The sequence below is a fragment of the Gymnogyps californianus genome, chromosome 16 (assembly GCF_018139145.2).
Source record: "Gymnogyps californianus isolate 813 chromosome 16, ASM1813914v2, whole genome shotgun sequence".
Lineage (NCBI taxonomy): Eukaryota > Metazoa > Chordata > Aves > Accipitriformes > Cathartidae > Gymnogyps > Gymnogyps californianus.
This window is the reverse complement of record NC_059486.1, coordinates 11,222,036-11,335,923: the sequence shown is the minus strand read 5'-3', so window position 1 is coordinate 11,335,923 and position 113,888 is coordinate 11,222,036. Positions and strand designations below refer to the sequence as shown.

Sequence of the window (113,888 nt, the reverse complement as noted above, 5' to 3'; positions counted from 1 at the left end):
GTGAGTTTTGGCTTGTCTGCATCCCTTCAGGTGACAGCAGCACTCAGCTTTGCTTCACGGTTATCGCACCTTCACATGAAGCACAGCGTAGCATAGCTGACAAGCAAGAAATAGAGAAGCAAATGCATTGACTGATACAGAGTAGAGCTGGAAAATCAGTTTGATGGAAAACAAAAGGAGAATACCTCTCAGTATAATAAAATTTGCTAGTGGCTAAGCAGTTATCACCTGAGCTGCCCTGGGGGAAAATGAAGTTAGATTTCCCAGCTGGAAAATTTCACTGTGATAGTGAAAGGTTTAGGTGGAAACAACTGTGGGGGATGGAGAACATATTTCCTTCAAATGCTTCCTAATATACAGATAGTGGACTGATAGCAGTGACTCTTACTCAGTTTTTTCTTGAATTTCATGAAGTCTGGAAAGACTCCTCCTGGGAGCAGAAGCTGCCTTTGCTCATTGAATGGTGCAGCCGTGCAGAAAGCAGTGTTTTGGCCCTGGGAATGGAACAGCAAATGGAGTAGGTAGGATAGCATAGTCGGTGCAAGTCTGTAATTTAAGTATGACCATTAAGGGAAAGCTGGATCCCCTCCTTATCACTGAAAGGAGGCAAGGAGAGGAGGATTGAACTATTCAGGAGCAGTTCAGGAGGCCCCTGAAGACACTGCACTTCTCATGGCAGTTGATCCATTCTGGCCACCTACAAGTGGGTTGCTGCTCCCCCAAGTGTTTAAATGAGAGGGGTTCATAGCGTGCAGGGTTGAAGTCCAAAGAAAGTCCTGCCACAAACAAACAAAACCAGAAGATGTCCTATAGCTGTTTTTTCTAGAGAGCCTGAAGCAATCGAAATACAGAGAGAGTTCCCTGCAAAAGCCAGCAGATGCCAACCATCGCTGCCACCAGGAGAGGCTGGGCTCACCTAACCCAGTTAAGTGCTTGGAGCTGGATCCATGCACACTCAAAAGGCAGTTAACGTGCCAGGAGGCTGAGCGCTAAATGTGAGCAGGATGGCAGTCACAGCCTCTCCCTGATGGCTGGCTCCTCAGGGTGCATTAGTGGCAATAGGCTTGGTGTTTGACTGGGAAGAATGACACGAATGTGGAACATCACACAGGGTGTACCGAAGTGGCACTAGAAAGGTAACATGAATATGCAATTCGCAACAGGGAAAGCGTACTGAGTGTCAGGAGAAGATAACACCAGGCCAGACTTTGCCTTACGTTCATTCACAGAGGGAAAGCTTTTCCCCCTACTAAATCTGGCCAAGGACCATTGACGCATGGGCTGCATGGAGGGTTTTGGACTCGATTCCCTGGCACAAACAATGTTATTCAGAGCATGTGTGCTCTGGACTTGGCTGTTCGGTATGGAAATCCTAAAAAGTCACGGGTGTTGCCACGCCATGGCCTTATCCCTATTTCTGCTCTACTAAACTGTACAATACTCGAGTAGTAGATACTCAGTCCTGCCCCTTCACAGCTGAAGGTTGAAATTCTCATGACTGATTCACATCTGATGCACAACTGATGGTGCTGAGTGTAGGTAATATGTGCGGAGTAATATGCAGTTGTAAGCTGTGGACTGGAGAGTGCGGACACTTCGGTACTCTAGTTTTAGATGAGAAGAGAGTATAGAAAAGGTTTCAGTGGCTACTGAGGCTCCACAGTCCATGGTCAGGCTTTGGTTTCCAACAGAGGTATGAAAAAGCTTTAATTGCTGGAAGAATTTCACATGTGGCTACGCTATTTATTTGTCTCTTATTTTGCCACACTTGGAATAGAAACATAATAATTACCTAAGCCTGTGATTACAGTTTACATGGAGAAGTCTTGAATCTGACAAGATGTTGATTCTGTTCTAATTCTTAGTTTAATCTCTTAAAACAAAGACTCTCAAGGTGCATTAACACATTAATGAATTGAAGAGAGCCTCAAAATGCCCCCGTCAGATAAATCAGAATCATTACACTCATTATACAAATGGGGGGAGCTGAGGCACAGATAATTGCCACGGACTTCTTATTTGACCTTGAAAAAAGTAACGTCAGGAATCAAACTGAGGCCTTCCCCATCCCTCCCGCTCCCCTGAGGCACGGTGGTGGCCTCCAGGTGATGCCGCAGCGTGAGGGCCCCTCCGCCAGGCTCTGCACAGCTTCTGTTTTCATGCCTTGGCAGGTAAACCTCTCGATGGGTTGTGAAGTGACTTCCACAATCCATGCTAATAACACAAAGTCACTCATTTCCATAGTTACAGCACTATTTCCACGGTGACAGCAAGAGTAACAGCAGAAGGGAGCAAAAAGTCAAGCTGAAAGTTGAGCCTTGTGATATTAAGTAAAGAAATGGATGTTGCTGAAACTCACTGTACAGCTGCACCTTGGGCTACGGCTGCTGTGCAGCCCTTCAAGGACACTGAGACAGAGGCAGTGGGAAAATAGTTACTTTCTGAATTACAGTTGAGGTGGGTGGTGAATTGCTCAATGGCTCATCATGGAGAAGTTGCAAGATGTGTGTGAGTAAATTGAGGCCGTTCTGCAGTGGGAATTGGGGGAAGAAGGGGAATATTCAGCTTATGCTGAGCACGAGCTTTTATGCAATTGTACCACATGGGTACGGGGAGATGAGGCCACTTGCTGTCAAACATGCAGGATTCTGCTAAACTGGAAACAAGACAAAACGCAAATAAAGCAGTAGGTTTGGTCAGTCTCAAACACAGTCTCAGGCTTGAGACTCCTCCGTAAGCGATACTATTGTTTTGAGGAGATCCCTAACAGACAAGTCAGGAACATGCTAAGCACTGAACAAGCAGAAATCCTGAACTGAAGTGGTTTTTTATTTCTCTCTAGATGCGCACTTGGCTTACAGAAAGATGAGAGTGCTGGGGAAGAGGGAAGCAATGCCACTTAACACAAAAGACAGCTGAACTGTTTGCCCGTTTTGTTTTTATAGGCATCACAGCAATAAAGGGTGAACTCGCAGAGAGGCTGATTTCTGAGAAAGGCTATAGATATGAGTTACCTTTTAAATGTGAGCAACTGTGACGGACCCGAAAGAGAGGGGATGGATGGGGGAAAGGGCAAGGATTCTCTTCTGTCCTGAAATGCTTCATCCCTCAGTGCCACTTAGAATGGGCGGGAAGCAAGGGCCGGGGTATGGCTGCAGGCAGCCGGGGCTGGTTTTCCTGCGTAGCAATAAGAGCTCTGAAGCAGCAGCCTGCTGGGTCACAACATCAAGTTCAAATTCAGCAGATAGGAATCGGTGGCAATAAGTTAAACCTCTCTTCCACCCTGGTGGAGGCCCACGGGGGGCTGGCTGCCTGCAGAGCCACCGGCAGGACCCCAGACCCATTTTCCTCCTGTGCTGGGGTGCAGAGGGGCTGGGAAGCTGAGCTAGAAATGATGCCACTGCTGACACAAGAATCGGAGTTCAAAGGCAGGCTTGCCCAATGACAAGGTGTTGGCCTGAATAGGTGTTACTTTATCTCCGTTCATACATTAACAGAATTCAGTTGATTTCATTTAGGAAAAAGCAGTAGTGAAATGAACGGGCATTTTCTAATACCATTTGAACCTGCCGTCTATTTTAATTTGTATCTCGTGCCAACACTGCTGGCTTAATTGTAACTGTCAGCCTCTCAGTAGATAGTCACTTTACTATGCTCACTATAAACAAATCTATTTTAAATCCTGGCAACTAGGGGCAAACACCTCTATACACTATCTAGAGCTGGGTAAATGCCTCAGCCAGTCTTTCCTCCCCTCTGCAAATTGCACTTGAGCATAGCTCTGGCTACGCTCACATCGCTTTTGTGTTCTCTTCCCACGGATGCTCTAGTTTTGTTTTTTGCTGGCACATACCGGGCTCTTAAGTGGGCGTAAGGAAATGCTAATATGAAGTGAAGTGTTTTTCTTTCATGTCTGTCCCTGAGCTCCCAGCCTCCATCAGAACTGGATGACTGAAAATGTTCATCTGCCTTCCTTTTCCCCATGTGCTTCCCCACAGTAGATATGAAGCATTACCAAAACTGCTGTAATTTCAACAAAGCTTAAGGCAAAGCAAATCACCATATTTCTCTTTCCTACGTCCAAAAAAAAAACAAAACCCCAAATCCCACCCCAAAACAGCTTCCTCATCCCAAAACTCTTCCCCTGCCCCTCCCTGTACCTTGAGGAAACTCAAGAGATCTGGCTACAGTGAACAACTGTAGGGACTGCAAGCTGAACTCCTGTGACTGCTCCTTACGGTCCAGCATTTGACATCTGGATGGGTTTCAGCAGTAATAACCTTTTTTTTTTCTTTTTTTTTTTCTTTTTTTTTTTTTGTGGGCAGACCGTTTCCTTTTCAGGTACATGAGCAGTCAGGCAGTCTCAGTTTCCCATCTGCAAAAAAACCCCTTTTAAACAAAGAATCTGTCATCTACTGTGTAAACTTGAATTATATAAAGGAAGACTCAAAACAATACGATGTGCCTCTCATTCATACTGGCTAGTAGCATCCTACTGCTAGAGACAGAAAAGACTTGAGTCTCTTGCTAGGCTTGCATCGTGCTTAGTGCGCACAAAAGAAGTTCCTTTCTCGGTGAGCCCTTAGCTGATCTCTGCGAGTGGAGTGGAATCAACTCAAAGCAAACTTACAAGGTACACGCGTTGCACGCAGCGCTGCTGCTCCACGTGGAGGATTGCTAACACTGGACCTCTTCAAAGCACTGATGCTGTTTGCCGGGGCTGAGGGCTGCGTCCCCTTCTCCAACACTGCTGTTCACTGTTAAGGACTCCTCTTCCTTTGCAAGGCACAATGTCCCCTGAAGCAACTGCCACGTGCCCTTTCACAGAATGGCAGTAGGGAGGGCGCAGGAGCTGGGTGGGCATACAGAGGACAGCTAGGGACCATTAATACCACCTGTCCCTGACTGCTTGTATCTGCAGCCAGTCTGCATCTCTAAATTTTATTGCACAGGCACATTTTAAATTGCTGCATGCATATGAAAAGCAGACAGTAGGGTTCTCTGCCTGCCAGGGACACGAATCGGGTCAGGGAAGTGAGAATAATAAAATATTGTTTAATATACTGCAATAGACACAGCAGATGTTTAACTTTCTTTCAATAAAAATGACCCCATATCATTTTATTAACTTCAGGCATGCATTAGTCTCTTCTTCAGAAGGCAAAAGAAAATACATCTATTGTACCAAAAATTAAAGAGGAAATTTAAGGAGGATGTTATCGTGGCATATTTTCCCACTACATAGTCTGTAGGACTGAGTGACGCAGTAGCACAATTTTAATTAGAGGCAGCTCCTGTCAAGTCTTACTCATATGTGCAAAACTAAACAAAATTAATGTGAACCCTGAATTTGCCATCTTTTCCAAGAAACATGAAAATCAGGCTGCTGGATTCAGCATATATTAACTGCTGAGAAATCATGTAAAGTTTCTGAGAACTTTTCTGGTGTACGCATAGGCAGGCACACTACAGGTATGGACGTACATAGGTAAGACCACATATTTTGGTGATAGTTATTCCATTGATAACCAGCTGCTGTTTTGGGTATGGAAATTTGTAAGAATGTAGAATCTGCAGATTATGTCAGATTTTCTTTTGCTACAGCAGAAGGAGATAGCAGACTGCATTGTTCGGTGCTTGGGAGCACTTTTTCTTCCCTGCTCAGTTGGGTTCACTGTGTTGGTCAGAGAATGCTGACTGTGAACATGAACTTCCACTAACATCAGCCTTCCATGGCTTGTTGAAAGGACTGATTAGGATGGCAGCCTCTAGGAAGCCACAAAACATGCCGGGCTTTGGGGTCACAAGTACCCCAACTATAAAAAAAAGAAGCAAACACTTGTTTGCAGGATCAGGACCCAAACTCTGCAACACATCCATAAGGGACAAATCTCTTGCTTTAACTGCATCAACATACAGACTTTTGCTTCAGAAACCTGCAAGCTGGAGAGGAGCTGAAATTATTATTTTTCAAGATGCTCCAGGTGCTTTTCTCACTCTGTGGAGTGTGTTTTGATGTCTTCTGCTTTTACTTCAAAAGGCTATTTGACCACGTTCCAGTTTGACATCCTTATAAAAATATTTGAAGTGTTCCAGCAATATGAGAGTGCTTTGCAAAGCACACAGCTATTTTAAATTATTGTAGCACTCCATGCTTTTATAAGTACTTGAATTTGGACAGTTTTATATAGAACAATTTCATAACATTAAAGATCATCAAATTTGATGAGTTGAAATTTAGAAATTATAGGATTGTGGACATGCACAATATAATTTTTGAAATTATTAAACTTTTGAAAACCTGTAACAGCATCACTGACAGGCTTTACCCGCCATCCTCCACTGTTCCTGGGCTCAGTTAATAGCTGTAAATGATATCAGACTGTTACACAACTGAAGTGTAGGCTACCATAAGACAGTAAAGAAGGGAAAAATTGTAAAGATTAAACTACCAAGATTGAAGCCTGTTGAAACAGGACTTAAGTGCTTCTCTAGATTTTTAGTATCTGTTTGGCTTCTCTACACTGCAAAAATGCTTTAAAATTCAGTTTTGCTTATTTTATGGTGTAACCACTTGTCTATGCTGACTTGCTACGTTGACCCTTTAGGTTCAGAGACAAGATTGAATTGCAGCACTTAACCAAGTTATTACACGTCTGTTGAGCTCTTGTCAGTAGTTACAGGAGGGCGCTCAGCCTGCCCTCCGTGTGAGCTGATACAACGAAAGGATACTTGCAATACAAGGGAAAGGTTTGTGTTCGGTTATGTTGCTTCACAACTGGGAGATTAAAATTACATGCAATTAGCAGGGGCTCAGCTGGTGACCACTGAGTTGTCAGAGGTGACTCAAACATGTCTCTAAGCTCTCCTTCGTATTATGAATGCTTTTCTCATCTAAATTAATCCAGATAAAAACTGCTAGAACTGGTAAGACTTGTAGTCCGTACAGAGTAAGTATCAACATGAGGAGTTAACATAGAACTATGTTAGAATTATAGAGTTCTAGGAGTTAACATAGAACTATAGAGCTATTGACAGACTAATCTTCTAGAAACGCTCCTAGATATCTGCTATTGTAGACGATCCCCAACATAAGCTGTTTATACCTTTACTCTATGACTACTCCCTCTACTTCTTTCTTCTAGTCTGATTAGGGTAACTCTTCAAGCACTGATTTTAATCTGCTAAATCACAGCAGAGACCTTCTGCACCATCACACCCAAACAACCTCCTAAGTAATTTTTTTCATAATAGTTTCACCTTTGACAGATGAGACAGACCAGAGGTGTAGTCCAATGGCCCATGATTCCCATCACTACTTAACTTACAAATCTTAGGTTTTGTATTTGAATAAAAGTTATTTTTATAATCTGTGTAGCCCAGGCTGTACACTAACAATTACCATAAGGGGTTGTGTAATCTACAGTGGTAAGAGAAGGCAGGTATAACTAATGATGTAACATGACCACTACTGGGTTACACCTCATTGTAACTAGGAAAAAAAAAAGCCCAAATATTATCTGCATTATCTGGTAGCACCAATGTTAAACTAAACCAAAGCATGGCCAGTGATTTGTGCATCTTCTGCAGTGCAGCTCTGACAGCCCTGTGGAAGTATCTCTATAGGATTTTCATGTCGTAACAGTGAAGAAATTAGAAGATGCAGTAATAATTCATTAATTTTAAAGCTACTCACCTTTTAACTATATATGACATCGTAAAAGCTTGGGTTACAGCAGAGATCCCTTCTGCTGCTTTTATTCTACTTCTTTTCTGCCATTTTAAGTAATTTGCCTCTTACAGTGCTTGTGCTGTATTTACAAGCAGAGGAACACCTGGTTCATGTTTCTGAGTTATGCCTTTGAGGTGAAATGTCTGCTGTTTGAGAGGAATCGCCTGCCTCCTTTTAGTCCTTCAGGCTTTTAAGCAGAAACATTTGGGTTGTTTTTAATTCATTTCTGGAAGAATCCAGATGAAATTTATCAGCTCTTAAATTGCAGGTTGCAGCATCTAGAAGGTTCTTTTTTATGCCGAACAGATGAAATACACAACCATCTTATTTCATCCAGGCTAGTCTGCAGGGTTTCAGACCTTCAGAAATTCAACCTTTTGAAACGTCTTCTTCAGGCTTTTATGCCTCAAGACAGACATCTCCAGACATATTTGCACAAGATGCCATAGAAGTTGAAAGCGTTTGTCTGCAGTGAGCCCAAGTGACACGGTCCCATCCCTCAGGTCTTGTTCCACCTAAGCCTACAAACAGAGCTCCCACAGAGGCTCACTTGTCCATTTCTTTAATTACTTGGAAGAGAAAGGGAAGGGCACATTCCCCCTCTTACCCCAGGAACTCTAGTCTCTAACCCAGACTATCACCTCTAGTCATAAGCCGTCTGCCATTACACTGCACCGCTTCTAAGGTCTTCTGTGCCAGCTGGGGGATGGAAACAGCAGAAACAACAAAAATTACCACCACCAATGATTTTTGTAAAGTAACGGTTAATTGAATTCCTTCCATCAGTGACATACAATACTAAATTCTGCATTTAAAACCTAGGAAATTTTGGGACACCTACAAAAACCCCATATTTATTCTGATTTGTGATGAGCTGACAGATATTTAGATGGTATGGAGGTTATAAATCAGTAATGTCTTCAGAAACAAGCAGAAAAATTCCTGATGTTTAACATAAGAGAAATACGGGAATTTGCTGAAGTCAGTGAGGGCACTGACATTTATCCAGCTCAATGTTGGGGTACAATTGTTATTGTGAAATCATACTGAATCATGAAGCTGTCAAGGAGTACTTCACTGACAATAAGTTACAGTGGAATAAAAAAAAAAGATAAAATAGATAACTTCACTATTAGAAATGCTTTGTTAGCATAGCTTTACTTTTCAAACCTCCAAATAATATAGCCAACCCAGTGCTCTGCAGTCATCCCTAGCCTTCAGACAATTTTCTAATGTGACAGAAAAAAAGCACCTCCCCCAAATGTATGGACAAAGCTAGAAAGAGAAGTATCATATCTGTTGTAACATCACGTGAAGTTCTGCATCTGTACATCTGCTTTACACCATCCTTTGACTGACTGCTTTTCATTTTCTATCTGACAATTACCCTTCTCCCCAGAGGTGGCAGTGTGTCAGGAATTGAGGGGATAGAGCTTATCAAATGCTTGGGACATCTTTCAAAGGAAAGAACAAGAATTTAAATGTAAAGTTGCACTTCACAGGCATCACGAGGATCTCACTCATGTTCCTTGGCTCCAGAAGTACTGCAATTGCGTTATCCTCCGCCTAGCTATGAGCGGGATGAGAACTCACTTCAAAGTCTGCCAACTTCTCATCTTAATTATTTCACTCTAGGAACTTAATCCAGATTTTCCTGTGCAGGATATTAATTTGCCAGACAACATTAGGAAGTTATGCTTTAACTCTGGATCACTTTGACAAAGTTCTAAAATGTGAAATTAATTAATGGGAACCCTTCCCCACTTTTTAATTATCGCAGCATCTGCATAGCAATCTGCCTGAAACTTGGAGCTATACACCAGCCCTTGGCATTTTCTCCCTCAAGCCCCTTCATCCTAACTCTGAGCACAACACTGCTCTTCGCAGATGTTTAGTTTGCAGACTAGTGGTTTATAGCATCTTGCCTGACAGTAAAGCTATTTGTCATTATGATCAAGTTAATAGTTGTTATTACTTAAATACGCTATAGTCATTTTGTGTTGATACACAGTATTAACCAGTTTCCGTAGCTACAGCAGACAGAACAATTCAAGACCTTAGGGTCTCCTGAGAGTTCAGAGCCAAGAGAAAACTACTCTTGAAAAGGTGACAGGGTAGACAGGAAGAGATTGTGATGTACAGCATTAGATGTGCAGAGATAGTCAAGTATATCTCACAGCTTTCAAAAAGCATGTTATCTGTTTGAAGTTCCATCTTCAAAAGCCTAAGCAATATTTACCTTGTTTTCCCTTGTTCATTAAAGTGTTCTGTTCCCTGTCAAAAGTGATTTATGGACTCTGTTGTATCACTAAATCTCATTACTGACTAACACTTCCTAGTAAGGGGGATGAGAAGTCTTATCAGTAAAATACTGTACGGTAGCTGTGCGCCAAAGGAGGAATACAGTATTGGAGTATGTCTGCACTGCAGTCTCCATGTGCCTGCAGTTTGTGTAGGCTAGATCCAAGACTGCTGGCTGGATGCTGATGACAGGTACTGTCATCTGCTCTGAAGCAGCAGAGCCAGCCAAGGATCAGCCATACCAACCTGTACTGTAGTTCTTCCACTCTTTAGCTAGCCAGCTCAGGACTGTCCACAGAAAATGCAGTCACAGCTCAGCTGAGCACAGACATTCCTTCCACTGAAGGACAGCCATTAACGTTACGTACATATTTTGAACTTAGTCACTGTAGGAGAATGTCCTGATAAAGGAAGCAGGTTTAAGAAAGATAATAAAAAATACATATAAGGGATTATAGAATTAATCAAAGAACGGAAAGAAAAGTAAGCTTTCATCCTTCAGGGTATAAAGTAGCCACTGAAACTTCCTACTTCTTTCAGTTCTGCTCATTCCTCAATATGCTAGGTTATTTTACTACCTTTTTCAAGCATTACTACAGCCACTGGCAGACTGAAGTTAGTGGGATGGATTGTAATTAATTCCCAATTCCGTGCTTGTAAATGTGTAATGTTTTTCATCCTTATGATCTTTTAAGTCCAACAGACTGTAGGTTAGAGATTACTAGTCACGTAGTAAGGCTCATTTGAAAACCACTGTAAGTGGATCCAATTACTGTGTAACTAGGTTTTGACAACTATTCTTTCCACTGACTCACCGAACAAAATCTATGCTGTGAATACGGTAATGGAAAAATTAATTCCAAGATGGAAAGGACTATTAAGCCGTATTGTGTACATCACATGAAAAAACAGCCAACAGCCAGATTATATTAACTGTCACTAGGCAATCCTGACTGAAAGTACTGTTCATTGCTATTCGGAACTTGGTGCTACCTGGAGCAAAGTGTCTATTTACATACTTATCGTTTAATAGCTTCTGACCTTAGTTCTCTATTCTTTCACTGCAGTTACATCCTTGCTCTGGGGCCAGCAGGTACCATGCTCTCAGGTATGTGCATTATTCCACCAGCAGTGCTGAGTGTTGGTTTACAAATTCTCTGCTTCCTCAGGAATGAATTTGCATCTCAAACTATTGACTTTTCAAATGGAAAGCACTGTAATCTGTTTCCCCAGAGGGCTTGTCTGCAGTAACATAACTTGCCCTGCATATAAACAAAATCACTAGGATAACATTTTTCAAAAAGCAATTTCAAATACAAAAAACTGCTAAGAACTCCATGCATCTTTTAATACAGGTTTATTGTTAAGCTGAAACCTTGCCTGACAAGTGTCAGCCCTGAGCAACTTTTGTTAAAAAAACAAACACGCCCAAACAAAACAAAAACAACTCACAGAGTTGACTACAGACTTTTAAGGGAAATACTGATGGATGCCTCAACTACTGTAATTAAACTCACTCTGGAGGTTTACATAAGCAGAATAAATGAAAAAGAGACTCTCCTTTCTGAGGAGGGATATTCAGTATAGACTGTAGACACAAAGGCACGAGAAAACAGGTCTTGCTGCACTCTTGAAAGATCCACAATTATGAGCAATGCATCCACCTTATAATCTCAAATGAAACACAGGGTCCCAGGCAGCTATTCTTCATACATGATTAGATTATAGTTTGCATAGGCATTGTAAGGTACACGCTTATTCTTTTCATAATTCTTTATGAGTAAAAGTAATGAACTTTAATCAGATACCTGCTCTCATGTTGAACAAGTACGTACTTCTCAATGTTGTGCTTTGAATAGAAGATACCTGGAAAGTCAGAGGCTTAGAAATGTCCATTGGGGTGACTCCTGTCAGATCTTCCTATTGCACTGGAACAATCCAAGAAGTGAATGTAACTAAATTCAAACTGTACACTTTAAGGTATTTCATTAATGAGGTGCAGTGCTCAGTCAAAGTTAATTGATTAGTCTTATTTCTGTGACTGGAGTGGAAACACTAAAAGATAAGACGGGGAGGAAGAATCAGCTAAGCCTTTGAGTCACAAAAAGGCCTTATCCCTTTGATGAGAAGTGTCAGATTAATCTTCATAAATGGTCATAATTACTTGTGCCTGGAGCTCAGTCAAGTCATTCCAAATAAAAATTAAATTATACAACTGATTGCATGTTCAGTCTCATCTCCAGAGTGTTAGAACCACCACAGCCCTACAGAAACATGCAGACATTTACTGTATGCTTGTAACAGGGTAAAGGACATTTGCCTAAATATTGAGTAGGCTAACCTCGTATTTATTGATTATCTTTTTCCTTAAATAATAGTTTCACTAAAGCTTGCCTGCACAGACTGTCACAGTTACTGTTAGACACCTAGTTTCTTTGGTAATCTGCAGATTACTCTCCATTCTTCCTTAAACTCAGTTTTAACTATAATCGGCAGACCCATATCAGATGGGAAATTTATGAATGTTGTTGAAAAATTTTAGATCTTGGGGGAAAAAAATAGCGCAATTAATTAAGTTCACTTACCGGAAAAGGAGTAAGTACACCGACACCAAAGCTGATGACATCTAACACCAGAAGCAACACTCCTCTTGGAGGTTCTGAGAATAGTACTAGTCCTTCAGAAGAAGGAAAACTTCTAAAAGCAAAATCTTCATAGATCTAGTAGAATAGTACTTAGCGGGCACAACCCAGTTCTCTCCTGTGATAATATATGCTTTGGAAATTAATGATACAAACATGAAACACTACAGATTCATCTCCACATCAGAAGTGCATGACTGAAACAGCATACATTCAAGAAAGAAATTATTTGGTCCCTATATGTTCCTTATGCAGCTTATATCATCTTAATATTAGGCTTTTTTAGCTGATTATAAATGGGATATTCCAGAAACATAGCATATGGGCCTTTTAAAACAAAGTTAGAAAAGGAAACTAGCTTTTCGTCATATGAGATGTTGCTTACTTCTTTTCTTTAGTTATTCTAATTTTAAGTCATACTAAGTAATGCAATAGCTGAAGCATCTACACTGATTTATCCTGGCAAAGACAGGACAGCTTGCGTACTGCTGTATTATCTGACAAAACTAATAGGATGCCAGTGTACATTCCACTGTATATTTAGGAAATAAAGGCTAAAGAACAAAATATTTGCAGTATATTTTTATTCACCTAGAAACAAAGGGTCCAAAGTCACAGCATGGAAGTTCATTTTATTTTGTAAACTCATTAAAAAGATGTCCATGTACAAAAGAAGGACATTTTAACAACGTAAATGCAGACAAAGGAAACTATAAAAATTCAACACGTTAATAAAAAGTTGTTTTTATTTTCTTTCTGCGTAATTCCTTGCATCTTCCATACCAGTCTGCACACAATCTTAAGAACAATTGTTAGAATCATTAAAATTCAAAAGGCTGAACTTAAAACCATTTGCTCTGCTATAGGAATGTGTTGCTGAAAGATACAAACCCTGTAGCATGTTAGCTAGAAGTAAGACACAAGACTGAAGGAACTGGCTGAAAGGCTTCTAAATTGTTATTGCGCATTCATCTTCTGAGAATTCAATCTCAGTTTTCTTTCTGCAAATATTTAGAATATTCCTTAGGGAAGTAACAGCATTAGACTGAACAGTGCTTTGTCAAAAGATGTATGTTTCCATATTGTCCTAATACATCTAATGCAGATTCAAAAATAAAAACACTTCTGAAGTAAAACCATTTCAGTCCCAACAAGTGTTCATTGTGCACCAAAATTTACAGCAGCTATATAACAAGCTACTGTGACATATAATTCAGTCTTCAGTATTGGATACTCTTGACTGCAAGTTTGGACTTAAATCCTTGAGACACTGCCAGTGAAAGGTCAATTATAAAACTACATTTCTTTTTAATCTGAGCTAATCTGCAATTTAATTTGTCCCTGTTTCTCCCCCAAAAATTACTCTCAGGATTGAAAATTTATTCTTGTAACCACTACTTGAGGTTTCTGTAAAATGTTTTCTTTCCTGTGTCCCTAGTGTAGGCTTGAGACTGTTGAATGTTTCTCTAGATCCACTGTTCTTCACTAAGCAGAGTTTTTCAGTCAGGAACAGTCCATGTCACATGTGACTCGTTATACTCAATTTCCAAGTGTAAGTGTCCCAACTTTCAAGAGTTAAGTAAACATCTCACGATTAACAAAAAGCAACTTGAATGCCTAGAGTTAATACACTTCCAAGATTTGTGTTTGTCCTCCGCCAGGACGTAGTGCAAGAAACGAGCCCCGCCAACATAAGGCACTTACTTACCTACGTTACATGAGAGGGGGCAGGGGCGAGAACTCTTGTAACATGCAAGTCTAGTGAGAGTCTCACTGGAGAAAACATAAGATCTCGCAGACTCAGGGTGCACTGCCACTTCATTGTGTGCTGCTGTAATAAAGTCTGCTCTGTAACAGATATCAGATCCTCCCATTGGCAGCCACTTCATTACTCTTTGATTTTTGATGATCATATTTCACAGAAACAATAAGGAAAAGCAAGAGGGTTGCTCCTTGGATAGCAGCCAGCAAAAAAAAATAATAGTTTAATTGGCAGCCATTAATATTACCTAGAAAGAATTGGGGAGAAAAAATAAACATTAATAAAGATTATACAAATAAAAATGTCAATCCCTTCAAGCTTAAGTAGTGAAGACTTTTCTGCAAAACATGGGCAAAACCAAACCAAATTACATTTCCATCCGACAGCATAGTTTCATTTTTGATTATCCAGAGCAAAAGATGGAACTTCTGAGGAAGATGCACACAGTACAAGGATCGCTTTCTTTTGTGCTTCAATGCCTTAAGCCAAGTAATGTCCCTGAAGGAGCTGATATGCTGCTACTGCATTATTTCTTACTTAAAAAAATTGCTGGAAGCTCCCCCTACCACTGTAAGACCTTTGTGCAAACAAAGACTATATACACATAGCAGTGGGCAGGCTTCATGAGAGTCAAAACAATTTTAAAAGGCTAACAGGCTAATAATCTTCCTTTCTTCCCCCTCTGCCCCCCCTTTTTTTTTTAAGTCTGGTTTCTTATGCTGCAAAATTGCAATGCTTTGCTGACTTCAGATAAAACAGCTAAAAACATCAATGTGTATTTTCATATATGATTTACTTTCTTCGTAATGTAAGTAATAGAGATCACATCAATTTTTGAGGAGACAACTCATTTCAAAAGCAAAAAAAGAAAACACCCCTGTGCTGTGGCCACTAAAGGGACCTGAAAAAGAAATTTCTGTAAATGAAGCCCTGGACTGTAAACTGTTCAGAAACAGCTCCCAGTGAAATGCAGCATTCAAGATCGAAGCAAAGCTACACTCCTACAGGCTAGTAACTTAAAGCCTTTATCATGTTCACTAGATATGCTTTTAAGGAGCCTGGAGAATACAGTGCAGTGATAAGGAAAAAAAGTCAGTCTCTTATGTTTTACAGCTTAATTGAAACAGGTGAAAGTATGAATTTTTTTTTTTTTTTTTTTTTTTGGTACTATATATACTAGAGAGTCCTCTCCAGCAGCCTTTTCAGCCCTGCTTAATGCTATATGGTCTTTCTGCATCTGGAGGCCTGTACCTTCCTTCTCTGCCAAGTCAAAGATAAAATAAAAAGAATAAAAAAATGAATGCTATTAAGGAAAAAGTTTGGCAACTCTGTAGATATAAAGAAAGCAATTACTGAGATTTTTCTCTGAGCCTTCTTTTGGAACAAAGTTTAGAATTCATGAAACCATATGTGGTTTCTTTTTGGTTCAATTCACCTTTGACACTCCCTCAAAGTTGTTATAAATTAGTGATTTGTACCACATTAAATAATGTTAAATTAAGAAAGCTCATTGCTAAAACGTTATTCCTCTATTAAGAAATGTGCACTAACTATTGCTGTACTTCCAAGAACAATATATTGTGGCTCATTTCCAACATGCCACATGAGCCACAGCCAATTGGACCATTATGATTATCAAAAAGGTTAGAGAGAGTAAAAGTAGTGAAGTATACATCGATCCTAACAAGCTGTTCATGCAGCATGCCTATAAATGTTCAGATTAAATTACTTTAATTACTGAAACTTAAGATTCAATTAAATGAACTTATAATAAAATGCAATAAAATTAAACGGAGTCTTTCCTTGACATTTAAAATACAATATACATGTGAATCTCCATTTCAGGAGCAGACATGTTTAAAGAGTAGTAATTATCCTTTATGAGATGGGATATTAAACCCATGAAATCTCAGTTTTTGTCAGAGAAATAACAGTCATTTAAATGGCAGCAACCAACACTGAAGTGCCAGCAGAGAGTGAACTTTCTCAGTAGATTTTGGAAGCAGTCAGTTACCTCAAACGATATCACGAGTTAGCATAAATAGCAGAAACTTGGTGCACGTGCTTATAGTTATTATACAGCATCCAATGAAAAATTCAGAAGTCATTCATTCATAAAGACTCCTCCTTACAATTTCTACCCTGGAAGACCTAACTAAATTTTAGATGTGAATGTGATAACTTTCAATAACATTATACCAAATGAAAATTGAGTTATAAACAGTTACTGATATAAACAGTTAAAACAGTAGCTACTACGGATGCTACAAATCAAAATCACCCACTGAGCGCTTCAACCTCGAGCCAGACGTATAGCTGCTGAGAAGGCTCGATTGTATATCAAGTCTTTGGACTGAGAAAGGTAGAGCTATCCCGTTCTGACAGCTGTCCAAAGGACAGTCCACGATGCTGAGTAGCTTATTCAAAACACATGACCACTGAGTCATGAAAGCTAACATCTTCCAGTTCTAGCCAACTCTGGGTATATTTAGCACAACCTAAATATTTTACAGAGAGAATATTAGGCACTGTCTTCTCTCAGGCTGCTTCAGAAAACAAAGGCAAGAGGCTAAAAAAGCACCATCAAATACCACATATATTAATTTGTATGAAATTATTATCCTCCTACTGAGCCCTTATCAACTGAATTATCTCTATATAGAATTGCAGAAGAAGATGCTCTTCTAATTTTGAAATTGACTGGGGGAAAAAAAGTCTCAATGTGATTAAATTTTCATTTGGTAAGGACACTTCCATAAAGTTAAGGCTACTTGTCATCTTTGGCAATTTTTTAAAGAACAACTTATAAACCAAAGATGACAACTTGTGGCATAGGTACGGTTCCAGACAACATTAGTTTTTGGTAGCATGCAAATCAAGTTTAAATGGCAAATTCTCTCATACCAAATTTAAAATAAGTTTAGACTGCACTTTTAAGCCATGTATACACAGTAGGTCTAGCATACGTTTTAAGAACTTTTCACGCTCCTTCTGTTGGAACTAATTAGCCCATTGATGATGGTATGATTTTCTGAAATTCCCAAGGTGCCACCTACTGGTGCCAATAACTATTTTTAACTTCAACTGGCAATACAAAGCAGACGATATGTTGGACTTTTTTCAGAGTATAAATAGCTAGCAGACAGAAATGCAAAATTAACTCATGGTAATTTCGATGAAGTCTCTTAAGACTAGGAAGCTGAATAATCACTGAGAGAGAGATGGGTACATTTTACTCCCCATAACCGCAGAAAGTAATTTCAGTACTTTACACCAAATATACTCTTCTTCCACACATAATTTAAATCTTTTTTACTAAAATACAAAAATTTATAAGTAAGTTCTAGTGATGAAATGCAGTAACAGCTGAGCAGGTAATTGATAGGCCTTACAGAGGCAAAAAAATACTACATGCGTGTTTCCCATGCTTTCATGAGGACAATGTATCATTTTGCATAGTCACATTATTTTATACTTACATGCAAAATGAAACTTTGACTTTAACAAAACAGTAGACAAATTTATATTTTTAAAATAATAACTGTGCTAAGACTCAACAGTTCCACATGCTTGATGCTTAACTGCTTCTGAAGGAAGCCTTCTACTTTATAGACTATGAATACACTGAAAATGACTTACCAAAATCCGTGTGGTTACTCATCCAGCCAATTTCTTTAATAGACACCAGTGCCAACAATCCAGAGCCAACAAATGATCCAATCCCCGAAAAGAAAAAAAACAGCCCCATAATAGCACTCTGCATAGATTTGGGAGCAGCTGAATATGCAAATTCTAGACCTGTATTAAAAGATAAAAAAAAATGCTATTGGAAGAAACAATAGTAGTTCATTCTAGTTTAGAGTTATAGAAGTTACAGATGTATACTACTTCTGGTATGTTAAAGACCTAAAACTAGCCTTGGATTTCAGGAGACAGGGAATTGAGGTAGTGAATCCCTATCAGTTCCCTCTAATTGCTTTATGAACCCTGTTAAAGGTCATCAACATATCAATCCATTAAATGGACAACATCTGAGACACGCACTTTGATCTTATTAATAGTACCTGTGTAAAATCAAGAAATCTTCTGAGGCAGCATATTCATTTTTCTGTCTAAAATTATCCTCAAAGAAATTTATTAAACTAACTCTAACCTGGCAAGTTGCATGTTCCCCATTTCACTTGTTTCTATATTGCCTATCTGTTGTGCAGTATTTACAAAGCCCACGGCATTCCCTGCTGAGAACAAAGTACTCAGGAACTGAAGGTCACTCTTGCATTGACCATGAACATTTATTTCTCACAGACTCAGTGTCTGTATCTCTGAATGTGCAGACAGAGAAATTAATTGTAGCTGGAAAGGCAGTAATTAGTTTTAATTTAATTTTGATCTAGAATTCTCTGAGCTCATTGCTTGCTAGCCTATTCTTTTTAAGACTTGTAGAAATGGGACTTCAACTTTAAACTATCCTTACTCAAATTTCAACCAAGAAAAGCAAGAAAAACATACCAGTGACATCAATTTGAAAATCTGTGCTACTGAATTTGAGTACCAACAGAACACACTGGGTTAGGTCTGCCTTGCAAAGACTAATGCCCATGATTAACTCTCCTTTTTAGAATAATACTCCTGTCAAAAATCAAATGGGATTATTCACAAGAGACAGTCAAATACATTCTTTGCAGAGCTTTTTCTCTGACAGGTGAAATGCTTGTTTCAAAACAGTCTGCTTCATACTGAAAATTAATGCTACCTCATCGAACATTTTTCTTGGCAAAGAGAGCATTATAGACCTGAAAATGGCACAAATCTTGTCTTGCATAAGGGTATGCTTTATTTACGCCATTACTGGTATTTGACTTTTGCTATTCCAGACAGAGTTTAACAGAAATACACTGGCATTTGTTTTCAAGAAAAGGCTTAACCCTTCAAGCCAGACAGGTCAATTTGCCTGTTGTGAGGGAGGAACTTTGTTCTTGTAAAAGAAACAGAACTGTGTGTTCCCACTGATTGAACAGCATTCTGCACTGCCACCTGAGAAATCTCTGATAACCCACACACTGCTTCTCTTTTCCTTTGCAAAACACATTAGAATGGGCCCACAGCAACCTGTCTGTGATTCTAGAAGGGAACTGAAACGTTCTTCGTGCAACTCAGCTGTGTGGGTTCCTGTAAATTCAAACTGTAACGAGAGAATCGCTACAGAGATGGAGAGACATCTGCAAACGCGGAGGGGGGGCGAAATTATATTTATTTTGAGAATTAAAAACTCAAATTTTTTTTCTAGGCTTTGCCACTAACATAACAATTCAGATTTTTCAGGGAGTATTTATCTGGCCAATCTCACTTGAAGAAAAAAAAAGTAGACTACTCTCAGGATACAGTAGCTTGTTTTTTAACCTCTTGTTAAGTTATCATAGCTGCCACAAGTCTCCAGAGTATCAGTCCCATTTTGGTCACCAGGCTTTTGTATATTCTGTACAAGTTAAGCTCAAGTATAGCACATGAAGGGATCTGGCCCATTTCTTCTCTTGTTCATTTTACAGATACACTGGATGCGAGTGTTACTGCTGGAAAAAGATCTTAAGACTCAAAACAAAAACCAAAATGCACTTTTTGCAACAAAATAAGACACGTTTTAAACTTGAATAATGTTTCCAGCATCCCTAACATTTAATCTGACATAAAGAATATAAAATCTTTTCTTTGCCTTCAGAGATATTTTCGCCTGCTGGCAGCCATTGATAACGGTTTCATGCTACCTCAAGCAAGCAGTTTTGAAATTAAAGCCTCTAGTTGGTGTTGTCATGTGATATTACAATTCCCAGTTAAATAAGGGTGCTTTAAGAGGATCGACAGAATAATACAAAAGATTAATGCAATGTGTGTCATCTTTTTAAAGGTATCTCAAGTGTAACTAATGTGGCTTAATAAGAATATGCTTAGTTTTACAGTAAACAAAAAAACAAACGTATGTTTCTGCTCTTATGATATTTAGTCCCTTTTTGTTCACAATAAACATTTCCAAATCACTATAGTTTTGTAACCATTAACACTTTGCTTATTTTAAAGCTGAATTTCATAGCACAATAGATGCCTTTATCAACTTTTAATATCAAACTGGCAAAGTATACTCTCTTAAGTCTTGAGAGGCCTTCTTAAAGACACTAAGAATTCAGTTTAGACGTCAATCAGAAGGCAGGAAAAAAAGATTTGTAAAACAAATCAAATGAAAGTGTAATACACAAAGCAATTAAGATCTTCATAGAATTTCTGGTTCAAAGAAAGAGAAGTGTTGCATTTTTCCTAACCTTGACCAACAGTTTTTGAAGTTATAAAGCTGTTGGTACAGACCCAGCAAGTGCAGAACAGCAGAGTATTCACACAAGAATAGTGTAAGCCTTAAAGGCTACTTCTCATGAAGAAGTCCACTAAAGCAGTTGAAAAAACCAACCCTCAGTTTGGAGTTCAACAAACAGAGAATGCATCAAATCCTTGACCTTTCCACAACCTGCAGATAGGTTTGTTATTTTTTCCTTGTGAACACCTATAAACTAGTCACAGTGCCTGACAGAGAAACAAGAATGTGTAAGAGGGAACAAATTTATTTATTTTTGCATGAACACTTGCATTTCTGATAAGTCATCTGTTTATCTGAGTTCAGATTTAATTGGCACAATCCCTAAAGTTGTAACTAAAGGTAAGTAATTAATTTTACTCTTTTTATAAAAATGCTAGGTACAGCCTTAGTTTTAATAAGTAACTCAATTAAGCAAGACTTCCATCTTCAGATTTTTATGTGTTAGGATTTGTGATGGCTACTGTTCACACATAATGAAACATACTGTAATATAGGACAGCAACAACTATGCAGTTACGTCCTCTAGCAAAGGATACAGATTGATTGCACTGCTAAAGCATACTTTCAATTTAAGAATCTAAAGTGTTTAGCATCTTGGGTCTTAGTGTGCTTTAAAGATAATGAACTCTCCCCACATCTGACTAGTTGTTTATTGAAGCAAATTAATTCAAGGACTTGCCTATACATCACTGGGGGTGGGGGCAGAAACCACACGAGGAACCAGGAATGGGACCCTTATCAGATATCAGACAATGACCTCAGACCTTCAGCCGTTCGACACTTACACGTTCATCTGCAATACTGACTGCTGCAGTACAAAAAGTGAAGAACTAGGATTCCAGCTGGTGCAGTCCAGCAGGACCTTATGTCCAAATCTTGTGTTTACTGTCACAAGAGTTTGTGCTAGGTGCTGGCTTCCAGGTACATGCCGTGTGCCTGCATAGAGCTAACTGTTGGAGGACCCTGCATTCCCATTGCAAATGGGACACTCCCAACAACAACCTGGTGTGAGACATCAACATACCGTCCACCAGGAAGGAAAGAGTACACTAGCGGTACATTTGAATGCATACTGCAAAACTCCAAATACACACAAGACAAAGCATATCTAAAAAGAATTCCTCCAACATACTGAATAACTAAGGTAGAGTTTAAAACGTGATGGATATGACTAATTCTTCCAGTCACATGAAATCCCAGGCCAGACAGCTGGAAGAAAAGCTTAGAGCAAATGAGCAGACAGAAGAAAAACCCCAAAACCCACATTTTCTTCTACTTGCCAAGCAATCCAACCACCTTATTTCCTAACAACTGTGATGACAGTAGAGCACATGTAACCAGAAACCCAATGGAGTAGAAGTTCTCTGTTCCACTAGGAGGGGGACAAATGGGGCATGTGACAGCTGGGGCTACCGCCAGCAAGATCTTACAGAATTAGAGAATCTCATTTTAACCCACTGTGCTTGGCCAGCGTGAGGAATGAAAGTAACCTCCTACAGGGGAAATGAAACCGGGAAATTCTGTCATAAGGAATCGAAGAAAAAGAGCTGTATGTAATGCCAGTTTGAATGGATGATCTTCAAAGTTCAATATTCTGAAACAGTATTTCAACACATTAATAAGTAACTATGGTTAAGCAAATACTAAATGATTTTTAAATCAAGTCACTGGAGGAGTTTCAATATATTACATCAGGTAGCTCTGCAATTCTATTTAAGTAGCATCAGAATAGCTACTTCTATGATCATAAAAGGTTTCTGTTACTTGTAACTAAGCATTGCTCCCAAGCACTAGATATGTAAACACTGTGCGAAGAGATTCACAATAGCATTTCACTTGTTTAATCATAGTAAACCAGTGTTAGGCATACCACAGCGACAACAGGTAAGTTGCCTGTGCTTTCCTCCTGCTAATGAGCCCTGCATGTATATGAAACAGACCAGAAAATAAGATTTTATAGTCCTATTCACCCTCTCCTCCCACTTCACTTTCAGCTTAAAAATCTATATGATCACACAGCTGTCCACTACATCACACAGAACAGTATTAAGAAATTTAAGATCTCTTGCATTCGTTCAAGAAAGGCAAGATTTGAACAGTGTTTCAGTTTGCCTAGTATCACATTGAAGTACTAGAACAACTATAGAAAAACTGATCTATAAATAAAGCAGACAAAACTGTATAAAAAATAGCTACTTCATTATTAATATTCACAAAAAGACTAGTTTAGATTGTCACATAACTTTTCTTATTTCAGAGATGTAAAAACTCAAAGTAACACGAATTTAAACTGGTGATAAATCTTTCTAAAGATGGTTTATTTCTTCCTTTTTCCCCTCAGAAAGGTGTTTCCACTTACTAATTGACTTTCTAAACTGTGAGCTCAGTTTTTAAGCCAAAAAAATTACAAAGCACAAATTTTATTTGCAACACAGAGGAAGATTCAGAGGAAACAATGTTGCATTAAAACTATTCTTTAAAATACAATATTGAAAGAGTATATTGTTTTCCATTAGGGCTTGCAAATATCCAATGCTAACTGGATGACATGCAAATATTTTAAGTGTTGCTCTGCTTGAAATTCAGTCTTGAAAACGTATATAGCCAATTTTCAAATGTGAAAGACAATTGTGTGCTTTGCCACTTAATATTAAGTTATACTGTATAATATTGTATTTGGGAACATTACAGCTTATTTGTACTGATTTGAGAAGTATTTCTTGTCTAAGAATCCAGCATCTATGATAGATACGAAAGCAGATTTAAAACACACAAAGACTCTTACCTGCTATACTTGCGAATATTTCACTGAATCCAATCAGCACATATTGAGGAATCTGCCACCATATTGGCAAATCTGCAGCATGGTATGTAACATTTCCAATTGTCTGATTAATTGTTTTAACCTTGACAATTTTCAGTCTGTTGCTTTCCAGAATTCCTATATGGAGAGGGGGGAAAAAAAAGATTGACCTAAGATGCAATCATTGTTTCTTCATATTAAGAATTAAATTAGGATTCAGTCCTGCACTGCAATTACAAATTATGAAATAGGAATATGTATTCCCTTATTTCCTAACATAAAGCATTTCAGACTACTTTTGCTATTGTTATTTTGAGACATACAGTTCTTTTGCCGTAGAATTAATAATTATATTCTTATTCAGTAGCAATAATTATACAAATACTTAACCCTTTTCCAGATGGATTAGCTGAGAGCTTTCTCATACAAACTATGTTGTTTTTTTAAAGACAATCTCATTTTCACAAACTACTACTTTGCAGTGTTGAACCATTGTATCTGCCACCATAGTATTAATAAATTAGAAACCATTTTGCTTATCGAAATGGCTACAGCTAGTCCTGTAGAACTATGAAAACCCTCTACGAATATGATCATGACATTTATATGACACTTATCATCCCAAGAGATCCGAAAGCTCATTAGAGCTTGATTTACAAGCAATACATTGCATAGAAAGTACTTAATGTAGAATGAAAAATAGACATGATAGTGTAAAATATAACCATTTTTAGCTTGCTCAACACAACAGTTTAGAGTAGAAAGTGAATATCAAATAATGCTGTAGGGTTTTTGCTGAAGTTGCCCAGATTAAAGTATTTGCCTCACTGTTACATAAAAAGCACAGAATAGCTAATAGTTAATAAAACTCCCTGCTTCACCCAGAAAGGACCTCTATAAAAGAACTCTCAATATCCTTGGAAATAAGGTGGATTTATTCATCACCAATTCAGAAGAGCAAGACTGAGTCAATGACACTACTTCCTATAATAGGTGTTACACACACAGCCTCCCATTTAGTGCCTGTCAGTTGCGGTCTCTTTATACTTACTGAGCCAAGATCTGACCTAATCTTGGGGCACAAAATATGACTCCTGTTACAAAAAAAAATTGTACAAGGCTTAGATGACAGACACGACGTTTCATGGATATCATCCCATGTACAAGTGATTACATCTGCTTCCTCACTTGTAGCTTTTTCTTTCCTAGAGGCAGCCAAAGAATTACATGGACACTTAATATGATGTTGGCTGAAGCTATTGACAGCACTTTTCATATAAGCAAGCACAAGCAATTTCTAATGCACAATATAGTATCTGTTCTCCTGTTTCTTCCCAAATCTGTGACAAACAAACCTCGAGGGGGCCAACCAGATCACTCTCTCTCTGCTAAGTGGCAGTGTTCTAAGGGAAATGACTGATGTTTGCCAAAACCACCTCATACCATGACATGCAGTTTCTTATTAGTGCTAGTCATGGCAAGAGACCCAAGCTGGGAAGAAAGCATGAGGAAAGCTCCCTGTAGTCCCTATATATTGTCTGTAGGTAAGGCCATAACTAAACAAGAAGTTCTAGAAATCACATGATTAAGGATAACATTGTGTGTCATCGTTGTAGGGAGTTAGAGCCAGAGCTCTGAAAACCAGACTGAGGGAGCACACATTAACAAGTGACTTACAAAGTACTTTGAAAAGGATGGAAAGCTGCATTTGTATAACCCATGTTTATTCATTCATAGCAGTTCAGAATCTATTCAAGTACGAACTCTCGCAACAGCTCTACAGTCTAATCTTCTGAGACACAAGAGTTGTAGTGAGAAAACAGATTAGAATTACTCAAGTTTGTTTAAATACTACCTTGAGGCCCCAAAATGTTTCTTAAAAAGTGTTTTTCTTAATAACATCTGTTTTTGAGGTAAAGACTGTTCTGAACTTAGTAGCTCTTAGTGCCAGGCCACCACATTTTCTCTACCTTCCTCACTTCTTTTTAGGTGACCACTTACCCGTCTTATTTTTAAGTATCTTTCTTTAGCTCTTCAGCCACCTTAATGCCCTCTGAACTATGAAGAGCTGATGTAATTAAAATAAAGCTGGATTTCTTGATGTTTTGGTTTTAATATAGCTGACAAACATTTTAGAGCGGAACTTAATTAAAATGTAAACAAAGCAGTCAGCTAAGAACTCAGACATAATTTCTTTCATATACATTCAACACAAAATTATTGCACCTCAAAACATCTAGTGATCCTTAACGTGTTTGATACTCTTCACAACATAAGCAGATTTAGGAGGCATTTAGCCACATAGGAGCATAACTACAATATACCACTTACTTGGCCATAAATTTATCTTCAAAGCCGAATACTTCAGAATCTAGAATGTATTGATTCTTTCTTCGACTTTGATAGACAAGCTTCAAGTTTAATCTTACAGTTTTAGTAGTTAAAAGAATCTTAAGTTCTTGCTATATTGTTTAAACTCTATAAATGAAGTAGATTTTCCAGTTGAATAACCTTAAATACTGCTGCTCAGAATTTACAATTGAAGCACATGAAGCACAGCAGATGTTCATTAAATCTAATCAGTTGTATTCTCACACAGTTTATAAGATACTTAAAATAATCTAAACAATCTAATAGGCAGCCTAAGTAGTGTCCACAACTAATGCCAGTTAGATAAGTAAGTTAAAATGGAAATACGGCACAAAAAAATCATTAAGATACTTCCAAGACTGCAAGTTAAGATATTAACATCTTCATATGTTTAAGATTTTAATCAGTATCTCTCTCTAAGGCAGAAGTGGTTGAAAGTAATGTTGTATTTTAAGAATATTAAAATATGGCTTCTATAAATATCACTTAATGAGAAAATTAAAATTTTATGAAACATATAAACCAATAGAAGCCTTCCACCCTGCTAGAAATAAACAGCGTTTCCTATGCTCCAAATTTGTCACAACTGAAGCTCTTAAATTCATGTTATGATGAAGGGATGTTAAGTTACTCCAGAAGGTTCAAATTTCCAACCAGACTGCAGATAACCACCCAAAGAATTCACCTTCTCAGTTTCTACTGTGGAAGAATTAGGGGAGGATCAAACCAACAAAATCATGTGTTATATTTGTAGGTGAATAGAAAACAAGAAGGCATTTGAAATTTTTAAGAATTCTGCTATATGAACCCATTCCCCAACTCAGCTGTCATAGCTCGATATGCTTTTTTTCCCCAGTACTAATAAAGATAGATATTGCTGTTTTTTAATTCACTTATACGCGAGTCAGCAGGTTCTATTTAAAAAGCTGACATTTAACTGTTTTACATCATCTTCTTTTTCTGGTAGCAGTGTCCTAAGTAACATGGAATAAGAGAAACATTCCTATTTTAAGTTTAAATGACTTTGCTTTAAGAACTTTACTTGCCCACATACAAAGTGACCTTGGCCTAATAAGGTAATTATCTCTTTCATTGAGAGAAATCTTAATAGCCGTATAAAGTGTCCCCCTCTCTAAAATATAGGAGATTACAAGTGCTGAAATTAATTTATTTAATGCTATAATGCTTTATCAATATGTTCATTACAGTGAAACTAGGTGAAGGCTATAGGTTCTATGAAGCATTGCTCAAGAGATGTTCAGTTCCACATCAGCAGTGCTTAACAACTTTAAATCATCTCAAAAGCAGCTGATTTATGGTTCGAACAGAGTTGCCATCTTTTTCTTTTCATGCTATAGCTAAGCTATTTTACACTACAGTAATTCCCAAACATTAGGGAACATTAAGGTAGGGGAGAAAAAACTCAAAGCGGGAGGAAACTCTTGTTCAGCCATAACCTAACTTTGTTATTTCAGATAAAGGGAAAGGACTTTAGGTAAAATTTCACTTTTTTAATACTTGGAAGTTAGACTGTATCAAGGAACATACTTATTTCTAAACTAATTTGTTTTTCAGGATAAATAAATTTTCAACTTCAAGATAAATTTTAATAAATCAGACAACATGGACTTCCACAATACCATAAAGTTTATTTTAAGATTAAGATTATTTTGGATATAACAGCCTTATATCCAAATGCTGGACACTTTGTTCAGGCAACCCAAACACTGATCATGAAGCTAAGGCATTTGCTGAGAAAATACAGTCAGAAAACAAATAGTTCTCCTCTACCAAGCATACTAGAAAGTAACACTGTATGTGAAAACCTTAACTAACAAGTTGGTTTTAAAAGATATACTCGAAGTCTATTTCAGACAGGAAAAATGGTCCAATTTTATTGCAAATGTTCAAAACAGTTTAGTAAGTTTTTGGATAAGATCTCTTTCGTTGTGGGAAATGCATCCATGCAGTTGCATTCTAACTATCCCATGAAAAAGACTTCTGAATAATCTTGAATTAAAGATTCACAAAGGTTTTTTAAAAACACTGTTGCAAGTAGCTGAATAACTAACTATATAAGTAGATCTCAAAGTTGTTTTCTTACCTGCAGCAAATGCAGAACACATTACAAAGAACATTCCAACTGCAATCCTCTTCAGTGAGGATGGGAGCAAGCCGTTCCTCTTTAAAATGGGATCCACCAATTTATCTTTTAAGGGTATTAGGATCAGAATAAGCACTGCATCAAACATAGTCAACCAGGCTGCTGGAAACTGAAAGGATAGATGACTTAAGTTAGCAATTTCATACTTAAGGGTTGATTTTTACTATTATTTTACTAGGGAAAAAATATTTTTGATGGAACATTGAGATCCAAAATAAACCACAGTGTACTGATAGACACTGTGAAAAAAAAAGTAAGAGCGTGTAAAAGCTGAGGAAAACACTCAGCTATTCAGGTTTTCATTTAATTTGGCAGTTCATAATTCTGTTAGCTCAGAAGCACAAACGATTCCTCACCATAGTAACTCCAACAGTATTGCATATTCTCACTTTCAAGATGTGCCTCCAGCTGTGCCGAGGTGGGTGTTGGGTTTTGGGAGTGGGGGGGGTGGTAGGAGCTTTCCACTGGGACTGAACAACATAGAATCCTAGAATCCTAGAACTGGTTAGGCATCAAGTGTTCAGAGCAAAAAGGTTCTTTTCACAAACATAAATAATACTGCACATAGTTCCAAGGAAAATGAGGAATAAGAAAATTACTGGGCAGATGAAGAGAGTACTCTAAGAAAACAAAATGTAGAACGCAGCAAATATGTTTTGCAAAGGATTTTTTTATAAGATTTCTAAGTTTCAGAGGGCTCATATTTTAGGTCCTTAGTCTGAATTAATTTTTGTTAACACAAAAGTTAACTACCTAACTATATTATAAATTCCTTTTGAAAGATGCGATGGCCACTAGCATTATTGCAACATCTGAGTTTTTCTGCATATATCCTGAAATATGTTTAATGGAAAAAATCACTATCCTTTGGGAGCTTTTCTGCCGTTAAGATTTTTTTAGTCATAGAACACCTGTCTGAGGAATGATTGATTGTGCCACTCCAATCTAGTAAACAAAATTGTGCAGATTATTTAAATGAATACACCCCAAGATACCTTTTTAAAAGCATTCAAAGTCAATATTAATGGCACACAAGTCAGGAAGTGATTTAATGCAATTAAATAGTCCCTACTATTTTGCTTCAAGTGATATGCTCTAGTCTGACAGAATTAAACTTTTTTTCTACTTCAGTCACGAAAAATATTTAATAGCCAGGTTCTGTAGATCTTCTATTATTAGGCTTAAAACTGTCAGAAATATGCCACAGAACAGTAGAAACAGAGTTTTAGTAATGTAATGCAAAATTCAATTAAAATTAAATTACACTTGTCAAATGAACAAAGAGTATGGTGTAATACACGCATCCTTTCTCATTTACAAGATTCAGTAATCGACAATAAGATTCCCGTCTGTATGAATGAGACAATTTCTACCAAGCTTAATAATATTTAGCATCTCTTCTGAGCTAACAAACAAAGACAGTACAGGAAGACTTATAAAAATGTTTGGGGATAGTTTTTAAAATTGCATTTAGAACAGTGTGATACTGTCCTATGCATCGCACTGACTCTTTGACCCAAAATACAAGCACTGCTTGATCTACATGTTTCTGATGCAGATTCAGGTTTTGATACTAAACTGTTTCTGTGCGTGTGGAAACTCAAGGTTAGAACAGATGAATATTTTTCTAGGGATTATCCAGGATGACCAAGGGGCCTCTGACAATCTAAAGCTATGGCCACAGTAACAGAGGAAGACAACCAGATTCCCTTAAGGCTACAAATCTCAACCACTGCAAGTATCTCAAAAACCCAAGCCCTCAGCCTCTAACACAGTGTGGGCATGCATCTCTCATTGCAGATGAGAACCCTGTTTCACTGATTGGTTGGAATCACTCCAGTATGGCTGAGATGATGATAAACGGCAAAAACAAGAGTTAGCACAACGCGAACCTTTAGTTCTTCATAATCTAAGCAGGAGTTAGCACTTTGACAGGCAATTGCAGCAAGAGCACCAAGTCTTTGACTGACGTCAAGCCGTGTCCGTATTCGGCTTTGTCAAAATCTCCAGCTAGCATTAGCGTATGTATGTGGCACATTTTTAGCACTCTCTGCATGCAGACATGTTGTAACAACAGTCATTAAAAATACTATTGCTTTCTTGCTCTGCATTACAGTTGTCATTGCAGTTCTCCAAAGAACCCAGGCAAATGCTTTCTGGTTCATAGTCTGCCAACCCCAAGAAGTTATGATGATAATGGCAAAACTGAATTCATCCTAACCTCTCCTTAACGTTTCCCAGGCATTTCAAGATCATGGATTTGAAAATGGAATAAGCAGCTGGTTTGGTTATATCAAAATATTCAGCAGTTTGATACATAAGGTTACATACATTGCTTAGCAATCTTCACATACTTTGAAAAATGCACAGTGAATTCCGCTGAGTTAGTCAAATTCTTGCTTATTTTGAAATATTTAGCAAAACTTTAAAACTGTCAATTTCCCTCCCTCTCCCATTCATCTTTTCATTTGCTTCAAATATCACACCAGCATTAACCTGTGTAACAGTTTGTACAAAGACCGATTTGTGTAATTAGAGTCAAAGATCTAGAAATTTTTTGTCATTGCTGAATCTGATAAGAAAGAAGAGAAACACCAAACGCCTCTGGCATTGCTGTATTTCATGCAATCAATCACTTGGGTGTTTTTTTTTTTCTTTAAAACGTATGCTTTTCCATTTTCTACTCTATCAGGAGCCTGCAAATTAAAAGGGCATACCCATATTTCACTCTTTTCATATCAAGAGGAAATATGTCTTTAATAGTATTGCACAGAGGTGCCTAAAAGAACTCAAGGAAAACCTAGACCTGATAAGGTACACTGCTGCTCACATAAAACGTTATATTACCCTTTCTTAATTAGCTCAAATCACTTCCATTCGGAGAAACCAAACTAGTCAGAATCGCTTTCAAAGATACTACCTACATAATGTAGATTGCAGGTCAGCATCCTTCAGGTAGACCACATACCAAGGAAGACAGCAAAAATCAAATTAACTTATTTGACTTATGCTATTAATGCTGTTAGATCACAGCAAAGTATTTCAAAATAAAACAAGAACAACAACACAACTGATGCACTGCAGAAAAAAGAGCCAGTCGCTGTTACGCAAGATAGAAAATCATTATTTAGAAGTATCAAGACAGACTAGTATCATTGTTCCATTATCCTTGCCTCAAATTCTGCATACTTTAAGTGAACACTAAAACCAGGTAACTAACTTTTGAAGCCACACTTTTAGGTTAGAAAAAGTGGCTACATGGCATGAGTGGTATTTTAAAGTCTTTTCAGCAAAAACAATGAAAGCTATTATTTTTTTGAACAAATTGAATTAAACATAATGCTCTACTTACAACTTGAAAACAATTCTAAAGCCCCAAAAGACAGTGAGGAAAGCTCAGTTTGATAACCAAAGCTCCATGTTCATTTCTACACAATAAATATTCAGACTGACAATACTTTTATTTTTAATATTCAGACTGACAATGGGACTCTCAAGCTCTGTGTGCACTTTGTTAGAAGAAAGCAAATCCACTTCTCTAGTCCAACAATGACAATGCTCTAACAAGACAGTCACGTGGTTCATAATAACAGAAAAAAATTAAAAATCCCCTCTCATATGCGAACAATAAAGAAATGTGAAAAGCTCAATGAAAAAAGCAAAACAGGTTACATATCAAAATGTAAAGGTACTAACCTGTATTAGAACTAGGTATATGCTAAAAAAACCAACCATCTTGAATGTAGTCCGCAATTAAAATTCATGCAACTAAAACAGAAGCCTCAGACTAATTAGAATTTTTAATAAGAAAATACCTTATTTTTAAATGAACATGCAACTCCAACACCACAAAACTGAACCTTGAAGTGAAAGCGGCAATGGCCTTCCATGCCCAAAAGCTATACAAAAAAAACCCCACAAACTGAGAATTCGGTTGAGGAAATTTGCTTTAGATCCTTTTGTTGATGGCATGCATTTAACTGAAGAAGTCTCAGACTACTCTTTCTTTAGTTTTTTTAACTGTGTAAAAGTAAGTAACTAGCATTTGGTTGGTTTAGAAGTCTCACTTAGCCAGTATCACTAACTTCCATTAAGCCTTCACCTGTGATTCAGAAGCAGCTCAGCTTTCAAGCAAGTTCAAAAAAAAATTAAGTACAAGCATTTTTTATTTTTGATCTGTAAAAAAAAAGACTGAAGCCATTCTGTCTTATTGATATTAATTTTAAATAAAACAGAAGAAACTTAATTTTAAAAGAACATTTAGTAAGCCTGTTAATAACTTACATTTATACTTTTTGTTTTTACTTCTCAGTACTGTTTCTGCAATTACGTGATGCCAGCCTTTCTTGAAAAATATTGATTGAACAACTTCCTTCAATATGCTAAACTGATTCAAGGTAAAGTGAATATTGATTAAGCAGTATAAAGTTACAAACGTGTCTCAGACTCCAAATGCGCAAATACTAATGTTTCAGTTAAGTATGGATATTACTACTTAGTTTGTAGGAATGCTTCTGTACTACTTACAACTTTGAAAACTTAGGGCATATAAATTTATAAAGCTTCCTTTGAAGATCATACTTTGTCCACTGAAGGATAAAGACACTCTTAATTAAAGCAGTGAAAGTTATCTGAATACATTCAAAACAGGATGGTGTAAACTCCATATACCGGTAAGTATGCCAAAATCCCTGTATTACGCATCATGCTTCTAAATGCCCAGTGTCTGTGGCCATCGATTCCCTTTAGTCACTACCTTAACTTCCTGGAATTTTTGTACAATACTTACCTATTTTGCATTTCAGCTAAAGAAAACATATTTTTCACTTGTTTTGCCCTGCTTACCGTATGAATAGAGTTGGTGTCATTTGATATTTCAGGAATTTTCAGATGGAGACTTTGCAATACATACGTTGTCTGCATCTAGCATTAGGAAAGATGAGTTGAGATTACTTGGACAAGGAGTACTGAGAGCAAGATATTTTTACATTTTTAATAATTAACAAAGATTATACCAGAGGTAAAGTGCTAATATAGCAAAACAAAAAGAATTATTGTTAGAACATTGCAAGATTTTTTTAACCCTTAAATTTATTTTTACTAAAAGCACAAAGAATCATTCATGTGACTTTAAAAACAATTTCTGCATATTTTTCCCCCAAAACATATTTGCTATCTTAATTCATCTCACTAAGACAGAAGAACCAGAAAGGAATTAACTAAAATGAAATCTAGACCACTTACCCTGACCTATCTGAATCAACTGCAAGATGAAACAGAACGCAATATTTAAGATATGTTAATTTGTACAACTGTTAGTTTTAACTATCATTTTAATGATTTTATTTTCTTTTTTATTATTAAGTCAAAATATTACTTGAAAGTATTCTTAGTAGCCATTTTTCATCTCTCAACTTCAGGGTAAGGTTCATATTTATGAAGGAGCCCCCAGAAAAATGTGAAATTAGATACTGGGGCATACTGGTAAGCCAATGCAGCTTTCCACAACAATTTTATCCAGCAAATAAAAAAATTCAGAAGAAGCTACCATCACGCGGTATTATTTTTGCTAACACAATATTATTAAAATGTTTCCTGAGATGATACAATCCCAGGTGTGTGAAAGACAAGTAGTTAACATTATTGAATACATGGGTATTAAGTCAAACTGTCAATACCAGCGTTCTGAAAAATCATCTTCAATATTCATCTTCTTGAGAATCACAGCTACTGAACGCTAACTGTAAGTAAACCTTATAGAACAGCTTCCCCTCAAAAGCTTTTGTGTGTTTCCTCCAGGTAACTGCTCTGGGGGGTAATTTTCAGACAGGAGTTAAGGTCTATAACACAGACTCAGAACTGCAACTTAATGCTAGTGCCCTGAGACCTTTCAAATGCGACTGGGAGAAGAGGAAGTTGTGGCCCTTAAATTAGAAATTATGGGGTTTTGACATGTAAAATAAAAATGTAACCATTTGGAATGACTCACTTGAAAATACACTGTCCAGTAAGGTATTAAAGCCAAAAAGACAGGGATAATCTTGACAAGAGCTTTCACATCTTCTACTTTATCTTCTCTGAATGGGCCCCCACGAGACAGCTTGGCCATCTCAAACAGACTTTGCTTGCGAGGTTGCTGAAGTACTCCCTGGCCTTCGCTTTTGAAATGAATTTGAAACGTTTAGTTAAACAACAACAAAAACTGACATAACTGGCAATCTTGTGACACTTCATTATAAAAAGCTCATGCATTTCCAAAATGAGTTACTCATGTAAGTTACAGCAAAACAACTAGGCCATAATGGATCATCAGCAGGTGAAAGCACAAGCTGAAAACTTCCATTATAAAGGTTTCTTTATTTCCCATCCTCCCCCCCCCACGCATAAATAACTGACACTGCAATATGCAGAACTTAAGAAACAGTATCACAAAATACAGGTTATGCTAATTCATTGAATTGTTTTGCAATATGAATACATGAAAGCCCATTGCAGAGGAGGCACCCGACATCTCTTATCATCAGTGACTAAATTCAGCCACCAGTATTCCATGGCCATCTCCTAAGAATGGAGTAACCATCTGGAAAGCAAAAAGCCAGTATATATTTTAGCTGCCCATCAAGCCACTTACAACACTAAATACAGATGATAGTGTTTTTCAAATCAGAAGGCGTCCCATAAACATATCTAAGCAGAGAAGAAAGTTAACTAATGCTTAAAAGCAGCATACTTAGGTTACGTTCCACTTTCAGAAACTGTGAACTGGCAAGACATAGGATTCAATTGAAAACAGCAGACTTGATCTTGCAGCATGGAGATCCAGTGATCTCAAAAGGTGCCTCCCTTTCATCCCAGAACTCCCAGAAAATATCTCCAGGACTCCAATTTTCCAGTTCCAGTTCTCAAAGCAAAACTGCATATTCTAGTGTATTCTCTAGTGTGACTTACTGCCATCTAGTTTGAACTAACTAGTTCCAACTCTTAGGCTGATTCACTGAATTCAGACTATACAGAAGAGCTCATTACAAACCTATTAGTTGAATGTTCCACATGTCTCTTTCTTGAGCAACAAGAATATGCGAGAATTTTAAACATGTCTGTGAAGGCACTACCATCAGGCGGTTTTGTGATGAAGAAATTCTGACCACATAAGAAAACCATGAATGAAATCCCAATGCAAACTGTTGGGATACTATATCCAATAACAAAGCTCACATTCTGTTGAATGTATGCAATGCCTCCCAGAGAGAGAATAGCTCCCAAATTAATGCTCCAATAAAACCAATTAAAAAATCTTCTTGTGGCTTCTGGACCCCGATCTTTGACCTGGAAAAGATTAAAAACAAGTCATTCAATTTCTGAAGAAAATGAAGCCTGTTTATTAGAATTCAATCAAGTTCAATGCACTGAAGAGTTTAGGTTTAATTTAGACTCATAATGAAATGATTTAAGTGTTTTGGGCTTAGCATGGTATTTGATGAAATGACACCTTACTGAGCTACCCCATTATATCAGTGACCTTTTAGAAGTTCAGCATAGGGATAAAAAAAGCCATACAATACTAAACTACATAGCTTCCCCATAGAGGCTGTTATTATTTCTACGGTACTGTCTCTCATTTGGCCATTTCTGTAGACAAAGCTCACTCAGATTAATGTCCCATAGTCCACAGAAGTTGAAATAACTACTTTTTTAGTAAAAAAAAAAGTTAAGCTACCTAAAAATTCATGTATCAGTAGTATTGCAACAATTGCTTCTTCCAACTGTATACACATAACAGTTAAACATATTCCATTTTCTAAGCCTCAAATGACTACTTGGTAATTAAAGTGCAAATTTAAATTTTAACACAGTCCTAATGCCTCTCAGAATATAAATTGAAGACTTGCCATTCTGACCTTAAAAAAAAAAAAAAAAAAAAAAAAAAATTTGGGTTGCCTGAGGTGTCACAAGGCCCCAGCAAACATTTATCCCTGTATTAAGTCAGCACTGTTCATAGTGCTATTTTTCTACTTGAAGCTCTCAATGTCTCTCCAGTGAAAGTAAAGACATGCCTGGTTTATAGAATTATCCTGTACAGTTTTTACCATCACTCTTTATTCTATATTGCTTACCATAAGTCACCCCATGTTTTGTAATTAAGTCACAGGAACCCAGCATCACTCATAAGATGTGATGTAAGAGAAATTATGCAAGTTAAAATTTGAAATACATTAAAAAGATCAACTAGTCTGTAGAAGAATTCATAATACCATAATTGTCACTGTTTTATGACTGAAAGGCCATTAACAGTGACTAGCAAGTCAGTGCCATGCACCAGTCTTGCTGAGTCAGTTGTTTTTGATTTCTAATTGCACGTTTCCCTTCCTCAATTGCCAGATCTTCAAAAGATCTGTGTTTAGTTTGCAATATGAAAAGCAAGCTATGTCTTGAAATAAGTTTTTAACATTGTCAGTTCTGATTTACAACTTCAAGTTTCTCAGTGGTGTACAAACCCATCTGTATCATTTAACCAAGCCTAACAAAAGAAATATTAAGGCATCTATTCCTATGCGTAGTTAATAGCATTGTTAGGCATTCAGGTAGGTCTGTTAGCATGTCAAATACAATCTTGGAGCCTAAATCCAAGAAATTCTCCCTTTCCAGTTTCAACTTGGTACTCATTTCCTAATTTTAACAGTCATCACCTGCAGTAGTGTATCGAGCTAGGAATTCCTTCTAAACCCCAAATGGCAGCAGGATATTAGCAAACAATTACATCGTAAACACAGTGCTCCAACTTATGTAAAGAGTTAGCAATCTATTTTATGAAGTTTCCATTTCTTCATCATAAAGTCTCAGTTCTCTTATAATTTCTGCAAGGAAGAATAGGAAACTATCCTTCTGCAAGGATGACTTCCCATCCTCCCTCTTACAAATGACCTTGCTCACATCTATGCAAAGAAAAGCTGGAAGATGAAAGCAAACTTTGATACAGGTAAGAACAGGGCAAGCACAGCATGATGCTTCTATCAAGTATTATCCCAGCTTCCAACCATTAGCTCCTGAGAAACTTCCTGAACCAAGGATGGCTTCTATCTATTTAATAAATGCAGCAGATCTCCTCTCCGTGAACTTGTCCAGCCTGCCTCTGAACCCAGGTCAGCTTTTAGAATCCATAATATCCGTGGCAAAGAGTTCACCAGCTAATTACACAGTGGGAAGAACCACCTCCATTTGTCTGTTTTGAACCTGCCCTGTACTAGCCTCACTCATTTTACCTAGTTCCAGGAAATAACAGAAGACAGCTGAGCTTTATCCCATCCCTGGTCCATTTCTGCCTCTCTCCCCCTGACCATTATTTCCACAAACCACTGTCACATCTTCCTTCTAGCTGCCTTTTCAGAGATAGGAAGTTGTAGACTGTTTCATGATTCCTTGCATGGAAACTACTGACCACGTCTGTGGCCCTTCCCTGAAACTTCCTTCTCCATCTCCAGTATCCTTTTTGAAACAGCGACCAAAAAGGAATGCAAAGCTCAAGGGACAGACACACCACAGACTTACAATGAAAAGAATGCATTTTCTGCTTCCTTATCAAAGTATATATACGCGCTAAAAATCACGTCACAGCCAGGTCTGAAATGCCACTATAGCACTTTATCGACAAACGTTAATAACTTAATAAAAAGCACACTGAACTAGCTGGTGGAATATCTTGTCAAAGTGGAAGAACTATGAAGATGTCTTACCAAAACGAGAAAACACAGTAGAGTTAAAAGGCAATCCTTGTAGTTCCTTTCAAACATCACATCGGCTGTCCAAAATATTAGCTATATTACATTTCCAGTGGACTACTCAAAGTTTCGCCCTGCTCGCTCCCCCTTTGAGCTGTGCGACAGCACAAAGTAGATTGGTTTATTCTCTTCAGAAGTAATTGCTACATTTTAATAAGGGTCCAAGAAGAAGACAACCATGTTGAAATTTTATTATTTATTTTTATCAAGGACAAGTATTTTTCACAAAACTGCAGGAATTCTCCTGTTCCCCCTTATGCTTGCATTATTTTCAATCACCCAAGCAGAAAGAAAAATCTATCACTCCCTCTGCTCAATTTTATCTGTGCTCAAGCATAGCAGCACTCTCCTTGTGGTACCAGCACCACCCGCTTCATTATATTCTTAACTTCCTACCAGCAACTGCAGCAGGGAAATGATGCACGTAAATGGCACAAGTATGGTGTGGGTCCTGGATCGAATCTGTCCTGTGGGCTAAGGGTTCCACATCCCTGCACTGAAAGTCAAAATACATACGTTTAAAATATTTTGTCCCCATGACAACAAAATAGCTTAAAAAAAGGTATGAAAAAGGCCACCTTCTTAGATTTACCATGTTTTAGTCAAACTCCTTACAACAGGAAAATGCAAACAGTATCAGCGAAATGCCATGGCTAGAGTGCAAGGCTTCCTATCACTGAATGAAAACACTGTAGTAAAATTGTTTCAAAGGTGCCCTGACTCGAACATTAGCAAGTATCTAATACACACAATTTATTTGCTCTAGGTAACACACTGTTTTGCAAATGAGCTCAGATTCAGACATATTCCACAGAATTTACCAATGCTGGACAGCTGTCACTTATTTAGATCAACTCCCACTGCATAATATCCAGTCCTGAGTCCCCAGTTCACTGTTCTGCATTCTTCAAACCCTACACAGCTTTTTTTCCCACTAAATGGGATAGCACATCATTCTCCAAGAACACTAAGGAACAATCCAGTAGCGCTTCTACTTCAATAAAAATACAGAATGACCTACTGTACTGTACAAGGAGCATCCCAATTGCCCTAAATTTTCCTCTTTTAAACTATAGGGCAAATTTTAATTAAAAAAAAAACCAAAACCAACCCCAAAAAACCAAAACCCTCCCAAACCTCCCCAAAACCTAAACAAAAAATCCACACCAAAAAACCCCACCAAAAAAGAAATGAAGGAAATGAGCAACTCTAGGCGTTCTGGCCACAGCTGCTTTGTCGGTCACTGGCCACGTGTCAATGCTGCCTGCATTCAGGTGGGCCTCTAAAGAGGAAATAAAATAATCTTGCTACTTTCAAGACATCTAACATAACTTTTGCAAAAGAAAATCTAACCTAACACTTGATTTTTCTACAGTCCAAAAGGTGTTTTTCTTGATATATCTCATAACTATCCTTTACATATAGTTAATCCAAATGCAGAAAGAAAAGCACAGTGACATTCTGAGTTTTATAACTGGGACCTACACAGCACTGGATTTCAAAATAGTAAAGGAATAGTTCTCAAAATCAAAATTTCTAATACAAAACACATATCAGACTGATTACGGTCAGATGAGATGTAATTACGAGCACAGTTTTCATGATAAAGAATCCTGAGTGCCTGGAACACTATGTTATGGGAATTGTGTAATCATTAGGTTATGTACAGCCACTTTCAGCAGAGGACACATCAGCTGTGTTACTCTGCACTGCAATGCTCTAAACTCATTTAGGATATAAGGTTACATCTTACAATCAGAACAAAATTTTAAACATAATGAAAACAAAGAAAGAGAGAAAGAGTAACTAGATCTTTAGTCACAACACCCGATGAAAAGTCATTACAAATATCTGACTGACAGCAACTTCCACAGCACAGCTGAACCTAAGGTTAATACTTGGACTTCATTCTGGCTTAGAAGAAAGATGATCACTCGCTGAATTATCCCTCCCCTGGATTTTTCCAACACCAACACCTTTATTAGAAGATGATCCAAGTACTAACCAAAGCAGTTTGTACAGCTTGAAACCAAAAATATTACACAGCTCAAATATTAAGATTCTATTAGATTCTCCTGATTTTTATCTAAAGAGCCAGGAAGCTATACAAGCATCATTGCTTCTCCATAGTTCCTGTGTTTAGATGCTTTGCTTTGTCATAATTTCCTAGCTCTCTACACCTAGGTCAGTTTCAAAGAAATGGTTATCCACAGGATTTCTTATTTTTGCCACAGCTAGTGCCTATCTGGTGCCCACCATTCTACTGTGACATCTGATTTCTGACATCATCTGCTAATGATCTCAAGTATTTCCTAAACCCCAACACTTCAGAGTTCCAGTATGTCATAATCTTCCCTCTCTCCCTCTTCACATCATGACAGATCCAAAGCTGTGACTTCCTATTTGACTCACATAAAAGGAAAAAGAAGATTATTTAAAAGTTACTGACATTAGCAGTTTTCATTTGTTCCTGCAATCGACTGACAGTCACAAGTGACAAATGTAACCAAAAACCCCAAACTTATCCCAGCCAACTACGTGAGCAGCCACACAACAGAGCAAGGATGAAAACGTAGAAGCTTGCCCTTCTCCTTAGCCTACAAAAGAAAGGGCAATGACAACAGTTTTCCGTAGTCAAATTTACTCTTACAGAATTCTGACGTTCTAATCCATCACTACAGACACCAGCTATTCCTTGAGAGCATCTGGAGAAAGCTCAGTAACAGAGCTATACAGTACTACTCAGTTGCTACAGAATTTCAAATTTTTATACTATAATTTGGCCAATCGACATTTCAAGTCTGCTTCCTCTTACTAGTGTCATATCTATTCTGTTTCTGTCGGAAACAGAAACAAATTAGTACTGCCCATGTGAACGCCACAACTTCAGTTTTCAAACTGTTATCTGCAGAGTCTTAGACGTCCACAGTCTCCTAAGAAGTTCAACAACAACAACAAAAAAAGTAACCTGCAGTTAGTGATCTTCAGTTCTTTATACAAGGTCCCCCATCCTTCCCCAGAGGCTGGAAAATCTAAAAGAGTTCTACAAATAAATAAATAAATAAATAAGGTTGAAAATCACTCTAAAGCCATCTTACACCAGCAATTTCCAATAGCGTCCTGCCTCTGGCGATGCTACTGTAACAACAATGGTTTTACCAAAGCTAGAAGATTTTTGGCAAGGGTTAAAAACTAGCATCTCTAATCACCATAACCCCAACCAGATTCATCTATAATTAGAACAATGATTATAGTTGATACTAGATCTGTAGCCTACTACTAGTTTTGGCTTCAATGTTGAAGCTAACCCAGCTTTCACAATAACGAGGGATAGTCATATTGTTTCCTAACTACAGAAAGTCACAAACTGCTACACAGAACAGGAAGTGACTGCAAAACACTCGTACTTAAAAGGGGAACTGCAAAGTGCCAGGTTATACATATCACATGATTATAAACACTATTCTGAGAACCATCAGTTCAGATTTAGACCTGTATGATGGATCAATCTGCAACTTCTAGAAAAATGGCTCTTATTTATAAACACAGTTAAGTAAAGCTGGTCTATACCTAGTTTGCAGTAACTGTTTTTTTGCTGACTGGCAAAAGTTAGTCTATAGTAAGTCTACTTAGTCACTTGTAACAGCACTTCTGAAATCATCCATTTAACAGAAATTAAGAAACTACATCTTTTTAACTTCAGAGGAAAATAAGTATTGGAATTGAGTTTCCAATTTTCCACAAAGTGATTCTCTTCTTCTAAATAAAAAAATCCTCATTATATTTGGGCTCTCCACCAAAATTATAGATCATACGTTAAAACTGAAAAATTAACATGTAATTAACAGTATCTGAAAGGTGGTTCATGTCAGCTAAAGTATATGATATACAATTCATATTTTCCTTTGTTTGGTATTTAAGGAAAAGAGGACAAATCTTATCAGCACATGTCCAGCCAAAACATGTTTGCATTGTATTCTGGCCTCCCAAGAATGTGACACTGGGAGACAGACTTTATTCTCAGCAATATATATCCATCTACCCAGCAGTTTGCTACGTTCCTATGCAGGGAGAAGGCACCCAAGAGGGCCCAAAACTGCACAACAAGGTAAGTGGTATGCTGTAATATATTTAACGACAAGCCAGAAAAACAGAGAAGGGGAAAAATTCAGTTCTCAGCAGAGCTCTACCAATTATTACGAACCAGAAAGGAGTATTTCTTTTGCTTTACCCTACATAAATCATTGTGAGTTATCTGCAAACCTAGCCAAAAACTGCTTTCCGTGAAATCCTGGGGGGAAAGCCTTTAAAAAATCCAGCTACAACAGCTACACTTCCATTAGCAATGTTTCTTCTTTTGCTCTGTTCCTGCCATTATTCATCTCTTATATTTAACATTCATAAAGTGTTCTGGGGATAAGCAGTCAGTTTTGAAAAACACCTTACAAGATAAAGTCATATTAAAGCTATTTCACTTGATGGGCTCATGCTGGCTTAAACAGAACCAATACACTGGGGACACACAATCCTAGGCTATAGTAATGTTTTACATTTATATACCCCCTTTCACCCAGAACTCCAGAATTTATAATATATGAAATGCCAAAGAATGACAAATGTAAACAGAGAACAGAGGTATTTTTGGCAAAGATATTGTGGTAGATCCTACCTCTCACAAAGAATTTCATGGCATTTCTGATACCTGCTCTAACCAGAATTCAATGGGCCAGTAAACAGACATGCAACTGGATCGGAGGTATTTTCCTTGCTTTGTCATCAGGAACAGTTGGTTAGAAAAGCTGCTCAGTATCTAAGCATCTGAAATTCTCAATTTGTAAAGCAGAAATTATACTCCAACGTCGACAGTCAGCATACTACCTTAGCATAAGATTGTAAAAAGATACATGCAACAGCGCATTCCAGTTGATACTGAACTACAAGCTGTCTCTCAAATATTTTCTGTAAAGCCGCTTGGTTCTGCAGTGATGATCCAATGAATGATATCACTGAAGCGGATCTGAGTAAGGTCGTTTGACAGGACATGTCCTTATGAACAGCCCAGGTAATATGTTTACCGTGTTGAGAGCACCTTCCCACCCGTCATGTGGCGCAACATTAGTCTGGACAAAAATATCACTCAAGGGCAGTGCAGCACACAGAGAATACCTAAAGCATAAAAACCTGTTTGTTCTCTAGCCTTCATTTATCACAGGATGATAAAGGCCTCTGACCACTGCCCTAGAAGGCCCATGTTATCCTTGTCAAAGCTAAAATGTCTATCAGATATTTCACCTGATGAGCTCTGAGGTCAAATTAACTGGGTACAAACTCCACAATGGAGGATAATTAACAATCCACTTACTGGCCATTAAGTATTCAACCCAACTCCTCAATATGGTGATGGCTTAGCCAAATCAGGTCCCACACGTAAGGCAGGGCTACCAGGAAACCAAGGGTCATAAGAGATCAGACACCACACAGACACCAAAATTATATCAAACAGGGTACAAATTCACAGCTTGCATTACACAGGGAACAAAGCTGGATGATCTGATTCCCTCTGAGACTTAACACCTACACAGACGTGAATCAGTAGGCGCACTGTCCACCCCACCAAGGCAAGCCCCTCTGCATGACTGACAGCCACCCCCTGGTTCAGATCAGCACCCACAAACGATTCAGCAGCTGCCAAATAATACTTGACCTGGTCTGCCCCAAAAGGGGTGATGTTGGCCTTGACCGACCCGACGCCCAGCCCCACGAGGACCAGTCCGACGAAGGTGGCGGTGGCACAGTAGCGGGTGGCTCCCACCTGGGAGCAAGGCGCCACGGTGGCGTTGGCCGCCGGAGAGGAGCAGTTCTCTACGGGGAACAAGGGGATGTCCCCGCAGAGGCCCTGGCGGGTGTGCGGCGCAGCAATGACGGGGAAGGCCAGCATGCCCAGCAGGTAGAGCGCCATGCTGAGCAGGATGGTGCCAAACTTGCCCAGGAGGGCATCAGCCAACCAGCCGCCGAAAGGCGACACCAGGTAGGTGATGCCCATGAAGAGCAGCAGGGCCTGGCTGGCCTGGGCACCCTCCCAGCCGTAGGGAGGCCCGTTGAGGAACAGCACCAGGTTGAGGTGATGCCGTAGAAGGCCACTCGCTCCAGCAGCTCGGCCAGCAGCACGGCGGCGCAGGCCAACCGCCGCCCGTGAAAAGCGCTGCTCGCTGCCCGCCCGCGCTCCCCGCTGCTCAGCAAGGGGCTGCGCTCGCTCGGCTCGGCCTCCTCCATGACGGCGCCTCCTTCCCAGCCCCGCCGCGCTTCCCGGCCCACCCTGAGGAAACTTCGCCGCGCTCGCGCGGCAGGGCCCGGCCCGGCCCGCCCACGCGGGGGACGGCGCGTCACCATTGGCTGAGGGCGCCGTCGCTCCGCCGGCAGCGCCATCACGTGGGAAGCTCGGCCGCAGGGAGCGGCGGCAGAGGCGAGACGGGGAGGGGCTAGCGGGGGGGGCGGGACGGGACATGGTGGACCGGAAGCTCCGGGGTGGGTCCGCTCGGAGGTACCGGCTGTGAGGGCATCTCGGACCGGGCGCCGGGGCCGACCAGGCCGCCGGGCGCCTCCTCAGCGCCGGGGCTGAGCCGAGCCGAGCCGAGCCGAGCCGAGCCGAGCCGAGCCGAGCCGAGCCGAGCCGAGCCGGGGGTTGGTTGCACCTCCGGGTGTGCGGACCTTCACCGGGGAAGGGAGGCAGCAGCTTTCTCCCCGCAGGTTTTCCCTCACGGCTTTCATTAGGATGCCAGGCCGGGTAAAGCGGGGGGTGGGCTGCAGCAGGGAAAATTCATTTTATGGTTATTTCGTGCGCTAGTTCAGGCTGGGAGTTACATTTTAAGCATTAACTGGAGCTGTGTGACTTTATTAACGACAGAGGTTCAGCGCTGGCTTTCATGAGAGCTCTTATTTTCTCCTCAGGTTTATCTAGCAATAAAGACAGTGAAAGTCAAAGGCGGTTTGTTTCCCTACTTTGCTTCTCAGTCGGAAAAGCAAAGGCGAGGGTTGTCCCTGTAAAATGGCCATCCTGCAGGAAAACGTGCATGTGCGCTGTAAATTACTCTTTTTGTCCGTGTTACGCAGCAGGCAGGCCTGCAGCGCTCGGCGCTGCACCGTCATTAGTGACCCTGCAGGATGGGAGAGCACCAGCGGGATGTGTGCTCTTTGAAGTGAGGTTTATCTGAGGTGTACCTGCAGTAATAATACGTCATAAGTACATGTGGAGAATGAAGGCTCTGATTTGAATGGAACAAAGTGCATGATTAAAATGAGAAAGCACACATTAGTGGTTGCAAGTCTGGAGCCCTAAGATGTTCTTTTGTTCCACCGTCACTTGTGTTGAGGTGAAGATCATGAAAGTACGTAATTGTCTTCAACAGCAGATCTTAAAGTCATATTTTTGGCCGGAACAAAGTGGGAAAGATACTCCCGGTTGTGTGTTTTCAATGAAAAAGGTAAATTGATTGACATCATATAGTTACACCCAATATATAGGTATGACTTAAAATTTTTGGAACAGCGTTGGTAATTGAGCAAGTGATGCTTGTAAAAGTAAATATATTCATTTAATGATGGGCCTTTGTAAATAACATGCCATAAAAATGACTCATTACATATATTTGCTCTCGTAACTAAAATTTCATGACAAAGGACAATAAGGAAAAAGGAACTAGCTGTACAGAGATCTCCTTTTGTGAACTGCTGTAACATGACTGATTCTGTCATTTAAAAAATTACATTTCAGCTTTGCCCAGCTTAATAAAGTATATCTTATCAATTGTGATTACATTTTCTAAGGGGTCTAGTAGTATTTGCTAGAGACTACAAAGTAATTAAGCACACTTTGTGTTATTGTGTGTTTTAATCTATGCAGATATCACATTCTAGGCCCTTCATAATTTACCTTTGGGAGTGGGGTGAAGATTTTTTTATATTGGCCTACCCAACAACTGTTACAAACACCTAGCAATGCTGAATAGTATTTGAAATGTACATTATAAAATGTTATTTAAATCTTCAGGTATTGAGAAATAGGTACTCTCACTAAAATTCAAAAGCTACTGTTACAACCCAAACATTCTTTCTGGAAGTATAGCAGCTTCAGGAAGGTGGTTTTTAATTTTCCTCCAAACAAGAACACTTAGCTACAGCATATGTAAAACTTCTTCATTAAGATACATCCATGACCGTTTCTTGGAATACAATGGATGCACCTGTGTCTATACAGTGATACATTAGCGCATGTACATGTTTTCAAAGATGCAACAATACTTAATGCTGCAAAGACTTGTAGATTTTTCATTTTTTCAGTCCAGGCCTATATAGCATAAGAACCAGAGTTACCATACCAATAAAATGTTAAGACCTCTTTGAATGTTTCCTTTATTTCCTCTTTATTTCCCAGATGACTGGTTAAGTTTCCTCATTTGTCTCATGGAGCAGGCCTTGTCTTACTTTGATGTTTGCATTTTTGTCTTTTTTGTGTCATACACTAAATGTGCTGGATAGCTATTGTCTGGTTTTAGAGCTAGCAGCGGTGAAAAGTTACAACGGCCAAGCTATTTGTAATTAGGTATCTCATGCAGATACCAAAACCGCAGCTTCCTTTTAACCCAAACCATGACTTTCTGAGCGTAGTCACATATCCTGCTTTAGGCCGTGCAACTAGGGAATGTCCCCGCTTTGGATGACGTAGGCTGTTCTATGTACAGGGCTGCAGCAACAGGGGAAGGTGTGTTTCTTGGTTGGCACACACACTGCCAACCTTTTGTGGTGCGATGCAGCCGGATGGCAGCTGGATGAGCTATGTTGTGTGTGGGAGATCCTGGAACCAGAAGGGTCTGTTGGGAAAGGATTTAGAGTAGCAATGTATCAGGAGACTGAAAGGCAGCAGCATAAGCTTCATGCAGTCCGTGTGATACATTACGGGTCTGTTCAATAGACTGACAGTTGGGCAGCAGTGACTAACAGAGGTGGCTGGTGCTAGATTTGAGGGTGCCAAGTGCTCTCAAAAGCCCAATTACGCTTCATACACGCCACTTACTTCTTACAGTGAAACTAACTTGAAGGCTAGAATCCTGGCCGGATTGACAAAAACCCTCTAAATTTCATTGAGGTTGGGATTTCATGCCAGAAACGCTTTCTAAAATGGTGCATAAAATAGCTCGGTCCTGCCTACCCTTAAATTAGCATTTACGCTATTTTTAGCATTTATGCAAGATTTGTTGCTCTTCTAAGTTGTAGCCAACTTTTTTAGTTTGGATGGAGTTTAAAATGGTCTGAACAATGTTGTGCTGAATTATTTCTAAGTGATAACTCAGTGAGATGGAGACAGTTGAACATAGCTCTGCAGCATGAGGACCTGTTAGCACAACTCGAGCCAGCATACCAAAATGCTTACAATTTGCCAGAATACACTCCAATATGTATCTTTATCACTTCTAAACCCTCAATTCCTGAATACCTGTCATCCTTAGAGATCCATACAAGTTATCTGAAGAACAACTATTTTAAAAATTATTAAATTTAAGAGCCTTTCTCTGTATGTGGCATATTTTTCTCCCTCTCCCTAACATTGAGACTTGAAGAGTAATTTAAGCCACGATAAATAGGCACTGCAGTGTGCAGACCACCTTCCCCTGTCTTCTACAGCCTTGGGGAAACAAAAGCATCCATGTGGCCCTGTGGTGAATTACATCAAGGAACCAGACTAGATTATAAGTATACAAGCAAAAAAGTGAGTTTTCTGTTAGATCAAGCCTTCCTTCTCATCTATCTCATGGCCACAAATGTCCTGCATGTGCTCTCAATATTTTTACGAAGTGTTGAATCAAGTTCAAGGCTGTGGATATCTACAGTCAGCCACTTGGCCCCTATCAGTCTCCCAACAGACTCCCAAAACTGGCCTCTCAGTCTTACTGCCTGCTGCCCCACTCATCTGCTCTTAGCTGCTCACTGTGTTTCTGGTTATAATTGGGGTTTATCCTGAAGACCAGCTTGATAGTTTGGGATAGTTTTCTTGGTCCTGAGTTTGGGCTCTCCGTTTTTCCCTTCCCTGCCTTGTTGTAACTCCGGATTTGGCCTGCTGCTGTGGCGGCTGTGGTTCCTCGCTACAGCTTTCCCCTGGTCTTACACACTTTTGGCTCTGCTTCATCATGTGACCTTCCTGACATTTAGTGTGGTCTTTGACCATCCCGTTGCCTTGTTCTTTGGACTAGCGCATTCCTCTGGCTTTTCCAGTTGTTGGCATCCAATCCACAATTAGTTTTTTCTCCATTCCTGCACTGAAGATGAACGCCTTCATCTTGGGAGACACGTGGCAACCGTGGTGTAGCTAAGGAACTGCCTCAGGAGATGGTGGCTGATACCAACCTTCCCCTGATGTCCTTTTCAGGATGTCTCTTGTGCGACCGACAATTTAAGGCTTCTCTGAGGCCGTGATTTGAGCATGTCATCTTTGTGACTGTTTAATGAAAATGCATAGCACTATCTAGAGGTGGGGGGAAAGGACCCAAACCTACTGGCACAAGAGCAGGAGCTTGGCTCTGTAGTCAAGTGCCCTCTGACCAGGGACACCTGGCAAGGGTGCGACCGTCCCCTCACCAGACAGGTCCTGCCACGCGAGGGGCCGCGCTCAGCCCTCGCGGGTGGGTCGGAGCCACCTAACGCAGGGCTCCGCGGGGGGCCCGGAGCGGCCCGGGCAGCGCGGCCTTCCCGCCCCCCTGACCGCGGCGGCGGGCGGGCCGGGGCTGCGGCAGGTGGCACACCCGCTCCGCGGCGCTGTTTCCGGGAGGCCGCGGGGCCGCGCAGGGGCCGCCGGCAGGTGAAGGAGGCGGGGGCCGCCACGCTGCCCCTCAGTGAGGTGGCTCCCGCCTGGGCGGACAGGAGGGGCCGCTATGAGGCTGCTCTTGCTGGCGTGCCTCCGAGCGCAGACCGGCAACGCGACCACGGCGGCCAGGATACGGTAGGTGCCCCCCCGCCACGGGATGCGAGGGGAGAGGGGGTCCCCGCTGCCGGGGTCCCCGCTGCCGGGGTCCCCGCTGCCGGGGTCCCCGCTGCCTGCTGTCCCGCTGCCTGCCCGCTTACCCCTCGGAATCCTCGCCACCGCCCCTGCCTGCGCTCCCCGCTCATCGGCGAGCCGGCAGGGAGGCGGGGCCGGCCCCCCCCTCGCCTCCCGCCGAGGCCGCCGCCGCCGCCGCCCTGTCCGGCGGGCAGAGGGGGTCCGCGGCGGGGGCCGGTGCCGCGGGCCCATCGCGGCGCTGGGGCTGGGGCAGGGGGCGGCGGGGGCCGTCCGCCATTCGCTGCACTCGCTGGCGCACGGAGGCGGTGTCTCTCCCGCCTCAGCCGCGTGGATGGCTGGCGCCGGGGGTGTGTGAGGGGGACGGCGGCCGAGCGCCGAGGCAGGCTCTCTCTGACAGCGCCGGGGGGGGCATCCGCAGCTTGCCGGGGAGCCGGGGCCTGCTGGCTGTGAGGCCGAGCCCGTGTCCGGGGCGGACGGCCCCCGCTGTGGCTTTGCTGCGGCTCTGTCTGGGTGACGTGTCCCCCTTTGCCCGTACTACTGGGGAGTAAGGGGGATCCGAGGGGTTCCCCCTCAAGAAAAAAAAAAACCAAACCAAAGACCTTTCTGCTCAGGGCAGTTTGCTGGCACAGGTGCGGTTCGCACTTGCAGGGTGACCCAGGCTCACAAGCCAAGAGCAGAGGTCCCCTCACCAGCTGCCCCACAGACCCCTTGCACAATCGGTGTTAGCGGTGCAGTGGATTTTCTAAGGGCTGCCCGCTTTGGGAAATACTCAGAATAAAACGACAAGTCAATACGAAGAGCAGTAGGCTCTGGAAGCTCTGAAATAAGGGTCTGTACAGGAGCTGTCCTAGAGCAGCAGTTGTGCAAGAGCTACTCCAGTTAGTGCCCTTGCTGTGGCGATTCAACATGCAGCTCTCATGGGGATTATGGATATGAATCTGTAGTGCTTTGAAATTGTTTGGACTAACAGAACTGTATAAATACTCTTAATGTCCCTATTTAACTTTTTCTATGACATGGAAAAAAGATGTGGCTGACAGCATTTCTGAGGGCTTTGCTGTGCATGTGAGCTTTGCTTAAAGAAAAAAAAAAGTCACCATAACAATAAACAATTTCCGAATGGTTTTGTCCTCTTGAGGCCCGAAATAAGGACTTGGTTGCTTCTTACCTGTCAAAGAGTCATGCATAGTTTAGTTGTTTTTCTTAGGATGAATCTCTTGGGATAGCCACCTGCTATTACAAGTTTTCCCTGATCTTGATCTGCGTTTTGTCACACTTTTAAAGTTATGCATAGAAATAGTCCTCTGACATCATTGTTTAAGCTTTCACACTAGTTGTGGCGTACCCAGTTCAATCTTAGATTTGTGCAGGGCTACTGTATTGTATAAGAGCGGTAGAACATACCTGCATTGGTATGTTCTGGGTGGTCATATGCCTGGTCACCCAGGCATTGAAGATATAAAGCAAATGAAGCATAAAGACCAGAGAAAGCTGAAGTTTTCTGTATTTTAAAACAATAATTATTAATAAAATGTTGAGATAAAACAAATATGTTCTTATGTTTATAATACACATTTTTATACCTGTACATGTCAGCACAGAGTTCATGTGTGGTGGTTTGTGTGGCATTCTGCATTTCCTTTCATCTATTACTTTTTGCTTTCACTGGATAATACAAAACTAGTTATTCCTGGGGACATCAATGCTCATTCTTCCTCCATGAGGTTATTTCTTCTGCCTTTACAAATTAAATATTCACTTACCTTCATCTTCCACTTCAACTTTGAGGAAAGTCAGACAAACATTTAGACTGTGGAGCCATTCAGAGGTAATCTAGTGGAAAGCAGGTTTTGCATTATTTCTAGTTAAACTAAGCCTGAATAAGCCAGAAGAACAAATGTCCACATATTATTTCAGATTGTCTTTCAACTAAACTGAGATTGATTACGATCATGTGAACATACTGCATCAAGACACAGTGGTTTAGCAAGGTGCCTTTACGTGAGTCACGGTAACCAGCAATTTTGGTTAGCCTTCTCCAGCTGTGACTTGTGCATGGTGGCCTAAGCTAATGTTTTAGTATGAAAGAGGGCATAGACTTGGTGAGATGCAACAGCTCAGTTCACAGATGGTTTAACATATTACCATGTTAATGCAATCATTTGCAGCTATGTGAACACATCTGCAGTGGTTTGTGTAGAGTGCACCAACTTGCTTTAGCATCCTGTTGCTTTATAGGCATGCCTTATACAAAGTGGATGCTGCTTCCTCATGCACATAGACCTTCAAACAGAAAGAGAATAATGACTGAAAGGTCAATTTAATTCATGTTCACAATAAAGGGGGATAAAGGATTCTAACAGAAATAGTGTTTGAGAGTCAGTAACTTATGTCATGTTCAGTTGCTATCTTATCACCTACCATAAATGTTATTTATAGTGATAATACAAACAAGCCTGTTCAGGAAAAAAAAAAGGTCTGATCAGGAAAAAAAGTGAAGAGTATTAGCTAGCAATTAAATCCATCTTCCTGACTAAAAGGCTAGTCAAGTGACAGCTATCACTAAAACCATCCTACTCAGATACTTCCATCTAATACTGGTTTTCTTAAGACTTTATGCCATTAAAAAAAAAAAAAATCTACATGTATGGCCAAAGGCTTGGGCATGTTACTTCTCGCACTAATCTGCCATACCTGAGGTTAAGTGCATATGGTAACCTTTGTAGCATATGTGTTAATACACAGAAAATATATATTCCAGTTAATATATGGCTTCAGTTGTATCTGCGTACATGCTTATGAATTTATTTGTTCAATCTTTTTTTTATATTGAACCATGGCAACTTTTGGTTAAGTATAAATGAAACAATGATGTTGTCTCCAGGCTGGACACTTGCCAGCACAGATTAATTTTATGGCTTAATATCACTGGGTATACTATGTTTATGATATTACAGCTGTTCCTATAACTGCTTCATCTTTTCATAAATAAGATATTAATTTCCTGAGTTTCAAGTAACTGGTGACAAAGATACCAGAATCTAATTTGGCTAGAAATCAGCTTTCTAAAACAAGTGATGTAATGAATGTGCTGTGGGCTTTACTCGTATTGGTGTGCATAATCTTTAATCACCTTAAAAAATATGAGCAATGAGTAGAGAATAAAACACTAAGCAAAAGTCTTTGGTTAGGCTGCCGTTCATCAGCCTTAGAAATGAGATCAAAGAGGGTGTTAGGAGAGAAAATAAATGAATCTTCTCTGCCCCTTGAAATGTTCCATTCATCTTTTATTACTTGGTAGTACGGAGGAATAGAAATCTTGAATTAATTGGTTAATTAGAAAGATTTAGATGAAGTATTTTGTCAATATGTAAATATCTTTTGGAGAGGGAGAGATTGTTTCAGTCCTCATTTGAAATGGGACAGTTGCAATAGCCGTTCTGTAAATCTCCAGGTAATCAACTGCAAGAGAATTAAACCCACAAATTCAATAACGTTTATCATTCCTCTTCACAATTATTTTTCAGCTTAGACATTTATTGGAGTGATTCTGAGCCCTGACTTTTCTTCTATTTAGTCTTACCCTATCTGCTACCATTAAAATCACACAGAAGAGCACTCGTACAGCGGAAGATCCTCTTCTCTTCATGGCAGATCATAAGAGGTCTTTTACCTACCTGCGGCTGTTTGCACAGGTGCTGGCAAATTCCTGCTGTTGTTTGCGTGGCCATTCCCGGAGCAGGACAGCTGCAAGGCAGGCGTTCATCCTCCACCTTTGGAACTGAGATGCAATCATTTACATGGCCTGCACTTGATGTATGCTGCATCCCAAAATGTTTTGCATAGCTAGACCTATTTATAAGGCAGGATTAAACTTTGCAGAGTTATTTTGTCCTTCCAAAGGACAGTTACTGACTTCAGAACATAGAGACAGAAGGATTCTCTCCCCATTTTCACTCACATTTTTCATTTCACAGTGGATTTTATTCATACTTCATTAATGCCAACACAATTTGTCTGTGTTGTTTAAAGGAGAAGTTTGAGAGAGAAATAAGAAGAAGAATATTTTGCTTTAACAAGTATGAAAAAAATTAAGATAATTTACAAAGAAAACAGAGAAGATCAAGCAGGGTTTCAACTCTTGTAATTCGATCAGCTTCAGTGGGAATTGCAAGTATTCAGGTCTGGCTGAGTTTCAGAAAAGGCAGTGGAAGTGACTCTGCTCACTTAATAAGCTTTGAATTGTGCTGTATAGATTTAACAGTAGTTGATGCATAGCTGCTTTGCAGAATAGGCAGCCTAGGGAAAGAGATAATTAATATTTTTGGATGAAGCCTATTTTGTGCCATTCAAGAAGTGTCAGTGTATCTGCCTACCAGGAACTTTTTGGAATCAAACATTCTTTGTCTGCAAGTAATTGCATTGAAATATCAGTTGAAAATTAGAACATAAATGTTTTTGAGAGGAAGACCTCACAGAAAATAAAGCAAGTTTCGAACCTATAATACTTTAGAAGTAAGCATACTTTTAACTCGCTTGTGTCTTAGCTTCAGCCATGCTGTGTTTGGAACTATAAAACTGTTGCTGTATATGAAGACCTGTGAACTGCAGATTCAGGTTGAAGGAGGGAAGACTGCTAGCCAGGATGTGAGAAGTAGTGATCAATAATGTAGGAAATAAAAAATGAAACATTGTAAAACATCACCTGGTATTTCATAGTTGTGTTTGTTAGAGAAAAATGTTTGTCTATAGAAATCTTTAAAGAAAGTGAAAACATGTCAGAAAAGGGTTTAACCTTTTAGCGATATCTCTCTGCATACAGTATAGATCCAGAGCAGACACTTAGAAGTTTCACCCATAAGCCTCATGATTTCCAAAGAGTGTAAAAATATAACAAAAAAGATGAATTCCCTGAATACTAAAATCAGTGGGGCTGGGAAATATTTTGTCCGATATTCAGATATGTATAAATATCACAATGTAAGCAGTGACTAATATAATGTACTCTAAGAAATGATCTTTCAAACTTACTGCATGACTGAATTTTTCCCTGTTTGGTTACTTCCTAGCAAAACACCCCAAATCTGGAATCTGACAGCCAAACTCCATTTTAGAAATATTATTCTCCCCAAGTAGTGGCATTGGCTTCCCTGCGAGTTCTGGTAGAAGGGAAAGATATGGCAGAGCAAGGCAAATTCTGGATCCAAGCAATAATCACTGGTTGTTAAGACACTTGGAAATTTATCTACCACATACAAAACTGTGATAGAGAGAAAATGTAGCCTTGAGATTTAGCATTTTCAGTGTTGTCTTAGATTCACAGACAGCAGGAGACGTGTTCATTTTTATTTTTCATTCAGAAAGTATTTGTTTATGAAATGGCAAAATAATGTGAATACACAGTTGCCAGGAGGAGAAGAGATATGAGTAATGTATCTCTTCTGTCTTGGCTTGATTCAGGGACATCTGTGACTTCATAGACAAATCAGCCTTCAAAAAAGATCTCCTGAAATAGCTTTGCAGCACCCTCTTATCATGTTCCTTGATAACAGCATATGTGTGAAAATCATAGTCTGCTTTTTTTTGGTTGTAAAGATGAAAAGTCATTTAGAAAATATGAAAATATCACTGTAAATTTCAGTACTTAAATACTACCCAATAGCTCTGCTTCTACGCACATATATTTCCATATATGCATAATCTGAAGCCTGTGACTAATCATATTGAACTCAATGGTATGTTTATGGGATTAAGGCCTCTTTACATCTGGGAATTTGAATTATTCTGGGAATAATGTGATAACTTTTCCTTCTTAAGCTGTATGCAAATTTTTTACATGCTCCTGAGTCATTATGTGTGGAAAAAAAATTGAAGTAATAGAGGTAATCCACAATTTCTGAGCCTTGGAACACTTGAGGGAGTCCCCCTCTATTTACTGCAGAAACAGCTGTCATTCAGCTGTGAGATTCGGAGCTGTGGAAACTGTGGAGGAAAGGAAAAGTGTTCATTCCTAGTATATTAAAAAAAAAGATGCTTTAGATCAAAATTCCTAGCTGAGTTTCTTGATTCCTGATGTCCTGAGAGAGTTATTTTCAAATTAATTGTAATATGCAAACATATTGCTTGTACGTGATAGTGATTTATGGTAATTGGAATACTGATGGGAAAAAATTCTTTTAGACTATTTAATGAGCACCTGTGAAGTTATGGAATGCATGCAATGAGCATCCCGAGTATTTGCCCGAGAGATTTTCTTTCCACAGCTATGAGATTTGGGCGTCATTATTTAGATATAAATTGAGAGCCTCTTTCAAAAGGCAAGCAGGTACTTGGAACCAAGTTCATGGGACAAATGATGTAAATAATTGCTCAACAGTGTAAATAAGGAGCTTACAATCTGGCTGTATTTTATTATTTATTAGTACTTATTATAATTTATTGGTCTTGTTTCAAACAGTGAAATTAAAAGTAAAATGAGTTTCTTTTTAGAATAGGGAGGAAATACAGCACCATATGTTGTGCCAATGGAGCTCTGTCTGATACAGTGCTAATACATTTCTTCTAAGGCCTCAAGACATTTTACAACATTTTTAGCACCAATTTCTGCAGGAATGACTAACTTCTGCAGGACAGAAAATTACATTCCTTGGGAGGATATGAAATGATCAGAAAAGGAAAGAGCTGACATTATCCAAGAAGCTATTGAGTTAGCAGGATTTTAATGCGAGAACAATTAATACGCTATGAGAAATAAATCAACTGAACAATATGTAATAAGCAGAAAACATTCTTGTGCTCTTTTTATAATACTGAAAATGTAAACACTACATGTCAGCAGATACAGTGTCCTAGTTTCTGTCAAAACATGGATTTTCTCCTGTATGGTTTTGGGCTGATGTCATTGGAAACATTGATAACTGATTCTGGTTTTGGTGGGAGGAATTATGAGCCTAGAGTATAAAAGAAAAGACTAAAACAAAGGTCACCAAAATGCCTAAAGTAAAGCTCCCTGTAATCAATCAGTTTCTTGACTTTGGCAGTCTTTGAATCAATGTTTTAATATGAGAAACCACTGTATATAAAGATGAATGGGTAAGCTGACACTAGAATAGGGGGATTTTGTTGTCGGGTTTTTTTTCTTTTTAGCAATTGAGATTTTTTAAAAAGACTGTGAAAGTATTTGTGTAATTACTTTTGTGTAGTTTTTTTCTTATACTTCAATTATCCTGTGCCTGTTGTACAAATGGGTAAACTAAGACAAGAAGCAATTAAACCCACAATCAAACAGAAAGGGAATACAATTTCAACTCTCCAGTTTGATTTATGTGTTCATTTTTTTGCATGTTCTGTATTTTTAATAGCATTGATTAGCTGGACATATTTGTGCTTTCTTCACTTGGTGGCCTTTCTCCAGAACAAGGTTCTGAGAATCTCTAAGACCAAAGTCTAACACACTCAATTCAAAAGGAGTCTTTTCAGCATATTAAGCTGAAACTCAGTTGGGAAAGATCCTGATCATACTTCACCTCTGCTGATTTCCAGAGGTGATGTTGATACCTTGTAGGCTTGGGCCTTAAAATGGATGCAGATTATGTTGCTTGGGAGCGTGCCTGTGGTTTCACAATAGTGAAGGTAACAAATATTTTCCAGGAACCACCCCCCCCGTAAATAGCTCCATGGTTGCTTGAACAAAATTAGCATAAAGGTGAATGTTGGAGCAAAAATTATTAAGGAAAAACATTTTGATTAAGTTTATTTAATATACTGGCATGTCTACAACATTAATAGTATCTTTTTTTATTCTTTTTCTATTTGTTCCGATAATGAAGGAATCATCTACATGCTGCAGGTCATGTCTGTGTTCTTAAAGATGCTTTCATGTATGAAAGTCCAACTGAAATAGCAAATCTAACCTCCACAGACAAGTTTGATGCAGCCCTGGCCATTCATCTTTATAAAGGAGGCAGACTTCTGCAAGGTAATCCTCTTTCTATTTTGCAACAAAAATACCTCTTAAAAAGGTACTGAAAGAGAAAAGAATGAATACAAACAGTTATAAATGGCTATAAATGTATAAACCCCCATGTGATGTAGTTACTCTGTTTATCCACTTCAACAAATGTTAAGAAATGCTGAAAATCTTTCTCTGTGGGAGATCTGATCTGGAGAGGAGAGAACTAAATAAATGTACTTTTAAAGCATATAGTGCATTTCATAATTAAGTACTTTAACTACATTAAGATAAGAGCATTATATTAACATTAAGATACTTTCAGCAAATGTGTTCTTTCAGAGGACAATGGCTTGGCTAAGTATAGCTGAGGTCAAATAGAAGAAAGCAGAGAGGCTAATTTGATTTTTCTGCTCAAAAATGAGTCAGGGTTTTTTAGACATGAAATAACTTTGAGATGTCATTCATGCCAGCTAAACTGTAGGAGACAGGATGTTATCAGACAAATAATAAAATTTTCTATTGTATCTAGCCATGTAGAACAAAATTTTAGCCTGCCATTAATGGTACACTAGAAACACTGGCTTTCAAAATTACAGACCCTGTCACCTACTGAAATTGCAAGTGTGTATCCATTTTTGAGATCACCTTTATATTGTACAAATCTATTCACTTGGACAAAGGCACATAATTTGATACTTTCATCAGATCTCAGTGTAAGTTGTGTTGTGCTAGTTTTCAGACTTCAGAAGTCCCCCTGTAATTTGTGCTGGTGGGTTTTCAGAAACCTTGAATTATTATGTCTGGCATGCTTTTTGTTTGTTCTTTCATTTAGTAATGAGGAAATTAGCAATGCTAATAAATCGTCATCTTACAGCTCACTTAATTTTCAAATATAAATGTGAAACGTATAGTATGTTTTCTATCTTTATCAACATATTTGTTTCATTACCCATTTAATTTAAGATTTCCTTATTTGCTTGTTTTTAACCATGAATTTTAATTATAAGAGTTCACTGAATTTAACCTGTCATTTCCCCCCAACTCCCTAAGACACTGTGGGTAGCTACAGAAAGTGTCACCAGTAGTTTTCACAGCCATGAACATTCAAGGTCAGTTATATTATCTCTCAAAAGGAAGAACCCCATCAACACAGAAACCTCTAGTGCCCTGCTCGTTGGTCCAGTGCTGAGGACAGTGTTGCCAGGACTGAGTCCTTGATCCCTCTCCCCTTCCATCCGATAGCAAAAAGGAGAAACAAAGCCCATTTTCTGCCTTTCTTGACACACAGTGTGTAGAGGCAATACAGCCTAACTGCTTATTCTTGTTCACAGAAGGAAACCTTGGCTTCATCGGTTACAGCTAACAGAAATCTGCAAAATCCACAAAATTGGTCACCTTAATGACAGATTTTGTAGATTGTCTTACTGGAGACTGTTTCTTTTGCAAAACTCAGTCCCATTTGGAATTTAAAACTATGTTCTGCATGTAGTAATTAGCCACCATGAGGTTGCTATTTGTTAGCTTAATGTGGTGTAAAACTGACCACTTAATTGGTTTCAGTGCTGAAACAATCAACAGTAAACATTATTGTCTGCTATCTTGATTAGTTTAAGGGGAGAACATTGCTGGTAACTTGTCAGTTACTAAAAATAACCTGACTCCAAGAAAAGAAATACTGTTAGAAAGGAATCTTGCACTAATGTGGGCTTTTGTATTTTCATCTAAGTAGTCTTTGGCCTTGTCCATGTAAGTCTAGCTGCTGTTAGCATAGAAGTGCTACACTACCTTGTTTTGGTGGCTTTACGCTTACGCAAATATGAATTTATTGTGATGCTGTGTATCAAAACTAGGCTTTTACCAGAGTGCAGACACCACTAGGATATATATGATTTTGTTGATACTCTAAAATTTGAATATTGATAAGGTCTTGTGCACAGACTGTCCCACAGCCAACATGCCTTCATCTATTCTTATTGTTCCGAGCACTGTAAGGCATCCTAAAACAACTTTCATAACTTGGGTGATAACAGAAGCTCTTGGAATAACCAATTATAAACACAGATCCATCTTTTGGGATGGAATTAAGCAAAACAATGGTTTTGTTGCAGATTCACATATACTGCCTTATTTAATTCGATGACCTTTTCCATTGGTGTGGCTCCATTTACATTTTTTGTAGCAGTAAAATCGGCTTCAGAAGTAAATATTTAAAAAAAAAAAAATTTCAGTAACCAACTTTGCAGGATGGTCACCCAAACCACTGTACTGGAATGCTTGAGGGGGCAGTGAATGAGTGGCTGAGGCTAGATACCTGGGACCAAACCTTGCAATACTGCATCTTATTAAAATGTGACTAACATTTAAAATATATATGCTGTTTGGTGGGCTGCCAAGTGTAGAAACTAATGGATTGTTTTTACTAAGCATGGAAAAGGCAAAGAAAATCTCATAGCTACACAACAAACCGACATGCTGTGAAAGTGCATAGTTATTGTATGAGTTTTTTCAGTGCCAAACCCATAAAAATTCAAGTTTTTCCAGGTTTCTTTTTCAAAGGCTTTTGCTTACGTATGTGATACAGTATTATCAATATACCTTTTCACTCTTAATGTCCCCTTCTAGTCATTACCTTGACATGTTGGTCAACTTCTCATCGTAGTCATTCCTTTGCAGGTGGCAGAATTCCTTTTGGAATCATCTTTGGTGGGACAGATGTAAATGAAGATATCAAATGTGAAGAGAAACGTCGGGTAATGGGAGCAGTGCTCGGAGAAGCCAGGTAAAAGCACGTGGGGAAGGTTTATGATGGGAAATTGCATTTTTGTAATGGCAGATCTTTCAGGAACTGTTCCATAATTCCTTGGAATCACCAGGAGATGTGTAGGCCAGTGGACAAAGGGTAGACTACTTGAAATCTCTATGATCTCTACATATTATTTTGTGATTCAGTGATGGAAGTAGAACAGTTTCTTCATAAAATATAGTCTGTATGCAGTTTATTCATTTTATATTTCCTCTGTTACAATCGTTTCATCGTATTTGTCCATGTAAGAGTTGGCAGAGGTAGTGCTGAAACTTGGTCTCTTGGGCTGTGAATTTTCAAAAAGACTCAAATCTCATTAAAAGCTAATGAAATCTGTGCTCTTGCTAACTAATCCTGTGCTTTGTCTACTGAATCATAACTGTTTTCTAGAATAATAGAGCTATGCGTGTGATGAGGATATAAAATTCTAAGGCAGGTAAAAGAAATGAGAAGAATAATAGCAAGAATACTTTACCTGGGACTTGGCAGCATATTGCTTTATAGAATCATCTACTTTATGGGTAGACATTATAAAGACAGCCTTTGATGGTTAGTATAACTGTGGACTGTAGCAACTTGACTGTGGTTTATTTGACGTGTTTGTAATGGATACAATTTTATGCAATCAAGTTTTAATTTCTTACCAAAATTATTTTAGACTGTTTATATTTGCAGAGGTTTAGGTAAAGATATGCACATCTAAGTATCTCCAACAATATCCATACAGTTCTCATTTGTACAGAACAATCCTGGTCATGAAATGACTGATATTTGGTATTTAAATAGTGAATCTTTAGTAGTGGAGGTGGTTGATGGTGAGTTAGCAGTGGAGGTATGATTATTTAACTAGTGAATCTTTGTTAGCGGTGGAGGTATGAATATTCTCATTAAATCTTATTGTAGTAATATTATTAGCCTAAACAAGGTTGGACCCCGTTTGCCAAGGCCCTGTGCCAGAAGTGATAAATGTTGCTCCAAGTTGTTTTTTTTAAAACCTCTGTTTCTTAGTAAATTCTGGTTTATGTTACATATATTCAAACATATAAAATATTCTGTATTGGAACTAACATATTTTATGCATTAAGTGCTATCTGCACATACAGACCAAGGTGCCCAGCAGTTTGACTTAAGTGAGACGACAACTAAAAATAACTGGCATTTGTCCTGTTGCATCACAGAATCAAACCTGTTCTTAGAGGCCTCGCATTTAGCTTGTTGACAGAGTGCTTGATTGAAAAGCAGGTGACTCAAGTATAAAGAGCTTTTGTTCTTTTTTTCCTGCTAATGTGATCCTTTCTCTAGATACATGAAGAAGCAGAGACTGAAAAAAATCTTTAAGCAAATTCTCTCAATTTTTTAGGTGAATTGACAAGGGAGTATTTTCAGGGTGTTTTAAAGTCCGGAAGAGTTCTAGTGACATGTCAATGTAGTCATTAAATGTACTTCAAGAACTGATAAGAAATCAGAGAAAATGACTAAAAACCAAACAGGTTTTTGCAGCATTTCTGATTGTTTCAACATCCCCAGAAAAGAAGTTTCCTTCTGCTTGATCCAAAGGTCTGTTGACTTCAACAGTGTTTGATCACGTTCATGGTGGGCCAATAAGCCCTTTTCTTCTTGGAAACTAAAGCATTTTATTTATGTGAAGCTTTCAATGGATGAAATTAATTTAATAGACAGCTTAAGTCTTATCGAGATAGAGGCTAAAGTTGTCACTTCATGTGTAGCCAGCGTGATAGCTCACTGATGGCAGGGATGGCTCTACTGCTACCTCTTCGTCTCCTTCTCCTTTCTCTTGCTTGTGGCTGTGTGATCCACCCTTCCTTGTGCCAGGATTGGACTGCTTTCTGAGCAGGTTTAACTCACTAAATGGCGTAAAATTGGCTTTTTTTTTTTTTCTGGGTTAGTTTTCTACCCCTTTAGTAAGAAAAGTCACCTTGTGGAAGGATACAAGAAGGATGTCTTTTTGGTGGCAGTAAGTTGCTACAGCAGGTCACTCAGCCTCACGGAACTATAGTGTGCCTGAGCTTCTGGTGACTTGGGTACTCTGAAGAGTCATCACTCCAGAATTGAGCTCTGCATAAGGGAAGGGGTCCCCGAGTGTACAAGGTGAGATAAAATTTAAGCATCTGGAATGTCTTATCAAATCCAGTGGTACTGCTTGCATACTTACTCTAGGAGAGCTTAAATAGCTTGCTGAACAGAGCTTGCTCAGAATACTATCTCTGTTCATTCATCACAGCATTCTAGCTAAGACAGATAACTACAGTGGTTCAGATACGGCAGTATGGATTTTGGTTCATGTTAGCAATGAGGAAATGCATACAGAATCTGCAGCAGGCTTGTATCTTGTAGTTTTATCTTTGCTAATACCACTATAAGTTCTAGCTATTATTAGCTAACTTAACACTGGCATAGATATGCTGTTCTGTCTATAGTGCCCTATAAAATGTGGTAGGTAAACAGATTTTAAAGACAGCACTTAATCACGCTCATTGAAAAATCATTAGGGCATGTTCTTATGTCTTAGTGTGACTTGTAGTTGAAAAGCAACTTAAGGCCCCTTTCAAGACAAAATTTATATACTTGTTCACTTTTGTGATCAAGTAATCAGAAGTTATTCTTTAAACAGGTCTGAAGGAAGAGAAAAAAGATATCTAATGTGTCAGTTAAATTTCAGTACTGCGCAAAATGAAAAGTATATAAAACCAGAATCTCTGAGTGTGTCCATTTGATCCAGTTCTGTGTTTAAAATATGATCTGTCACAAATATAGCTGATATAGCTTATGCAAAAACTGTGCTTTACTGAAAGTTTTTTTAAGGCTAATTAAGTTAGGAACTTGAAGTATAGTTTAGTAGCTTGGATTTCCTGTGATGTTTCAAAATATATTACTGCATCCTTATGCAGTTCATAATATTTTCTCTGCTACAGGAAAAGTAATTCAGTTTTCTAGAAGTTATTCTGAACGGATCTCTTCTCCAGTATTATCACTAGTATTATTCATTGCATAGTTATTAAAAGAAACATTGATTTTTTTTTTTTTCTTCATTGATTGCAGGGTTCTAAGCAGAAAGTATCATGAATTGTAGATTGCTTGTCCAGTACAATATACCACCACATTCCATAAAACAAAGTATTGAACACTGTCTAGCTTTATAATGAGGGTTTCATTTTTAATCAAATTCCTCTAAATGGTGGTTGTGCTCCTCTAGGGTATTTTTTTCTATTGAACAGTATTTTGTAGACTTAGGAGCAACAGTGTTTTTCGGCTTGTTAATGTGATGTATTGAAAGTATAATTGCAAAAACTGGAAAGGGAGGATGTGCAACTTGACAAAACAAGCATTTGCAAAGGCTTTAATAACCTTAAAGCTGTCAAGTTGTATATGCGAAATTCATTGTAGTACCATAAAGCAGATACTACAAAACAAATGTATGGGAATAAGGTTTGTTTCAACAAACAAAAGTAGGAGTTATAATTCAGCATTTATGTGACTTCTAATGAATGATTGTGATTTCATGTCCTCAAATTATGACATAACGTCTCCAATGGAAAAGCACTGTTCTGGTTGTGACTTAGCAATGATGTGCTTCATCTCTAACCATTGAGGTGTCATAGGGCTGGCTCAGGACGGAAACATTACATTAATTCTATGAAAAAGAAGCACTGAATTGTAAGTGTAATATGTGATAACCCCTGTTTTATATTCAATATCTATAAAAGCAATTAAAAAAAAGTTTGGCTGAGTAGACACATTATGTCTCATATGAAGGAGGCGTTCAAACATTTCTATTCCACAGGAGTGATAGTCTTCAGAAAGGTTCCGTTTAAGAACAGTCAAAGCATGTGTTTATATTTCATCACAACTTAAAAGCTACATTAAAGCCCAGCATGTTCTTAAGATCTCTTCTGAACAGGGATTCTTTATTAACTCTGACTCCATAAAAATATCTCATATGACTTCTTGGTATTACACCAAGCTCCCAATAAGAATAACTTGTTTATCTAGTATGTTTAGAAATCAAACTTCTGTGGCTGAAGTCTTTCTGTAATGAGACACCCCGAAATGAAAACTGTTCATATCAATGCTGCTTTTAAATGGTCTCTGACATAGCTCTTCTGTTATGTGGAATGATAGTGTACTACATACATTTCTCAAAGGCACATAAGTAGAAGTGCAGATGAGCCATTATAAACAGCCATAAGGGAAAAAGTAGAAGTAAGCTTGGGAATAGAATTCTCCCTCCCAGATGAGAACCCTAGCCATTAAGATACTCAAGTACACTTTTGTTTGCTTGTTCTTTGGCGTTGTGATTTATATACATTACAGAGGAGGAGTAGATGGTGTTCATATACTATTCTACAGTTCATTCATTTAAACACCCTTCTCATAACAAAGAAAAGTCTTAACAAGAGAACAGTCAAAATGCCTTTCTATCATTATGTCTGGCTAGTGTAACGGTCTGTTTGCCTGGAACGATGACTCCGGTAAATCTCATTTCTGGGCACCCAATTCTTCCCTATTTATTACAAAGGAATATTAGGTGTCTAACTCAGCACTGCAAATTTCATCTCCACTGCAGATGCCTAACATTGAGAGCTACAGAGCTGAGTGTCCCAAGTCTGTGAGATTCCAGAGCTGAAGCCCAGTCACTGGATCATCTTTCTTCTTTTTTAGTTTATTTAATTCTGATCTTTTTCCTGAAGAATAACATTTTGGTCTCTCAGATGTTTGTTTCTCATTGGCAGCTTTGACTACTTAGAAATAAGGAGAGAACATTGGGGAAAGGTTCAAAAAAATCCATCTGCTCATTTGAATTAAACTCAGTTGCAATGAGTTGCAAATAGTGGGACTGGGTATTGTCAAATAACAATAGTATGAAACCAACTGGACTTAAGATCCCTTCTTACCTAGCCTTCTGGTTGTGAAGAGGGCTATTGCAACTTGCAATGACGTAGAAACAGGAAAAGCTGACTCACTACTGCAGCTGTATATATTAATCTAGATAAACTGGGGGGTGTTCCCATTATTTGGGTTTTCTCTTACTTTAGGAAATCCTCACTTTGACTCCCCAAGAGCTCTAAGTTGTAAAGCCTGAAGAGATACCATTTGTTTTACCAATATTTTCTGGTAAAACAAATAGAAAGCCTGCTTTCTGTCTTTCCATCTATAATCATTTTTATAAGTCTCTGCTCTTTGTTCTTATAAAGATTTTTTTCTGAAGTACTTTTCTGTTTTTATATTTAAACACTTTAAGCAGATGATCCCAACTGTTTTTGTCCATTTAACTAGGTTTGCAGTGGCTTTCACGATGAAAATGAAGGAACTGGCAGCAGCAGAGTGGGTATGTTTACATGATGATGGTGATGCTTATAGTATTATCAACTATGCATTCTCCTAAAATGTTTTCTAAATAATGCAGAGAATTATAATAATCATCATATTCTCTATTCCTGTTTTTCCTTTCAGACAAAGCATTTCATATTTATGTATTTCGACAGGTCAAATAGATCTGGCATTTAAAAGCTGTTTAGTATTTGAAAAGAGTATACAGCAGTTTAGGAAGTGCTTCTCTGTAACATTTAAAACTAATCATTGCTGTTGTTATCGAGTCTCTCCTGATGCCATATGCATATATTGTTTCTTCTTTCATCATTTAATAAACTTTATGTTGCCCAAATTCCACTGAACAGCTGTACTTACAATAAAGAATTTGGAAGAATAATTTGAAAATACTTGTTTTGTCAACACTGGAAATAGAATGAACTTCTTAAGGTGAACTGCAGAACTAAAATTGAAGTTACGCTAAGCCCAGCAATATGTGATATACAGCCCTGTTGACCAGGCCTTGAGGGATATGTAGCACATAAATAGCACTTAACTTTATCAAAACTTATCTCTCCTTCTGAAAATAAAACGAAACACACTGTGCTGAATGGTATACGGAAAAACACTGAATAAAATTATTTGCATCCAAAAGTATAGTGATTAAATACATTTGGCAATGTATTTTAAGGAGATTATTTAGCCAGCAAAGAACTGGCAGTAACAATGGTTGGTTCTCTTTCTCTTAATTTAGTAGGTACCATTGTATTCGCTGTATTGCAAGTCTACTTCAGACAATCAGTGCGATTATTTTTAGTATCTGATGCTCCTGTTTGAAAATAGACTGGGTCAACATTTTCACCCTTATGTGGTTGAGTTGATGGCAGGCTGCCAGCGGAGAAAATTGAGACAAATCCTTGAAGTAGTCCTCAATCCTGGTTTCTGAAGAGCGGAGTGAGAAAGACAATGAAGAGCTGCCGGTCATTTGAGTATAAGGAGTGCTTTTGGATAGTGGCAAGCTGCACTGGTAACCTGTGAAAAACTCCACACCAGGCAGCAGAGCTTGCTGATCCAGCTTGATGGCCCAGCTGATTTTCTGTGCAAGGTTAGCTTTCCAATTTACTTGTTGGCTAAAGGCTTGTACTGGATTACAGAGAGCTTCACTGAGCACCAGCTCCAGTGAAGAGTAAGCAGTAACTATTTGGCGGACAGTAAGGGGCAACATACTGGGATAAAAAGACCAAGGCAGGACCACCCTCTTCCAGCTGCAGTGAGCTGTTAGATCTACTCACCTCATCTTGTGAAACATCAGCTGAAGTTGAACAATAAATGCAAGAAGTAGAAACTTGGTTTCTACAACTGCTTGGTATCTCTTCAGTTCTAATTTGCATCATAATAGGATCATTAATACACCCTTACCTAAAAAAATCACTTAGAGGTGGAGCTTGCACAACAGAACAATTTAATAATCAATACTTTGTTTCAGCATGAATTGACTTTTTATTTTATCTATTTGCATTAAAAGTATACATGAGCAGACATAGGATCTGGTATTTACATGACAAATATAACTTGGTTTTAATAGTTACTACAATGGACGTCATGATGGGTAAACGTGAAAGGGCACGGCTTCTGTCATAGATCTTATGCAAGAAAAAGACAAAAGTAACAGAGTATAAGGAGGAGAAACAAACTTGAACTTTGAAATCCTTTTGAAATCAGCACCTCAAATGTTTTTTAAGTACTTTGATTGATTTTACCTAAACATCTTTGTGCTGCGGGCCTGTGAGACTCACTCAGTGTTTTGGAGAAGGTCTGTGGCAGACAGGGAATTGGAGGCAAGTATGTCAAGTCCTAAACTGAAGTACCACCTGCTGACCTGTGTCTTAAATGCTGGGGTTTTGAGGTCTTTTTCCAGCCGTAGCTTCATATAAAGAGTGAAAGCAGATGCGACACGTTTACTTTCAAACAGTGAAGAATATGAATACATCTTTCCATACCTGGGTCACAGAATATTAACACTTTTTACATATTAGCTCACACTAATGTGAACTGCATTATTCCTCTAATGTGTGCTTTATTAGTTAGACAGTCAATTAAGAATTTAAATTACGAACATCTAAGCAATTGCACTGTGCTCAAGGGCTGTATCTTCCAACAAATTCTTTTCTATTATATTGGATAGATTATCTTTAATTATGAAGTACATAATACAGCATTTGTAATAATCTGTATTCCAAGTGAGTTTGAAATACTGTAAAAGATCTTGTGCTTACGGTCAGTGTTTTATTTCAGTAGTGTAAAACCGGTGCATAAGAATTACCTAAGCCAGTTTTATTAGCATTCAATTTCATTTTTCCATTCTCCTCAAGACCATTTAAAATAAAGAACGTAACAGAAAATTGATCTATAAAGTGTGAATACATCTGTATGCCCTGTTACACAGTATTCCTGATATTTTCTTCTTGATGATCCAAGGCCTGGCAAGATTATATTTACTCACCGTAAGCCATTAAAGGTCCAGCAGAGCATGAAACCAGATGCTTAACTTAAGCTTATTTTTGAAACTTAGTGGTTTTAGGGAACTAAAAGCCTGTCTTCACCCACCAGAGTTTGAGGCAGAATGATGCAGTATGTCAGCTATGGAGGCAAGGCTGGCTTAAGCTGCCCTCTGCCCCAGCTGCTTTTTTCCACCTTCTGTTTTGCTGCACTGTGTCCTAGCGCTGAATTTCAGCTATCCCACTTGTCCTGCAAATTTAAATTCTGAAGTTGGCCTCCAACTTGCAATGCTGTCTCCATTGTTTGCAAGGCTTTTTTTAGGATTGGAAGACCCAATATAGTTTAAAATGCTACTTATTCATAGGTAAGAGAAGGACCGAGAAATGTTAAGTAATAAAATAACCTGTTAAACCATTTTTTCTTATTCTTAAATGCTTTGAACACAGAAGTTCATATAGCTTTTGAAAGATAAAGTCCATAGAATATCCTTAGTCTTCCACTGTAAACAGTGTTATTTCCCCCCCACTTCATTTATGTGTGGATTTGCTGCTTGTTCATGTAGTTTTGTGACTTAGTTAATTCACTCTGATTCTCAGAAACTGCCTCCTTCCCATATGTGAACTGCTTGTTGATGACTATTCACTTTTTTAATGACCTCTTTTCTGTCCATTTCTTTTCCCAGTTCATTTTTAATAACTAAAATAGACTATTATGACTGGGCAGTGGACTGGAGGGGCAGTCACATAGGAGTGATAGGGGAAAAACAAAATGTTTGCAAGTGAAAAAAATAAAAAATTGCTTCCTTGGCTTCTTATTTCCTGAGCTGACTGGTTCAGGAATTGGTTGCTTAACAGTTTGTTTCTGCATTAATTCTTGTTCTCCTAATACAAGTTCTCTTCCTGCCTTCAAGTCATTATCCTGCAGGTGCGATTTCACAAGCTGCTAAGGATGGGGTGGGGGTGGGAGAGGAGAAGGGAAGACTAACGTGCAGCTTGACATGATGCAATGGTATACGTGATGCTCTGCCTTGGTTAACTCCAGCTACGTTATTCCAACAACTTTCCATGTTAAGAGGCAAGTCTACATAGCAATATTTAGCTTGAAGAGTTCAGCAATGTGTCAGCAGTGTATCCCACCGTTCAAAAGTGGAATGGTTAGAGGGGCAACCTAGTAGTCCTTTTTCCATCTGCACTTTAGAAAGAGCCATGGCAGGCAAATAGCCAATGGCTCAGAGAGTCGCAGCCTGCTAGAACTGTGCCTCTCTACATAATGAAATTGGCACTGAAGAGGAGGCATGATTTAGTCTCAAGATAGCAAAGACTGGTGCTCTAAAGAAGGTTGTTCCTGGACGCTGTGATGCTAAATTAAGCAATAGTGTTAGTTGAAATTAATGAAAGAATATAATTTCAAACTGAAACATTCAAGGTTATGTTGAGCAAATCTATTGGCGATTACACCAGTTGAGTAATACCCTCCTTAGCTTACTCCTTTACAGGCATTGCAACCAGTGCTTTTAGAACAACTAGGAATTGTCTGAACACAAAGCTTTGCACAAATACTTCGAGCTCAAAAAACTCTGCTTGTTTGCTGGGGAGTGGTGGTGTTGGTTTTTTGGGTTTTGGTTTTTTTTTTCTGTGTGGAAAGATCCCAAGAATATTTCAATGTTTTTGTGAAAAAAATGTATTCCACAAATTCATGATTGGAGTTATAGAAAGATATTGAAATAGGAACTTGCTTGTTTAATCACCTAAATTAAATAACTAGCATAGTAGCACTTCAGGAGTAACTTTGGAAGTGTAGTAATTACCTCTTTAACTATAGCTATTTAAAAATAATTTCTTAAGCAATTTTTATTTGGCAGTATTCTGCAGTAACTACTACTGGCCAGTTTTCCTGTATAGACAAGTCAACATATATTTGACAGCAATTTTTGAAAAGGTTAGAGGTAAATGGGGTTTCTTTCATGCCTGATGTGTTTAAAAATTCTATTATGGATAAATGTAGACTGTGGTTTCGAAACCAGCTATAATTTTTCTTTCAAGACTAACATTTTTTGGGAACTAGAGCTGTTCTGTAGTTGAAAATATTTCTATTCTAGGAAAATATTTTAATTTTCTATACAATAAGCAAGTTAATGATTATGAGAAAGGATACAGAGAAACTAAAAAATATGGTTGTACTAACTTGGTAATTGTGTTAATTGCAAAATTGATTCATTGATACTGTAAATGTTCATAGTAAATGTAATTTACATTGCTGGCTTGGCTTTTGGTATTACTTAAATGTATATTTCTAATAGTATGTTTTGATTTTTAATAGCCGAAAGAAGATCACACTGATGCACATTTTGTTATACTAGTTTGGTTTTTTTGAAGATTGAACAGATCTTTTATGGTGAACTATGAAAGTTACTTTTCTTCTCCTTCTCTTTAAAGCCAGATGCTAGGAAGAAAATATATGTCCAAACTCAAGGTGAGAGTTTTGAAATATTGACTAAGGCATTCAGTTTATTTGAATCATGTGTTTAGTACCTGTATGTTTATGTATCTGCCTTCTTTGCCCCAGAAATATTTTGCTGAAATGGGTATAGGATTTGAGGTCCTGGCTCCACTGAAGTTGAGCTTTTTCCCATTGACATTAAATGAGGCAGTACTTCAGTCTCTTAGCCTAAATTTTCAACTAATTTGGTGCTTTTAAAAAAAGTTCTCCCAGATGCCTTACAGTAGGAAGCTGAAAGGTAAGGTAACACCTAAGGTGACACCGAGCTTTCTCCAAAGCATATGGAAGTTTTGATGCTGAATGATTATTCTCTGAAACTCCAAATTCCTTTAAACGCGTTGAGTTCCCAGCATAATGACACCCAACAAGTATCTAATCCAAAGTGTATTACTTAAGTGAGTAGTCTAGGCAACACTCAACTCAGCATTTTAGATGTGATTACTTAAGCTACAGCTCCTGATTTTATTTATCTAAAAGTAACTGTCTACAGATTCTAGAACTTATTCCATTTTGTATATTTCACTTTCAAAGAAAATAAAATTATTTTCAAAACAGCTATGTTGAAATAACACATTGTGAGGTCTATTTAGCCCATATTTAGTCTATATTTAAGCCCGTTGTGAGGTAATAGTTAATTAAGAGATTAAATAAATTAATAAAATAGTTTCATTAGTAAAATAATTAATCTCTAACATGAGGCAAAACAAATACATTAATATTCAGTTTAGATTAATATTTAATTTTGATATAAATTTAATCTACTTTCTTTGCTTTATGTTAAGGATTTGGGTGTCAGCTGACCTGTATCTGTTTTGGAATAATATACTCCCTCAGATGATATTATCTCGTATGTAGATTTTAAAAGGCCAAATTTAGCATGGTGTAAGTGAGCTTAATTCTCTGGGTTGCTAAAGAAGTTCATACGCTGTGTGATTGTGCAAAATTTTCAATTGAATTTCAATCTGATGACTATGGAAGGATTGTGCAGACAACCTGACATTGTTGGGATGAGAAAAGCTTGAGATGGGAACAGCTGTGTATGGAATTCAGTGTACTTGACAGAAATACTGTTTTCTTAGGGCAAGACTTCCAAGAACCATAGTTCAGCCATCCAGGGTCCAATCAAACATGTTGTGTTTCTCTTTTTTTTCAACACAGGAATTAAGACTACACCCAGTGAAACATTTGACTGGTACAGATTTCTACAAAATGCAGGTAAAACTCTTTTTTTTTTCTGGATTCACTATGTTTATTCTCAGTAGATACCAATGATGAAAGAAGTTTAGAATGTGAAGGTTAACTGATTATGTAATAAGATGACTTAATGTTATGAAAAATGAAAAACTCTAATATTAGATTCAGGCAGAATATCGATCAGATGAGTCTGGATAGTAAAATACCCAGACTGCCTCCAGATTTCTGGTCTGCCCAGGGCTGAATTGCACCAAAAGATAAAATGGTCATGACATACGGGTCAGTGTCCCTTAGAAGGTAAGTTAGACCAAAGCACTAATACCTGAGCATGCTGTGCTTTACAGCTGTGTGATAGAAACTGTAGATGTCTTTTGTAGAAGAGCAGGTGAGGTGAAGAAGTGGCGAAGAGGGGAAATATGTGTTGATGTTTTATTATTTGGTCTTGATCTAGAGCCTGTCTCCGTTTTCACCGAAGTAATGGCATGTAAGGCAGATGACCTAATTTAAAGTCACCTGATCTTGGCAATGCTTTAATTGCTCCAGCTGCCTTTCCCCAAAGAAGAATTTGTAGGCATTTTACTGTGGTAAAAATATTTCAAGATTATATTCATCACTCTGATCTCTGATAGTACAGCTGTTCCCTCGGTTACAAATGCATCCTCACTAGTCAATTGCTTTATCACATCAGTAAATATGTGCCGTTACTCAAAACTGGTGTCCAATTTACAATTGAGCATTGTGAGGTTGTTTTGTTCTCAGTAAATCACGGCACACAAGCACAGCGCCACTAAGATTAATAATTTTCTGAAGTGAAATGATTTGTCACTTGCTAGCACAGCCTTAGTGTTGATTGGCTCTCATGTCCAATCATGTTATGATTAAAAGAGCAGTCAACAGATTGAGGAGGGGGAAGCCCCCCCCTAAAGTGCATTTTATCTAATATATTAGAGACAGTTTTTTTGCCTAATGTATACTAATGCAAAAGTGCAAAATAATTCATATTGTACATGAAAAGCAAACTAAAATGTGGCTCTGACATCTGTGCCTGTTAAATAATAACTTGAAAACTGGCATCAGATTATTCAGTATTGTTTTTTATGGCTGTTTCATCTCATTTATCTTATCAGTCTTGTCTCTATGTCCATCTCTGGTGGCAGCCTACAATTTCCACTTCTTTTAATATGGCACACGGAGGCAGGTTTTTTGGCTGTACCTTTGCGCTTACCACAGACTAATTAGGAGTTCCCACTGAATTGCTTTTCTGGGGATTTGCAGTTTCAAAGTGTTTAAAATTCTACTAAACTTGGAGCAATCAGTAGAAAACTATCAAAAATAGAAGGCAATTTTGCTCAGAAGAATACGATTTTGATAGTGTAGGCTTGCACAATGAAGTGCACTTGAAAAGATCCCTAGCTTTTATGCAGATAAAGCTGTGCAATCTCGTTCACCTCATGGCAGTTATGATTTTTTTTTTAAAACTTTTTTCATGAAGTTCTATTCCATATCTAAAGGCATTTAATGATTGTTGTGGGAAATATTTGTCCAGATAACTCTTACCTGTATCTTTAGCAGTATCCTTGAACATTTGTCAAATTCAGGATTCCCAGAACTGAATGTAAAGAAACAGCACATGCCCTACAATGCAAATTGTAATACATTTGAGGCATCAGTGTTAAACATCCTTGGCGATCAGGCCATACATTGTCAAGTTATTCTTTAAAATGAAATTAGCTCTTCAAAATATTTCAAGACTTTTTTTCAGAGAACAGACTTCTTATGAATATTCTTTGTACTGATTTTTTTTCAGTCATAGAAAAGCCTTAACATTTGACTCATGTTAAATATAACACCAGTACATAAATAGTCTCTTTAAATGTAGTAATGTACATTTGTAATGGCTTCAAAAAGAATTTAATGGTAGATTTAAGTGAGTGGCAGAATGCATCAAATACATTTTACTGTGGGATACTTCCCCCCAGTCATGGAATTAGTATTTTTTTCATAGTCTCAGCAGCAGACTTCAGAGTTGCAGAGGTGGTGTTTGTGTAGTGTTAGTGTGCTAGCTCCTAGCTGCAGTATTTTCGGTGGCTGGCTGTTAAAACATTTATTGGCGAAATCTACAAAAAAAGACCTTTTAAAGTTAATTTGCATTCTGGTTACAGTGAGCTTCACAGAGTTCGTCTTATGCGGATGAGGGACTGTAAGCAACAGTAGTCAAACCAAAAAGCTGAACTAAGTGCAGATTTCAACACAGACTTCAAGAAGATGATGTTTTCAGTATCTTTAGTAACTCAGACTATTTAGGGAAGTGTTACAGCCTGTGTCAATCTGGAGGTCAGAGCAGATGATCAAGATGTTTTTCTCTGACCTTATAATACAGGAATCTATATACAGCATAATCAGGTTTCTTAGCAATTTTAGATGCCTATCTATAGACTTGAGAGAGACAATGGAAGTTCAGGCTTTTGCTGTAAATTGATTGACAGAAAATGACAAGACAGTCTAAGTAAATGTGAAAACTGAGACTGATCTTCTCTAACAACTTAGCTCAAGCTACTTAAGATCACAAATGGGCTTGAAGTCATCATACCATGATGAAAGGCTCCTTTTGATTTCAGTGGAATGTGGCTGAAGCTTGTAAGATGTAAACCCTAAAAAACACTTAGACATCATGTGATTAGAAGATGTAGATAACTAACAAAGTCTATACTAATGAACTGAGAAAGCTCGTTTACCCAACAGATAAGACTGAAAACTGGTTTCCTGGAAGGTGACATAGAATCATAGGGTCAGATACTTACTGCACTATCAAATAAAATACGCAATATACTTTTGTAGTTTGCTTTTTCTACTCTCAGATAATTTCTGCTTTGTAGCACGGCTATTTTCAGAGCTTGAAAAGTTTACATAACCTGTCATGACACAGACAGGGTTTTGCAGAGGCATTATATTTTCCTAAAACTATACTGGAAAAAAAGACCCACATAAGAAAAATTAAATAGCAAAAGTTTGTGCAGATATATAGCTGACCATAGAAATAATGATATGATAGCAGCAGTAAACTGTGTTCCCCAACAGATCTGAAAGCATAGAACTTTTTTGTTGTCTCATCTGTTAGAAATAATGAGAAAGAGGGGAATAAAGGATTGCTGGAGAATTTTGCAGTCTAATTTTTCTGGATTAGTAGCCTGCCCCTGGAAGTTAACAGGTTCATTTAACTTCTGTTGTCTTCACAAACATATCAGCAACTCTAGCAATTATTCACTACTGAATGTGAATAGCAGTATAAACACTTTGGATATAGTTATTACCTGCACTTCCGCTTAATTTCTAAGAAACAAATTGCTTTGTAAAATAGAAGCTCAACTTCATAAAACATTAATAAATGTTTGAGGTCTGCAGGTGGTTAAGTATGTTGCTGAAATAAGACCTAATTGGGCTAATAAGTGCTGAAGTTCTGTGTCATCAGTGACTTCAATTAAAGAAACTTCAGAGTCAGTATAAAGTAAGATAGCATGTTGAAGCTGTACTGCAGTAGGACACCGCCATGTCAAACAAGCTGGAAAACTTGGCTGGTCTGAGCAGCTTGTTTTTAATAGTTGACTTGTGAAAGAGTAACAAAATCAAACTCTCGGTGCCAAGAGACTAAAAGAGCTAATGTATGGTATTTCTGCTTTATGGAGGGAGACGAACATAAAGAATAACTACAAATTGAAAGATTCAGAGTCTCAAAAATACGTGCCAGAGTTGGACAAATTTATCTATGTTTCAAACTCAAGAAAATAAAATTACCATGTTAGAGACTGAAATCTCAGCAATAAACCTATGGATTTCCTTTTCTAGGAGATCAGTTAGTGCTTTCAGATGCATAAGAGATGGATAGATGAACAGTTTTCAAGAGGAGTAAAAGACCTGCTGTGGTTCAAAGTGAAAAGAAAGGAAAATGAGGAAGGTTATTCACCCTCACCATCTCGTCATGGCTTAGATTTTGTTTCTGAACAAATACAAAAATGGATGACTAAGCCAAAATAATGTGGACTTGGTATTGTTCTCTAAAGGTCCATAGAACACAACAGTGAACTTGAAATCAGGGGTTGGAAAATTAGTCTTAAAAACTTTGATCATCCTTGACCTAATATTAATAAGAAATATTTTGACTGCAGACGGTTTTTTTATGTTACTGGGCAATCTTTGTATCCTAAATTATAACCTGTAAGTCCAATATTGATATACTTGATAAAATATACTTAACCTCTAGTACAAATTGGATTTTAAGCTGTAAAGGAAAGAACACATTTTAAGAACTTTGGCTTTGTGAGGTTGTTGGTTCAGGTCCAAAATAATAACTTTGAATGAAAAATCACATTGTTCCTTTTTATATTTTTCTCCTCTCTAGAGATTTCAAAAACACCCTACAAAAGCACAGTAAAGATTTTTAAATAAGAAAAATATTTTTATTTTCTTGATTTGAGGAAGTGGTGAGAAAATTGCTCACTTAAGATGTTCTCAAACTGCTTCTTTACCTCTCAGTAAGCTAATGCTTGATATTACTCATTCACTGAGAGGCCTGCAGCTTTTCAGTAAGATTAAAGATTTGCAGTAATATATTTATGTTTACTGTATATCTATGATTACTACATTTTTTTTCCTGATAGTACCTAGAGGGATGGAGTTAAATGAATCTGCTCTTTCAAAATCTGTTTAGATAACACTTCTACTTATTCTTGCCTTCCTTAGAAAAACAACGTCCTTACTAATGCTTCAGAAATGATTTAGGCTTTTGTGTTAGCTGTCTGTGTTCATGTTTTGCTATCCTGGCATCTAAATACAGATTTTTATAAAGGCTGAAGTGTAAACTATCATAGTGTGTCATAATAGCAAAATAGTTGATGTGATAAACAGTTACACAGTTTCAGACAAGGAACAAACTAGGAGCCAATGAAATCTTAAATAATAAACTGCTTATTTCCAGTGTTGCATTATGAAAATGTTTTCCTCTTTTAATATACTCCATTCTCTCATTCTGTCTTGCAACTGAAGACCTCAAAACAGTTTACCAAAAGTTAAACCCAGTGCCATTGCTTCATGTCAGGCAATTACAAACGTGCTTGCAGATGAATGGGTAAGTCTAGATGGACAAGTCTAGACTTGACAAACTTTCTCTAGGCCACACCATGACTCGGAATCACAGCCAGCAGGAGAACATGAATCCTGAGTATTAATCACATTTCATCTATTAGCCAATATATTTTGTGCCAGGTTCCAATGCTATCAACAAATACACTGGCACAGCAGTTGGATACCCTGTTGATCATGCAGTTCCACTCTGAAATTTTAAGTGCCAATGCTACATTGCTGTGTTTCAATTTTGAGCAGCATAATACCACCTCTGCTCCATCCTGAAAAAGGAGTTGTGTGGCTGTGGGAGTTCCATGTCAGTCTTAATCTTCCACTGTGTCTGTCTCATTTCAGCTCACCTGCAGTTCATTTGTTACCATCCCCGTGGTCCTGTGTGGCATATCAGGACAGCATACCATCAAGCTGATGAGAGGAATGAGTTTTCATAATCCTGTCAATCACTGTTCTTGTTTTGACCTCTCACATCTTGCTAAACAGGTGACCTGCTAAGCAGGCTCAAGACTGGCTGTGGCCAATGTGCGGCTGCTTTTACAGATAAAGCCAATGTAACAAGTCAGACTACAGCCATAGACAAACACTGACAATGCATGTTTAAAGGAATGTCTCTTACGGACATTAAACAATTATTTTTGACACTGAAGGAGACGTTGATTACAGTGGCAAGACTTGACTTGCGTTTAGTGTATAGTAGTTCTGAAGGACAGCTGGAAAACATGTACCATGCAGTCTTTTTTATTGCCAGTGATTATGTACAAATCTTTCCATTTTGTATTTTCTTTGTGAAGCAAACAGAAGGATGCATGAGCTAAGAGATAATGAAGCACAGCGTGCTGTTTCAAGTCTTTGCTTTTGTAACACTAACAGAAATGGGGAGAAACAGACACAAGCATTTTTTTGTTATTTGAGTGTTTGCCTGTCATTCAAACAAAATAGTGACACAGTGAATGTATCAAAAGAGCAAATCAGTTGATTGTGCCATATTGATGTATTTCCATTTTAGAACTGAATCACACGAGGCGGTAGTATCTTGTTACAGATTAAGTAGCCTATCTGGGAAAGGCAGAGTGATAGCAAAAATTCACATACTGCAAGTCTTGTTTAATCTCAAGGAGAAAGAAAAAATGTCTTCTTTCAAATACCAGTTTTCACCCAGCTGATGGCTATAGCTGGTAAAGGCAGCTATTGCAGTTATTCTCATAATATTTTCCCCTTTTCAGCATTCTTGTGAGGACAAAGCATACTAAAATGATTGCTTTCTTGTACAAAAGGCTACCTTTTTTTTTTTTTTCCACAGCAGGGGTGCTAGCAAGGCTTGAGAAAGCAACAGGTGGGAAAACACTGATGCAGGCATCATCTTGATGTGTGAATTTAACCATTTTCAGTGAATGAGCAGAAAGCTAACAAGATACACAAGTGCTGCTGAAGTTTGATTTTAAGTAGACAGAGAATGAGTAAACTCCCAGCACTAAACAGTGGCAGTGATGTTCTGGTAATGCAATCTTCTCAGGAATGTCTTTATATGCTTCTAAGTGGATTGAGAGGGAAAGTCTGCCTGTAAAAATGAATTAGGTGATGACTAAGATCTACAGCGTACAATAAAATAAAACTACAACTGATTCTCACTTCACTAAATTGAATGACAGAGGCAAATCCTTTTTTGACTAGCCCTTCTATGACAGTTTTTAGAAATGCCATGTAGGATCCAGTCTGTAGTCCAGTGTACCAAATATCTGCTATTTCAGAGAAAAGTGCATAAAATTTCATGATAGACAAGTAGGGCTTTGTAAAGTTGCATGAAGGGGATAGTCTGCAGTGAGAGTTCAAGGTTGTGAATGTCTTTTCAAAATAATAAAGGTCAAATAAGTGGGCTATTTTCATTAATAAGTATTATTTTAGGTAATTTCACTAGTGAAATAATTAGACTGTTATTGATGGGATTCTTGGGAGAAGTACCTTTAAATGCCACAGGAACTGAAGGCAAAATCCAAATTGTGAAGTACAATTACTGTCTGTGGGGCCAGTTTCCCGTTTCTCTTTCAAGTTAAGGTTTTCGTACAGGGAGCAGAATGGCAGTCAGGACTGCACAGCGTCAGTCTATTAGGGCTTTTCATCGTCAGAGCACTTTAAACCCCTATCTAATAAAATGAAAAGACTGAAAGCTATAAGATAGAAACAAAAAGATGTTAAGAGATAAAACGAAGCAGTTATTTCAAGCATAGTTAATGTTGATTAGGGTACTGTCACATCAAGAGTGCAATAATTCTATAGTCTCTACGTGAGAATAGGGAGTCCTGATTTCTCGCTACTGTCTGACTGAGCTTTCAGCACTAACTTTAAGTTTGTTCCAAAATAGCCAGAGCTGAACATCGATAGGTGGGAGTTCATAACTTAAAATTAATATTTGTGCCATATGGATAGTTAAAATGCAATCTGAATTTTGCTGATACTTTCTAGTGATTTGTTTTGTGTGAGTTTATGTCATGAATTGAAACCACTGCTGCATGTCTTAAAAACAAACAGTATTAATGGCCATTGCACCAGAAGAATGGCTTTTTCAATCCAAATGTTTGTGTATTATAAATTACAAATTATTTCTTGGTCCGATAACCAGTAAAATATTACTTACCGTCTCTGCTGCAGCCACTCTTGACAGCTCAAGCTGTTTAAGTTAAATGAAACAGACTCAATAATGAACTCTTTGACAAGGAGCATTTAAAAGTCCCTGAACTGGATTTTAATTTTAAAAGCAATAGCACTTGAGTATGTTGTGAATCACTACTCTTTTGATTCTCCCCCTCCCACAAAATAGAGGTTTGATGCAGAGCTCATATTCATCCAGTTCCTTGACATGAGGGGAGATCTTCCTGAAGTATTTCTTCCAGGGCCTGGAGCAGACCCGCAGTTATGTTATACAACACTGTGAGGAACCTTAAGCTGGTACCAAGTTTGGGCGATCTTAAATTACAAATTGCAGCGATTCAGTGGTGCCATATAAGCAGCTGAGTTGTTCCTGCAGCTGGTGGAGAGTGGAAGGGGAAGGGAGGAGGCGGCCTCAGAGAAGGCAGCTCTGCAGTGTTCAGCAACAGCAGGTGACGGTGCCACCGCAACTGTCCTGCTGCCTTCCTCTGCTCATCATAAATCCCACAGACAGGCATTCTGACCATGCAGCATAGCCCTCCTGGTAGCGACGTGACATAGCCCTGGTGTGGGACCCATGCATTAATGTCCCACAAACAGCTTGCTGCTGAAGAGCAGCAGTTTGATGCTCCTTGTTGAACTGCCTAGTGTTAGATAATACATGTCATCCATCCTTGCCATGAGCTCAATAAATAGGTGATCTGAAGGACAGCAAACTGATTTGTTCAGTACGGTAAATCAAACATGAACATTTCAACCCCTCTAGTGTTTATTAAATTATGTTGTTGTTACGTGTGTTCATTCAGCAATTTATGAATTATGTTGTTTTATCATAAACACATTTTACCAAAGTTCATCACATGGTGACCCTTCTCCAGAAGTATGTTCTGAATTAATTGTGCTGTCATAGAGCCAATGGCAACTGCAATATCATACATCAGATCTTCTTTTTCTAATATAGCCTACAAAATTATTTTTTATGGGTTGTTGCTATGTATTTGCAAGAGAGATTTTCAATGTTAAAAACTCCCATGTTGAGATTTTTTTTCCCAAATTATTTTTCATTTGTGTTTCTTAGCGATAAGGTTAAAGTAAATGCTTTGCAATAATTTCACTTCTAGTTAATTATTCTGTAGCAGTGGTGGCATTAGGGATAGATAACTATGGGACATTTACCTGATCTTTTATAACAAAAAGTGTCACATCAAGAGCTCTAATCCCTACAGCCATTGATTAACTAAACTTCACAATATCCTTGAAATAGGTGGCGAGTTATTATATGGATGCAAATTTATTCTTCTTATGGGTAGAAATATTGAGAAACACACTGATTTGTATAGTTGCTCAGTCAGTCAAAGCTGGATTCTGGTGTTCAAGAATACCGGCCACCGGCTTTTTCTCCAAAGCCTGCACATTCACTGCCTCTGGAAATAAACTCCTGTGCCCTATAAAATGATGTGCATGATTAAGTTCTCCACTGAGTTGATTTGAGGATTGATGCGAGAGCAAGAAACAGGGAACAATAATGAGAATTTTTTGGAATCCACGCTGTTACTGCTTTTACCACTGTATGTGCTCATTCATGAAACAATTTGGAGTGTTCAGCTTTTTTATCTACATTCAGACTTCTAAAATTATTTGTTACAGACATTCCTACAGATACAGGCAGTTTACATATGTTTCTTTTGATATGCGGACTTCGAAGAGTCAAAGACCCTCTGTATTTAGTAGATGTATTTTCAGGTAGGTACCTGCTATTTGAATACCCTTGTTTTGTCCCTGGATTAGATGCGTTTCTTTTGATGTTTATAAGTTTGGCATAAGCTGTTTTATTCATTGCAGAAAACTTCATAATATATTTACATTTAAAAAAAAAATGTTCATGTAACCGTTGATCTGTTCAACACATTATTTCTGTACTGCGTCTTTTCCAGCCTGCTGGGAGTAACAGAGCATTAAAATCAAAGCAGTATTTGATGATTTTACTTGCTGGGAAAACTGTTTTGCTGTTACATACAATATTAATGGAAGACAAAAGAAGAGTTCACCTACTTCAAAATAACTTTTTTATCTTACTGTCCTGTGGCTGTTACACTGATTTGCATGTGTGCTAATTAATATCATTGAAGTTACAAGCAAATTTTACCACCCATCGTTATGGCTCAAGACTGTGAACTAGGCTGAATTTTTCTCATAGACATGTAGGTGAATGTTTTGCCAAGTTCTCTTTGTGTCTGTAAAAGGTACAGGTATTCCAGGTTGGAAATTGAGCCTCCACTATTCAGCTTACTTTTATAAGCCTTTACCACCTTGTGACGCTTAGTAACAAATGTAGTTTATTAAAGTCAAGTAACTGGTTTTGTTCTATTCTGGTATTCAAAGAGCAACAGATTTCTCTTGTGCATATAACTGAGTATTAACTGTAATAGTTGCAGTTGCTTCTGCATGTTCCTTTACATAGGAAAAAATTCAAATAATTCTGTCTTGGTGGCCAGAGTCACTGCATTATATAGAACATTGTTCTCTTGAGATGATTCAAAATTAATATCTGGGCTTAGTTAAATAACCCTTGAATCATAAGAGATTGCATGAAGCAGAAATGCTAAATACTAACTTTCAGATATGCTAATCATTTGAATTCTGAGAAGTAATGTGAGGGCTGAGCGTGAAATCTGGTACACATTCAGTCTTTTAAGTAGTAATACAATATTTGCCTAATTCTGCTTTATTCATGCAGCTATTTACATTGATTTCAGAGAAAAATTAAAATAAATTAAAAAAAATAATTTTTATTAATAAAAAAAGATGTTCCTCTTCTGTTTTAGATTGGCACAGAAAGGATCCCAGTGTCCATCTGGGCATAATCGGACCTGCAGTAAGTTGTTGTAATTTTTATTTTATTTGTATGTTTATTCCTAAATACTTCTGTTTACTTGCATCTGAGATATCACAATAATTCTTTCCAAGCTGAACCTAAGTCAGAGGACTTCTAACTGTTACAGAGATAAGAAGATACAAACCTAGCAGTTGTAAAGGCTGTTCACAACAGGTCTAAACTGTGGAAGTGGAAGCGATTCCAGTGCTCGGACTTCCAAAGTTCAGAGTTCTGCTGTCAGCTAAAAGGCCTCCTCACTCGGCATGTGCTCAGCTTTTGCACTGCAAAAGGGAAGGCAGCTAAGAGGTTTTTTCTAAGAGAATATGCACTGGGTAGCCCAACTCTATTCAGTTAGGTTTTTATTAATGCAAACTGTTATCAATAGCACTAAAATAGTTTACAGCAGCTGTAGGTTTGTTTTATATGTACTGATTTTTTTTGTTTAGAAGGCTTGGGCTAGTTTTATAAAGGGCATTTGCAGCTGGATTACTAATAATTTTATGGCTAGCTCAAGCACATGACTTGATAATGCTATTTATCTATTATGGTCTCTTAGAACAAAACATTTAGTGTTTCATTTGACTACAGAAAGAACTTTTGAAGATAAAAAGTATCGAAATATTTGGATTCTAATATTGGCTTCTGTTTTTATACCTGTGGGTTAGTACAAAATTTTTTAAAGAATCAGTACTAAAAATGTGAACTCTTGCAAATAAAATATTAGAAATGCCTATTTCAATATGAATAATTTATAAATGAACTTATCAAGTATTTTGAAGGGCAACAGTTGCCATCTAGAAGAATTTTTTTAGCAGGTATTGTTAATGAGGATTGTTAATACTGTGAGGGTGATATCAGATGCTCATTATCCCTGTTCTTACATCTTTTGTTCGCGTGGAGGATTGCGTCTTTGTTCCATTCCATTTAGATTTTGATGCCATTTCTGGTAGTCTCAATTCGTACACAATTAACAGTTGTCAGCAGGTGCAAAATGATGTTAGGTTTCTGTCTGACACCAGACAGCAAGGACAGAGCTTCAGGTGACAAAATCGGTGACATCTCTTTCACATTTAGAATCTGAGTGCACTAAAGCCTGGGATACAGATATCTGAGAGGGAAGGTGGGGTTGACTAAAATGAATAAAACCAGACTTACATGTCCACACCTCAGATTAAGCTTAGAGTTGGTATCATTCCTTCCAAATGAATTATATGTATTTTAGTAAAAGTGCTGGCCAATATTAATGTGAGATTTCATTTTTTCCCTTTAAGTCATAAAGATCCTGTTTAACAAATTTGGAAGTTACAACTTCTAATTCTCTCTTTTCACAACAGGGTCAATCAGTTAAATGGCAGCTCTTCTGTGATTGCTAACTCTCTTTACATAAAACGTACAGTTGGGTTTCCGTCTCAAAATGTTGTCATGAGTTTCTCAGCAATGGTTTGCTTTACATAAAGCACCAGCTCCTGAAAGAGTTTGAAATCGAAACTATCACAGTCATTATTATGAAGTAACCTTCTAGTTGGGGAGAAAGGTTTGAAAATGTGGGCTTATGAAGCATGAAGACAAACAAGAGAAACTATTGAACCCTCCCAACTCCACCCCAGCATTTTTAAATCAAGTAGCGTGATTTTTGAGGAAGTAACAAGACTGAATTTCTCTGAAGAGGGAAGCGTGCACCACTTTAGCCAAGTCTGAGTCTGTTCTGAATGCTTAAAAGGGAGTAAAGGGTTGCATAAATTTTCTGCCAGTCCTTTCTTTTCTAATGGTCTCTTGGTGTTTGAGTATCCACCATTGTTTCCAGTTATTTCCACTTTGAGATCTGTCTGATTTCACCTGCAGAAACTGAGGCCTTTAGAAAGGAACCATCCATGAACATGTAAATGTTCGTATGATTTCTGTTAAGAAGTACAACACTGAAAAGTGCAAAACTACAAAATGCATGGTTGTTTTCAGAACCACGAGAGAAAGATTAATATTTCCCAAATCTCAGCCTAACCAATACCCTACCTAAATATTTGCTAGCACAGTATTTGCTGTGGGCCAGATCCTCAACAGTAGCAACTGCACTGTAAATTGGTGAGGGAGAGGGGGAAAGATGCCTCTGAGCCACTGACGTGCTTCTCCTAATTCTGTGCAAAATGAGGTTCATTCCCACAGCTTCCCACAGCCCTGCACAGGGACCAGGTGGAGCTGCAGGGAGACTGTCCTGCTTCTTCTGCTTCTAGTATGTTGCCTATGTCAAGGGAAGATACTTTACGCTAAACTAAGAAAACTAATTGCAGGACTTTTGAGGAAGAAATCAGTTGTGCTACATGTATATCCATAGCAGCAGAAGTCTTGAAAAGGCAGCCTGTAGCCTTAATCTAACCAGTGGAAGAGGTATGAGTAGGCAGCTGTGTCATATGAAACAAACTCTTACTGATGCTAAAAGGGTACTAAAAGCTTCACTGTTTCATCTGGGTAATGTGTTCATGTCCCTCTATAAGTCTCATCTCTGATTCATCTTCACATGAGCCTGAAAACTTGCAGGCAGTCTGTTTTATAAGAAAATAAATAGAATCTGAATGGGCAAATAAGAATTATTTTTCTATTTTCTCATTCAGTTTTGTTCTTTGTAAATTTTGGGACATAGGATTTTATTTTTAAAAGCTGTTTTTACGTTTTTATTTTATCTGCATTTTTTTCCATGCTAATACAGAAAATGATTTGGAAGTGAACTGGTGTGGAAGGCAAATCTAGAGCAGGTGTAATGAAGCTGTGCTTTAGAATCAAAAGATGCACTTGCTGCCTCCAGTGAGGATTTTAAACATTTTAGTCGTCTTTTTAAATTTGCTTCACTTTTTCATAAGCTAACATCTTTACAGTAAGCTACCAGAAATAACCCTGTGGCAGTGCATAGGCGGGATCAAGGACTGAACCTCCTTAAAACATTTAAAAACATATTTCTCCCATAGTGCTAAAATATTGCTAAAGGATGAAAATAAATCTCAGCTCTGTTGGTATTTAGCTGTACTTTTCTTATTAGTGTTACTTCTCAAGCCACAAAATCTTAAGAAAATCAGTGCCATTATCTCTGAAGCAAGTCATGTTTATTGTGAATATTAAAAAACCACACATTAAGATTATATTAATTAAGAATATAAAGAACAAAGGCCCACACACTATTTTCTGCTTTGCTTCCATAAGATTATAACCTTTTCCCTGCATTTGCTATGCATGATTGTCTTAAATGGTGCAATCTACGTAATGTTGCAGGATTGGGTCCTGTATAATGTAAAATTTTTAGCATTTATCTCTTCTTCCAGGTTTCCTTTTATTCATTTCTATAATGAAATTTGAAACAATAGCTGATTTTCAGCAGCTCTGTATTCCAAGAATAGAAGCTTATGAAACTTTAAAAAAGTTAAGGCCACAAAACTTGTGTTCAGCTGTTGCGTAACCTCTTGAAGCCCACTTTGTACTCTCTGCGTAATTCTTAGCCATTCTTGTAGACAGTTCAGAATATTGCTGTTTGTAATGATACTGTTTTCCATTGACAGCTATTTTTCCTCTGTCCAACTTCTTTCCCTGCCTATTGAGATAGTTTTAGTTGAATAACTGCCTCCACAGATGAGGAACCTATTGGGTCATGTAGCCCATCTCTTTATAATGGATGGCTGTTACCTACTGTATGTTTTCTGGGCTAGTTCTAAAATGAAACAGCTGTTGACACAACTAAACTAAGCAACTAGAGGAAGTCTAATAACCTGCTCCAGAATATTCTAGGGCACAATAATTAGGAAAATCAGATAGGAGACAAAGATACAATTTCAAATTCTTTAACCTGCTGAGGAATATGAAATTCTGCCAGCTACATCCTGAATAAGTGTCCTACTCACTGAGATATTTTTTAAAAGGTGAGAGCTACTGCTGCCATTAAGCTGACAACTCTTCTAACCCCTTGTTTGCTTGTTCTTCAAGAAAAACTCCCTGAAAATGAAACTTTTGTTAGAAATGGGGAAATGAGCTGTTCCAATATTTCTTAAAAAGATTATATGTTTTTCTTTTAGACCTGAAGTTTTGTTAATTTAGATCCTAGTTGCCAAATTGTTTCAGCTAAATTAAAACTGTATTTTTTGCAAGTTGTTAATTGTCCCAAATTGCAGTAGTAGAGCTACACATGAAGCCACAACACATTGAATTTCCTTAAGCATTTAGTATATGGAAAAGATGATGTAGAATGGCTGAGTTTAGTATGTTCGCAAGGATCTTCTATTTCTGGTGCATTTGCTGCAGGCAGATTGTGTTGCATTGCAGACAACAGTTGTGTTTTCAGTTGTAGGGGAAGCTTGGTCTTGCTGAGCCTATTCAGCAATCAATCAGATAAAGATTGTAATGTGGGGTCACCTGCTGCTGTGAATAAAGCTGATTCCTTTTACAGTGATGCTGTCAAAACCTCACAAACATGAGCAATTGAGCAAATTCTTCCTATCCGTATTGAATGTGCTTGCAGATACAGCTTTTCACTCTTTAGTACTCTGGGTGATATTCTGACAGAACTTTAAATGTACTAAGACCTGTTTTTCCCTACAGAGTCTAGAGGGCCACAGTAGTCCTAGCATTATAATGAAGATGTTTCTGGACCATTGCTTCTGTCTGAGTTAATTTTTATATGACAGCAAGTTAATATAGTGTGCTTATAGAAGATTTCCTAGATTTTGATCATGGTAGGCCCTCTGCTTAACAGGCACCTTCATCTTTGTGCAGCGTTTGATCTGTGACTTTCTGCACTGTCAAACATGTCTCAGATGTTTCTTTGCCTGTCAGCAGAGTAGAACTTCCTTAATAGCATATCTGGTCCTGTTAGGTGTGGTTTCTTGCTATGTGCCCACTCCCGTTTCCATGCGTCATCTTATCTCATCTGTTCTGATAGAAACTATTTGTACAGCGCAAGCTGCTTTCCTCTGATCTCTGCTAAATTGATGAAATTTGCATCTCTCTGAAGGCTCTTCCTCTGGATGGATGATTTTTTTAACAAAAGATGGTAGGTAACTGATGATAATATTTGCCTGCTACATTGATAGGTAACAAAATGTGGCAACAAACACTCTACCTGTAGAAGAACTGGATCACGGAGACATTTTAGATGGAAGTAATATTCTTTTCTTTTCAGTAGCTTTTTCTGAGACTGTGCTAAGTTCCTAGGCATCCTGCCATAGTCAGTTGGCTTTGGAAGCATTCACATCTTTTAAGTGCATTTCCAACTTACTGAACAGCTTATGTTGTATCTAATTTCTGTTATATTGAGCCTGTGGTTAGATAACTGTGCCCCCTCAAGTTCCTAAATGTAGCTCAGGGGGATCACTTCTCTAAGTCATTGCTACACCCATCCTGAAAGTAGTATTTTAACTGAATTCTCATATTCAGGCCAGGCTTCTTGGAATATCTACCAATAGAAGAATACAGTTTAAAGGATTATTCTATTTATGAGGCAGATGGCAATTTCTTGGCTTCCACAGAAGTAGATGGGATAGAAATTAGTATCTTACAAATTTTATGAGTCACCGGCTGTAGTTTTTATCATCCTTCTAAAGGTAGAAGAGCAAAAGACCATATCCCACTGCTCATTAAATCCCTTGCAAGTACTCCATTGATTTTAATGGAAACAGAGTATGGTTCCTTATGAGAGGAACTCAGCATCAAAATAGTACTTTGGGGAAAAAGCTGAAAATATATTTATATAGAAATAGCAATTATGAAGTTCAGTATGAAATATCCAAGGAACCTGTGAATTGACATACTGGTTTAGTGTATGGATCTGTATCGTACTCTGTCGCCAGGATCAGGTAGTGCTTCAGGAAAGGGCACTTGATTTTCCCCCCTGCTGTTACCAAAAATACTTTCTTAAGCAGTTATGCAAGCCTTTTATTTCTTGCGTTCAGTAGGAATTAATTCCTTAGTGCAACAGTGATTCGCTTGAGTCTTTCAATTTATGAAGCCCTATTTTCATGAAGTAATTAATCTTGTGTCCAAAGTACACAATTATAGTTATACAATAAATTCTGACTTTTTTCCAGAAGAGTTTTCTAAAATGCTTTGTGAGTGTTCTACATCTCATAATGTGAAAAAAACCCCCACAAACCAAAATATTAGCGTGCATTAAAAAAAATAAGCCATGTTGTTCCCAGTACTTACAACTGCTGCATGCTGTGCAAGCTATCATAAATTAATCTAATATAGTCAGTCAGCCTTAATAAAAAAAGACTAGTTCTGTTGTTAATGTCTAGTTAAGGATTTCCAAGATCTGTTTATTTCTTTTAATCATGTTAAATGAAAATAGCAGACATAGTTAAGCTTTGTAAATAAACCTGCTGGAGTTAATTGTCCGGCTTAGACAACTTTTTAATAACTCTAGCATGCCTTCATGTTAGACTATATTTTAGAATTTTGTATATATTAGTTTTCAAACAAATATTTCTGTCAGTGCATAACATCTGAGTGTCTCAGTTTACATACGGATTGCTTCCTGTGTTAACTAAAGCCTGAAAAATTCCTTTCCTTCCTCACATTGCTTACTCCATACATAAAGGGACAGACAATTGCTTGGCACATCAGTGCATTGTTCCTCACTTAGACAGTAAGTTGTCAAATCGGTCATTTGAATCGTGTTAGCCTTAGCAGAGTCATCTGAAAACAGTCATTCATGTTAAATAGATCTAGCTCTAATTAGAACCTGCAGCCAGAGGGATGTCAGGGGAGAAGAAATGGAACCTCCCCTTCTGACAGAAGCCCAAAGCTACGCTGCATTAGAGGAGTCACTTAAAGGTTTAGAGTGGAGTAGTCAATTCACACTCTGCTATACTGTGCACTCACCCCCCTAGCTGGGTATTCTAAGTGTCAGTCACTCATGAGAGCGTTTGTCTGAAGAGTCAAATGTAACCACCCAGTTACAGATCTGTGGTATGATTTTAAAGCTCAGCACATTCATGCATTTAAATATTTTAGTGAAAAATGTGCTAAAATTTATTTTTCTTTTCTGGGTATTTCAAACATAGGCTATAGTGCTAAAGTAACGCCATATACCTGTGTGTATATTCCTTTCTAGGTTGATCCACTTTTTACAAGTGAAGTTAAGGAAAAAGTTAAAAGGTAAGAAGTTAATGTTAAGCCTTTTATCTGCTTGAAATGAAAGCAATTGGCTGACTAGCTTTTAAATCATGTGCATAAATGCTCTTTTGTATATACAAATGAACATACATGCACAACTCTCTATATGGCTAACAAATGTGTTCTGATTATTTGGCATGTAACATTCTCAGACTAGGTATTCTACGCATTTTAAATTTTAGAATAACCAGTAGATCTGGTTTTAGAATAACCAGTAGATTCATGTTTTGTGTTATGTACATCTGATTTAGTGTGATTTATATTTATTATTCTTTTGAGTCTTTTCATTCTGTCTTTCATCCTAGCTTCTGCAAGATTTTGCATGCTTGCTGTTGGTGGGTAAATGAGTAGATGGACAAGATAACCCTGGGTAGCTTTTTTCTGTCCCTAGTTTATATGCTTCCTGATTGAAGGATATAAATGTTAGAGAAACAAGATTTTTTTGTGTGTCTGCAGAATCTAGAATTGTCTGACTTGAACAGAACAACCATGTTATCACTGATTGATAATATCTGATAATAAAATCTGCATAAAATATGTTTTGCAATTCCATTTTTGGAGCAAAAGATAACGGTTTTTGTTTTCTATCACGTTATTCATGGGAAACATGACTCCTGTAATCATGTATTTATACTCTGGTTGACGTAGTTATTTATCTCTATAGAAGCTGGATGTTACTGCACAATCAGAAAAGCAATGTTTAACAAGGTCTAGTTGACAGGGAGCTGGTCTTAATGTCAAATGCACTTGTGTTTCCATCTGGCTTAGTGATCTCATGTTGAGGTTAAAGAGGCAGGAGCAGGCTCATCAAGCGGAGGAGATGCTGGCTTTTCAAAAATGATCACCAGTCTTAAAGATCTCATTCACTTCTTGTGAGACTGAACTAATTACCCTATTTTTCCACCCTTCACCCTTGATTCAATTGACCTTGATTAATCTGAGGAAGATAAGGACAGTAGAAATGTAACCATGCAGAACAGAGGAGTGCTTATAATAAAAGAGGAAGCAGAAGAGATCTTTCAGAACCACATTCCATTCCCAAAAGCCAGCATCTCAAAAGTCAGTATCTCCTGCAGTTGACCATTCTGATGATCGCACTCCATTTCTCTAAGTGTTTAAACAGTGTGTTTTTCATAAATGCCTGCATGCATCCTCCCTATATTACACAAATTCTTTAAGGGAAAATTGCACCCCTATCCATTGAACTCAGCTCCTTCATTTATAAGACTGATTGTGGTTAACAGAGCATGGTGTTAAGTGATCAACTATAAGACTCCAGAATAACAGACGATGAAGTGGCAGATACCAGTGTATACTGTATTGAGTTTATAACCACATTTATAGACAGAAAGCTAACCAAAACATGGTAAAGTGGCTTGCCCATGGGCAAGTGATTGTTAACATCAGAACCATGCCTGAATTGCTCTGACCACCTTCTATCATTGCCCTAACTTTTAGGAAGAATTGTTAGAGCACGTTCTTAGGAGGTGTCCTATTTGTGTGCATTTTATTTCTAGGGCACCTGGAGTACATTTATTACAGGAGATGCCACAAGATGATCTTCATGCTGCTATGAAAAGGTGCTTTGCTGTGGTGAACAGCTCCATTTCAGAGGGGATGTCTGCTGCAATTCTGGAGGTAATTGCATCTTAGCGGTAAGGTTTTTCAGTGAGGTTACACTGAATCTGAAATCGCCTTTTATCACTGGAAATGTGTGTCAACATTTTATGTCCATGTTTCAAAGCTAGCAAAGACAAAACTAAAATATTTCTTTTTGCAAGTGTTAGTAATTAAGGTTTTCTTCCCTTGAACTGACAGTTTTTTATGCTTTGTCTATTTATTTTTTAAAGCACAGAATGTAATTTCATCAATCCTGTTAAATTAACAATACAGACTTGAGATATAAGAATCATTCTGATTTACTGGGGTTGTCACTATTCTTGATTCAACATCCACTTCCTTATAATGTTGCTAGAATAGACTTTCATTTATTTTTACATCCTTTCAAAAAGCAATCTAAGAGCTGTATTTGGTTATTTAATTCTGAAATGATTAATGAATGAATGACACGCTCAGTTAATTTTTTTGCCATCAGTACTGAAAATTAATAACCAGGTTTATTTCGTACCTGTCAAAGTAGGGCACTGCTTAGTATCAAATACTTTCTAGGAAAAAAAAAAATGTACTTAAAGTGGAAGTTCTTTGGGGAGACGCCTTTTACTATTCCATTTTTTTTTGGTGACTGCTGAATGTTGGTTCGTGATGATCTCAGAAGATCACAGAAACTATTACATGATTTGTATTAATGAATCTCCTATTTCTGTTTCTAATGAGTAATCACGTGTTGCATTTCCAGCGTGCTTTTCTTCCACACATCTAAAAGTCCTCATAAGTAAGAACTAAGTGAGCATTGTAAGAATTATGAAAGTTAGATAATGGTAAGATAGCAAATGTGTATTTCCTTTCTAAAATGCCAGTGCTCAGAGGTGGAAGCAGATGCTGTTTCACAGCAACAATACTCTATAAACAACAATAACTACAGACTGTGACATTTCCAAACTTATCAGTGTGGCAGGCTAAACAAATTTTGTGTGTTCGGTAGTTGAGACGAAATGGAGTGTACCACACAGTACGCAGCCACAACTAAGTCAGTGACCCAGAGAAGTAAAAGTTAAGTAACTGTCACCTCCTCTTCACCAGTTACATGTTCCCTTCAGGACTACTCACGTAGCAGTTGACCAAAAATCAGTCTGATTTATTTCCTGAGAGTGTCAGTGAGTTGGGGGCGGAGGGAGAGGGAAAGGGGCGAAAAAAGCAAACCAGAAAGACTGTTAAGAGACACAGCATCTGCAACAGAAGTGCAAGTGTGCTTGGCCTGATACAAATTGTTATGCAAACTCAGGACTGACGGGACAATTGGTATAGTTTTCCCCAAAATTTTCCCATCAGATCTGAGCAGTTAAAAGGGACTTTCCTTAGCTTTTATCAGGAGAGGGAGCAATCTTGTAAGTTCAGTGTCTTAACAAATATGTGGTAACTCAAAGCAAAAAGATAATGCCAGTTTACTTCAGAGGTAATGTTGAGCCTGCTTCAGGAATTATTGAGTTTTGCTCTCCTCTTTTGAAGCTGCAATTCTGACAAGTTTTGAATCTGATAACAAGGAGTCAGGATTTTCTTCAAGCAGTATTAGGTCTTTAGTTACCTCTTGAGGAACTACCTGAAGCTTGCCCTTTTTAGTACCTCAGACCTGTTTGAATTCTTCTTCTGAAGTTACAAGGGTTTTGGTATTGTACGTCTGTTTACTAGACAGTTGTACAGTGGGATTTGATGACATGTTTATGAAATATCCTACTGTAAAAATCTCTTTCTCAGAGGAATTGTCAGTCTACTAAAGTCAAGTCTCTGCTTGAGATGGCCAGCAGTAGGAAGGGCCATCTGTTAAGTTCTTGTTAAATTAATAAGGCAGAAAAATATGTATAAAAATCTTTTGGTCCTAGGCTGGAGATAACATCTTGCTTGAATTTGGAAATGCAACTTTCATTCTCTTGAAAGTTCAAAATTTAACAAGGTCATGAATCTGTAAACAGTATTTTAGTATGAGATAAATATATAATAGATAAATGAGATAAATATATAATCATATCTATTTCAACCTGCCTTAAGGTATGAAAGAACTAGAAGCCATAACTAATTACTTTGTCATCTAGTACTGATATCTCAGAGATGCCATAACTGATCTATTTTCTGTTTGGCATTTGAAGAAGAGAAAACAAGCATTATAGCAAGTGTTTAAAATATAGCTCTTCCTCAGAAAGCTCAGGAGTTCTGCATGTTTCTGGGCATGGGATGGTGAAAAAGGCACTACTACTGGAAAATTTTATATGATGTTCTCTATATAGTTGGTAAGAAAAAGGTTTTGACTCCAGCATCATTTCATCAGAGTACTTTTTCTGTGCTCTCAAGAGTATTCCAGCTGTTGTAAAAATCATTAGATGTTGTTATGCTTTTACCAAAAAAGAGCCAATTTAAAAAAAATCATCATAGAAAAGGAAGATGGCCAGACTCTATTCTGCTGTAGAGCAAAATCCAGTCCTAGACAACATGTGAAGTATAGACCTAGTAGTTTGGAATATAAGCCATAGCAAACTATAAAAATAAAAACATAAAAATGAAGGGATGTTGTAGAGCAGTAAAACTGAAGAGGAACCAACAGAAAGATGCATAGGCTAGGAGGAAGAAAATGAGGGACAATCCAGAAGACAAAATAGTAAATAAAACCTGTATTTATAAGCCTTATACTGTGGGTTAGAAATGCTTATTGTGTACCATGCTTCCAAAGCTGAAATTTACACCCTGCATCCTTCTGAAAGCATTAAAACACATTTGCAGTCAGAATAATGTAACAAAACAGATGGCCAATGGACTAAAATGTTATTTTATGCTATTATTTGTGGAACCTAGGTCAGTAAATTATACATATTTTCAACAATGCAAATGATTCTTTTTACTGCTTAAAAATAGACTAAGTACTAAATTAAATTCTAAGCCACTTCATGCAGTAATTATTTACAGCCCAATCCATTTGTTTAAGGCTAGCTGGTATAAAGGCAGCCCCTCATCTTATGTGTTTGGCCATCTGTTCTGTCTTTCAGTAGCTGTAATTCATTGGTACCTATGTGTTTTGGGACCTGGAAGTTCTCTTATGTAGCAATTACTGCCCTCCAACTCTATGAGACAGAACAAATGTCTTTCCCTTTAGAGTTCAGAAATTACGGAATATGAAATATAAACTTAGTGATCAACTTCAATGAATCATCAACTATGTAGCATGCAGAAATAGAAGTGAATGAACATATCTTGAGACAAGTTGTTTTTTTAAAATGTGTGCTACAGTCCAATCTAAACTGCAGTACAGCAATACCGTGCCAGCCTGTGCAACCACACCATCAGGTACAGTCCGACACAGAACTGCCACAGGCCACTCACACACGTATTTGATGTTCACTATCGATGTACGGCCCAGCGGCACAGTGTCCACTATTCATTGCATCTGACATGCTCGAATCCAAACTCCTCTCTGTCTTGCAGGTAACTATTTGTGGGGATAGTGGCACTTCCGACTGTCAGTCCTGGGGTGGTTGTGCTGTGTTTTGTATGTTTTCTTCTTTCATTCTTTCTTTCTGTCTTTTTTTTTAATGGTGTTCTTTCCCTTGAATGGACAATCGCTTGTTTGGAAAGTAGCCAGACCTGAAATACTCTTACAGTTTTGTTTTTTAAAAGGAGAAGTACAGAGAGGTGAGGCAAGGGCCTTAGGCAGGTGACAATGAATGCTGACACACTTCACTGCCACTATGAAGCTCTTGATTTTCAGTTCAGAAGTTCAAGTAAAATGTCTTCTTTCCCTGTTCATTGAACGTGTTTGAATGAGGTCAACAGCCTGCAAACTGAACACAAGGGCATTTAAGCCTGTCAATAGGAAGGGCTGAAAAAGAGCTGAATCAGAAATTCTGTCTCTCTTGGAGATGTTGATGCTTCTGTGGGAACCCCGTGTTAAGTCTATAGTTGGGTAATTAGAGCCAAAAGCAACTTCCTCGACCTGCAGATTCAGAACCTGGCGGGCAGAGTGGGGCACCGATATCTCTCATTTCCTGGGTGAACTTTGAAGTTCTATGAACTTTCCTGTACTGATAAGTAGATACTGTCATCGTATGTTTTTGTAAATCTACCTTTGGAAAACAGGCTTGTTTTGTTTAACAGTGAAGTCAGAGCAAATGACAAAATAATTTCTGGATGACCAAAAACTGTATTTCCTCTCACCAAAATGACTTTTTTTTATTTTAAAAAAAGCTGTTTCTCAACAACTTTAGACACTTAAATAAATTCAGAAATCTGGTCTGTAGTTTTTCTGTTTCTCATTTATTTATTCTGGTTTGTGTTCGCTTCATTAATCTGTTTGTCTGAATTACCTCCAGCTGATCCAGTAGTTTCTGATACAAAGTGTAGAACAGATTATTTCATTAAGGGTTATTACTATTTTTAGAGCTAACTGCTGCAAAGCAGATGTTCGTGCCAGAAGGACTATAGAATTCCTATGTCCAGAGTAAATTCATCTGCAGTGGTGACTTAAACAGTGTTTCTCTTGGATATTTTAAGCTATTAAGACACGTTGCTAAGTCACAGCAGTCCCTCACTGTTCAAAACATAATTGGTTCTGTACGTTGTCAGCCAGGGTATTTTTGTCTTCAGTTTTGTCCGAACTATAAAAAAGCATGGTTTTCTCCTTGGAGTTTTGTTTTCTTGCTATGTAGACTGAAGCAAAATTGCTCCCCATCCAGGAGCGTAATGACAGTAATTAAAAATGCATTCACTCTGAAGTGACAGGGAATCAGTCTGAAACAGATTGAAGATTTGGGGGAGTGAATTGCTTTCTCGTTTGACACTGTGATAACTGTACAATATGAGTTTTTCTGGTTTTACAGTCAGTGCATCTCGAGACTTCCAAATTCCTCAATAGTAATTAAAGTTTCAGATCAGGATATGCGTGAGTAACAGAGTTGAGTGGCCAGGGTCTGCACACTAGTTACTTCAAAATCTAAGCCGTATTTTTTAAAGCTGCCAGGCATTAGGTCTCTTGGAAATGGTTTACTAGCTTTGAACAGATGCTGTGCTGTGTCTCTGCTCCTGATTCTGCAGGCAACCTGAAATGCTACCATGTTGCGACCCCGCACTTCCTTTCCTTTTTTTATGTATATACGTACACGCACACATACATATACATACAAATAAATGAATAAATACATCAAGTAACCAGCCCATAATTTCTGTGGAATCAAATCCTACTTATTCAGATGTATTCCTTGGTCTCTGAGGAGTCCCATACCAATAGCTTTGTAGATAATAAGTTTTGAAAGCGTAATGTGTTCTGAAAGCATAACCTTTTCTCTCCTCTCCTTGGTATAGTTCAGTCAGAAGCTGCATCACTGCATACTTCCCTGCAGTCCCTGAACGCTCAAAGTCTAAGACAGGCTATAGTAACAGATGCTGTTGAAAGAAAAACTCCTTCCAGAGTCCTATATGACCCATAGGAATCAGAACTGAGGAGAAAGAGCCAAGTGATTTCCACGGTCACCTTCACTGTCATTGAACTGCCCACAACTGTCCAGTTCTGCACGTTATAGAAAGTCTGTGAAAAATGTGTTTTAATGGAACAAGAGAACAGATACTTTGTTCGGGAGAACTGACTTTTTGTGCTGTGAACTAATCTTCTCATCTATGCACAATAATGGTAGGAGTTACAGTGACAACCTTTGGTCTGAATTTTAATTTTATCCTCTTCGAGCCTGCCATACGTCAGGAGCTTCCAGTGAGAAACAAACTGCATACTTTGAGGTGGAAAAGAATAAAGGATGAAGCAGCTATCCATTGACTTTCTGGATTGATTGCTTCTGATAATATGTTCAAAGTTACAAGATAACAAAAATATAAACAAAATATTTCAGAGAAGTTCCATATAGGAGTTCACCTTAGACATGGTATTTTTCAACTTAAAAATTGGAGAGATGGGAAAGAAGTTTGGTTTGTTGTTTCTGCTTTTCATTCTAAAATCGTCATCGTTAACATCTCAAAATCCCTGAATCCTAATAAACTGTTGTTTCCTTTTTCTGTATTCCTCTAGGCAATGGATTTAGATGTTCCAGTGCTGGCAAGGAACATTCCTGGGAATGCAGCAATAGTAAAACATAAGGAAACAGGACTGCTATTTTCAAATCCCCAGGTAAGAAAACAACAAATCCTTAGACTTTTCCCTTCCAAAGGTTAGGTTCATTTTCCATTACATGCTTGTGTCTGTCTGGAAACTTGGCTTTTCCTCTCAGCAGTTTTTCTCAGATTCTCCTAAAAACCTGGGTGTTAGACTGCCTTGCTTAAAGCTCTGCTGTTGTCTCATACTCACTTTGCAGTTCACTAAACTTTTACTAGGGGTCAGCCTTGCTGAATGTTTGTCTAGCGGGTGCTGCTTTAGAGCCTGCCATCTGAATGGGGCTCGGTTCTCATCAACTTGTTGCACTTCAGTTTTGAAGGTTCCATAGGCAAACCCTGGAAGAGATGCAATGCATATGTTATATTTCCCTTCAAGTACTAACTGAAATACGAACTCATATTAGACAAGCAGTAGCTAACCAAAAGAGAACTATGAGCCTGAAGTTTTAGATAATACATTATCTATAATTTCTAGCAGTAAGTGTTAATATAAAGCATTATTAGGTCCAAGATACTGCTCTGTCAGAAAATAATTAATGACTAAAATTCAGTAAAGTGTTAGAATAGAGTTTCTGTGAAGATAAGTAAGAGTGGGGAGAGAGGGAACACTACCCATATTTAAATGCTGGAAATTTTCATTTCAGTGTATTTTCCTGCATTATGGCTTTGCTGTTACATATCCGTATATGTTGTGGGAGATGACTTTCAGACACAGATTCCCTCAGTGTTTTTATCCAACTCAAGATTAAAAAAACCGTACTAGAATAGTCTATTTGATAATTTTGCAAAGTAGAAAATGTATCATTTATTTACTTTGTGGGGTGTATGATTAATGCATCCTATTAAGTTGTGTTTCAGGAAGGTGAATTCTCTCGGTTAGTTTTGGAGGGTTTTTTAATAGAAAAATTCTTGCAGCTCATGGTTTGTTGTTTTTTTTTTTCCCTGGAATATTCAACATTTCCAATGGTTTCTACAAAAAAATTTCTTTGTTAACTTCTGGAATTTATTTTGTTGCAGAAGCATTCCCTCTTCTTGCAATATCCTCTGGAAATGGGGTACTTCCAGGCTAGTGGGAGCTGAGATGTAAAGCTATTTATAAAATTATTTGTACATGTATTCCCTGCAAAAAGCCCATTAACTTCCATATGCTTCTTCAGAACTTCCAAGGATATATGATCATGTTGAACACACAGACTGATGGCTCTCCTGATATTAATTCTGATACATTCTGTTGTTTCCCTCAACATGCTGGTTACATTTGGCTTGGAATTCAAACACATTATTCATACCAGACCCAATTAGCTTCATCATACATCCTTGTAAGAAGCCTCTTCTGTGAGCTCCAAGCATCCTACATTCCAAATGTTTATTTGGAATTCAAGATCAATTAAAAATATACTATATATTTCCTCACTTAGAGGAAAGTGCAATTTTAAGCACAGAAGTAGTCCCAGTGACATCAGTGACTCTGTACAAATGGCTAAGGACTTTCTTTTATATCAGAACTAGAGTCACAGGCTGTAAATATGTCTAGAACACTATAATCTTAGTTTATATAAACCCCTTCTGTCTGAGCTCCCTTCTCTGCAACATGCTATGCCAAAGGACAGAAACTCCACTATTCTACCGCTGCTTGTTGACCCCCTTTCTGCTGTTACTCTATCTCAGAAGTCCACAGGATCTCGTTTAGGTGAAGATGGTAACTTGCATTACCATATTAGCTATCATACTCCTAGGTAATATTTGTACTGGAATCACTAATGTTTGTGCAGTTACCCTTTCTTAGAGAGGAAAGTAATATCCCTGCTTTCCCTGTAAAACAGCAATTGCATCTCATTTAATAAAAGCCCTTTTATACTTTCATTGGTGTCAAATAATGTAGAAACTATCAAAGTTTGCAAACGGGTCAGGAAAACACTTGTTTACAGGATAATACTTTAATCCCACTGCAGAGGTGTTGAAAAACTTTCTTCTTGCAGAGATGAGCTCAGAATGCCAATCATCATCACTCATGGTTTTAAAGATAAAGTAACCATTTACTCCTGTTCCTTATCTCCCCAAACCATATCAAATACAGTTTTTAAACCACTGTACACAGTCTGTCAGAGGTTGAGAGTTATATTAGATCAAAGAAATGCGATTAAGTTAGAACACTTACAGTTTCAAGGTATGCCTCATATTTTTATTGTTGGAAGAAGGAACAGTCTGCCCGTGGCACTTTGAATACTGCCTTAGAAGATTCAGTCTGACAATAGGGATCGGAAAACATATGTTCTGGTAAGAAGTTTTCTGGGTTTTGTTACTCTGATTACTTTGACATCTTAAGTATCTGGTAAACTATTTTCTGCTGTAACCTCAATTGCGTCAGGTTAGTTAGGGAAAATACTTTTAATCATACAGAGAGATTAGTCCTGTGTTCAGGTGCTTCGGAAAGTCTGTCTCTGTCTTGAAGAATCTGGACCACCAAAGGTTAGAAAATGTCAAAGAAATTTTCATTGCTAAGTTTAGTGGATCCTGTCTGGTTGTGATGATACAGACTGTATCATAGGTCAAGAGTAGAAAACATTGCTTATTTTCAAGTTGTTACTGATCTAGGGAGGGAAAGCTTTACAATACAGTTAGCTTAGATAGGAGCAATTGTGTCTGGTCTGTGGACTATCTCATCTTTTGAAAGCTAAATTAGAGGGATGTAAATTGACCATTACACAATGAGAATTAGCTTGAATTGTGAATGCTGTTGGTTTTCTTCTTTTATTCTTGCTGAAAGTGAGCTTTTGTGGCTTACAGGAACGTAGGAAATTTTGTGTGTAATTGTAGTCATCATTAACCATTTGCACATAGGCTGAGGCTTCATGACGAGAAGTAGAGAAAGCCTTGCCAATCACTGAAGACAATACTCGGGTGGAAACAGTTAACGTAAAAGTGAAAGCAATGAAACGTTTTGTCCTTCATACTACATCATCTGTGCACATTACTTTCAAATCATGGTTTGATCCTGCCACTACTTGAATTTGCAAGTTTATGGAATATTTGACACTGAGTTAATGGGACCTGAAATAAAAAAAATGTGAGAGATAAAACCAGCCAGCGGCTATTTGGGCAATAAATAACGCAAAACCATGTTAAAAGGGAAGACACAAAGAGTTATTCAGCATCCTAAGTTTCAAAATTATATGTTCAGCATCTGTAAAAGCTCACAGGGGGAGTGAAATAAACAGGAGGAGGTAAATAAACTTCAAAGCCAGTAAGAGAGGGGCCAAGCATAAACAGAGTTTGAGAGAGAGCGGGACCTGGAAAGACTACTGTTAGCAGAGACAGCTTTTGAAGTGGTAAGAGGGAAATGCAGCTCAGCTGAGTACAGGCAGCAGTACATTGAAGGTACGTTGGTCCCTGCCAAACATGGGTCAACGCCATTTCTACCAGGGCTTCAAGCCAGAATATAGCCGAAGTTTTTAGACCTTTGAACCTTCACACTGAATAGACTAATTTGCAGTTTTTGGCAGTGCCAGCAATCACTGTTCATACTCCCCTAGAAATACTGGCCCATCCCCCTATGAAGTACCCAGATGTGCCAGCTAACTTCTGAGCTCTGCCTGCCACTAGGTAGATCTGTCGCTATTCTGAATTTACATCTGGCGTTTGCCTTCCCTGGGGTGATTCTCTGTTGTTTAAGAATCATGTTCTTTTATCTGCTGAAGCTGATATGAAATGGTTTAATTGCAGACTTACTTTCATTATATAAATAATATATTAACCATACATCTTATTTTCATTATGTGTGAGCTGCGGCACCGGTGTAGTTCTCGTGGTAATTGAAGGAATATTCATTCTTTTTACTCAGTGCGCTCATTTTCTAGCTTTATCTCCCAGATACCTGTATTTCTGGGTCTCTGCAAAATATTATACAGAATTTCTTTTAGCTACTATATAGAGAAGCTGACATTTTCTTTAAAGATGATTGGTCAATTTACCAGGAGAAAAATGTATTATGGATGTTGCTGTTGAAAAATGCCTGTGTTTGAAATGAAGTACTACCCATAAAAAGGGCACGTGTAATACCAGTTCTGGACGTACGAAAGATGATCTTCTCCCCTGTTTTTTCTGGGTTGTGGCTAACTACTGAGGTTCAACTTTTACACTGTGCTTTTCTGTCACATGTATAGTAATTATACCCATTTCTGTATGTGAATAAAAGGCTTATTAGAAATATGGATGTCCCCCAAGTAGTAAGTTAGCATGCATATCACCTCCTTCATTTTGGCTGCTGAAGTGCATACTGTTACGTTTGATAATTGAAAAGTAATTTGTGAATTTTGCCCCTCTTTCACCAAAAGTGAAGCTTACTTCACATTTACAACAAAATATGAGTGCACAAATATTTATGCAAATATCACTTGCACAAATACTTACAGCGTAACAGCTGATAAAGAGACACGTTACCACACTGTAAGTAGTTTGTATATCATAGGCTTCTAGAAAAGAAGATTTAAATGCTCCATTGTCTGAAAGAGCTCTGAGTTCTGAATGTCTGCATTCTGCAAGTGGGAGCCCATGCCTCAGACTTACCACAAAACTACAACTGAAATGCAAGTCAGTTGTAGTTAAGGGAGACACCTGAAAAATGAAGTTATTGCTATCTAAAGCTGAGCATCCAGAACTGTAAACAAGCTAAGCCAGCTGCTTGAAGAGTGTGAGGCAAAACCCAGATAAGTCATGGTGAATCTTCCCATTGGCTTCCAGTCAGATTGCAAGTGCCTTGTAGGTGGTCACATTTGATTAGTAGGAGAAGTAGGGATAAAGCTGAGAAGTCCTTATTCTCCATCTCCTGGTATTTTTCCATTTGCTTTTTCTCTTTCCTGTAGTTTCTCAACTTTTATGCTTTGGACTCAGTTTGGCATTTTCCTGAAATTATCCCCAGCATTAAGTATTGTAACTGTGAATAAGGATCTCATTTCTTCTATCATTTACATGTTTCCAAGTTTTTGTCCTCTACTTCCACATTTTAAAAGAATGCTAATAGGACTACCTGTCAAGAAATGTTACATTGCTGCTTCTGTTCTTAGGTAATTTACATAAATTATTTTTAAACATTACTTTAAATAAAATCCTCCACAGGAGCATAAAATTGAAGTTGGAATGTAGTTCAGTGTGAACAGTATTTATTACTGTGATTATACAGGCAATTGGATGAAGCCAGCATAAGTCATGTAAGACTTTCTCACCTTCCCTGTTCCGTATTCTTGGCAGGTATGGAGGAAGGAAGAGAACGTGTCTCTAAAGTTGGAGTCATTGGCTGTATCTGCAGTGTCTGATAGGTGCAGCCTCGGGGTACTCTCTAGACCAGCCTCACCTATCTTCTGTAGGGACAGTCTCACAAGCAGGCAGAAAACACCCTCTTGGGACCACATGGGTTCCAAGTAAGGAACTGAATACGCTAGTTAAATTAGCACATACCTGAATGCAAGGTAGTTGTGGATGGAAAGCAAACTGGATACAAAGTGTGCAGCCCTCATGGCTATTCCAGAGGCCGCTCTTTCAGTGCTGTGTGGACAGAGCAAAGATTACAAGCAGTACAGATTTTATGTAAAATAAGAGGTTATTGTTAATATGCATGTTTGAAAATGATCTTATTCTATTGCCTAGTTACAAACCTTTCCAACAGAACTGATGTGCATCTCTGACTATTTAAATTTCATGGCAGTGATGCATATATTGATAGTTTGTCTTGCCAGTGAGAGTCAAAGCAGTGATTATAACATGTTCAATGTGATTTCACATTATCAGTGTTTCCCAGGTGTCACGTTATAGTTATGTATTATGTATAGCCATCACTTGCATAACAACAGCAACATTGATTCTGTGGTAACCAAAGATTTTATATCTGTGTATGTATTTATACACACTGTGTACTTAGGTTTTCAAGTATATTTTGCTGGTTAACCTAGTGTTGATATGAACTCTGGTCTTGTTTGTGATACTTCCTTTCATAGCTGAAAGATTGTGTAAATAATATATCTCCTTCTCCCATCCTTTTTGTCCCCCACGTCCCTATGCACCGATCTTCACTACCAATTGTGTAGTAATGCATTATCTTAATTTTCCATTGACACAATAGCTATCTGCTTTTCTGAGCTGAACCAAGACACTATTTTGCAAAGATCTGAGCACATTTGTAATCAAGCTGAAGTATTGGAAGTTGTCTCTTGATAGAAAATTACACCAGCTGCTCAGAATAGATTAGTTCAGACATCAAATCTCCTTTCACATGTTTGAAGTTCACAATTTCTCTTCCCTAGAACTAAATTAGAGTGGCAGAGGAGCAGGCAAAGGAATAGTTGTAATCTGTGAGGTCTAGTATTTTGCCCAGTAAAGTTAAAGGAAATTCATGTATGGCCTTTTTGCAGAGCTTGTTGAGCTAACACTGCTGTATCTGTAACTGCCCAGATGCAACTACTCCAGAAGAGCTTGTTGCTGTATGCCTGCTCTTATCTTTATACTGTAACTATATTTATGTAGTGAGTTTTTTCGTCTTACCATAGAATTAACTAAAGATGTCACAGTAGCACTGAGGTATAAGTTTAGCTGAGCTGAGATCAAACATCTGATGCCAGTTGTCCTCCATGCAGGAGACCAGGTGAATTATTTAATTTATAACCAGCCTGGTTTTCTAACACTTGCACAGGCAAACAATTTTTGTGTCATTAAATTTGTTGCTCATATTTTTCTTAATGCTTTTGGGATTGTCTTTGATTTTAAATGTCTTAGTGGGCTGTGTAAAATAATATATAAAATAATTATTTATTGATCATTGTTTATAAATAAACTATGGTACTTGACCTTGAAAAATGACTTTGAACAGCTTCATATATTGGCTTACAGTTGAAGTGCTTTACCAAAATCAAGATATGCTACAAGCTATTTTAGGATCATTAGAACTTCAAGGAACTTCTAATTTATTATTTTCTTTATCTTTTTTAGGAGTTTGTTGTGCTATCCAAGAGTTTGATGAATGACCCCATTATGGAAAGAGAAATTGTAACAAGGGCCAAAGACTACGTGAAGAAGCATCATTCATGGGAAGGTGAAAGAAAAGCCTATCAAAATCTTCTCCTAAGGCTCCAGTGAATTGCAAGACTACAGCTGATACCCAGCAGTCTATTGAGAGCACTTTAATGATGGATATGTAATTAGATTTGGGTTTCTCTTCGTTTCTTTTTAGAACAGATAGTAAGACATGCATTATTATTCTATTCAAACATACCAACATCACAGGAGTTGCCTGCTACTTCAAACTATCAAATTTATCTAATTCAGCACACTGTCTCTAGTGTACCAATTCATCACAGACCGTTACCATTTTGTAAGATCACATAGGAGAAATACACTCTTTAAGCAGACACAAAATTTTTGTTGTTGTAAGGGAGGATGATTTCTTGTACACAGTGGAGCACTCCACCACATAGAGCTTACATCAAATGTTCTGATCACGTTGCATCCTAACCAAATTGCAGTAGCAGTTTTCTTTCCAATTACACCAATCTGAATGTATTCAGGTACATGTGACATGCACATATACGTTCATAAAGCCAAGATTAGTTATATAAACAGAGTATAAAGTTATTAAGATGAAAGCTTTCTTAAGACTGAAAGATCAACATATCTATTGACTGTATAATGATCAGGGGGCCAAAAAGCAAATGGAGTGTTGATGCTTGGGGAAAGTGAGGAGTATAGGGCATGGCTTGTACTGCCCTCTAAATACTTGAATTGCTTTCAGATGAGCTGATATGGCCGGACAGTGCTATGCCTGCATTTTCTCTTGGGTCCTGGGACTAGAGCAGGAAGGTTGGCACAGCACCTGACAGCCAGACATGGCTTCAGATTCCAGAACTGCACAGTGCTGCCCGCAGCAGCAAGACATGCTTGCAGACAGAGATGCTTTGTTATGTAAACTACCTCTTAGTTTGCCAGTTTCTTTGGTACCTCTGTGATTTACTTATTTATGAGAGCCGTAAAAAGGGATGAAGCAGGGGGAAAAAGGTATTTTCAGTTTACTAAGTATTTTGGTACTGTTTGTTCTCGTTTGTGGCTTTCAGGATATATTGTAATATACTGCAGCAGGCTAAAGTGAGACTTATCTGGGCTTGAAGTCCATACTAATCATTCCTGCCAGCCCAGTGATTATGGACATATCCTTGAATCCATAATTGGTCATCAAAGGACTTACATTTATAGAAAAAAAAAGAGGGTCATATTTTTAACTACTTGTTATTAGGAAGCTCTATTTGCTTTATATAGACTTGATCCTGCCCCCAGTGAGAACCAGTGAGATGTTTTCCATTGATTTGAATGGCTGTTGTGTCAGACTGTTCTTTGTAATAATGAAGTTCACTGTGTATTTTAAGCTTTCCTCTTTATTTTTGATGTTTTGCAACTGTTGGGACAGTAAACAGGAAAGTAATTTTAATGTTGTATATTGACTTCTCCAAAATTTTCCCCCCTTTCCTTGTAATGAGCTTCTGCTCAGCATTGCCTTCGGTAACGCAATCCTCAAGGGCAAAACTGGCCTGATTTGAAATCCAAAAATTGCTATGCTCACTTTTGAGTGCATTTTTCCTAAATGTTTCTGGCGTGTCCTTTAACACGCTGGGATGCAAGTACATCTGCGCTAGTTCTCAGTTTAAAAGCCACCAGCCAACATCTACCACCGAACAGTTTCTAAATCTGTGACTGAATCAGCCTGTTGGGTTTTCTCTGCTGTCTCAGGAGGAGCCATATTTCTTTGGACATCTCCGTTACCAGTGAGCAGTGAGGCCTCTCGTGGGATTGCAGTGTCTCTTTTGGCCACAGCAAACTATATACTAAAGGAGGAGCCCCTACAACATGGATTTTCAGCATGACGTATGTGGTGTGGGACCTTTATAGGCAATAGAAAAAAAAAAGACCATTTATAGCTAACTGAGCCGACTGCAGGGAGTCCTGTTCCTCTCAAAACATCTTCTCACAGATCTCCTCTGCCAGTGTCTCTCTGATAATCTGCTTGTTTGGCTTTGATCCTTAGCCATTCCCCCAGCCCCCTTCCTATCGTATTGGTTGTCTTCTGAGAAATACAGATTATTAAAAACAAATAAACATACATAATGTGGGATAGAAGTCTAAGCATTGAGCTAATGGTAAATGATTAGTAATAGTAATGATTAGAAAGCTTTTTCTAAAGCATGATATATTTATTACCAAGCTTCAAGCAACTAAATACATTGATCTGGAATTTGCGCTATTTCCAGCAAAACAAAACATGTTCAAGTGAGAAATTCTGCTACGCCCTCAGAATGTAATTAACATATGATTTTTCAGGCTGTATTTAGTCTATAAATATGAAATCTGCATCTGGGAAACAGCATGCTCATTTGCATGTGATAACCATACCAGAAGCACAAATAACCCTTCTGCAACATATGCATTAAGAAAAAAAAAAACAGAAAACAACCAAAATAGTGGTGAGATCAGCCCTCAGGACTGTTTTACAGTCATCAAATGAGGCAGCGTTCATCAATCAAGGGCATTCAGCTTTGATATAATTTATCGCACGGGCTTGTGTTCTGCAACATGAAGCCTGTCTATTAAGGCTAAAAGGTTGGGGCAACAACTGCTAGGGAATTTCATCATAATAAATTGCTATTGAATTTATGTTTTAAATTTCAACCAGTCTTTGTTGTAGGTCCATAAATATTCAATGAGTCTTGTAAGTCCTTGTAAAGAAAATATTAGACCCATGCAAGCAATTTTAGGTATAATTACCTTTCAAGCAGCTTCACTCAAATGATTTTATATTTAAGAATAATCCTTCTGTTGTCCTGTAGCCCTAATTATAGTATTTATCTTCCCCTTCAAAGCCCCATTTCTTACCCTAGCAGCTTTTTAAGCAAGGCACACCTCTATGATATACAGATACAGCTCCAAAAATAGCACTTGTTCTGCTTGCAGGAAAAGCCTGCATTGTGCATTTGCCCCGCGGCTAATTCTGTATTTCAGGACCTTGAAATGTACTGTTAATTAATCCAATTACATGCATTTTATTTTGCAATTAATTCTGCCATTGAATCCACAGGAACTGAATGAAAGCAGTGGACCTGTACAATGGGTACTACTATGCCGTTTCCTTTCTTGGCACGGTTACTTCAGAAGTGGAGACAATTTGGTAGTGTGTGGCAAAACCCAGCTAGAGCCTGTGGTGTGTGGAATGAGAGCTTCCTGAATTAGGGTTTCATTTTAATTAGCCCTAAAGCATACATATTCCAATTTTTAGAGTTAGTTTCTACATTCCCTTTACAGACTTAACCAGTGTTATGCCCTAAGAACACTGATACCGAGTTTAAGTCTTCCCGTTTTTGTCTGCTCCCAGGCAAAAAGTTACTGTTGGCTTAAACCAGCAAGGATTTACTAGCTCCCAGCAAGTGGAGCCAACGCTGCACTCCCCTCCGCTGCTTCTGCCCTGCCGGGGAGAGCATTAACAGGCAACTGGTCTTACTGCTTACAAAGGGCCTTGGTAGGAAGCAAGGGGATCTTCGCTTCCTAGAGCGAACACAAAATTTGTCAGACCCTTGTCCTTTGCCAACAGCGCAGTCAACAGCTGGCTCTGAACACCGGCCTTTGGAAGACAGGTTGAACTGATCTGAACTAGCTTATCGTAGCAATAACCAGAGCGTCTTAGAGGTGGACTACACAATGTGTCTGGAAGGAAATAATGTAGTCTGATAGAATTGGGGAAAGGATTTAGATATATTTCTCTAAGGATTTAAAGAAAAAGTCAAACTTTTCTCTTTGGACTCATTACAGCTCATTTTAGAAATATTTAGAGTATTTCAGACTTCAGAAGTCATGAATGAAACAAAAAGCAGTGGAGGAAGGAACCAGGCTATGACTATGGCTGTAAGGATATTAGCACATTCTTTCAATATTTTAGAAAAGACTGAGGAGACTTAGCCCCACAAATAATTAAGATGACATGGCATTTAGAGCATTAACATTTTGAATTCAGCTTTTGCACACGACAAAAGTTGACTGTTACAAGAGTTATCAGGGATGGCAAGGTTTGCAGGACTCCTACATGTTCAGCCATGATCGCTTTGGTAGCTTTGCTGAGTCAACAGCTTAATTCAGAGCCCTTTGGGCTGCCACTTGCAATCTGATGCTGACCATCGTGATTTCAAGTTCTAACAGAACCTCAGAGCGCCAAATTAGCAAAAGGTGGTTGCTTGGTGATCTCGGGGAAATTAGTTTTGATGTTTTGCTGTTAACCTTCTTGACATATCAGGACTTAAAGACAACTGTCAAAAGAAAATGTTAAATTATATATTGGAAGATTTAAAAGTATTTGTGCTCCTTCTGCAAATCATTTACCATCAACTTAACCTGAGCATTAAGCAATCCAAACATCTGCAAGTGGTACCTTTATGTTTAATGAATGCACAAGTACTTCAGTCTTCTGTTTCAACATATTTTCTCCTGTCTGTTGGGCTCATAACCTGTTCTGTCCCTTTCTCCCCTCAGTCTTTTTAATCTTTTGGTCAAGAACCATTCCACATGAAAATAAAGAAACAGTTTTGTCAAAGGCTTGTCAGAGGAGATGGGTGCTTCCATGTGGAAATCAGTCATTTAATGGCTCAGTGGGATCTAAGCATTTTTTTTCATTGAGTTGTCCAAAGTAATTTCATCACTCCAGAATTTATTTCACTTCCACCCTCCTCTGTCTGGTTTGTCCAAGCCCAGTTGCTTTAATGTTTGAAACTGAAACCCCATATAAGAGCAGGTCTCTACAGCCTGAGCTGCAATTGCCTGGTGTCTCCTTGCACGTGTCCCAGTATTCCTAGATGCACGGGTACCTTTAATTCTGCCTAACATAGCCAAAGGAAAGTCTTGATCTTCCAAAGTCTTACTTGCATTTAGAATGTTAGAGTAAAGGATCTACTATTAAAAAAAAAGACTTATGGTCACCAATATAAGAGCAAACTGTAAGACAAAAACAGGACTTCTAATTTTTTAAAAACAATCTGAATTTTCTAAAGGAGTGGATAATTTTTATGTGCAATTTAATCCTCTTTAAATGAACCATATTTTCATCAGGTAACTATTCCATGTCATTCCTATGACATCTAGTTTTAGGTATTAAATATTGAGGGCACTTGAAATCTCTCATCCTTTCCAAAAATGTAGGCCAGCATTTGTTTTGTCCAGTGCCTGAAAAATGATTCTAGAAATTCATTTCCCCTAGAGCATTACTATTAAGCTAATTTAAAACAATTGTTTAAAATTAAACAATACATTTTAATAAGAACAGCAGAGAACATCTGGTTACTGAGAGATCATAGTTGTGGACACCTGACCTGAAACAGCATTTGAAACGCCTCTACAGCACCCTTTAACCCTTCCTACTCCAGAAGCAAGTCATATCACCTCTTTTATGATATTTTAGTATGCTTCTTACATTGCAATTTCCATTCTTGTGTACTTCAGCACAAATCTTCTTAAGACATAAGTCCAGCTATAACTATAACCTTGCTAGATAGAGGTCACTCACTTCATTTGTCTGATTCAATCAAGTTACATCAGGCATTGAAACTAAATGCCCCTGTACTGCTTCAAAAATTAATCCCCACCGTTGAAAAGTTGCGCTGTTATTTTAGTGGCTTTAATGAAGTGAAATGAGTTACGTAATCTTTAATTTAACTTGAGTAATATGTCAAAAGCTTATATGCTTGGAGCATGGCCTTTGCCATCCCTTACAGCCTCCTAGCTTCTTTCCTAACTTATTTTCCTTTTAAAAATATGTTTAAGTAAGAAGTCACCTGAAACCACATGAAAAAAATATATGCATTCCTGCTTAATTTGTACAAGTGTTCACACCTTGCGTCACCCACTGTGGTGCATACCTGAGTCACCTAAATAATTGCCATGCTTTCCAGAGGCAGTGCTCGCTCATACTCTTTAGCACTAGGGCTCCGTGCTTTTGAGGAGGGAGGAGGCAGCAGGCTATCTGTCTGGCTTTTAGCACAACGGTGTTCTGGTCTTCAGCAGAAATAATAAACACTATTGGCAGTAACTATTGGCTCTACAATAGCTGTTTACGTACCTGGTGTAATCCAGCAACGACAACAGTTATCTGAAGAGCAAGGTTAGGCTGTAAAGGTAACACACTCTAATGAAGTAGTAGTGCTCTCAAATATTGGTACAAAATATTAGCACTTCAGTCCCTATTTAGAAGTCGACCGCTGAATTCAGAGTGTCAGACTGTGACACCATCGTGGCATTACCTCTCGCTCCTCAAACAGCATCAACAACTGTTGGATTACAAGGTGCTAGCTGACGTGAATAAAGGCTGGCTCACACTTTGTAATGTGGTTTAAAATAAGTTTGTCTTGGCCAAGTATTAGTGACAATATAGCTATTTACGGACTGCACTGCAAGTCAGGCAAAAAAGTTGCATCTTTTTCTGTATGAAAGTATAGCAAAGTAAGAGGCAATGGGGAAATTTAATAACCATTTTCTGGAATAGGAGAACATAGTATTACATGTTCTGAGTATTCATCATCTTTTAATACCATTTCACTCTCTTTTTGATCTCAGTATGACCCTAGTAATGATTCTGTTCTGAACAGGTTTAAAGTCTTTCACAAAGCTGTAGCTCATCTTTGGTTTTGTATTTACTGTTTCTCACTGACACATCTCTTATTTTTGTAGCCTGGGGAAATGCTCCAAGGTCCCCCTGGAGTATTAAGCATCTAGTTACCTAGTGCATCTTCCATCCTTTTTAGTTACTTTTCTGTAGCTTAATGAGATCATTTTTCTATCCCCTCCACTCTTAAAACATTTGTCCCTGCATGTCATTTGTTTGAATAAAACATCAGGACGTATTTAAGCTTGCACAGGGGGAAGCCTCCCAGCCATCATTGTTAAGGTAACATTGTTCCACACTGAAGCTACTTCTGTCCTTTTATCCTACTGCTTGCCAAGCTCAGGTTTTGCCAACAGGCAGCTCTGCAGCAGGATCGAGTCACCTAACCCAGCTGAGATATGGGATGCCTTTCGCAGCAGTAGCCCAGAGCACAGGGCACTTTGTACTGCTGAGAAGTGGGAGCTGTAGACACAGACATGTCCGTGGACATACAGGAAAAACCATAAATGAAATGGGAAAGTCAGCCACAGCAGAAATAAAAGAAGAGGTGTATCCTAAACCCTTCTCTCTGCTAAGCAGGGGAAGCTTTGAAGGATTATTACTGGTGTCTTTCAAGAAGTTTGCATTTGTTTCGAGGATAAGGAGAAGAGCAACTCGTAGAACTATAATTCCTTTCTCCAGCAGGTTAGACTGCAAACCAAGGACTTTTTTTTTTTTACCTTAGAAGTGCCTTTTAGACTCTTTGTTCTGTGAGGCTGGGATCTCCTGATGACTGATGGCTGCACATGTGTCTACAGGTCACTGCAGGAGCTCCAGCCTGCTAATACTGTGGTAGCACTCGCTTGAGTTTTGCCAGCGCAATGCCATGTCATTCTAAATGTCGTGTCAGGAGACAACAGAGCAGACTGGGGGCTGAACTGTTGCGTGGAAAGGAACATATCACACAGCAAGTCATTCACTGGACTAGAATAAATCTTCTGGTCCTGGACTGTGACGTCTCTGCAGCCCAGTGAACCACAGTGGTGGGATTTTTGTTGGGGCTGAATGCAAATGCTTGTTCATAAGGAGCAGGTTGAGACTGCTGAGCCCAGCTGCTTTCGTCCCATTGAAACAAAGCTTCGTCATACAGCTGATTGCACTGTAAGATCCCAGCTTCATCAGGCTTTAGATGGAAGGACCAGTCTAAGAGATTCAGTCTCTATTGTCACTACACTCCTACCTCATGCTGCTAACACCTGTAAAGTTAAATCCCATTTTTAACCAGGAAAAATTGATCCTCAGGTCTGTAGCTTTTGAGCAGCAGTCATTAATTCTCATGGATGGCTCCTATTTATGTGTCTTGTTTAACATCTCCAGTCCCAGCCCCACGCAGTTAATTGAACCAGTACATTAAAAGCCATGCAACGGAGATGTGCCGAGGTTCAGCTGGCATCTGTAGAGTCGATGGGCAGCTCAGGAGAAAATGGGAAGGTTTCGTGCAACACTGACCTATCTCAGAAGAGTCCAGATTCCTGAATATGAACTTCGAAGGCAAGGAGACGGATGAGGGTGATGTGCCTGAGCCAGTCTGGCAAGAAGGGGCACTGGTAGATTGCAGCTGGTGCCAGTGATGGATGCACACAGCAGCTCAGCTGGAGAGAGAAAGAGAGAACAAGTGCTTATCCTGCCTGCAAAGAAACAAGCGGAGGCAATCTTGGATCCATGGAAGAGAAAAGAATCCTCAGCAGGGGAATTTCTGCATGAAGACAAATAGTCAGGAACTGATTTCCTCTAAACTACTTTATGGTTAGCAAGACTAATCTCACCTTCATGTGAGGATCTCATAAATATAAAACTATTTGTCCACATTTCATTTATGGTCAGTGGAGAGTCCAGGCCTCGTCAAAACAATAGTTCATCAGCACAGCCTTAGGCAAAGATGATTCACCCACTGAAGGTATTTGTCTCTATTGGGTGAGACCTTGCCGACACCCACATCTCAGTAAGATAAATTCCACCCCAAATTCCGGTACTGACTTTCTGACAAGGAGTTTGGTCCTTGTGGACTCTGCAGGCGAAAGCAACAGCCAGCACGTGTGGTGTGTGCAGGGTTATTGTCATGTGCACGCCATTAGGATAGCAGTGAAACTAGCTACAAATATCTCTGAGCTTCTCTTGATCTAGACCGGGCAGCCGTGTAATACAGGGGTACAGCCAGTCTGATGGCAGATCTAACAGAAAGAGCAGGCAATGCTGTGTTGGACACAGCTACAGATCACGAGCAGTAGAAGTGCTCCCCAGGCTTTAGCCATAGTCCAACTTGCATTTTTCCCCTCAACTGTACTTTGTTTCTTTGTTACTAATTTTTCTGTATTTAAATACATTTAAAACTCTTAATAAATGCATCATTTTTGCCAAAACATTTGGAGAAGGAAATGTAATCTGATTATTTTATAAAAATTATCAACAGATAACTTTCCTTTAATTGAAAAGTTTGTTTCCTGAATCACAGCAAACGAGGTTTCTACTTTAAGCAAAGACAACATGATGGCTTGATCGCAAATCCCACAGAAACCTGTATCCATCCTTAGCTTTGCACAGTGCAGGTATCTAAGAGTCAGAACATATTTATTGGGACCTTCCTAAGGTGTCACACTGGATCACCTGACGTACAACGTGTTCCTGCTCCACTACAGTTGTCACACAAACAAATAACATGTGCATGCAAGGACTTCCATTAATGTGTCTTGATATTGGAAGATTTCCAGGAAGACAGAAATTTAATTGTGGGAAGCAAAAAAAATGAAAGCCTGGAGATGAAGCAGGCACTTTTGTGATGCTCTTTCAGAAGCTGTCACATTATATAGACGCTATTCTCCCCAGCATCTTCTTAGTTTTGCCTGTAAATGCATGTTTCCCTGTTCCCATCTATTTTTGGTAAGGCCAAAAGTCCCCCAGAGCACTATAATTATCCCCGTCAGAAATGTCAGAAGAGTTTACAGCTGAAGCAGGTGTCTGCCCAGAACAGGAAAATCAGGTACACCCTCATCTGTGTCGGGGAGGTATTAAAATCAAGTTGCTGCACACAGTTTTCAGGGGAAGATTTGGGAATCTGGCTGTACTAGTCGGGGAGATTTGTGTAGCATCTCTGCTTTAGAAAATAAGAGAAAATAAGTTATATTATCCCTCTGGGCTTTAACGTCGAGCCATTAAGGATTGAGCAAGATAAATTTATTTTAAATAAAACCTTGTTGCTTCGTCTGTTGGAATGGACAAGAATAGATGAGCCCCTTAATGTAAATGCAATAATGAGGATATGCTGGTGATGCTTTCCCTGCTTATCCCTTTGTTTATTGCCAGTTTTCCCTGCAACACATTCCAGGGTTAGAACCTCTCTGCCTAGTGGTCTGAAATAAGTGAGGTTTTCCTTTTAATGAGAAAAGT

General features: G+C 38.3%; 2 protein-coding genes across 3 annotated transcripts; one reads left to right on the top strand and one right to left on the bottom strand.

The window, feature by feature from the left end:
• Nucleotides 1-13,287: 13,287 nt before the first annotated feature.
• On the bottom strand, nt 13,288-44,184 carry SLC15A4 (solute carrier family 15 member 4). Its single transcript, XM_050906514.1, is given in 9 exon segments — nt 13,288-14,684; nt 18,077-18,235; nt 23,584-23,739; nt 28,076-28,244; nt 32,981-33,058; nt 34,125-34,293; nt 35,166-35,461; nt 43,616-44,031; nt 44,034-44,184. Coding segments are annotated over 9 exon segments (1,743 nt in total). The 3' UTR covers nt 13,288-14,535.
• A 4,649-nt stretch (nt 44,185-48,833) lies between these two features.
• Nucleotides 48,834-104,524, top strand: GLT1D1 (glycosyltransferase 1 domain containing 1). Of its 2 annotated transcripts, XM_050906708.1 has the most exons (12): nt 48,834-48,901; nt 56,788-56,936; nt 59,586-59,691; nt 65,011-65,062; nt 69,978-70,014; nt 71,200-71,256; nt 80,659-80,754; nt 81,837-81,886; nt 88,974-89,017; nt 90,553-90,673; nt 96,711-96,809; nt 103,772-104,524. In XM_050906708.1, exons 1-12 carry the CDS (start codon nt 48,834-48,836, stop codon nt 103,916-103,918), a joined length of 1,026 nt encoding a protein of 341 aa, XP_050762665.1. In that variant the 3' UTR covers nt 103,919-104,524. The 2 variants fall into 2 exon arrangements, with proteins under 2 accessions (XP_050762665.1, XP_050762667.1); XM_050906710.1 differs by lacking the exons at nt 69,978-70,014; nt 71,200-71,256; nt 80,659-80,754; nt 81,837-81,886.
• The last annotated feature ends 9,364 nt before the right edge of the window (nt 104,525-113,888 follow it).

Bases quoted from the DNA above. Each gene is read 5' to 3' on its own strand.
- GLT1D1 (XM_050906708.1), top strand. From the start codon at position 48,834: ATGAGGCTGCTCTTGCTGGCGTGCCTCCGAGCGCAGACCGGCAACGCG. The intron at 81,887-88,973 runs GTAAGTTGTTGT...ATTCCTTTCTAG, and splicing joins TGGGCATAATCGGACCTGCA to GTTGATCCACTTTTTACAAG. The intron at 90,674-96,710 runs GTAATTGCATCT...GTATTCCTCTAG, and splicing joins TGTCTGCTGCAATTCTGGAG to GCAATGGATTTAGATGTTCC.